Source organism: Sciurus vulgaris (assembly GCF_902686455.1).
Source record: "Sciurus vulgaris genome assembly, chromosome: 7".
Lineage (NCBI taxonomy): Eukaryota > Metazoa > Chordata > Mammalia > Rodentia > Sciuridae > Sciurus > Sciurus vulgaris.
In genome coordinates, this window is record NC_136467.1 from 81,150,046 (window position 1) to 81,294,224 (window position 144,179).

At 37.2% G+C, this 144,179-nt stretch overlaps 1 protein-coding gene and 2 long non-coding RNA genes across 8 annotated transcripts; 1 reads left to right on the forward strand and 2 right to left on the reverse strand.

Moving 5' to 3' along the window:
- Positions 1 to 709: 709 nt before the first annotated feature.
- On the reverse strand, positions 710 to 62,214 carry LOC306665452. Of its 5 annotated transcripts, XR_013765021.1 has the most exons (5): positions 61,934 to 62,199; positions 44,412 to 46,391; positions 20,636 to 21,879; positions 10,833 to 10,958; positions 710 to 939 (listed from the first exon to the last, which is right to left on the reverse strand). It is a non-coding gene; the product is annotated as an uncharacterized lncRNA (long non-coding RNA). The 5 variants fall into 5 exon arrangements; XR_013765022.1 differs by lacking the exon at positions 710 to 939 and having other exon boundaries at positions 8,982 to 10,958; positions 61,934 to 62,198; XR_013765024.1 differs by lacking the exons at positions 710 to 939; positions 10,833 to 10,958 and having other exon boundaries at positions 15,417 to 21,670; positions 21,761 to 21,879; positions 61,934 to 62,205.
- A 27,558-nt stretch (positions 62,215 to 89,772) lies between these two features.
- LOC306665256 lies at positions 89,773 to 97,272 on the reverse strand. Its single transcript, XR_013764953.1, has 5 exons — positions 96,987 to 97,272; positions 94,626 to 94,686; positions 93,037 to 93,103; positions 91,924 to 91,974; positions 89,773 to 91,684 (listed from the first exon to the last, which is right to left on the reverse strand). It is a non-coding gene; the product is annotated as an uncharacterized lncRNA (long non-coding RNA).
- Positions 97,273 to 97,962: 690 nt separating this feature from the next.
- Positions 97,963 to 104,876, forward strand: TENT5A (terminal nucleotidyltransferase 5A). Of its 2 annotated transcripts, none has more exons than XM_079147453.1 (3): positions 97,963 to 98,300; positions 98,485 to 99,049; positions 100,147 to 104,876. In XM_079147453.1, the coding sequence occupies exons 1-3, from the start codon at positions 98,281 to 98,283 to the stop codon at positions 100,921 to 100,923; spliced, it is 1,362 nt and encodes a 453-aa protein (XP_079003579.1). In that variant the 5' UTR covers positions 97,963 to 98,280; the 3' UTR covers positions 100,924 to 104,876. The 2 variants fall into 2 exon arrangements, with proteins under 2 accessions (XP_079003579.1, XP_079003580.1); XM_079147454.1 differs by having other exon boundaries at positions 97,965 to 98,245.
- The last annotated feature ends 39,303 nt before the right edge of the window (positions 104,877 to 144,179 follow it).

A 144,179-nucleotide genomic window follows, 5' to 3' on the forward strand; every position in this document is an offset into this window, starting at 1 on the left:
TATCATCTTTATCATGACTCTGCTAATTATATTTATTAGAGCCTGGTTTCTTAAACAACATTAAGACTGGAGACTTGAGTCTTGACAGCTGGGATGGACATAGGGTGGACATTCTAGGTGAAAAAGGACAACTCTTTTTCTAAAATGTCACATATACACTCCATTCAGGTCTTGCTAGAGTAAATAGCTAATTAAGATAATTCCAGCTTTTTTTTTCTTTATTTTTTATTATAGCAAATACACATATCCCTGTTTTCTGGCATGAATTTCTTAAGGTTTGTACATGTTTTTCTTGTCTAGTCTATTTAAAGAAGAAGACCTTTGTGTGTGTGTGTGTGTGTGTGTGTGTGTGTGTCCTAGAAATTTTTATGTGAGACATTGTTGGGCTGCATCTCATTATAATATCCCTCCTTATTAATTTCTAGTGAATAAGAGAGTCTTCCTTGTATGTAGAATGTCTTTTATATGTGTCTACAATGATTTAAAGTTGCTCATTCAGATTGATCTTTTCAGAATGAACTTTCTTTTATTTGATATTTGATTAACGATGTCACCATAACTTTAAACAATTGAGTTTTTCTTCATTCTTATGGAAGTTTCATTTTAATTTTGAAAATTATCAGTAGTATCATAGATTCTTTTTAGAGCAAATAATGCTTTTCAAATACATTTTCAAATACATTTTTCGATGTTTGAAATTTTCCAGAAGAAAGTAACCATATTCACCATTTTAGAGCCTCATTCTGCTTCTGCCTCTTGTTTCAATGAATCATGTATTTTCACTGTTAATTAAAGAGGACTTGTCATCTTTTCTGTCTCATGCCTCCAAATCTTTTTTTCTGATTTCTCAAATACTTCCTTGGACTTGAGAGGATGGAAACATGCACCTTGACGTCAGTCAGACCGGCGCTCAGGGCACCCTTACCCCACCATCCTTCTCTGCAGAGTAAACGATGTACTTAGTTTCATCTCAGATACTGCATTTGTAAAGTGGAGATGATATTCTCACAGCTTAACTGTGGAAATTAAATGAGATCAGTGCCTAGCATTAAATATATAGGTTCTTTAGATTTAATAAATAATCATTTTAATAAGATGACATTACAAATAAAAGTTAGTGATGATAGTAAGTGTTGGGGTTGTCATATGAATATTACCTTAGAGTTAGGTGAACCTAAGAGTTGTTATTTAACTTTTCAAATAGTAGTATATCCTCAAATGTGTTTCTTGCTTAACAATGTAAATATCAATCCATTCTCAGATGTGTCTGATTTTCCTTCATAAACTTTCTGCTTAGCAATGCAATGGATTGCCTCTGTGCCCAATAAAGATGTTGTTGAGGAAATAGGCATCCATCTGTGACCAGCTGCTCCCTGACCGCCTCATTTCTGAAGCCTCCCTGGACTCTGCCAAGAGGCATTAGAACTTCCTTATTTGTGTTCTCCTACGATTCTCTATATTAAAGTAACTGACCAACATGATTGTAGCATTTAACTTGCAGATCTCACTCCCAGAATGAAGCATTCTATTTTCCTACATGTTTAATTCCTCTTTCCTCCTGCCCCTAACAGTATCCCTGCCACATATTAGCTGCCTTTTTTTTTTTTTATTGTAAACAAATGGGATACATGTTGTTTCTCTGTACATGGCGTAAAGGCATACCATTTGTGTAATCATAAATTTACATAGAGTAATGTTGTTTGATTCATTCTGTTATTTTTCCCTTCACCCCACCCCTCCCACCCCTCTTTTCCCTCTATACACAGCTTCCTTCCTCCATACTTGCCCCCCTCCCTAACCCTAACTCTAACCCTAACACTAACCCTTCCCTCCCCCCATTATGTGTCATCATCCACTTATTAGCGATATCATTAGTCCTTTGGCTTTTTGAGATTGGCTTATCTCACTTAGCATGATATTCTCCAATTTCATCCATTTGCCTGCAAATGCCTAATTTTATCATTCTTTATGAATGAGTAATATTCCATTGTGTATATATATATATATATATATATATATATATATATATATATATATACACACCACAGTTTCTTTATCCATTCATCAATTGAAGGGCATCTAGGTTGGTTCCACCATCTGGCTATGGTGAATTGAGCAGCTATGAACATTGATGTGGCTGTATCTCTGTAGTATGCTGATTTTAAGTCCTTTGGGTATAGGCCAAGGAGTGGGATAGCTGGGTCAAATGGTGGTTCCATTCCAAGCTTTCTAAGGAATCTCCACACTGCTTTCCAGAGTGGCTGCACTAATTTGCAGCCCCACCAGCAATGTATAAGTGTACCTTTCTCCCCACATCCTCGCCAACACCTGTTGTTGCTCGTATTCTTGATAATCGCCATTCTAATTGGGGTGAGATGGAATCTTAGGGTGGTTTTGATTTGCATTTCTCTTATTACTAGAGATGTTGAACATTTTTCCATATATTTGTTGATTGCTTGTAGATCTTCTTCTGTGAAGTGTCTGTTCATTTCCTTAGCCCATTTGTCGATTGGATTATTTGCATTCTTGGTGTAGAGTTTTTTGATTTCTTTATAGATTCTGGAGATTAGTGCTCTATCTGAAATATGATTGGCAAAGATATTCTCCCACTCTGTAGGCTCTTTCTTCGCTTTGCTGATAGTTTCCTTTGCTGAGAGAAAGCTTTTTAGTTTGAATCTATCCCAGTGGTTGATGCTAGCTTTTATTTCTTGTGCTATGGGAGTCCTGTTAAGGAAGTCTGGTCCTAAGCCGACATGTTGAAGATCTGGACCTACTTTTTCTTCTATAATCTGCAGGGTCTCTGGTCTGATTCTGAGGTCCTTAATCCATTTTGAGTTTAGTTTCGTGCATGGTGAGAGATATTGGTTTAGTTTCATTCTGTTGCATATGGATTTTCAATTCTCCCAGCACCATTTGTTGAAGAGGCTATCTTTTCTCCATTGCATATTTTTGGCCCCTTTGTCTAGTATGAGAAAATTGTATTTATTTGGGTTTGTGTCCGTGTCCTCTATTCTGTACCATTGATCTACCTTTCTATTTTGGTACCAATACCATACCGTTTTTGTTACTATTGCTTTGTAGTAGAGTTGAAGATCTGGTATTGCAATACCCCCTGTTTCACTCTTCCTGTGAAGGATTGCTTTCACTATTCTGGGTTTCTTATTCTTCCAGATGAATTTCATAATTGCTTGCTCTATTTCTGTAAGGTATGTCATTGGGATTTTAATTGGAATTGCATTGAATTTGTATAGCACTTTAGGTAGTATGGCCATTTTGACAATATTAATTCTTCCTATCCAAGAACATGGAAGATCTTTCCATCTTCTAAGGTGTTCTTTAATTTCTTTCTTTAGTGTTGTATAGTGGGAACATTCCTTAACATTGTAAAGGCCATTTATGCTAAGCCCATGGCTAATATCATTCTAAATGGTGAAAAACTGAAAGCATTCCCCCTAAAAACTAGAACAAGGCAGGGATGCCCTCTTTCACCACTTCTATTTAACATTGTTCTTGAGACTCTAGTCAGAGCAATTAGACAAACCAAAGAAATTAAAGGGATACGAATTGGAAAAGAAGAACTCAAACTATCCCTGTTGGCTGATGACATGATTATATATTTAGAGGAACCTGGAAATTCCACCAGAAAACTCTTAGAACTCATAAGTGAATTTAGTAAAGTAGCAGGTTACAAGATCAATGCTCATAAATCCAATGTATTTTTATACATAAGTGATGAATCTTCAGAAAGAGAAATTAGGAAAACTACCCCATTCACAATAGCCTCAAAAAAAATAAAATACTTGGGAATCAATCTCACAAAAGAGGTGAAAGTCCTCTACAATGAGAAATATTAGCTGCTTAAAAGGGTGTGATTTCCTACCTGAATGAATGACTGAATGACCCTGCTCATTTAAGAGTTTTTTTTATTTTTTGATAGCTCTGTTAATCTGGCCTTAATAGAGACAAAAGTCCACAACTCTTTCTAACCTCCCAGTTATATCACTAAATATTCAGGTTTTATGATAGTTTGTTGGTGGATTCTTCTTATGTTTCTGGGAAAGCTGGCTTGCAGTTATTCCAATTTTATAAGTGGCAAACTTGAGCAAATGAAAATCACATTATTCATCCAATTTTCTCCCACCTGAGAGAGGATAATACTTACAGTATGTATCTGTCAAACAAGTGAAAACATTAATACCATAAGGAGCATATTTTATATTGGTAAAGTAAGTCTTTTGAAGAATTATGTGCAGTCAGATACTAAAAAATGGAACTTAAATAAGTCGGAAAAATTTTTCCCTACACTGCCCTTCCCCATAATTTTGTCCACATCTCTCACTGTGTTTTAAACTCTCAACTTCCCATTATTGTGAATAGCTACCTTTTGACCAGAGTCAATATATTACAGCAGCACTAGACACATCAGTGTAGCTCCAGTCTTCACTAAATAGAATTGAAAACAGCAGAAGCCCAAGATAAGTAAGAAGATTATCAGATAGTAACCTAGTAACACCAGCCAGGCACTTGTACTCTAGTTACCTTTCCCCCTTGCTAAGCTTTCTGTGATGTCACACACCTCATGAGTCACGTTTTACTTGCTAAAGGAGTGCACCTGCATCTGCACCACCACAAACACTCTCAGAAGAAAATCAGAGGTACGTTGCAATATCTACCTTGAAAAATCATGGTTAGAGGATGATCAACTTGGGAACAGTATTGTAAAATTGCTTCTGCTGCTCACTCTAGATGCAAGTGAGGCACAGTAATGAGCCAATGTGACCCATGGAGTTTAGCTACTCGAAAGGGCGTTTCTCCCTGTATTTTCTCTAATGTGCACTGAAAATTTGGTTGTGTTTTTAATTATGAGAAACTTTTTAAAAACAATACAAGTAGAACACTAGGGGTTAAGATAGAGTAAAAGCATTTCACGCTTACCAAACTATATAAAATGACCCCATAGGAAACATCACATTTCCTACTTGGAGGAGTGTTACCTGAAGAAGAGCCAATGTGAATTCATGAATGCTTTTACTTCTCCACTCATTTCTTCAACAAATACTATTTAAGCACCTACTGTGTGCTGGGGACTACGGAGTACTATTGAAACACAGAGGAAAGCAAGAGATGTTGACCCAGTTCTCATGAGGATGACAATCTAGGGAGGAGACAATAACCAAACTAACAGAAAATAAAATGACACATGCAATAATCATAGAAGTGATGAACAGAAAAGGAAGAGTTCAGAGATCGATGAGAGAGAAAAAATCTGGTGTTAGGAAAGTCTTCCTAGAAGCAATGGTTGAGGTAGAGGACAAGTTAGTCTACAGTGGGTTGAAGGAAGGATGAGTGGAATGGAGGGAATGACTCATGCAAAGGCATTGGGTGTAAAAGGTGCTGGGGTGCTGAAAGGAAAGGCAGTAACAGAAAATAAGACGGAGAGTCAGTGGAGTTGACAGCATCCAAGCCTTTCCTTGCAAGCATAGGAGAGCATAATGTAGGAAACTCTTCCTAGAAATAGAAAATTTGCATACATATACCCAATGAAAATACCTACTTGAAATTCTGAGTTATACATGCTGATAGACATAAGAAACAGTACTAATATCCTCACCTGTGTATCTCTTGCTGTCCTGGGGAATTGTGGAAATCTAAGGTAGCACCCATGCAAAAGAATTTGGATTGACCACAAAAGGAATCTTACTCCACACATTTGACAAACATTTTCACACTAATTCATTCAGTCAAGAACTATTTACTAAATTTCATCTATGTGTCACATATGGGATGAAAGAGGACCTAGATCTGGGAGAACAGAAGGAATGAAATTGAGGGGCAGAAGAGTCAGACCCTGAAACTGATTCTGTATAACCTCCTTTTTACCTGCAGTTGTTCATTTAATATTTCTAGGAGTTTACTGCAGTAAGTGTTATTAGGTGCATTTTAAAGATGAGAAAATAGACACTCTTCAAGTTCAAAATGTTGTCCATGTAAATGCTGCAGCTAGGGTTCTGACCCAGTTCTTAGGGACTCCAAGTCCCTTTTCCTTTTCATCACTTTTAAAATGTAAATCTAAAAATTTTAATTGACAAATAAAATTTATATATATTTATTGTGTACAACATGATGGTTTGATTTATGCATGTATTAGAATGAGTAAATCAAGCTAATTCACAGTCCTTTATTTCACATGTGTGTGTGTGTGTGTGTGTGTGTGTGTGTGTATGTGTGTGTACATGTGTAGTGAGAACATTTAAAATCTACTCAGTCAGGTGCAGTGGTGTGCATCTGTAACTCCAACCATTGGGAAGGTAAGTAAGCAGGAAGTTGGAAAGTGGATGCCAGTCTGGGCAACTTAGTGAGACCCTGTCTAAAAATAAAAATTAAAAAGGGTTGGAATGGAAGAATGACCCTGGGTTCAATCTCCAGTACCAACAAATAAATAAATAAATATATCAATAAATAGATTTACTTTCAGAATATTCAAGTACATAATAGATTGTTATTAACTATACTCTTCGTGATATATAATTAGTCTTCTAAATGTATTCTCTGGCCCAATTGAAATTTTATATCTTTTGACCAGCAACTTCCTAATTTAATCCCACCTCACTCCAGTCCCTGATGACCACCATGCTACTCTGCTTCTATGAGTTCAATCTTTTTGGATCCCACATGTAAGTGAGTCTTAACAGTATTTGTCTTTTTGTGCATGCCTTATTAAGTATTTATCTGTGTTGTTACAAATGACAGACTGACAGATTTCCTTATTTTATAAGGTTGAATAATATTCCATGGATTACAATGTGTGTACATGTCACGTTTTCATTATCTGTTCAAATGTTGATGGAGATTAGGTCGATTCCATATTGACTATTCTGAATAAAGCTGCAATGAACAAGGCAGTGCCTATATCTCTTCAACTTTCTGACTTCATTTCCTCCCTTTTCATTACACTGTGATCCCTGTCCATGTGTTACCTCCCTCCTTCTTAATTAGGCACTAGCACAATGATCACTGTGCCCCTTGACAACACTCTCAGGCCAACAATTAAACCTTATTAGTGTCTGGGACAATTTGACCAAGTGAAAAGAAGTTACTGGAGTCTTTCTTGGGAGCATAAGCAAATAATAATGATAATAATAATTTTAAAAAGAACAGCATGAGAAATGAGCAGGAGGGAATGGGAGGAGAGAGAGGGGGAAGGCTATACTTGCACAAACCATTTTGGAGTCAGGTAGTGCCTTCTAAATTAAATATTCTAGCCAGATAAAACTGACTGAAGAGATAAATAGTGCACTGACTTGTTCCATATTATGTCTACACACCCCAGACTCCTCAGGAAAGGGTCATGATACATAACGGTGGCCACAAAGAAGAGGGGGTGAGGAAAGGATAAGGATCCATCAAAACATAGTGCATGCAAGAAAGACTTGAACCCAAGAAATCGACTCATTGGTCAAGAAGGGTTGATAGGTAAGGATGAGGGGACAGTGGAGTAGATAGGGCAGAAGTCCTCTCTTTCATTCCTCCCTCCATTAGATGCCTTCAGCACAAGACTAAGCGCAGAGTAGAAGTAAAGGCCTTTTCAACCTTGGAGGACTGGAGTTCCTACAAGTGTCTGCTTTGGGGAAAGAATGTAGATGTTCAGCCTCTTGGGCCTGGAAGATCCCAAACCTAATGGACTCATAAGTCACACCCCTCACCCTAATGGACTCATAAGTCCATTAGGGTGAGGGGTGTGACACAACCACATACATGCCTCTGGGAACATCTAGACATTTAGGATTATTTTTCTGTATGACTTATTTTTTTAAAAAAAGCATCATTGGTAGAACACATTTCAATTTTTTTTCTTGTTTTGTATGCTAAATGCTTGGAGAGACCCGTACTCTAGCATATCTGCAGTTCATAGTACTCTTCCCTCCACTTCCCTGATAATGTGACATAGCCACAGTGACGCATGATGTTTATCTGGTTTCCATAAAAAGACTACCTGATAGCTGGTGAGGCCTCAGAACTCGGCAAACAGATGTAACAGGGCCTTGACTGCTCTCACCTCACTTCCTTGTAGTGCTGGGAATGGCTCTTTGCCACTAACTGCAGGAGGCTCAGTTCTGCTACACTTGGAAATCTTCTATTCTCTCCACCAGTGAACTCAGAAGGATTTTTGTTTTCAGTGTTCTGTTTAGATGTCTGTTGTCATTTCCATTCCCTGATTCTGAGTCATCTCTACAAATTCTCCACCTTCCTTGCAGAAAAGGTGTGGAATGATTTCCCCTATGTTGTGTGATGTCAGAGAAGATTAACCCTAATCAGTCACAGTTATCCATTTTGGCCAAACACTTAGAAATCAGGTGGCCAAAATTGTCTCAGAAGGACAATATTGCCTAGAAAGATGGCAAGACTTTTAGCATTTTAAAATTTCCCTGAAGCAGAAAAGAACAGTTTTTCCACCCAGGTAAGTAAATATATCTGCTAAGTTTGAGTTCTCAAACTAATAAGTTTTTGATCATAGCCGAGAGAACCCTAGACATTTCCAGGGTGGGGCTGTACTAGTACATACTGCAAATCTCCCCCTTAAAACCCCACCTTAATGCTGTGCTAGGATTTTGGGTTTTGGCAATAAAACATAAGATAAAAAAGATTTTCAAAAATGTCTGAAAACCACCAGAGCTGAGAGCATCTCTTGTTCTGTCTCTTTCTTACATAATTCTCCTAGTTATCTTCAGTTCAAGGTTCAGTTTCATAGCTTACATGGGGTTGAAGTGTTTTGAGTGTTATTAAAGGAGCAGTGATTGTCATCCAAGGAAGTTCACGGAATGTCAGTGGCATGCAGGTACAAACACGGTATTGACCCTGCTTCCTTGGTTCATAGTCCAAATCTAATGTTTATTGGTGCAAGAAGAAGGCAGCAATATACAGAGAGAGAGAGAGAGAGAGAGAGAGAGAGAGAGAGAGAGAGAGAGAGAGAAATATAAGATTGTTGGTGATATTCATCTTCAATGATGAACAATGATTGAATACATACCAATACATTGCAAAAAAACCAAGTTGAAATTCATAAAAAATATTTTATTCACAGGCTGGTCACTGGATTTTTATTTATGACATAAAAACCCCCAAAATGGTAAATATTATTAATAGTGGAGTATTTCCATAAATTAAAACACATTTACATGTTGGGATATTTGACAAGAGTTTTTAATATGATGTTCTCATAGTATTTGTAATCACATGGGGGAATATGTTAATATCATGGCTTGTGAACAAAATCAGGATTAAAAACACATACAAAATAGAATCTCACTTAGGTACATAAATCTATACATTGAAAAAAGTAGGAAGCATAAAATTCAACAAATTTTGGTTATTTCGTTTTTCATTCATTCAACTCTTTGGTATTACCTATAATGCCGATATAGTATAAAAATCAATTTAAGGGCTGCGGTTGTAGCTCAGTGGTAGAGTGCTTGCCTAGCCTGTGTGGGGCACTGGGTTTGATCCTCAGCACCACATAAAAATAAATAAATAAAAATATTGTGTCCATCTACAACTAAAAAAATTTGGTCATTCATCAAATTCTAAAGTAGAGCAGTCACATAATGGACAGAAATTCCACTAACTATCTACTTCTTCCTGATGACTTTAATTTTTATGCATACATATTCTTAGAATTTTGGTTTTTAAGGTCCTGAATTAGTTACTCTCTCTGAAGTATTCATCTCTAGGAAGCTGGGAAGTCTAAAAGCTTTTTCAAGTTTGTAATAGAGATACAAAGATGAAATCTGTAGCTAGCAATACCAGCCCTGTCTTTAGCAGTGCACTGCTGAACTCAAATGATTTGGCCAGACTGCAGATTTCTTCCTGGGATAGTGAATTTTGATGTTCGCTAGGTTGTGTGGTGGGTGGCTGGCTCCTACCTACTCTGGGTCAGAAGGAACAGGCCCCAGTCAAATTTACATCAACTCTCCCTGTGAAGTGATTTTATGGCTTCCAAAGGTCACATGAATTAAGAGGCTGGCTGAGGCTTTTATGTGGAAAATGGTGATATAATATGAAAGGTCATATTTTTTTCTAAATAGTTGCCTCATATAAAATGTGCTTTTATAAGCTCCATTATAAAAGCCTTGTGATCTTGCAGCATTAGAACAGCCTGGGATTAAAGAATCAGAACTGCCAATCTGCCACTGAGTTGCTGGGTGGGTTTGAGCAAATTTAACCATGAGAATCTCAATTGACTTTATAATAAATGGACCATTGTTATGCTATATCTGGCAACCAATTAATTATTGTCAGGGGCCTAGAAAACAAAGTGTTAAATGAATGCTTTCTGATGATTATCATCTGTATCATATATTTAACCTAAACTATCATCTGAAATACTTTTATAGTATTATATATAGTACCTATTTCATAAGGAGCTATTGCATTGCCTCAATGTTTTATATAATTTCTGTTTCCAGGAAGAATCACAGTACTTTTGTATTTTTAAAAAACATTTTATTTATTTATCTTTAGTTGTAGATGGACACAATACCTTTATTTATTTATTTTTTATGTGGTGCTGAGGATTGAACCCAGTGCCTCACATGTGCTAGGTGAGTACTCTACCACTGAGCCATAACCCCAAGTCCCAGTACTTTTGTGTTTTAACTTGGTGTCTTAATATCTAATTTTTGTTTGTAAATTAAAACACTGGGAGTCTTCCATGGATGTTGAAAAGATGATATGTTGTTTTAACTTCCAAATGAAATATAAAGAGGAAAAAACCCTACATAAAATGTACCAGACTTTCCCATTCAAATGGAGAACATTTAGAATACATACTGTACCCGTTAATGTGCAGTATCCAAGGATTTTATTGTTCAACATGCAATATTCCTGTACGACCATTAGCTTGGCAAATAATCAGGGCAGCTGGTTAATCATTAGCCATTATGCAGCCTTTGACTATAGACCTGTGATGAAAATCAGAGATGGATGAAAGAAAGGAATGCTGAGGGAGAAAGAAAAGTTTTCCAAGATAATTGCATTAGACCATGTTGCTACCTTGATAAGTCTCAACCCTCAATTTCCAATACTTCACAGTCATGTTCAGTAAGAAGACTTGCCTCTAGAAAGCATTTTCATGCCCTTGCCCAATCAGTGGATGAACTAGAACCATTGGCCCAAGATCAAACATTTTTTTTTTTTTTTTCAGAGAAAGGGTTTCTTGGAGAATTTGTTACAATTTTTTCCCTGAACAAAATCCAAAACCACTTGCAATATAATGTCAAAGGGGGAAAACATATATATCTATATATGTATGCAATGAGCTTGACTTGATCAAAATAGGTACATGTCTAGGAAAGAGACTGCAATGGAATATTAAAAAATGTTAATGATGTTTATCCCCAGATCATAGGTTATTTGTGTTTTCATTTTCTTTTTAGATCTTTTCATAAGCTTTTTAAAAACTGAGATATAATTCACATTCCATAAAATTCACATTTGTAAGTGTAAACTTCAGTGGTTTTAAGTATTCACAAGGATGAGCAACTAATACCTCCACCTACTGCTTACCTGAAAGAAACTGTGCCCACAGTGGTCATTCCCTGTGCCTTCTTGCCCCAGCTCCTGAGAACCGCTAAGCTGCTTTCTGTTTTCATGGAGTTGCCTATTCTGGACACTATATAAATTGAAACATGCAATCTATGGTCTTTTGTGTCCATCTTATATCATTTAGTGTAATATTTTCAAGGCTTATCTATGTTGAATCTTGTATTAGTACTGTATTACTTTTTATGACTAAATACTATTCCATTGTGTGCATATACCATATTTTGTTCATCCACTTGTCAATTAATCCACACTTGTATTTCCACTTATTGACTATTTTGAATAATGCTGCTATGAACATGTGTGTATATGTTTTTGAATGGAAATATTCAATTCTCTTTTGCATGTACATAGGAGTGGAATTATTTGATCTTATTGTAACTGTTTTTGAAGGACTATCAAAATATTTTTCACAGTGGCTATATAATTTTGCATTGCTACCAATAATTTATGAGCATTTTTTTTACATCTCTGACAGTGGCATTTTTCCATTTGTTTTTCCCCCAGTGCTGACAATTGAGCTCAGGGCTTTGTATATGCTAGGCAAGTACTCTACCACAGAGTTACATCCCTAATCCTATCCATCATCCATCTTTTTGATTTTAGTCATCCCAAAGAGTGAAATCTGTATAATATTGTCACTTTGATTTTTCTTTCTCTTGTGGTTAATTATATTGAGCATTATTGTGAAAATTTAAAAAAATATTCAATTTTTATCAAATGTTTTTTATGTATCTATTGATATGATCATGTGGATTTTGTTCATTTTATTATTATTTTTGTATTTTAAGAACTGAGTTGGAGAGACCCAAGTTTCCAGTTTTCTAGGTGATCAATTAAAACAACAAGCCATATACACAATGAAATATTACTCAGTTTTAAAGAAGAATGAAATTATGGCATTTTCAGGTAAATGGATGGAGCTAGAGAATAAGTGAATGAGCTAAGGGGATGGAGCATGAGCTAAGTAAAATAAACCAACCCCAAAAAACCAAAGACTGAATGCTTTCTCTGATAAGCAGATGCTGATCCATAGTCAGGGTGCGGGGGCAGGTAGGGAAGAATGAAGGAACTTTGGATTGTGCAGAGTGGAGTGAGAAGAGGGGTGGGGTGGTGGAGATGGGAAGGACAGTAGAATGAGACAGACATTAGTAGCCATGTACATGTATGATTACACTACTGGTGTGACTCAGCACTGTGTACAGCCAGAGGAAGGAGAAGTTATGTTCCATTTGTATCAAAATGCATTCTACTGTCATGTATAACCAATTAAAACAATTTTTTTAAAAAAGAGACAATCTATAGATTGAGAGAAAATATCTACCAATCATGCATCAGATAGATATTGGACCAATATTTAAAATATACAAGAAACTCAAACTACTCAAGAATAAGAAAATAAACCCATCAAAAAATGGGTAAAGACATGAATAGACATTTCTTAATAGAAGGTATTACAATAGCCAATATATGAAAAAGTGTTCAACATCTCTAACCATCAAAGAAATGAAAGTTCAAACCATAAGGAGATATTATTACATACCTGTTACATTGTCTATTATAGAAAGATAAATGATGGTATGCATTGGGAAGGAGGTGCGGAAAAGGGAACCCTCATAGACTGTTGGTGGTATTGTAAATATTTCTAGTGTTCTACTGCACAGGATGGTGACTATAGGTAAAAAAAAAATAAGTTAAAGAGGGAATTTTAAAGGTTCTTACTACAAAGAAATGATAAGAATCTGAGGTGACCAATATGTTAATTAGCCTGATTAGATCATTCCACAATGCATGCATGTATTGAAATATTGCATTATACTCCATGAATATGTATAATTCTCTCTCAATTAAAAATAAGATAAAACTTTAAAAAAATTTAATTCTAAAACTATAAATGTTATGGTCTTTCTTTAAAAAAATAAAAACAACAAGCCAAAGTGAAAGTGACAATCAAGTCTTTAATCACTTATGGTGATAGTATAAACAGTAGGCTAAACAGGAAAATGTACTAACTTTCCCAATATTCCATTTCCCACATGTAAAAGTGCTTGGAGAAGTTAATGATCATCTATGTCCTTCACAGAAGCCTTTACAGGTAATGCTGTGTTCTTGAAAATTTGTTGGCAAATCAGACCACTTTAGAGTGAAGGCAAAAGTATGCTGTTTAAATCAATTCTCTCCTGAATCCTGTTTTAAGATGAGGAAATGAACCTCTCATTATTGGATGTAAATTCAGAATTTTTGTATAGTAGATTTTTTTAAAATAGAGTTACATCAGTACCTCTTCCTGAGAGCACATTTAAAAGAAAAATTGTGCTTTTGGGTAAAGTCTTGTGTAGGCGTTATTTACACTACTGATGTAAAACATTGTTTACATTCCAAAGTTAACTTACACCAGCTTTGAAAGGGTTCCAGAGAATTAGGTTGCCTGTTATCTATCACTACCATTACCAAGGCAGTTGCAAAATTCTCACTGAAGCCCATTTAAGGGGCAGCATTTACAAGGATCAGAAACAACGCAGAGACTCCATAGCCTCCACACAGAGACCTTGAATACATGCATTTTCTCATTCCCTAGTTCAGCCCTCTCTGGCCAGTGAAACTCAATTTTCGATCTTCTCTCAGTGGGAAAGAAGATAGGAAATGAGCAGAAAGCCCAGCTCTGATCTTGACTGCATTTTTTTGGGATGGTCAATCATTTATTGCATGCTTATACAATGCCAACCACTTTCCAAGTATTATTTGTTTAACTGCACAAATCTATAAAATAGGTACTATGACCATCCAATCTGAAAAAATGAAGCTTGGTGAAGTTAAACAATTTGTTCAAGCTCACTTACCTGGTAATTGGTGTAGCCGGGAGAAAACCTAAGTTCTCTCGACTATGGTATTCTTCTTTAAAAAATGTAGCATCCTACAGGATAGAGGAGGACACTAACAAAGAAGAGGTCTGAACATTGGTGGCAAGGGAATTGAGGCAGTGCTGATGGTAGCCCCACAGAATTTTGTGTTTTATAATGACTCCAAGCTCCTTTTTGGATATTAGGTACTACGTGGCATTTCTTGGCTAGAGTATTAAGTTGTTGGCATAAGATCCTTCACTAGCACTGTCTTCCCTGGTGAAGTGATCAGCCATGTTAAAAGAACATGTTGAAATAAAAATAGAACAGGATCATAAAGGGTACCTGGTAGAATCACCTTGACTAGCAGTACACTGAGTGAGGCAGAAAAAAATGTTTGTTAATTTGAACCACTATGATTTGTGGGTTGTTTGACAACATAGCATAGGCCTAGGTATTCAGAGTATGATAACTTCTCCCTGTGTAAAGCATTCATTAATTTTTCTACATAATATTTACAAAGCAAGATTATGGCAATTTGTAGAAGGGTGTGAGAATTGGGGCCAGCATACAGTGAGTTTTAATGAGAACATAGGCTTCATCTCCAACTTGAGCTCAGCTGTTGCAAGTGTGCATAGAATAGAATTGGGATTTTCTCTGTTCTAGATCAATAAAAATCCTAATTAGTTGACCTTTCAATTCTACTTCAAAATATTGTTTTTTATTTATTCTTGATTTTCATTTGCTTTTCCTTTGCCCAAATACTCTGGCAGAGGATGCTTGCCATATGTTTTATGAATTAACCAATAAATTCATTCATCAGAATTGTTTGTTCATTATAGCCAATTCTCATGAACCCATTAGGGTAGGACCAAGGGAATAATAAACGTGAATCTCAATTATGCTGCCTTGGCCCAGCTACCTCTCTGTTTGGATAGTTTCATGACAAAAGGTTGCTATTATTATTTTATCATTATCATCATCATCATCATCATCATCATCATCATCAGTTCCTCTCTGAAATGGCTGGCTTAACCTTCACACATGAGCAAATTCAGGAGTTTAATTTTCTAAGAAAAGAAACTGAAACTTCTCTACCAGTTATTCAAATGGATTATTTCATGCCTCATTAGCATTGATTATCTGGAGGAGGAAGTATGATAGTCCTTCAAATGGGTTACTGCATATAGCTAACAGTTGGAAACAAGCTGTGCTTCAAGCAAACAAATGAAAATAGCAAAGGGACTTTAACCTGGAAGCTTAGACAAAGAGATTGGAGGTTGCAGGTGATGAGGGAGGTCACAGAGGTCAAATCTTATGGAATATTGTAAGCACCCTTAGTTCTCAACTGGGTCTCAGCATCTGGTAATGTTTCTTTCCCCCTTCTTCCTTCCTTGCTCCCTCCCTTTCTCTCTTTCTTTTCCTTTCCCTCCCTCCCTCCCTCCCTCCCTCCCTTCCTTCCTTCCTTCCTTTGGTTTTCTGGTGAGAAATACTAATACTTCTTATTGAAACCTAGGCAAAGAATGACCAACACAGGGAAAACATTTCATTTTTTAAAAGTCTGTCCCTCTTAAATAGATTTGTTAAATTGATTTGGACCATAAAGAGTCAGAGAAGGATACACTTTTTCAGAAAAAGTGAATTCCTTCTACAAAGCTTTCATTAATTTATTTATTCACTCTACAAGTATTTATTGACTATCTACTATGTGCCAGGAGTTCTGAAAGTGCTCAGAATAAACAACAAATATGACACATTTATTTCCTAAACATCTTTTACTCTGTTGGGTTTATCTTTAGCATTTAAAACTTCTAGGGAGTAAGACAGAGTTGAGAGGTATTTTCTTATAGTGATGTGTGTTCCTCTCGTCACAGATGGAGGGTGCTGAAAAGCATCACAGAGGAAGTAGTAGTGAAGAAGAAAAAATATAGTACCCAGATCCATACCACCTGTCCATCAGCTTTGCTGTTCTTTGCCTGACTTCTTGTTTCCTTTGTGCACATTGAACATGAGATCTAGGGAGAGGTGAAAATGACATGAGACTTTCTCAGGCACAGTAGAATGGTGGTGATATTCTTAACACATGCAGGAATACAGGAGGAAGAGCTGACAGTGGATCAGTACCAGATACATGGATTTGGAAGTTCCTATGTCCTATCTAGGAGATTTGGGGAGGTAGTAGATTTCTTTAAAAATCTGGAAGAGTGGCATGTGTTTGTTTAATTCCTGCACATGTTCGACACTGCCAGTTGCTAGGGACATAGGAACAAATAAACATGTAGGAAGACATACATGTTGTTACTTCAGAAATGACTCCTATACCCTCTTAACTGGTTTTGAAGCAGGAAGTAGTGAGCATGCTTAAGTCGAATACAGTTTAATAAATGGACTATCTACAAAGGAGCTCACAGGGTAAAAGCAAACCAAGATGGTCAGTATTCCAGAGCTAAGTATAGCAGGAAGTCATTACCAAGAGGACAGAGTGGTTAACCGTCCCCAGAGAATAAGTAGAGAGTCTTGTGGAGACAGCCATCTCATAGGAATCATGGCCTTTAATAGGGCAAACATGACCCTTGGAGTCTTTCCAGAGAGGGAGCCCAACTTCTGCTCCTGCTTCCATTAGTCCAACCAGAATCACACGTGTGAAGAAGTCTTTTGATAAGAGCTTTCCAGCATGGGCTCAAGCGGGGTCAGAAGTTGGGGAGTGGATCTAAAGGGATAAACAAAAGCTGTCCATCACACATACATTAACACATGGAACTTCACAATAGCCTGATAATGATAATAATGGCAACAACTAAGCTAGACTGGGCACATACCATGTGTCAAGCAGTGTATCAGTGCTTTCTGTCTCTGAATATTCCTAATAGCCTTATGAAGTGGGTACTATAATCCACAGTTTTATGAAGGAACACATGGATGATTGTAAATATCAATTTTCTCTTTCACCCTGCTAAGAGTGGCAGAGCTGCAGTATGACCCAAGCAGTCTGTTACTAGCACCACAGTGTTTTGCTGCCTGCCCATTTTCCTTACAGAAAGACTGATGTTTAGAATGTTTAAGGGATGGCGTCAAGACTGTGAGATAACAATCCTATGACGAGCTCAGATTTCTGTTTATGTCTTATACTTTGTCATGACATCTTGCAGTTTTGAGGGAAGGGGAAGAGAAGGTCATGGGAACACCAAGGCAGTTTGACCTGAAATAAGGGTATAGTCCATTTTCTTCAGGCTAAGGAGGAAGCATGAGCATAATTGTGGAGGTGAAAAGAGGAGTCTGATCAGGCTAGAGTCAGAAGAGGGTGTTGGAGGAGCTACTGGAAACAACATTTAAGAGATCAAAGGGAAAAAAGATGCCAGAGAAGTCAGCTCTGTAAAAGGAAGAAGAGAATTTAAAGAAAAGAGAACCAGAAAAGGCTGAGAGGCATTAAGTCATACAGTAAGAAAACAGTGATAGGGACGGTAACAGCAGTTGTCTGACTTCAAAAGTAATGCTCTTTCTAGGAAAGCACACAACTTTTCTTTATGTACCCCCTTTACTACACATCAGGAGAACTACAGTCTTCTAGAATTCCACACCCTTCTCTGAGTATCATCAGGAACATGTAGAGGCTGGGTTCTCAGTTGCCTGATGAAAAATTCTATTTTCCTGCCCCCCCCCCCCCATCTAATTCCCTTCTCCCTACCTCTTCTTCCATACTTTTCTTTCCTAATTGTGGCTTGAAATATTTTCAGTTCCAATGAACATACTATCTGTCTTTGTCCATTTGTAGTACTCTAACAAGATACCATAGACTGGTAATTCATAAACAATAGGAATTTATTGTCCAAGATCAAAGTGCTGGCCTCTGTGGAGAAGGCAACTCTTTCCTTCCAACTGATGCCTTGATGCTCTCCTCTGCAGAGCAAGAACCCTACATTCTCACATGGCAGAAGGGCAAAAAGGTCAACTCCCTCTCTTAAGTTCTATTATAATTGTATTAATCCATGCAAGAGAGTAGAGGCTTGCCACCTAACCAGCTCCCAAAATTCCTCACTTCCAAACATTCTTGCACTGGGGATTAAGTTCCCTACATATGAATTTTGGGACCCTCATTCAGACTATAGTAATATATATTCCTTTAGCTTATATCGTTTAGTCCCTACTATGCTAGTTATTGTTTCTGTCTGCTGGAGACAGAGCAGCTAACAGAGAGGAATCCCTGCTTTCATAAAAAAAAAAAAAAAAAAAATGGAACAAATTTGAAGTCTTTCAACTGGTGGTACGTGCTATGGGGAAAAAAATAACTAAAAAAGTAGTTTTATGGAGGTGGCAATTTTAAATAGAGAAGTCAGCAGATAACATTTGAAAAAGGCCTGTTGGATAGGATGAAGGGCCATAAGAACCTCTGGGAAGGACTATCACTTAGGTACCATCAGGAGCAAAGGCATGACGACTCTCTCTTATTCTAAGTGAAATGGAAAGCCATTGGAGATTTTCCCTAGAGAAAGTGAATGACTCAGAGCAAGTTGTAAAAGGCTGGCCCTGGCTGCAGCGAGAATGGGAAATGGGTGTGAGGCCAGGAGCAAGAGCCCGATTAGGAGACTGTTGCAGTAATGTGGGGGAGAAATTCTGGAAACTGTTGGAAATGGTGAAAAGGTCAGCTTCTGAATGTATTTTGAAAACAGAGCCAACAAGATTTACTACTGGATAGGATGTGGGACAGAAAGAGGAATCACAGATGAGGTCATAACTTTTGGCTAGGACACTGGAAAGGCAAAGTAGCTATTTTCTGAGTTGGTGAAGATCATGGCAAGGGTGGTTAGTTTTGAGCATGATGGGTTTGAGATGCCCATTAAACATCCAAGGACAGATTTCCAGTAGGCAGTTAGACATGGGGGTTTGGGAGTCCTGGCTGGAGCAAAAAATGTGGAACTTACAGCAGGTAGGTGTTATTTAAAACCATGAGACTTCTGAGAAGGTGTACATAGTGAAGTGCTGACTTGGCTGCCCTCCCACTTCAGAGGGAATATACACGAGTGAACCAAGCCAGGGGAAGAGACCATAGGAAGTAGTTTGAACACTAATCTTTCCCAAAGATTATAGCCACCTCTCAGATCCAATTTCTGCAATGCAAAATGCACAGTCTGGCCAGTGGCTTCGTGACTTTCCAACAAAGTAATGTGTTTTGAGTCCATGACTTGGTGATATCTGCTAGTAGGTGGGAGGCAGGAGTCTAGAAATTTTTTTTTTTTTTTTCGTACCAGGGATTGAACTCAGGGCACTTGACTACTGAGCCACATCCCCAGCCCTATTTTACACAGTATTTAGAAACAGGCTCTCACTGAGTTGCTTAGCACCTTACTTTTTTGCTAAGGCTGGCGTTGAACTCATGATCCTCCTGCCTCAGTTCCCAAGCTGCTGGTATTGTAGGCGTGTGCCACCATGCCTGACTCCTGGTTTTGGGTTTTATTCTTCAACCCATTAGTGCTCCCTATTCAGTCAGCTTTTTCTCAGCTTATATGTTCAGGGTATTCACAGTCCTAGACCTTGATGTTGTGACCCTGGATTTTTCTTTTATTCATAAATATGAGCTTCACCTTCTGGAAGATCACTGGTATACTGGACCTGACTACTAGTGGCTCATGGGAGCCAATTTTAGATTTTCAGGACTTTTTCAAGCAGGATGACAAGCAGAACCATTTTTGAAATTAAATTATATGTGTATATGTCATATTAGAACAAATCTATAAATATTTAAAACTCATCACTTAACTAATTATTTTACTACATATTATTGTTGTATGTACTCTTGAGATATTTTTAAACCCAATTTTATCTGTACTCTGAAAATACTACATAATTGTGTCTCTCTTCCCAACTCTGCTTTCAGGGACTTCAAGTCAATACTTAAAATAACCATAAGAAAGTATTTACACCATGGAAATTGTCAAGCAGTACAAATCAGGCCAAATTTCCTTGAAAAGTCTGTTTAAGCCTTTACTAGCACACTGTTTAGCAATGTTATCCTTTGGCCTGCATCATAACTAGCTGACAGAAACCAAAAATGACAATGATAGACCATCACATGGAGATGAGTTCAGAACCACTCTTCCCTAATTCCTGATAAGATATTAACTTGATTATATTTTAAAAATAAGTCTAAGTATATGCTGCATGCCATTTTCAGAGACCGACTTTGAAGCCACCATACTTACAATCTTCATCTCTTGATTTTCCATCAGCAGTGACAGATTCTGATGGGCTATGCCACAGGAAGTCAGCAGAACCATGCTTCAAGGACTACCCTGGAAAACAGTTTGACATTTTGAGTCAGTGTTTCCTGACTTCCACCCAACGAGAAACTCTGTATAAAAATACAATTGAACAGAGCATATAGTTTTTCTCCAGAGCTCAAGGAGCATGTAAAGAGAAATAATATAAAAGTAGAACAGCGGGAAGATGGTTCTTGAGGGAGCAAAAAACATTTAAATTCCATTTAAAAAAACAAAGGCATGCTTTGTAATGGATCAGTCCTTTGCCATCCAGGGTTCAGATTGGAACCTACATGGGTGGAAGACAGCGCCCATGTAGGTAAAACCAAATGAGGCTCACTTTCCCCTGCCAGGTTTCCTGAAGCTAACCTTTTTCCTTCCTTTTTACATGCCCTTCCCACAAATAGAGCTGGTAAAAAGTATCTGTTACAATGACCTGGACTTTATCATTCACGGCAAATCTTTCTAAATTATAGGCTTTTCCTCATAGAGACCATTTACGGGGGGCATAATGCAAGGCTGTGTTCAACCATGCCACTCTTTGAACTAGCTGTACCATGTTATTACCACACTAAACTGGAGTGGCCAGTTTTTCTATAAATAAAAATCCTCCTCACTGGGTAGATGAAAATCTTTAGTAGCAGTTCCTGCGTTATTGATTTTCTGGTTTCTAGCTTCTCTGCTGGGACTGACTTTTGAGTTGTTTTGAAAAGAGAAGTCTTGTAAACACTTGACTGTTGCCGGACTCAAGAAAAATCCGATTAGCAGGGAGTCAATAACATTATTACTCAGCTGGGTTCCTTGTAATTTCCTTGTAATTCTTCCATCTCTGGGCCAGGTGTGTGGATGTGGGTGAGGAGGTTTCAAAGAGATGATCTGTTCTTCCTGGATTCCAGTTGTTTCTTCGCAACAGTCCTTTAATTTTTGCACGTTGAAATGGAGCTAATAAAGACAGCTTGAACACAAATGGCCTTCTCTCTGTGAAGGAGAACACAGCAGAGATGGTCAGCTTTGGCTAAGGTGGTTAGAAGTTTAATCAGCCACTCTGGGAGACAGTCCATCACCCACAGGGAATGAAGTCCAGGAACTGCTAGGTGCCGGATGGCTCTTCACAGGGCAGCACACGTCCACACCCATTTCACATCTTCAGGGCAGCAGTTGTGCTGATACTGTTTGTCTTCTTTTCTCTAAAATGCTGTAAGAGACATATGCAAGGTAATAAGAGGTAGGACATCTTATAAAGAGCTCAGATGCCATCTGACTTCCTTTATGGTCATTTCCTGGGTCTCTACAGCTATCTGACCCTAGAAACAACTTCCTGGCCAAGATCTCCTTGTCAGAAACCTGTGTGTCCAAGGTGAAGTCACATGTGGGTCATCACTGACTTCTAATCTCTCACATCCATTCGGATGTTGGTTTCTTTTGAACTGGCCCTCAGTTCAAAATTAACCTGTGCATTCTTGCCTTAGGGGCTGGTTGAATATGTTGCCCTAAATCAAACTTCTCATGGTTGCGTTCCTTCTGCTTCTTAATGTCCTCTACTTTTGCTAGGGTGGGCCTGCTTGACAGCAGTAAGTGATCACTGATGACTGAGTCCCTTGATGTGTGCCCAGGTGTTGGCCTTTCACTCATTATAGCCTGGTTGTCAACCCTCTACACAGCTGAATTAAGAGCTTTTAAGAAATATTTATGCCTGCCCCTATGCTTAGGAATTCAGATTTGGTTGGTATTTTGTGGCATTGACAGTTTTTAATTTAAAGTACTTGTTATAGGCTGAATTATGTCTCCCTAAAATTCATATGTTAAAGTCATATACCCCCATCAATAACTCAGAATGTGACTATATTTAGAGATACTTTAAAGAGGTAATTAAATTAAAATGAGGTCATTAAAGTAGACCCTAATTCAATATAGCTAGAATTCTTATGAAAAGAGGAAATAAAGACATAAAGACATACATAAAGAAGAAAAACCATGTGAAGATACACAGCAGATTGCTGTCTTTAAGTCAAGGAAAAAAACCTCAGAAGAAAGAGTGTTGACTCCCAACACTTTGACCTCAGATCCTTATTCTCTATAACTGTAAAAAAAAAATCAATTTTTGCTTAAACCTCAGTCTGTGGCACTTGTTATTTCAGCCCTACTAAGCTGATAACGAACTTCAGTAGATTCAGTAGGGAGCCAGGAGTAGAAATTACTAATCTAGCAGTTCTCAAAATTTTAGCATTCATGAAATCACTTGGAGGATAATTTGATCTCTCAGAATTTCTCTCTCTCTCTCTCTCTCTCTCTCTCTCTCTCTCTCTCTCTCTCTCTCTCTCTCTCTCTCTCTCTCTCTCTCTCTCTTTTATATATTTTTTTATTTGGTACCAGGGATTGAACCCAGGGGCACTTACCCACTGAGTCACATCCCCAGCTCTTTTGATTTTTTAATTAAGAAAGGGTCTTGCTTAGTTGCTTAGGGCTTCAATATGTTGCTGAGTCTGGCTTTGAACTTGGGATCCTCCTGTCTCAGCCTCCTGAGTCACTGGGATTACAGGAGTGCACCACCAGGCCTGCTGTTTCATATTTGCAGAGTACTTTGCAGTGTTCTCAGAAGACATGTCTGACACCCTCACTTGTGTACTTTATTTCTGTGAGGCTACTGGCACTGAAACTTTTAAATTCATTCTTCCTGATATCTATTTCTTTGTTTCTGGATTGGATGATGCATCCAGCCCTTTGCTTGCTTGACAAACCCATTCTTGGAATCACCCTAAAGAGAAGACCATCTTGTTTTATCCAATCCACTTTAGTGAATTTCTTGTCAGCCATTTTTATGAACCCAATGAATGAGATAATGTGAGGCATGAATTAACAAAAGCAATAAATGATTGTTCAGTCAATTAAAATCTGAAAATATATTCTACACAGAATATGCTTTTGTGTATGCCATGACTTCTGGGTTGCATGATCCCACTCTTCACCTAACTTGGACTTTGAAATTCAGTTCAAAGGCTTATTCTGAACTGAATTTAGGCCCTAGCAGAATCCATAACTGTGCTCTTTCCTCCCTTTGCTTTGAAATTCAGTGGTTATTGATTTAGTAATCCTATCAATAAGAGCCAACCTTTAGAGAGCCCTGTGCAAAGTGCATCCGAATAGATAATCTCATTTAAACGTTGCAAGAGTCAGAGTCACAGGGGCTGGGAGGGAAGGAGGGAGGATTAAACACTAAACTTTTCAGCCCTATCTGGAACCATTCATATCAGAACATCTGGAGGTAATTCCTAGGAATTAACCCATTTTGAGTCCCCTTGTGTTTTTGATGTGTAGCCCAGATTGAGAATCAAAGGGTCTATATCTATAGCACAAAACATAAACTTTCTTCTGATCAAACAAACTCTTACAACATGAAGGAGATTTAAAAATAGCTCAGAAAGTTCTCCAGTCATGGTGTCTCCTTTCCCATCCCACACTATGTTTTGTCTCTCAAACTTCTCAATTCTTCTCTATAGTATAGGATCCACTCTTCTTCCACCTACCTCCTAGACTAAAACACATTCAGTTTCTTTTCAGGACTACTGATTTTCTTCCCCAATTACCACCGAGCCTGGCAAACAAAAATAATAGCTATTCTTAAACCAGCTCTTGGGGAATCTCAGTGCATCCCAATACTAGTATCATCACTGTCTCTTCAAAGAAAGTGAAGTCCTGGAGGGGACAGTCTTGTTTTGTAGTTTTTAATCTTTGGTTACACTTATTCAACAAATGAGATCATATTACTTGCTCAGTAAGGAGGCTGGGGCATAGATAATGCAGGGATTTGTCAACTGGATTGATGATTTTGGAATTTCTCTGTAGGGTGCCATTGAAAGATTCTATACTGGGGAGTTACAGGTTCAAAATAGCATTTGCCAAAAAATAATGCACTGCTGTTGAATTCAAGGGAACAAGAATTAGGAGACTGGGAAGCAAAGGTGAGGAATTTGGTGAAACAGATGGAAAAATATATTAAAAGTAGCACCGATAAGATGTTTAAGATGGTACATCACTCACTACTCTGTGTTTTTGCTCATAAAATTATTAGACCTCACTCTGTAAGAGGACTTCTGTGTTTTAAAGTATGCTGTAAAACAAAAACATTTAAAATTTTTCTAGATGGCAGAATTTAATTACTTACCAACCTTGCTTTCCTTTAGAACTTAAACACAAGCTTGGCTGTTAAGGAATGAGAGTGAAGTGCCAAAGGTAATTACCCTTTTATTTAATTACCTTTGATTTCCAGTTACATTTTTGGTTTAAGAATGATTTTCTTTTCCTGATCACCACTGATTTCTCATGTAAGTGTTCAATTAACACAAAATTGTTTCACATCCAACAAAAAGTAAGAAGTTTTAAGTCAGCAGGAAGCAAGAGCAAAAATTAAAATAAGTCCTAAGCTCTTCCTTTTGTAGATAACTCCGCATGTGCTCATTATACTTTAAGTTCTTAAAAGTTATTAAATCGACTGACATGGACAGGTTACAATGTAGTAGAAATTCTAAGGACTACACACTCATATCACTCATAAGTTACTGCTTGGGGTTCACCTGACTTCCTTTTCCAGTAGAATCTTAAAGGAGTCAGCACAGAGACCCTGGAAGCCATTGATATGCTACAGCACCCCTAGGCCACTCCTAACTCAGGCCCATAATCTTGACCTCATTTTAATCTCTCTCCTTTGATTTTCCAAAGTGTCCTGATTTAGACTATGTTATTTGATCATCCTACCTCTGAAGGACAAGCAAATGCTTGTATTGTGGATGAGACAATATTCTTCAAAATAAAACAGTTCACTTTTTCTTTCTATCTTGATTCTCCTGATGATGGCAGGTCTTGCACTTCAGTGAGTTAGGGCTGGGCATGGCCAGGGGAAAGGATGTTGGGGTGGGGAAGTCAGTGTTCCAAAACTGAACTTCTCAAGTCCTTAGTATAGATTATGGGAGCAATGGAAGAGATAAATGAAGTCTACTATGAATATCAGTGTGTCCAAATAAAAAATATTGACAAAAACTAGTCACTCTTCCTGAGACCCAGATCTTAACATCTTATTGGCAAAAACCAGATTAGAAACTGCTTGGAAAATTCCAGCAAACAAATGATAAAAGTCATAATCACCAAGGAGTCAATGAGATGAGTATGGGTAAGAAGCTGAGGACACTGGAAAACCAAGTTGGGTGGACTCCAAGCAGGGGACAGCCTGGTGAGAGGCAGGACTCTGCCCTCAGTGTGCGTGGGCTGACGTCACTGCCACACCTCTTCTGGAGCTGACAGCTGCATCATTCTCCAACAACTGGATTAACCTCTCTATCCCTTGCTTTTCCAGATTGGAAAATGAGAAGAATTAAGCTGTTTCCCTAGCATATCCCTGATAAAGAAAGGCTTTCTTTTACAAATGGAAGTCTTATTTCAGGATTTATTTATTTTTCCTAATTAGAAACTTCTGAAAGAGAGGAAATAAACCTGTGTCACTACTGTATTTATGGAATATTTTTCTTAGACTAAGTTAAAGAAACTCCAAAATTGTGTTGTAATTTTTATCTTAAAAAATCTATAATTTAGTGCTGAGGGATATAGCTTGGTAGTGGAGCATGTGCTTAGCATGCACAAGGCTCTGGGTTTAATCCAGAGCACCAAAAGATAAATAAATTAAAATAAATTTAAATTTTAAAAATCCATGATTTTGATTTAGTTGACACATGAACACCCTTACAAACTGAATGAAATCGATACTTCTTTTTGTGGCTTCACAAATGCATCTGTATAAGGAAAAAAAAAATTCTTTTTGTATCCCTGAAAGTAGAAGTCTAGATTCATTTTTAGAATGTTTATACAAACACAGAGAACATTTGAGGAACTCACTGATTTCAAATCCCAGAAGTCAGCAAAAAAAAAAAAAAAAAAAAAAAAAAAAAAAAAACAAACTGTTTAGTTTAAAAAGCAAGCGTAATAGATTTCTAAATCAGTCTGTTGTGGAGTGCCAGTGTCCCTAAACCAAAGTCACAGATATTTGAACATATAAAATGAGTAAATGTTCTTTTAAACCTCCTTTTCTAGAGCACTAGATCTTCTTACTTCTCTCCCCTGTTGTATCAATTATGATAGTGATGTATAGCCCAAAGCCTTGCTACCCAAAGTGGATTCCAACCTCATAGTGTGGACTCTGCCTGGGAGCCTATGAGAAACACACTCCCAGGCCACGTTCCAGAACTGCTGCATCCGACCCTGCATTTTAACAAGCTCTTCTGGGGTTTTTTTATGCACAGTCAAGTTCAAGGAGCACTAGATTAGAGAACACTTGGCTAGAATAGAAGAGATCATAACACAACTCAGTCAAACAGAGGAGCAAGTGGAATTAAACTGCCTTCTGCCTTGCCTCCAAATTAGAGTCCTCTAAGGCCCTCCCCTCTGCACACACTGACACCAGTCTCTGTCCCTCCTTACTGCTTGTTTTCATTATCATTGTCTTTCATGTTATCTGCATGACGGTGACCTGATTATGCTTAAACATTGCAAATGCTATTACTTTGCAAATTTTCAAATTTTCTCTGACATTACTTCACCCTCAACCCTACAAATGTGCTATTTACACAGTCCATATCTGTTTCCTTTTCTCTGAGACTCCTTCCTTCACCAAAGCAGACATAATATGAAGGAGAAGAATGGTTTGGCTTGGGAATGTACTGATTCTGGGAGTGCAGCCATGGGCCAGTGCCAGCCAGAATTGGATGAATGACACCAGGGGTAAAGTGGGACCCAGGATCTTCATTAACAAAAGCAGGGACATAGTTTTAGTCATGGCTAATGCAGAAATCTTTGGCAGCAAGAACCACAGCTGATGGGAACATTCGCTTTAATTTTCTTTGAGGGCTGAAACATGGCACACTCTTGGCTAATCGCACTTTCCAGAAAAATCATCAATGGAAGAAGATGGTTTGAATATTTTATTTTCTAAGGGCATTTCCACTAACACATTATAAAGCTTCCCAATTAGAATTAGGATAAAGAATATGAATGGATCTTGATTGAAGAAGGCAGGAAAAAATAATATAGTGACAGGGTAGAAAGAACAAAAGCTTCAGGCTCAGATAGATATTCTGGAGTTCAAATCCCATATCTGCCATTTATAAACTTTGAACTTGATCAAATTGCTTGACCTTTCTGAGCCTCAGCTTTTTCATAGATAAAATGAGAATAATGATATTTATCTTGAAGAATTATTTTGGAGAATCAAATGGGGTAATGAGCTTACAGATTCTAGCAGAGGACCTGGCTTGTAATCACTCAATGCATAACAATTAAGTATCTTTTGCCTTTCTCCTTATTCTAAATTAGTGGGCAGGATTACTTCATATGACTAGATAAATAACCTGGGAGTTAGTTACTGTTATGGTTGGAAGCTAAGTTCATAATTTTATGTACTCATAGAAGAATTATAAACAGATGCATGGTGTTATTTTTCTGGGCTATACTGCAGTGCTAAAGGACAGGGCTGATCTGTTTGAATAAATGTTAAGCTTGGTATGATTTCAGAACTCTCTGTAGCCTCCAAAAGGAGAAAACCCTTAGAAATCTTCAGATGTTTTTCAGTATTAGGAGGGACCCTTCCTTTCTATTGTCTTGCTTTTGAAGACTATGTGAGAAATATTTCTTAAAAAGACAGTGTTATTGAAGGCTCCTGCATGTCACTGATTTTTATTGTCAACTTATTCATTCAGGCATTAATTTAACATTTGACTCCCTATTGTGCCAGATACGGAGCCAGGTGTTAAGGGCACAGGAGTCAACAAAAAATACATATAAAATTACAAATTTGGGTAAGAATACTCAAGTGGATGGATACTATAATAATAGAGTCACTTGCTGCACAGCAGTGTTTCAGTCCACAAGGGGCTACATGGGGGATGATGGCCCCACACAGTCTAGGTGTGTAGTAGGCCGGGCCATCTAGGTTTGTGTAAGTCCACATTGTTCAAACAATATGACAAAATTGCCTAAGGACTTGTTCCTCAGATTGTAACCTTGGCAAGCAGATGCAGGACTGCATTCCCTTCCTCCGACCTTCTTTCTTGACACAAAACAGTCCTCTCCTCACCTGCTTTTACACAAGTTTGTGTTGTATCTATTTCTTATCCTTTGAAAATGCGCATATTTTCCAGGCAGGTTTTTTTCTTGTATTTGGGATGTTAAATTTCATTCAGCCTCCTTAAGGCTATTAAATCTCTTTTCAACTTTTCTTCTATAGTAGGATTCTACCTGCAAATTTATATTATATGGAATTATTTTTGTAAGAAACAGAAATTATGAGTAAATTCTAGCTACTTTTTTCTTATTTAGAGCACATCTACTGAATTGCAAATATTTAGAAAATGGGGAAAGAGAGCGGAAACATAATCAGGCACAAAGAAGACTTTGTTTACAGATGCCCTGGGCCCCTTCACAGGCAGTTTGCTTACCCAAGGTATGGGTATTTGTGGATGGCAGAAAACGTTGTGATAGATGATGACCCCACTTGCTCATTCCTATGTTTGCAAACTCTTCAAAGACTCTCATAAAGAGTTGGAATTTATTTCCCACTTCCTGAATCTGAACTGGATTTGTGGCTTGGTTTAGCCAGCAGAATGAAGAGAAAATGAGTTTTGTTCCACTTTTGCACCTCAGCTTCAAGAGGCCTTGTGCCCAGATGTTATGAAAATTACTTGGAGTATCCCACTTGTAGATGGATACCTGTGGCCCAGTTACCTCCGTCACCCAGCCAATAGACACATGAGAGGAGCCATCCCAGACCAGTTCTAGTGACAATCCCACTGATGGTGGATGATGATAAGCTTGAAGGAACCTGGATTAGATAAGCAGAATCACATAGCTGAAGGGTGTACTCAGCACCAAAAACAAAAACAAAAAATGTATTCTTGATTTAAACTTCTGAGTTGGAGGTAGTTTGTTATGTAGCAATAACTAATGATTATAGTATTATTTGAATGATTTAATAATTTACTAAGGTGATATTCACTTTTCTTCTCCATTATATCCTTTTGATATGAATTCAGTCCTTAGTAAAAAAAATTTCTTTTTTTATCCTTCGGTTGTCAAGAACATTCTCAGGTATTGATGTACTAGTGAACGTTTTATAATAAAGCTTTTAGGGAAAAGTGTGTGTGTGTGTGTGTTTACATACATGTATAGATTTATTATAAATTTTATATATAAAGGATGTGTAGCACACAAGTTATAAATAATAAAATATGCAATATATGCTTATGAATTTCACAAATCCATTCCATTCTCCCACAGTAATTTTATTTTTATAGAATTCATTATGCATAGCCCACTTCTGGTTGAAAATACCACCAATATTTGACAAATGAAATTTCACTCCAATCTGCTTCCTCTCTCAATAGGTTATTGTCACTCAATGTGATATATGACTTACTGTTGAGATATTTCTAAACTTGTTCAAAGTTGCATTCATTAAGTTGTAAATGCTTTTGGCTTCAATATTAGATATGACACAGCATTTAATTTAATTTGAATTATTAGCATTTTCTCCACCACATTCTTTAGCCTAAACAATAACAGGATAATAAATCAAGCCCAATTTTCAGTGTTGGCTATTTCTATGGTGGAATATTTCCATCGTGGTCATTTTCACCTACTAGTACATTGTAACTGAATGTGGACCTGGAAGAGAAGCACAATAGCCTACATCATGTGTTATTTCCACCATGCTGATACAGTGGAGTTGAATAACCTCATGAGTATAGGTAATATTTAAATATAGTAAAATGCTGAGAAGTGATGAGGTTTTAGAGTTTATGACTTTTATTTTTTAACCTAATTTGTTGAATTATAAGTTATATAATGATTTTTTAAATGACAGGTATGTTGAACAAATGGCTTGCTAAATTCTTAAAAATATTAACAAATAAACTGCTTTCAGACCAGCCCTGCTGAAGGATGCTGAGAATACCTAATGGTTCTAGTTATAACAATAGCTCCCATTCATCTACTGCTTAGTAGATTTCAGTCATTGTGCTAAGTACTTTACTGATGTGACATGGAGGAGTTGACAGGTAAGATGAAAATCTAGATGGTATAAGCTTAGATACAGAAGCAATATTCAGCAGTGATGGTGGAACAGTAGTCTGGAAACATCTGGTGATTCCAAAAAGATGTAAGTTTTAGAAACTGGATATGAAACAGAATTTGTAACCTCAAGAGAGCTCACAAAGGAAATTAAGTCCACAGAAGTAAATGTGCTCATTGATTGGACACAATTCCAGAATTCTGCATAGAATGGATTCCATGACAACAGTGTAGTTGGATGACATATTGTGGCCTAATCTAGAACTTGAACTGGCATAGCAAGCAAAGTTTTCACTTTCATGTGTGTGTTTTAGGTCAATAAAAATAGCAGTTTTCCAGGGTAGCTTATATTCATGCTGTTTAAGTTTGAGAAAGTATCAACTTTGCTGAGATTATATTATGTTATTTTATTAAGAAAGCTGTAGGATCACTGGAGATTTGGGGGCCAACCACCCATTCCCACCAAACCCTTGGTATCACTGGAACAAAGGTGTGACCACCTTACCCATGACTCCAGTTTTGTGGCAGAAGTGAGGAAACAGTGCAGATGATACAACTTTCCAAATACATTACCTGTCTCCTTTCTCTTTGCATAGGTTTGGTTTCCTGTGAATGAATCTTTCCAAAGTCTTTTGTGAAGCAAAAGTTACTCAAGGCAGTGCAATGGGTGTGATTTAGGTTCCACAAAATAGGCTACCTGGGTTGTTTTCAGGTTTGTTGTACTTCTCATTCTTTTTTGGCTTATGTTTTCTTTCAACAATGGTTTCAATTTGTTCTGAAAAATTGGTGACAAAAGCATTCAGGAGTCTCTGGAACACCTGACACTATGACTCAGTTCCTCGTGTTCAACTCTCATTCTGAGTGGCCTCAGGGGACATGATTAGCCACAAGTGAGAAGTATCACTGAGGGGTTGTCTGGTGTGGGGAAATGTGCCAAAAAATGACATGTAAAACCCCTTCAAATTAATTTATACATTGTTGTTGTGCATTACTAAGGTAAAACTCATCAGTCAGATGCAGAAAATTTTGGAAATCAATCAACATACAATTGTCGAGCTCCTACCATATGAAAAACATTGTGGCAAATGTTGAGATGAATAAGGGTATCTAAAATCCCTGAACCTGCTGTGAGAGATGTTGCAGAGAGAGATGTTGTTGGAGAGAAAAGAAATGGTTACATGAAAATAGAATAAGTAAATAAATAACACAGAAGAGGATGATACTATTCAGGTGATGGGTTGGGGGCTTGGGAACGACATCCCTGAGAAGATAAAAGCTGAGAAGTGATTTGATGGGTGATAAGTGCATGAAGTGCAGGAGAATCTGGCTCCAGGGCTAATGTAAGAAAGTTTGAACTTTATCCTACAGTAGACTTCCAGAAATACTGAAGTGATAGTAGCTGCAGAAAAGATCAGTATCAGAGCAACCAATAGAGTTGCAGTTAGGATATTCTTCATATCTCCAAACTTCTGTTTCGCCCCAACAACAACAAAAAATAGTAATACCATCTTTCCCATCAGATATTTTTGTGACAAGTAAGTGAGATATAAAGGCAGAACACTTAGTATCGTGCCTGAGTCAGAAAAAGTTACAAAAAATAATGATCATAATTATATTCTTGGCCATGAAGATTTGAACCAAGTGATAAGAGTGCAAATGAAATTGTATGGGAGGAAAAGTGCAGAATTATCAAGAGTCTGGATATATGAAGTCAAGTGGGGGCAGTATCAAAGTGGATTCAGGTTTAGGGCCTAAAAAACAGATGATACCACTAAATTCATGGAAAATAGGGCAGTCAGGAGAAAAGGCAGGAAAGACTCACTGACTCTGTGAAGCATCTTGTATTCTTCCTCATGTCAGAAACAGGAAAAGCCACAGAAAGTTCTTGGGAATAGAACTGGGTGAGACTGGTGGTGAGAGGAGTGTCAGCAGTGGGCAATATGGCAGAGGGCTAGGATCAGCCAGAGCCCATCACCGGCATCCTGGTTGGTTCTAGAAGGTGAGGGATGCAGTGTTGGCAAAAAGGCAACTGAAGGTTCTGGGCTGCAAACAAAGTATCGAGGAAGTCAAGCAGTTGCCAAGGTTTCAGAGACATAGAGGAGTAAAGCTTTTATGAAAGAAGTTTTTCCAGAGGAATGAGAAAATGGGAGCCCAAAGGAGTAAGACCAAGAAGATTGCATGTTGGAAGGTATGGTAGAATGATGTCTGAGGAGAGAGAAAGAGAAATAAGATAGAAAAACAGATAATGAAATTAAGTATTAAAATAGGAATTGAGTCATGGGATGCATGAGCCTAGAATTGGAGCTGGAATAGATCAGCAGTGCAAGGCAAAAGGAGTCTCTTTTCCTGTTCGATACTGTATTATTTTTATTAAGTATTCAATATACTGAAAATATCTATAAAATATTTATAAGGCATAAGAAAAGTCACAGAGACATATCCAGGTTTTATGTGGTTATAAAATTTACACAATTAATGGAGAATTCTTTAAAAAATAACAAAATCACAAATACAAAATTAGATATAACAATGGTCATTTCTTTAGAAATGAAAAATAAGTTACAAACTTTATTTAGTGGTTTATTTTTCCTTTATTTTTAACTGCATAGTTGGGGAGAGGTGCAGTCTTTTAGCCTGTTGACAGAAGTTATAACTGAAGAGTTTGCCCTGTAGGGTGAATAAAGATAACAATATTTTATCGTATAGTTCAAAACAGCTCAAAGAGTTAGATGTGGTGACCCACACCAGTAACTCAAGCAACATAGGGGAGGTTGAGGCAGGAGGATCAGAAGTTTCAGGCCAGCTTTGAAAACTTAGCAAGACTCTGCCTCAAAATAAAAATAAAAAGGGCTGGGGTGTAATTCAGTGATAAAGGGCCCTTCCGTTGAATCCATAATACTGAAAGAAAGGTTAGAAAGAAGAATTTTAAATGTTTTCACCACAAGGAAATAATAAATGTTTGAGGAAGAGAGAGCTATACTTATCCTTATTTGAATATCATACAATGTATATATATGTAGCCCTGGGTGTAAGTTTTTAAGAATAAGTAGTGAGGAGAAAAATGAACGAGGAGAAAATGGCAGGTGGTAGGACAGCCCTGGGAGAGCTTTACGTGTCTGTCAGAAAGAGGAACATGGAACTCCGCTGAGATTCAGCCTACACTAGGCATTGTGTATGTCTAGAAATCCACCCTCTGCAGGGACAGTCGTGCTGTGCATCTACATCTCTATTTACCCATTATGTTGGCAGTTAAGATACAATGATGGCAAAGAGCAGTATAACACAGAAACTGCAAGGCAGGAGAGAAACTGGGACATAGGAGGTCTCTGACAATGTGGTCTTCCCTCATATATGTTCTGGTTAGATGTCAGTTACAAACTGAAACACATTTTTATTTTAACAAGTATGTGTTTACATATATTTATGCAATTAAAAATAAGAGATAAATTTGGTAAGGAGGGGAAAATGAAGTAGCTTCATATGTTCTGATAAGAAAATGTCTATCATTTATTTAAAAAAAAGTTTAAATCTGATTACAGAACAGGATGAACAGTACTGATCAATTTGTGATAAAAGTAACACACACATCAAACTACATATAAAACTATTTCTAAAGTGTGGTTACACAAGAGGAATGGTATTGGTACAGAGAAATTGGAAAGGATTTAATCTGCTTTTACTTTCACTTTTTACAAAAAAAAAAAAAAAAAAATCTGTATTATTGAAATAGAAATTAAGACCCAAACCAGAGATACATCAGTGAGTGAGCCTGACTGAGCTAGAAAAACTCAAAGCTTTCCTAAGCAATATTTAATCAATCACAGCCCGTGTCTGAGCCCATTCTAGTTTCTATAACAAAATACCATAGACTGAGTGGTTTCTAAAAAGAAATTTATTTCTCATAGTGCTAGATGTGGGACGTACAAGATCAAGACACCAGTGAGCTGATTTGTATCTGATGAGGCCCCACTTCCTGGATGGCTGTCCTTTCTCTGCGACCTAATCTTCCTGAAGAGACAAGGCAAGTCTTTTATCAGGGCACGGATTCCATTCATGAGGGCTCTGCCCTAATCACCCAATCACCTCTCTGAGGCCCCATCTCCAAATGCCATCACTGTGGGGAGTAGCTTTCAACATAAAAATTTTGGGAGACATTCAGACCAAAGCAGCCTATAATTTTATTAGTCATCTTTAGTCAGCCCTGAAAATTAATATGTGCTAGTGGATTCCAGAGTTTCAAATTATCATAACTCACATGGTACTAAAATTCTCCCCCAGGAAACACAAAGTCCTCGTTGGGTTATTAAGAAAAGAAAAACACTAAATGAATGAAGGATTTTAAAATCAAGAGTACTATAGAAGTAACAGAAATTGTTAATACTTTAATAATTGTTATATTTTGTAATGATTAACTTCTATTTAAAATGATAAAAGATTCCAACTGTGTAATCTGTTGCATAAAATTTTCATTTAATACAAATGATTCATTTCATCCAGCTTCCTATGATAGTTTTGTGCTTAGAAACCAACATAAGACGATAGAAACCATTTTCTAGGGTAAAATTTACTTTAAGCAAAATGGTATGACCTATTCTTTATCTACAATTCTAGTGTTAGATGAAGAAAATATGTACATATGTAGATAATAATAGAAAATAATACGGACATATATAGATAGATACAAATATATAAATAAGAGCTTGCTTTCTAATAGGACTATAAAATATTAAGTTTATAAAGTATAATTTATAAATTGAAAGTATGAATAAAAAAATTGAAAACATTTCTAAAATCCATCAATTATAAACAAGCTCTCAACTAATCATTCAGTATCCCTCCTCCAAATTTATCTAAAACATTTCTCTTACACACACACACACACACACACACACACACACACACCCTCACACACACATAAACACTACATATACATTTCTTTTCCAAATTAAGTTCATACTTTTACTATTACTTTATATCTTTTTCCTTCATTTTGAACATTTTCTTAAAATTGTAAAGGTATTATTTTTAAAAAGTGTGGTTGATGATTATATAATATTTCACCATGTTCATGTTACTATATTAAAATATAATCATTCCCATATTGTGTCAGTCAGTGTCCTAAGAGGAAATAGGTGGTTCGCTCAACTGGCCTGATTGAAAGGAGTTAATAAAGGGATGTTTTACAAGTGTGCAGACATGCTTGGGGCACCAATAAGGGATCATTTTAACTCCAGGCTAAAGGGCAAAGGAGTATAATGGTTACTAGAATTCATAGACAGCTATCACCGTCAGAGAGGATCTTTGTAGGTGGTGAATGGCCATTGTCAGGCCAAGGCTGGAAGTGGGTAAGCATGAGAAATAAATGCCCTGATTTCTCTTTGTTCCTGTCTTCCAATCTCCAGATGCTGCTTCTCATAGGTCTAGTCAAACCAGAATCAGAACAGAAGGAAATCTATTAATGGTGCCCCATAGTGGGAGGTCACTCTGGAAAAGAGATGGTAGAGAAGTGTGGAGACTATAGACGAAAGGGCAAATGCCCAGAACACACATTCTTTTCAGTGTTTCCCCTCCTACATTTTCACTATTATATAAACGAGGTTGTGAGAAGTACTACTTCTAACAAAACTTAACACCTAATTCTTCAGCAACTTTAATAAAGAGTCTTGAATGAATGAGCAATCAGCCTACCCTGTCACTGACAAGATTATGGAAAAGTAAGCCTGCATTGAGCATCCCATGGAAGATTAAAATCATATTATCTAATCAAAAGTCAATTGTCCCTTGTTTTGCCCCATAACTGGGACATTAATAAAACCAATAGGGTAGAATTTTTGATTTCCTATCTAAGCGTCACTACATGATGCTATACTTAGCTGGCATTTTTTATCGGTTAACAAAACAAGGCAAAAATCACAGATCTCTGGCTCAGATATGGTTTCTGCTGACCAAAGGAAAGCAGAGTCAGAAGGCAAGTCAAGGTCTCCAGGACAAACGAAAGACCCCAATTTTTATGTTCATTATTTATTCTGTTATTTTTCTTAAAATAAATTCAGTGTGCATCATGAAAGGAAGCTGGTTGCAGAACTGTTTCATCTTGGTAGCATGAGGCTTTAAAGCATGGTTGGATTTGGCCCTACAGTTACCTTACAAGCAACAACTTAGCTTTACCCATGAACACTCCAAGGAAGGAGTAAAATGAAATTATGGCTCTGCCATTCACTCACCATAGTATTTTGACTCTAATGGGTAGCAAATCTGTGCCATTGTATAAGATGATATTTATGTGAATTTATAGGACTTCTGCAGAAAATATCATACAAATACCTTCTTTCTCCTTTTAAGGAAAAACAAGTTTTTTTTTTTTTTTATTTAACTATAAACAAGAGAATGTTCTGGTCTCTGAGTTCATCAAAGTTTCAGATTTGAGGGACAATTTACTAAGTATATGAGAAGATAGAAGCATGAAATTTTAATATTCATACAAATCCACTACTAGTTTCAGAAATACACTACTAGTGTAGTTTGAGAAATTTTTACTTCCTTGACTTTGTTCAAAGTAATTCCTAAATAGTATGGTTTTGTTTGTTTTGTCTTGTTTTGTTTGGGCTATTGATTTGTAGGAGGTCCTTATCTATTGTGGATAGTGTACATTTTCAGTTATATGTTTGCAGACATTTTCTCCTATCCTGTAGATTGTCTTCTCATTTCGTTGATGGTTTCCCTTTGCAAAGCAGAGCTTAAAAGTTTGATTAAATTCCAGTCGTCTATTTTTGCTTCCGCTTCCTATGTTGGTTTTTGTTTGTTTGCTTTATGATTGCCAAAGTCAATGTTAATAAAGTTTTCCCTCTTTCTTTCTGTTTGGGAGGGGTATCAGGGTTAACCAGGGGCACTTTATGACTGAGTTAATCTCTAGCCTTTCTTAAATTTTATTTTGAGACAGGGTCTTTCTAAATTGTCCAGGTTGGACTTGAACTTGCAATTCTCCTGACTCAAACTTCTGAGTCGTTGGGATTACAGGCCTGCATCATCACATCAGGGTTTCTGTTAGTTTTTATTATTTGTATATTTGTTTTCTGCTGGGAATTTTGTAATTTCAGGTCTTAAGTTCGCATTCTTAATGTTTTAAGCTTATTTTTGTGTATAGTGTGAGATGAGTTCAACTCCATCTTTTGCCTGGGGATATCCAGTTTTCTCAATACCAATTTTGAAGAGACTATCTTTTTTAACAGTGTGTATTTTTTGCACTCTTGTTAAAGATCATTTGACAATATAGTTGTGAACTTAATTATGGGGATCTCTGTTCTTTATTATTGATTAACAATTATTTTTATATATTTTCTATACTACTTTTATTACTGTAGATTTGTAATACATTTTGAAATCAGGAAGTGTGGTACTTCTGACTTTATTCTTCTTGCTCAAAATTGATTTGATAATTTGAAGACTTTTGTGGTTCCATGTGCATTTTATGATCATTTTTGCTACTTCTGTAAAAAATGCCATTGTGATTTTGGTAGAGATTGCACTGAATTTGTAGATAACTTTAGGTAAATGGAAAATTTAATAATTTTAATTCTACAATTCAGTAAAAAAAAAACCTAAATAATCTTTAATAGATTTTCTTCAAAAAAGACATACAACAGCCTGTGGGCATGTGAAAAGGTGCTCATGATCACTAATCAAGAGGGAACTACAAATCACAACCACAGTGAGATGCCATCTCAGACCTGTTAGGATGGTGATTGTTTTCTTTTTTTTTCCACTGCAGAGTTCTTTTTTTATTTGTTCTTTTTATATAAACATGACAGTACAGTGTATTTTGACATATTATACACTCATAGAGTACGGCACTTAGCATCCAATTCTTATGGTTGTATATGATGTGGAGTTACATGGTGGTGTATTTATATATAAGGAAAGGAAAGTTATGTCCAATTCATTCTACTGTCTTTTCTATTCCCATCCCTCCTTAATTTCCTTCATTCTCCTTTGTCTAATCCAATGAACTTCTATTCTTCCCCTCCCTACTCTACTCTTACTGTGGGTTAGCATCCACATATCAGACAGCACAGTAGGCCTGTGAGTTTTGTGGAGTGGCTTATTTCACTTAGCATGATTTCTCCATTACCAGCAAATGCCATAATTTCATTCTTCTTTTTGCCTGAGTAATATTCCATTGTGTATATATGCCACATTTTCTTTATTCATTCATCTGTTGTAGGACACCTAGTTGGTTCCATAGCTTGGCTACTGTGAATTGAGCTCCTATAAACATTGATGTGATTGCATTGCTGTATAAGCTGGTTTTAAGTCCTTTGGTTATACACCAAGGAGTGGGATAAAATGGTGGTTCCATTCCAAATTTCCTGAAGAATCTCCATACTGCTTTCCATAGCGGTTGTACCAATTTGAAGTCCCATCAACAATGTGTAAGTGAACCTTTTTCCTCACATCTTTGCCAAAATTTATTGTTAATTGTATTCTTGATAATTGCCAGTCTGATGGGGCTGAGATAGATTTCAGTGTAGTTTTAATTTGCATTTCTCTAATTGCTAGAGACGTTGAACATTTTTTGTTGACCATTCATACTTCTGTGAAGTGCCAATTCAGTTCCTTTGCCCATTTATTGATTGAATTATTTGATTTTTTGGTAAATTTTTTGAGTTCTTTGTATATCCTGGAAATTAATGCTCTATCTGACGTGCAAGAGGTAAAGATTTTCTCTCATTCTGTAGATTCTTTGATCATGTTTTTGATTGTTTCCTTTGTTGTGAAGAAGCTTTTTAGTTCAATACCATCCCATTAATTGATTCTTGATTTTACTTCTTGTGCTTCAGGAGTCTTGTTGAGGAAGTCAGTTCCTAAGCTGACATGGTAGAAAGTTGGGCCTACTTTTTGTTCTGGAAGGTGCAGGGTCTCTGGTCAAATGCCTAGGTCCTTGATCCATTTAGTTGAGTTTTGTGCAGGGTGAGAGATAGGGATCTAAATTCATTTTGTTATGCATGGATTCCCAGTTTTCCCAGCACCATTTGCTGAAGAGACTTTCTTTTCTCCAATGTATATTTATGGAGCCTTTGTCTAGGATGGGATAACTGTATTTATGTGGGTATGTCTCTGTGTCTTCTATTCTCTTTCATTGATCTTCATGGAGGTTTTTGTGCCAGTATTAGGCTGTTTTTGTTTTTGTAGCTCTGTAGTATAATTTAAGGTCTGGTATTGTGATGAGGATGGCAATTATTTGAAATTAAAAAAAAAAAGACTAAGTGTTGGAGATAATGATCAATTACCACAAGTCATCTTTGGATATGAAGATTTTAATTATGATTAGCAAATGATTAGAGTTATTTGGAAATGACAGACCTCAATATAGAAAATTTATATGATTGCTGAGGAAAGAAATATTTCATATTACTTGTTAAGTTTGCATTCAGATTATTTTATTTTAGAGTGTTATTTTGAATTGTCATTTTTTATTAGGTTTTATATCAGGTTATTTTTGTAGCATGAGAAAATGTACTAAATTTTTCGTGACCTCTAACATATTTCTTCAAAGCCACATAATATGAATTTCCAGGAAGATAAAATAATCACCCTATATGCAAATAACAGTAATTTTTATGTCTACCATTACAATTGTTTTGCTGTTTCATGTTAACTTTGAATGCATTGCATTGCAAATAACATCGAAAGAGAAATGATGTAATTATGTATTAATCATATTTATATTAACAACATTTTAGGATTAAGATATCCTTTCATTTAGAGAATAAATACATGGGGGATGTCATTGTATTTTGCCATACCATGCTAATATTTTTATTATTTTTGTATTAATTCATACGTGAGATTGTGCCACATGGAGTTTTACTAATCATATATAAATAATCTATACAGCTTTCCTTCATTGCCTGCCTCTGAAATTATTTAAGTAGCATGAAACTAATTTATTCAGGAAACATTTAAGGGAAAAATCTACTTGCATATCCAGCTGGGTACGGTATTTAACACAAGGGGAGAATACTTCTTTGATATCTTTTAAAAATTCCATATATTTAATTATTTGATTCTTGAAACTTCTGATCCATTTTTTGGTCCATTTTTGTACTTTGGCTACATATATTTCATTAGAAAATAATCCATTCTTCTTAAAATTGTCAAATTTGCTGCCACTGAACTGTACAAAGCACTACCTTATGTTTTAACAATTTATATTATTAATAAAAATTGAGCCACCAACTGAATTCTTTCTGACTAGAGTGTTATACACATAGAAATAAAAGTTAAATCCTCTCCTTAAACATGGGGGAAAAAATGCCCTTTTCTCTGTTTCCTTATTTTCTCTGAAAGAGGGAACATTTAACACATATCCTGTTCCACACATTTTCTCTCTTGATTGTAATCTATTTCAGTTCCTCTTTTTTCTAGTTTCCTTTAACCTGAATTATGTCCGGCTTTTTTTTTTTTTTTTTTTTTTCCATCTCTCCCTCTTTAAAGAACAATTACAAGTTCAAAAACATTCAGAATAACATTTTCCTAAAATATTTCAGGGAACCCAGTCCTCTTGTCCTGAGCAGAATCATTTTCCCTTGAAGAAACATAGCATGTGATTTCTGGGGATTCTGGAGTCTGGTTCAATAGGAACTTTTCAGACAGCCTCAAATGCCAGAAGTAACCTTACTTGTTTGACAGTGACTGAATTAGGTAAAATTCTTCTTTTTCCATGCGTGCTATTCCACTTTTAACCTCAATTACATTTAGTTTAGGAGAACCTGGTGGTGTGGCACATCAGTAATTCCAGCTACTCAGGAGGCTGAGGCAGGAGGATTGCAAATTCCAGGACAGCCTTGGCAACTTAGCAATAATAAAAAAATTAAAAGGGCTGGTGATGTAGTCACATAAAAATGTAGTCAGTGGCATAAGCATCCCTGGATTCCATCCCTAGTACCTGGAGGGTGGATGGGAAGCTTAGGAAACATTGGCAGAAATGAAAGATGAACACAGGGCTTCATGTAATGTACAAATGTTGAACTCATGGAAAGAACTGCACAGTCCAAAGAAGGCATTGGTTGTTCCTTATGATAATTATAATTCTTAACACATTACCACTTTTCAAATTGGGAACTTTAGGATACAAGGACAAAAAATAAAAATTAGGTTGAGTCATTTAGAGGAAAAGATGTTTACTGAAGAATGCACCTAGTAGCAGAACCAGAAACCCACTAGGGTCTGTAGGAGACCTCTTGCACACATTGCTTTCATGTGGTCCAGGTGAGGGGACACCTTGCATAAGACACCAGTTCTCTGCAATACTGCTTGTTGCCCCTTCAAGCAATGCGTGCCTCTAACAGCAAGAAGCTCACAAATTGTACAACCTCTAAAATGGTACAGCCTCATTATCACTATCCATCTGAAGCACCATTGTAATAAGCTCATTAATGCCAACAGTATTTAGGAGAAGGATGCTTTGTATCTGATAATTAGCTAAGGTAAGAAAAAACAAATAAAATTAGAAATTGTAATAGAAAAACCAAAATGGATGCTACTATTGATGGTGCACTTTGCTGCTGCTGCTGCTTTTTCCTTTACCTTAGTACTTGACAAATAGTTCTTTTTCATCCCTCCCCCAACTTTCAGTGCCACTGAAAGAAAACATCCTGGGATGTGTATTATTGTGCTCTAATTACATTTGAGGGCACAGTGGCATGTGATTGTGGTATAATAACTAAAGCCCCGGAGTGCCTTTTTATTCCATTAAAAGTGACCTTAGCCTTGGATCACAGAGCTTTGCATTGATTTGTCTTTTTTGTGGTTTCCTCTCCACAGGTCTGCTTCCTCATCCAGGGTGATGCATTGAATTGTGACACACAGGGGGCAGTGAAATTAACTATCTTTCCCGTGAGAAATAATTCATCATTCAGTGTTTGCTCTTAATGTGCCTCTGTTGCTAGTGAATGAAGTCATATGAAGTGTACTGAAGCTGTGGAGCAGATGGGCAGTACATAAATATCATTTATAGATCATAATGGCAACAGCAATCATTTTCTCATCTATAAATGGGAGGCATTTGGACTGCAGTAAAGGAAATGCTGGTAAGTTTGGTTGCTGTAAAAAAAAAAAAAGTGACGCTAATTACTGCTATGGATCTTATTCCTCACTAGAGCTAACTTAAGCTTTGCTTTTTTGCCTTGAGTAGTCTTTTAACAGTGATGATTAATAGTGGGATCTGGATGTCTGCTTGTCTTCTAGTGGAAAGTCTTCCCTGCCTTCTCTGGAATTGAGGAAGTATTTTTGTTCTTAGGTCAGAGAGTAGAACACATGCCAGCTCACTTGGCTTCTGGACTGGATTTACATTTGGATGAGAGGTGCTATAAGGGGTAGGGTGAGCTGGGAAAACTCAGATTCATCTTTAAAATATCTACTAAGGGCTTACTTTGTAAGCCAGACATTGTGCTAGATCATGTGAAAGGGACACACATTGGATAAATCTTATTTCATCCAATGTAAAAAGTAAACTTGAAACCAAAGAGGCATATACCAAAATATTCACTGATGCATCCTTTATAATAGTGAAAATTCAGAAATGACCTATCAATAAGAGAATTAAAAAATAAACCATGAAATATCCATCAATGGAAAACCATCCATCACTTGTAAAGAATGAGGTAGATCCATATGTGATAAGGGTTCCACGACATAATGTTAGAACTAAATTAACTATCCAACATGATATAGCCAGTGAGATACTCTTTGTAAACATACAAGACACACACAAACAAATATTTTCTCCATAATCAGAAGCTTAGCAAAAAACCCTGGAAGAATATCCTCTAAAAGTAGGTCCTACAATTGTACAGTGTCAGGAAGTGCTATTCTCCTTAGAGATGGGTTATTTGGTGGCAGTACGGCAGCCATAGGTGATAGTCCTTCACCAACCTCATGATTTTGGTTATCTTCAGGAAATGAAGGGGACAGGATTAAAGAGAGTTGTCAAAATGAGCTCTAACAAAATGAAACTCATTCTGGTCAGTTAAAACTAAGGGAAATTCATTGGTGGGATATTAGGGACTCAGTATTAATGGGAGGCTGGAGGACTAAACTTGAAAAATACAGAGGTTAGGAACCAAAACACATTGATGCAGTAGAACAGTGGTAGAGGAGGAGAGTGCAAAATCTTTTATTTACCAAAGTTAGAAAAAAAATTCAATTCTCATTTTCCTAATAACAGACAGAGGCAGTTATGAATAATATGACTGGCCCACATGATGTCTCAGTTTGGAGTTAATTGAGATAGTGATTTTTTACCTTTGAATTAATAAAATAAACCAGTTCAGCTGCCTGTTTAGTAACTTGTGACTGCCTCCTTCATTGAAGTTTCTGAAACCAGTTCTCATTTCACCATCTACTCAATAAAACACAAACCAAAATAAGTCACCATATCCCTTGTTTAAAACTGTCCAATGGCTCCACCACATTTAAAATAAAACCTTAACTCTTCTCCATGACTGTGAGTCTTATTACAGTCTGCTCTGTCTCTTGAGCCTCATCTCTTCTCACTCCCTCCCATGTTTCTTGTCTTCCTTTAGTTTCCAAATACTCCAAAACTAGTTCTTACCTTAGGATCCAATCACTGTTCCCTCTGCCTGGAATGCTCTTCCCCTGATTCTTCACCTAGCCAGTTTCTTCTTGTCCTTCAGCTCTCAAAAGATATCTTGAAAAGAACTTTCCTAACCAACTGAATTTAAAGTAAGGCTCTCTCCATATTCCTTCATTCTGTATTAATTTCTTCATAGTACTTGTCACTACACAGAATTTTCTTGCTTCTTGATTAGTCTGTTACACATTGATGGATTTTCTACTCCAGAGGACAAATTCCAGGAGAGCAGCAATCTTGTCTGTCTTGTTCAGATTCTGTGTTCCCAGACTGGATCCACAACTGCATGGAGCAGATATTCACCAAACAAATTGTTTCCAGTTTACTCAACCATTCAGTGGTTAAATTTACTCAAGCATTTCCATTTATTCCCCAAAGCCCAAGTAATTGTAGGGTAGTAAGCCTGGATAAGACTTTGGAATAGTCCCTTCAATTTATAGTTCAAAAAGAAGGGAATGGAAAGGTAAAGTAATTTGATCAAGGTCATGGTGAGTTAATAGCAAACATGGACTAAAATTCTGGTGTTTTTCACTTCTAGAGTAGAACTCTTTTAGTACATTGTGCTGACCACATTCTGAATGATCTGACTTTCGATTTATGCATTCTGTGGCCAACATATGTGAAAGGCAATATGATTTCACAAAGGTGTTGCCTTTTGAAGATGATTGTGTTATCTTGGGGAGGATTGGACACCTAGGCTGATTACAGTAGCAGGTACATATTGAATAATTTCAGTGTGCCACATATTAACATATAGTAATTTATAATCCCCCAAATCTTCTCAAGTAAATACTGGTATCATCTCCACATGTAGGTGGGGAATTTGAGGCCCAGATGTCTAGCACCTTACACAAGGTCACATAGCTACTAAGTTTGCAGTCAGGATCCAAATACAGGCAGTCTAATCCAAAACCCCTGATCTTAATCATTAATACTGTTCTGCCCCCTCTGGTCATGAAGCCCAATTTATCCTTCAGAATACTAAATCAGAGAGTTTCCACTGAGAAAAAAGAGGGAAGATTCCTGGGTGAATCATCAGGCAAATAATAATCAATAGTACAGTTCTCATCAATGCAGTATTGGCAGAACTGACTCTTTTTTAGACTTTAAATTTCCTTTTACAAAGGTCCTCCATAAACAGCAATGAAATAAAAAGAACAAACACCATTGAGTCACCAGCTTCCAAGGTACTGAGTGGTGCTTTATTGATGGCAGGTATGTAGAGCTTCCTGGAACATGTTGTTTACGAATAAGGACGTCTTTCTGGCATTAAGAGAGTAGAGGGTTTGTGGATTCTGCTGGCCTTGGAGCATGACACACTAAATAATTGATTAAAGAGAAATGGCTTCACTGCTTCTCTGTGCAGGCCACAGTGTTTTATTAAAGCTGTTTTCTAAAGTTGGAGATGGCAGTTGGACAAGGGCACAGACACAAGCTTGACAGAGACTAAAGCCTCTACTCCTGATCATGTGCAAACATCACCCTTCAGAGCAAGCACAACTCCCTGAGTGGATGGGATGGTTTTCATAGACAGGACTCCTTCTCAATTTCCTTAATTCTGTGTTATTAACTTTCTATTCTGATTACTACTAAAATGTCCCTTACAATAAACTGGAGGTAGGATTCAGTAGAATATAGAATCTTGGACACAGAAAGAAACTGTCTTCAGGAAGATGGGAATGCCAAGTGCGTACTGTATTTAAATGTGTCATTTTATAACACAAGTAAATCTATCTTCTTGATCCCCATCTTTAAAATTCTTTGAGTTAAAAAATTTTAAAATTTTCTGGCATAACATAGACTGCTTTAATAATGAAGCTTGACTACAAAATAGTTGCTTTTTGCTTCCTCATAATCATATTTCAGATTGACCCCCAACTAGAGGTAGTGACTGAATTGTTTCCAAGGTATCTTCTGGAGTAATACAGTTCTACTGATACTCTGAAAGAACAACAGATGAACATCTTAGGGAATATCTGGGTCAAATATACTTTGGGATGAACCTCCCTTAAAACATTTCATCATTGCCAGGCTTGGTGGCACTAAGCCATTTAGTGAGACCCTGTCTCAAAGTAAAAAATAATGAAAAAAAAAAAAGCTGGGGTGTGGCTTAGTGGTAAAGCACCCCTGGGTTCAATTCCCAGTACCAAAAAATAAAACAAAGCAAAACGAAACATTTCATTCTTTATTATCGTGTAGCTAAAACCAAGTTAACATTCTGTAAACATTCAGACCTTACCTATGGAAATATTTACTTCTCAGTATTAATAATTATCATAATTTGTTGAAGTTCTGCTATATACAGGGAAAAATGCATATTGAATTAGGTCATATGGTTGCCAAATGGTTTCAAACTAATCGATAGTTATACAGAATTCAATTCTATTTTCATCTACTCTACACAACCCTTCCCCCCCAAAAAATCATCCCAAGCTAATGTTTCTCTAGGAAGTATATTTGAAACACTATATGAAGTTGCTATTTTATTGGTCTAAAAATTTTGAATACCAGAAATTTTAATATAGTTCAACCCTAATAGTATAAATAACAGGAACTGGAAATTAGACCTGGATCTTCCTCTAAATAGTTGTCTGTCCTTAGTCAAGTAATTCAAACTCTCTGATCCCTTCTTAACTCAAAATGGGAATTATTAGTGAATACTCTCTGGAAACTTCTTCAGGTTTTTGTCAGTATCGAAGCCTTATTTGTGATCTAAAACATGCTTCTCAAATGCAGGATATTATGCACCTTAACTAATCTCTGTGTCAAAATCTTGTCCTCAAAACATCATACTTCTCTTGAGAGGAACGGGGTGATTTAGAACCATAATGCTAATGTGGAACGGTTGACTTTGTCCTTTAATGTGTTTTATTTATTATTTATCATCATCATTATTTTGTTGTGGTGGTGATGGTCATTCTGAAAATCAACCCAGTACCTCACTGCATGCTAAATAAGTGCTCTACCACTCTGCCATGAAGCTGCATCTCCGTCCTTTTTTCTTTTTCTTTTTTCACTGTCAACTTGAGAATTAAGAAAATAAAAATCAGCAGGTCTATTGTGTTTTTATGTTCCAGATTCAACCTGAGAATCTCAATTTCAGGGACTGAGTAAGTACTACTTAAACTTGTCTAAGTAGTGTCAACCAAAATGTCAATATGCCAAGTTTGTTAAAGTCATCATCGAAAGGCTTCTTATACTACCAGTAATGTGATTCATTGCTGTTTTAAAGAGTTATAGAATGAACATTTTCATTTTCTACCATGGTTTGTCTTGTCACACTTGATTCTGTGAGGTAAAATGAACTCTTGGTGAAAACTGCACTAGGGAGAGTGTACAAGGAAGCAACCTTGGTTAACCAACAGGTTCAACAAGCTGTAGGACGTACCTGTACGGTGAGACGCAGACATTAGAGTTTCTTTTTAAAAAGTCTGTTTTAAATTAACACTAGTGGATTTTAAAAGAGGCAAAATAGTAATAGACACTGGGCAAAAAAGAAAAAAAAAAAGTAGCAGCACACATACACAATGAAAACCAAGCCAGGATGTGGGTGTGAGTCAACAAAGCCAAATGCATCTCGCAAAAAGTAAATAAAGTCAAAACAAAAAGGAAATTGCATCGACAGAGACACAGAAGTGGACAGAATGGCTTTAGTATGTAACTCTAAAATATAAATTTAATGAAACTGAAACTAAATCACTAAAATATAAAGCAGCAGTGAATATTTTCATAACATCTCTGCCTCAGAAAATGTAAACAAACATAAAATTCTAGGCAACAGAAAAATGTCTAAAGATTAAATGCAAAGTGGGATTTATCATTCCAGAAAAGCCAAATAAAAAGTAATTCCAACATTTTGTTACTTTTAATTCATTTTCCCAAGAAAATACAAAGATGAAAACTTTTTAAAGTCATGTTAAACTAGTGCTTCAAGTTACCATTTCAATCCACTTAGAGAATTATAGAAATTCCAAGTTCCTATATGCATGAACTTTTCTATATTACCTAATCCATTTCCCTGATGTTTATAGCAGACTTTCCTATGGGAGCAATCAGACAGATAAAAAAGTGTCCCATAAAGAAGGAGATTCTAATATTTAATTATTTACAGCAGCTAGGAACACCCTAACCAAAATCTCTCCTGCCAAAATGGGCAGTGGGCCCAAGGAGGTATCCATCATTTCCTGAAATGGATCAGTAGAAAGACAACTTGCCTTGGATTCAGAACCTGAGTCAGCTCCAGCACCAACACTCAGAAGCTGAATGATCTGAAGCACTTACCGAATCTCTCAAGACTGAGCTTTGTTCATCTGTTAAGATGTAAGAAATTACAGTCCAGTTCACAGGGTTGACAAGAGAGTCAAATGAAACAATATCTGCGAATGTGCTTGGTAAACCGTGAAAAACTAATAAATGCCTGGCATATATAGTTCCTGACAGAATATTTGAATAAAGTACCCGCTTTGATTTTACAGAGTGATTTAGGTGAAAAACTCAGTGAACTGTGAGAACTTCTGCTCTCTTGTTTTGTACAATGGAGTTTGTGTTATCTTGTTCTAACCAGTTCCAGGTTTGGGAAGTGTGCATTTAATTTTGGAAACTGCGGCACAAGATACTGCAAATACTAAGTGCTCTCAAATTGTTTTTAGCTGGAATTATTGGTCAGTGCAAGAAGCAGTAGAGATGGCATATTCCACTGGGATTTCTAGATAGCATCAAGAAAACAGGCCCCACTTTCGCTTCCATTTCACCAGTTATCTGCCCTAGCCTAGCCAAGGATATTTGGTCTTCATCACCTTCAGACCACTTGCTTGTTTGTTTTTTCATATTTTTAGATGCTATTCCATGTTATCCTCTTTTAATATTACTCCTACCCACTTACAGATCTACCTCCTCTGGAAGCTTCCCATGATTGACTCTCTTTCTTCCTGTTCAGTCTACTTTCAGCACCACTTAATAGATTTATGCACGATTCTGATATTTCTACAGATGTTGATCAAGCAATAGCATACTACATGAAAGTAAGACTGGGTGATAGTTCGTCCATTAAATAATTTCAATCAGTCCATTGCAGCTTAAAAAGAGAGAACAAATACAAAACTGATCCATCTAGTTTTTGTATACAAACAGAAACTTCCCTGAGTTAGATTAAAAGTGCAATAACTCAGTGGTCATTGGTAAAGCCTCATATGCCTTGAGTTCCATTCTCAGCACTGAAAAAAACATTTAAAAAAAATGGAAGTAAGATTGATCACAGTTTACACTCTGACTTAAAGTATGCATACCTGAGTATGCTTTGTGGTGTGTGTGTGTGTGTGTGTGTTTCTGACTTTCTCAATTATTTGATTCTTTAATTGCTTAATCAAAATGGAAATTCATTAGATAAAGAAATTGTAATCTGGAATGCTATAAATTTTTCATGAGTCTTACACAATAAACTGAAGCTCATTCCTCTCCTGTAAAGTGAATGTGTTGGATTAGCTGATTCATAAGAATTCTCCAACTATGTATGGACTTTAGATAAGGAGAAATCTGGACTATATCTATGGCAGGTCATACCTGAAGCACACTTTCCATTTTCTACTATTGTTTTACAGTGAATTTATAGTAAAAATCACTGTATCTTACTTATATATTATTGTCTATAAAATAAAGTGAAAGGAAAGAGAATGAAAAATATGCTTCTCACTTAGCTTTTTTCACTGGGAATCTATTCAGTGGGACTGACATGATGGGTTCAAATATTGCAGCCTCTTCCCTGACTGAGTCCACTAGAGGCCTTGTCAGGGTGTGGCGCCTCTCCATGATTTAGTTCTGGACCCCTGATGGCCTGCTGCCTCACCTCAGTCTGAGTCCCAGGATTCAACATCTACCCAAATTTAAAGGTTCTTTCATCCTGCTTTGTGGTTGTTTGGCTCACCTTGACTGTGCTGGAGCTCTGGGACAGTGTTCCAACAGGAAACTGTAGGAGTGGCTTCCTTATACCAGCCCCTAAGGTGGAGTTGGGGCTATTATAGCTACTGTTGCCCGGGCAGCCTGACACAGGGTTCTGGACCAGCAGGCACACGGAACAGCATCATAAGTCATGAGTCAAATCAACTCCTTTTTTTTTTTTTTTTTTTCCTGGTGGTGCTGGGGGATTGAACCCAGGGCCTTGTGCTTGCAAGGCAAGTACTCTACCAACTGAGCTATATCCCCAGCCCATCAACTCGTTTTGATTACATGACTCTGACTTATCTGTGGGCAATTGATGGATGACTCCTAGGGAATTTTCAAGTTTTGTACACACTCTAAGGCACTGAGGTGAAACAATAGTGCTATGTCTTACACAGAATATATTTTTAGTAAATGTTTATAGAATTACTAAATAAAACTGAATAACATTTTAAACAAAATTCTTCACAAGCTGTGATGGTGAGCCTGAACCAGGAGGACAAAGTCTAATGGAAATAATCATCAAGTCTTATTCTTAGACTGATATCAATAACACAAGGTTCTTGTATTTGTATAGGGTTTCACAGATTATGTATCATTTATATATATTTATTCCATTAAATGCTTAACAAAAATCCTATATTAATAATTTCGAAAAATGAGAAAAGCATGACACAGATAGTGTAAACAATTTGCCTGAAGTCACATGTCTAGTAAATTGCTGGTTGAAATCAAGGTCAATTTTGCAATTTTAAGTGCCATGTTCTTCCTAAGATATATTAAGCTGCATGTAGCTAAGGGACAATTTATATTTGGATGGAATGAGCTCTGTCTTCATTAAAATACCTTTGCAGAGTAGCAACCTTTATGAAAATACATCATCCACAGCAAGACTAACAGTCCCACTGAACTGTGTATTGGTCAGTTCACATCTGCAGCATATATTCAATTCTAAGTACTAGAAAGTTTGAGATTTATGAAGGTTATGAAATAGAAAGCCATGGGAATTTGTTCTAGTGGTTAAAATTCTGAATCATACCGTATGAGGAGCAGCTGAAAGAATTTGAGATGTTCAGCTTAGAAAGGGGAATACAGGGTTTGGAGTGCAGTGGCATGGGTGAGGAAAGTATATTCATTGTCTCCGAAGGTCAGAAGGTTGTAAGGTCAGAAAGATTAGACCTGAAGCTCCAGGGGCCAGAATAGAACTGCTGGAGAAAAGTTATAGAAAAGGTCATTTAAAAAAAATTCAATAGAAAGGAAAATTTCAAAAACTACAAGTTGCTCAAAAATTCAAAGCATTTTCTTATGAATTACACCAGAGTAAGTGGTTAATCAGGGATGAGTAAGACTATTTGCTGAAATATAATGGTTTTGGTAGTACATGGAAGGATGATTATAAATGCTCATTAAGGTCTTTGCTAAGGGCCTTTAAGATTCTATGTTTTAATATTTTTTTCTCTATAGGATTTTTATTGGTGTGGATTAGGACACAGGATAGAACATCATGCAAGGAATCTTTGGCTTGAGTACTAGGTTGTGGCCCTCCACAATCAGGTGTTCAAGAGAAAGTGACCTTGAGTTTTTTCTTTGCTGTTGAATATCTTGGAAAACCAGTTTTGGGTCTTGACAGGAATGTCATTCTGTTTGATGTGATCCATAGCTGCCCAGACTTTTCCTCCAGGGCATTTCTCAATTCCTTCAGCTTATCTGGAAAGTGCTCCAACTTGCTGGAGATGTCTAGAACTACCTGGGCTAGGGCTGGGCCTCCCCAAACCATTGTCAGGACCACCACCAGAACTGGGAGTGATAGGATCAGCTTTATGGAGGGTCCAGAACGGCAGACTGGATCTACGGATTGGTCTCAAGATAGCTTGTGTCTTGATCTTTCTTTAAGACCACTAATTTGAGCAGAAGGTGAAAATAAGTTAGTTCTTATAATCTACATTTCTAGTGGTATCTAGGTTCCACTATAAATGCCAACAATGTTATCCCTAAACTTAGCAGCTTATAACATGTATCTTGTCATCGGGCCTATGGAGAGACTTCTACATCGTTTAACCCTCAGCTGGAAAGACCTCGTGACTGGGATGAGGGTGTGGGCAAACTGGAGTACTGGAGGCAGAAACCTTTTGGAGCTGTGCTATGTAATACAGTGGGCACTAATCACACGTGGCTGTTCAGTGCTTGAAATGTGTCTGGTCTGATTTGAATTGTGCTCTAAATTTAAAAACCCTCCCCTACCCCCTATTTCAAACACTTAGCATAAAAAGGAAAAGACTTTAAAACATTGTGTTAATAATTTGTATGCTTATTATATATTACAGTAATACTATTGTAGATAGAGTGGGTAAAATAAAATATTAAAAAATTTAGTTTGATTTATTTCCTTCTGAGCTTTTAAATGCAGCTAATAGAAAATTTAAAACTGTGCATTCAGTTCATATTATATTGTTTTGGGACATCGTTAATCTCAGGGTATTTGTCACTCATATACAGTGGTAAATGCTGGCTATTAACTGGCACCTCAGTCAATTCACTGGATCACTCACAGACACGTTCTTTTCCTCTGGTTTAGCCATTCTCCTGGTACAGTCTTCTCAGGATAGTTGAACAACTTAGGGTTCTGAAAGGCAAGTTTTCTCTTATACAAGGTGAGAGATGGGATTTTTGGGTTTTTTTGACTCAGCCTTGGAAGTCATGAAGTCATGCCTCGTCACTCTTGCTGCATTCTACTAGTGAGCAGCAAATCACAAAACTGCTCAGATTCAGGAGAGGGGTCACATTGTGGTGCAGCAGGTAGGATGGGCTATGTTGCTGATATCTTGGAACATACAACCTCCTACCACCTGTCACCAGCATAGACCTCTTTATCTTTAAAGAGCCATTCCTGAAGTTTGAATAAAGTCATGGAGACTTTATTAGCATCTTAAAATTAAGCAATGTACTTAAGAAATTATATTAACAGTCACTATTAATGGGGGGGTAAAATGAAAAACACAAAATTTCCTTTAAGCATTTAGAATGCTACCTACAGGAAAATAGCTGAAATTTAGATTGGTTGTCACAGTGTTGAATCACAAGACAGATGACTTCTGTTTTTTTTTTTTTTTTTCTTTCAGATTTATTTAGAGGTAGTCAACAGAAGCATATTCTTAATTTTTAAGAGGCACATGTTCAAAAATAACTAGAAAAATATCTTTTTTTGTCAAGTGTACCTTAATAGTTTTCCATTTAAGCTCTTTGAACATAAATTAAAAATTTGTGCAATATGGGTGTGAAGATGTTGGCTTGGAAATAAAGGATTATCTGTAGCAAGCATAAAATTATTTCTGTGGTAATGTATTTAGTATGCTCACCCTTCATTTTCTTTATGGAGGGGTGGTGTATCATGCATGTTGGGGGTAAAACTGCTCCCAGAACATGAAATATCGTGACAGTTAAATCAACATTTAGCTATAATCAAACAAATGTGATTGGCCCAGAAGTCTACAAGTAAAGATGGAGTTCTGGAAATGAGTGACTGTTTATTTAGGGGTGATTTGGTCTTTCCCTTAAGTATTAATAGGGAATTTTGTCAATGTAACTTATTTTAGATGCTAAATTTGTATTGCTCCCTTTGAGCCTCCTCTTTAGGGTTTAGGTTTCACAGATGATTCACATTTTGACATTAATTTATTAATAATAATGATTAGATTCATAAACTCAATTTAATTAGTTCTTATCAATGATTGAATAATTAACCATAATTAATTCAAATTTGCATTATTTATTTTATCCTATTTAATTTTCCAAAATTAAATACAATTAAATAATCATCAATGTCAGTATGTGCATCTTTTAGATTACCTTGGGTCGCATTTGAAAGGCACTGTCCTTCCGCACATTTTGATAAGTCTCAACAATAGATGAGTGGGCAATAGGGCTACATAGAATACCAAACACTCCCAACAAAAACAACAACGACACATATTAAACTAGAAACAGAGACAAATGCCACCTGAGGGGATCTGAGGAGGTCCAAGAGGAAGACCTCAGTTTAGGATATTGGAATCCTCAACAGAGGTGGTGGAAAAGAATTTCAGCACTTGTCAGATATTGAGGCAAAGAGATTTGTTTAGAAAGCAAGGAATGCATATGTGAAGGAGACTTTCAAGCTGTCTTAAGAATGAGAGATGTTTTTGGCACTGTGTGTGGGAAGTTATGTGGAGCTGACATGAGCCTGGTGATCACAAGATGCTTCATGATTGTCCAGCCAATTCTCAGGATCCTAAGGTTGACATATTCTCCATTCTCTGCAATAGATTACATTGGGAAAGTATCCTATAATACAAGTTTCTTATCTCCCTTTACATGATCTATGCTAAAAACCACATGTATTAATGGAATAATTAACAGTAATATGGGCAATTTTTATAAGTACGAGAATTTCTAGGAAATTTAAGATTGTGAGTGAAGCTGGACTTGGTGGCACCTATAATCCCAGCAACTCAGGAGGCTGTGGCAGGAGGATCACAAGTTCCAGGTCAGCCTCAGTAATTTAGTGAGGCCCTAAGCAACTTAGTAAGAACATGTCTCAAAATAAAATAAATAAATAAAAGGACTTGGGGATGTAACTTGGTGATAATGCACCCCTAAGTTCAATTCCCACAAACAAACAAACAACAAAAAATAGTATAAGTGAAGATTTGTAGATTATCCTGAAATTTGGGGAGTGTTAGACCTGAGAGAGAGAACTGGCTTGGAAAGGAAAGATGTGAGGAACTTTAGCACAAGGCTTTCATGTTAATGTTTCAGTCTCCTTGTCTTCCCTTATGTCTCCTTTCTACCTTTTTCTTCTATCTAACCTCAAAACAAGTCTGCAGTACTTGTAAATGTTAACATAACTCTGCACTGCTCCTTAATTCTGGCTGATATTTTATTCCTGTCCATCCAGCACCTAGAACACATCAGAAGTTCTCCTTCTTCCTCTAGAATAGCGGCCAGATTCACATACTTGAAGAACACAGACATGTGGGCTTCATTTTATGGCACATACAGAGTGTGTTCAGGTCTGCTTCCAACACTTACTTTCTAAATGGTAAAGATTCTTGAAGGGAATCATGAAACTAAATATAGGTTTTAATGCCTTTCAGAAGGATTTTCACTTAGAACAAGTTCTTTTTTTTTTTCATTCCCTTTTCTTATGTAGGCAAAAAGATCAATAGGTAACATAGAATACTAGTGTTCTCAATTTAGGCTTATAGAGAGATAGACTTCTACTACTCACTAAATTGAAAAGAGCGCCAAATGAAATTATCCAAAACACAGCTAAACCAAAGTCATTTCATTGCCAACTTATTTAATCTGAGTAATAAATCTGGAATGGGTAATGCTTTTAATGTAATGTTTAATAGCATGGATTTGGGGTCACACCCACATAGGCCAAAGATTTTGTCATCTGTGAAATGGGTATGAAAATACTTAGTATGATTGTGGGTAAGATTAAGTAGAATAAAATAAATCAAAGGCTTAACAGCACATTATCAGATCTCATTGCTATTACTAGTATAAGGAAAATAGAGTCAGTGAGCTCTGACCTCAATGATAGGAAGCCCAGATATTAATAATCTTTCTCCTACTAATAGGTAAGTCTTTTTGATTCCCTATCAGCAAAATGAGGAGCTTGACTAATGCATTTCTCTTTTTAAACTTTAAAATCATGTTACAAATAAATGAGACAATTGCCAATTCCCTTTACTTTTCATGCTCTGTGGTATAGACCTACATTTAGGTCTGTTGCTTACCAAAGGATGACTTTTAAGTTGAATAAATGTTCCTGGGATAACTATTCCATGGGTTTGATTAGTTCATATCTTGGAGCTAAAGACCAGTCAAGTGGTATAGAGACTGAGCCTGTGTTCTGAAGTCAAATACCAGGGCTCAAATCTAGACCTAGTGTTTATTAGTTTTGAGTCCTTGGACAAGATGGTTTCCTTAACTGCATAATTAAAATGATAAGAGTACTTAGCATCACAATGTTGTGAATTGGAATGGATTTACATGGGAAAAACACTTAGAGCAGTGTCTAGCTGAGATAAGCTCCATCAACACTGGCAATTACTCATTAACTTTTTATTCCTTCTTCTACTTCCCTTCTGATAATTTACCATTTATTAATGAGATAGCACATATTTTTAAAATAATACATTTTAGAGTATTACATCGTTATCATTATAATTTCTTTAAAAAGTATATGGAAGAAAACAAATATAAAACTTACTTTTAGGAAGAATTAACCCAACTGACTCAATTTCCTTCCCTTACTTCAACCAAGATACCTAAAGAACACTGGTGTCATTTAAGCATGAAGCATGGCATCTGCTTCACCACCTATAACCTTTCTTACTAGAAATTCTCAAGGCCAGTTGGTTCTTTGCTATAACTCTGATTAAAATGATTAATGCAGCACTATTGATATAGCAATGTGAATGTTAAACACTTTATCTCTGATTGAAATGGTTTTTTTCTTTACTATTCAAAGGGTTTCTAGCATCCTCTGAATAACTGAGGTAGAATCAGTCCTAGTTGAGTATGCACCGCCCATTATTCTCAGTTCCACAGGAGTGTTCCTGCCTGTGTCCCTCCCAGCCTGGAGGTGCATGTCATTTCACATATGGGAAAAGCCCTAGCACGTAGGAAATGATGAAGTCAGGATTTTTAACCCAAATTTCAAATCTTTTATTCTTTCCATATTAACATAACATGAGTGGGGTAGAGAGCAGAAGGAAGGAAGGGAGGGAGCAAGGAAGGAAGACAATTTCCAAGAACTTTGAATGATGATCAGTCTGCCTCTCTGGATACCTGTAAGCCCAACCCTGCATGCATTACCCTTCTTTGGTCCCCATCTTAGTCCAGTTATTAGAAGGTCAGGATGTATCCTAATAGGAAATATAGAAGGTGTGGCCTGGTACAATCTGTCCTGTGCCTCAAGACATAAAAATATTTTCATAGAATATATGGAAATCTGGAAAGTTATTGCCACATCTGACTGTTCTGGTCAATCTATTTTAAACAACTTCCTAAATTTTAGGAGAAAGCAACTCTGGTGTTTGAAAATAGAAAAAACGAACAAGCAAACCTCTCTGAAAAATACTTTGGGGTCCTGCTATCTAGCTTAATCCCAGTGAAACATCAGTTAAAAGCAATAAGGACACATAATGGGGGGAGGGAGGGGTTAGTGTTAGGGTTAGAGTTAGGGTTAGGGAGGGGGGCAAGAATGGAGGAAGGAAGGACTGTATAGAGGGAAAAGAGGGTGGGAGGGGTGGGGGAAGGGAAAAAATAACAGAATGAATCAAACAACATTACCCTATGTAAATTTATGATTACACAAATGGTATGCCTTTACGCCATGTACAAACAGAGAAACAACATGTATCCCATTTGTTTACAATAAAAAAAAAAGCAATAAGGTAGGTAGTCAAGAATTATGTGTGAACTGAAAGGTCAAAAATCTGAAAAGCCAGGCAGGAAGCTAAAATTCTTTTTGCAAAATATATATGAATAATTGGCATCTGGGGACAGGGACTGAATTGGTCTCCTCTCTGTTTTTGCCACATTGTTGTGCTATAAGGGTTTCTGACATTCCACACACCTGAAGCTATCTCTGAGTAACAGGAGGGCTGTATTATCTCTGTTCTACCACAATCTAAGCTAATCTTTCCAGAGCCCATTGGAGGGACAGGGGAGGGGATGCTGAAGGCCTAGGAATGCTGCAGAAGCTGTTTACACACCCTGTCTGTGGTGACTTACTTAGCATGAGCTCACAAGTGATGGCTTGTTTTGACACATTCTACACAGCTTCTAGAGGATGGTCGCACACATAATCGAACTCACTCTGGTAGTTTTAGTTTGAGTATTCATGCTCAGTGGCCTAGGCTAACATGACATGTCCCACATTTGAGAGACTTTACAGTTCAGAAAATTCTTAATAATTGATCATCTGGCTCCAGCCTCTTTCTCTGGATGGGACAAGGGAACAGGATTTCTTGGAAGGACTTGACCTCTGGCTGGAGGGGTGTGCCCTGAATGCTGGTAAAACTTGACAACTCAGGCATAACCAGGCCCCAGTGGGAGGATCATCCACAGGGTCAAGGTGAACCTGGCAGGGCCCTGAAGCCTAAGAGGCTGCTCATTTCAACTTTCAAGAAACCACTTTTTCTTGTGAATGGAAACATTTCCTTCACAGCCCTCAGTTCTACATTGAATTTATAGATGATCTTTTCACTAACCTTGTCTTTCTCCCAAAGAAGACTGCATACCCTTTACTCAGCTGATAATTCCCCTCCTCACAAGAGTCTCTACCTAGATTAAACCAAATTTGGAAGCCTGCTTCTGACTATCAACTTCTAAAATCTACACAAATCTTTGACATCTTATTAGAGGCACCAGAAAGCATAGAAGCTATAAGTCAGATTGATTGGCTTGGCATTTGGGCCTTCCACTTAGCAAAGAAGACTTGGGTAAATTATTAAAATTTTCTATGCTGTTTCTTCATTTTTGAAATGAAGAATAATAGAAGTTCCTACTTCATAAGTTAACTACAAAAAGGAAATGAGTTAATTAATGTAAAATCCCTAGAACAGGACCTGACCTATGTAAGCACTAGAACTGATCATGTTAGCTGCCACTATTTTCTAGAAATCTGAGAACTTACTCCACTTTCTAAAGTGCTATTTGTTGTTTTAAATCAATCTTGTCCTGAGAGAATGAGATAAGAAAGAGGTAATGTAAGGCAGGAAAAGGAATGTTGGTTTTGAGTTGTTGTGGGAATTCTGGGGATCTGAGCCTTAGGGAAAGCTCAGATGGTTGCCCTTGGGACAAGCTTTCACTTCCAGAAGTTAAGACAGGAATGGCAGGGCTATGAGCAATGACATTGATGGCTTTAAAAGGTGAAGGCAAGGTAGGTAAATAAACTGAGAGACAACCAACTCTGTTTACCTGACCTATAACTTTTCCTAGGACCAACCTTGGTCAAATAGGATTAAATTAACTCCAAGTCCCTTTGAAGAAGAAAGTATTGTCCTAGTCTTACAGTGAATTGTCCATAAAGGTGTGTGGAGTGGATTAGTGACTGACGAATACATAGCCCCATATCCAGGCTTAATTTATTTGTTCCATAAACCTGACTTGACTCAATTCAATGATGGCTTTTAGGGAGTTTCAGGATACAGGCACTCCTATGTATTCTTCTTCCCCTGACTGGCTCAAAGTGTACCAAGGGGAAAAAAAAAAAGAAATAGCACTTCATATGCAGTAAATCAAACCTCTATTTTTACAGTTCCATTCAGGGTGCTCTGCACTTTTCTTGGGGGTCAGCTGAAGAGATTCCTTTGGTGTATGAATGGATATCCACACACATTTTCTTGATCGATTTCTTTTGTTTAAAAAACATCTTTTCTTTGAAGCTGGATGTTAGTCAATTGGAAATTTTGAAAAACATTCATTTCTCTGTTGGTTCAGATAAGGAAGAGTTGACCCTAAAATAAAGAGCTTCCCTAGATGGTGTGTTTATTGAGGCATATTTTGATGATCTTATCTTCGTATACTGCACTGCATATAATTTGGCACCCACCATAAATAAGCTGCAAAAAGGGAGGTTTTAATAACAATTAGTCAATTGTGCCAATAGAGTTTAGGCTAAAAAAATGTAAGCATCTTTGAAAATGAAAACAAGTATCAAAACTCTGTGTATGGCAGCAAATAAATCTAAAATTTAAAAAGGATATCACACAATAACTTACTTAAATTACATGTAAATAATGTTAAAGTTGATGAAAGTTGTAGTTTCTCCTTTTTAAAAAATAATTACCTACTGACATTTTTTGGGCATCATCAACATTAAAGATTAGATAAGATTAAGGATCAGCAAACTTATTATTATTATTATTATTTTGTAAAATGTCAGATAGCAAATGTTTTAGGCTTAGTGATCCAAGAGGATTAAACGTAAGTACTCATATACCAAAAGAGAAAACACATTCCCAGTTTTTATTGAAAATTTTAAAATATAATAATAATTGAGTACAATTCTTTCTAATAGAAGTCTATTAGTAAAAAGAATAAAAAATTTTAAAAATAACATTTTATTTAGTTGAGGTTCAATGTTAGTGCTCCCTGATAGTCAATTGTTATATTTTTCTCTAAAACATTTTTCCCCACCCCTGGACTACACAAAACAGTCTGTTGGTTCAATATTTCCTGCTGGCTATAGTTTCCTGTTTGGGTTAGATACTTGAGAGATCAGCAAAAACACTGTCTAAGAAATGGCAGGCAAGGATGATTCGCCGGGAATAGCTCTTGGTTACTGCTTCCCACAGGCTGTTACAGGGATTCTGATAGTGGTGATCAAGCTTGCTAGATCTCAAACCAAATAAGGAGTGCTTCACAGAAACATGGAATCACTGTTTTAATGGAGATTGAGATTAATGTGAAAGTGATAGTAAGCATCCTGATACAAGAAAAGGAACCCAGCACAGAGCAGGAATAGCCAGCACAACAGGAAGAGTGAAGAAGGGCTTTCTGAATGGGCAAGCACAGAGGGGAATCCCTTGATGTCGGTGGTAAAAAACATGGTCTGTTCCTTAGGGAGGAGGAATTGGAAATTTAAATCAGGTCCTGTCCAGAATTAATTGCTAGTAAAATTTAAATTGGTATTTTTAGTTGCTAGTAAATTAATAATTAGTTAATTGAAATGGTATTTTACTCTTTCAAAAACCTTCAATAGTTTGTAGAAACATTTAATACCTTTTTCATGTTTTTAGCATCCCTAGTAAAAGCATCTTCTTAATAAAAAGACTCTCTACCTGAATCAGGTTGCTGGATTTGAATCATCACACTACCCTATGTGACCTTGGACAAATTATCTATTTTTACCTCAATTTCAGCTTTCTCAGCTGAGAATAACAGTTCCTGCCTTGTTGACTTTTTGTGAGCATTAAGTGGGTTAATCCATATAAACTGTTTAGTATATTGTCAGGTACAAATAATTACATTTTTGATAAACTATTTGTAAGGTTAGTTATTATTCAATCAACCCATGATATTTATCTTAATGCCAGTATCATTGTTGACATCAAATAGGTAATTAATTTAACAATTTCATTCACAAATATTTATCTAACTACGCTGTGCCAGGCAGTATTGTAGATACTGGAGATACAGCAGGAACAAAGACAATAAATATGTATAAGTTTGTGGAACTTTAATCCTGGAAGGAGTGGTACAGAGCAGAGAACAAAAAAGCAAAAAATAAAATAAAATGTATCACATGTTAGATGACAATAGATGCTTTGCGCAAAATTAACCCAGGAGAGAGACAGGGAGCGTTGAGGGAGGAGTGCCTGCAATTTAAAACAGACAAGGTGGGCATCCTGGCCAGAGCAGATGAAGCTCTCCCAGACACTGGACACTCTCCCAATTGCCAAACTGATGACATTTTTGGAATTTGTAAGAATATTCCCTTCTCTTCCTAATTCCACGTTCCCACTAAGGAAAGTGCTAAGGGAGCTTACCTCACAGACTGCTGGAAACCATGGAGTCCTCTTGGTTACAGGGCACATTGTATTCTAGTTCCTGTTGAAATCACAGTTTCACTGCACTTACAATCATACCTAATTTAAAGAAAATGAGTGAGTGGTCACTCCAGGCTTGTCTCTTACTTCTAAGGTCACAAAGGGTAGAGCTGAGAGTAACTGAGCTCCCCCTAGAGCTCTGGCTGCACTAAGGAGGGGCCTATCACAGGCTTGAATTTAGGATGGGGCTGCCGTTTGCCATTACCATCATGTGACCCAAATTTTCCCTGAACCATCAACTAGTTTCTAAATGACTGGTTCACTCTAAAGCTGAACTTTAAACCCAGTCACAAATGCAGAAGGGAATTTCCTTCTGAGAAACCTGGAGAAGTAAAAGATGTTAAGGAAGCAGGAGAGGCAGAGTGAGGGCTTTCAAAACCATGTGCTGATGTGCTGGCATAGTTCCTTGGCCTAACTGCCCATCTACTGGAGGGAGGTTCTCTCCTACCCATCTCAGACTCTGACCACCAGCAGCAGCCACAGGCCTCACCTTGGCAAATAACACCATCCCATGTACCTAAGGTCTCTGACCTTGGGCAGAGAGAAAGAAATCAGGTTGGTGGTGTGAAAGTTGATGTAAATGCCCATTTTCTTTAAACTGGCTGGGAGGACCCAGCCAAGGTCAGGTACCCACAGGGTAAGGAAGAGCCTGTGCAGATGCTATGATGTCCATGTAGCACTCACTTGCCGGGTGGATCCTGCTGATCATCCCAGCAAGGTCAAATGTCGCTCTACCTCTGAAAATGAGCTTTCTGGCAAAAGAGTTTTCTGGACTGACCTTAGTTATGTGGTAAAGCTTTTGGTCCAGTACAAATGCCCATTGCTATGGGAAGGCAAATAATTCTTGACACTGATTTATAAAGCTTCTTTCCTCCACAAATACTCAAATTAAACCTTAGAAAATCTGCAAAAATCAAAATAAAATATACTGGGTGGTCAGGGAAGTCTTCCTGGACATGGTGGTCTTTTCTAGTAAAGGATTGAGAGACTATCACTAGGGTTATCATATTTATAACATAAAAATACAGAGCATTCAGTTAAATTTGGTCTTGTCATCCGTGCAAAGAATTCTGTTTTCTTTTGGAATGACATATAAATGAATTTCAATGATAAATTCTAATGGGAAGTAAATATCATGGATTGTGGAAGGGAGAAGACTGCAGATGTCTGGGCCTCCATTTGCACTGTTACAGAGGGCTGTATATCTTTTTCTGAGTACTTAAAGTGTTCAAACTTCTAGATTCCTACTTGTTGATGGATAGGAAGTAAAACATGTTGAAGTAGAACAGCTTCCTCCTAACTCCTAATATTTGTTACTTAGGGTCATAGAAAATTAGACTGAAAGTTATCTTGGATGTCAGGCAACACCATCCTAAAGAAACAGACACAGAGATGTCTAACAAGTTGTTCATTATGAGGATAGTGCCTCTCTGAACCAAAATTATTAATTAAGGTGCATGAAAGGTCAGTGAGCTGCAAGAGGAATTTCTCCATGTATGAATTTCCATTTGCTTTATCTTTAATATCTTACCCATGGTTCAGTGTAATAAAATTTCCCACGGAAGGTTGATTTCAACAGTTGCTAGTAGTACTCTCTACCAAACAATGCAATTCTCCTTCAAATGATTCAGTTTTGTTCTCTTATACATAGTGGATAGTTGGTTCTGGGAGTGTGGTGGTAGTGTTGATGATTGCATAAAATTTAAAGTTCGGACCAGCTCACTTGGAGTTAAAGGCAGGAGTTTTTGAGCATTTTGTTTATTTTTGAAAGTTGAGTTTCTGGAAAAATACATATTACATTAATAGGTACTCAGTAAGTATGTTATGAATAAAGAATAAGGTTTTATAGTATTATGAGGTTTTCTTGAAAGCAAATGCTGGGTTTTTGTTAAGTCACTTGGAAATAATAGTGCTCATTTGTATGTTTCTGCCTTTAAAAAGTATGTTAGAGAAACTTTCTTGCAGATGTTAAAAAAAGTTATATCATAGTGGTTCAGAGAACAGGCCCCAAGACTGGCCACTGAATTAATTTTTGCTTCATTCTTTCTAACTGGGTGATTTTTCTTTATCTTTGCACTTTAGTTCCTACTTCCATAAAGTTTGGTCAATAGTACTAGTATCATATTAGTATATCCTCTTTAACCAAATTTTTGAAATATATTGATAAATTAAAAAAACTTTAAAATCAGTACCCTTATATGGAATACACTAAAATATTAGCTGCTAATATTATCTTTTTCTGTTTTAATATTATCTTAATCTTATATTATCCCTAATATAATGTTTAGTACATGGCTGTGATCCACAATGATTCTGAAATAACTATATGTTATTCAACATACATTTTAATTATATTTTTCTAACATTTATGTGTTAAAAAATGTAAACTATACATTTCCAAATTTAAAGTCTTTCTAAAAATATAGAAAGAATATAATGACCAAGAATGTCACTACTAGACTAGTCATTAATAGCTTTGAGAGAGAATGATCTGAGTAAGGATAAATAAACCTTTTCCATTGACCTCTTTCAGGAGCTGGAGAGCAAACATACAGGAAGGAGGCAGTGCCTTCCTCTCGTAATCATGCGTCATGTCCACCTCGGCAAGTTCAGGGCCCTTGATGAGCTTCTATTGTTGGAAATCCAAAGAAAATAGAAATGAGAGTGAGGAGGAGGAGCAATAGCTTGTCAAGATGTGTGTTTGCATCATTTTTCTTTTCCTACACACAAAGTGCATCAGAGAGGTGAATTCATCCTTAATCTACCACAATTTGTCTTTCTTTTTCCCATAATAGTAAATTCACTTTGGCTAAATTTACTGATATCCTTCCCACTAGTCATACCCAGTAATTCCTTCAACACCCTCCCCTTGATTCTCTGAAATGCTTTGAGCATGTTGCCCTTTGTGAAACTATGTTTTAGGAGTCTTCAGCTGACCCTTGCTCTCTGTTTTACCTTTTCTGCTAGCTGTTCCTTTCTCCTCGTTTCCCCAGGATGGTTCCCCTTCCTTTGCTTCCCTGCTGTATGTTCGTGGTTTTCAGGGTTGTGTAGTCTGTCTTCTCATCTTGTAATTTCATCTTCACCTATGTCTTCAGTATGGTATATTGACAAGTATAGTGTATATACACAGCATATTAACTACTAGACTGAATTAATTGTCTCTGAAGATACCAGGCCTAATTCCTAGAATCTTTAGATGCTAGCTCATTTGGAAAAAGGGGCTTATAGATATGATTAAGTTGATGGTCTTGGATGGGGAGAATATCCTCAATTATTGGGGTGGACCTTTAGAGCCATAATTAAGTATCTTTATGAGAGGGAAGACAAGGGAGCTTGATACAGGCAGAAGAGGAGAAGGTGATATGACTACAGAGATTACAATGAAAAAATGTCATCTGTCAACCACCAGAAGCTGAAGAAGCAAGAAATGGATTCTCCCCTGGCTGCTCCCGGGGGAATATGTCCCTGCCAACACTATGATTTTGGTCCTTGACACTGATTTTTGACTTATGGTCTCTAAAACTGTGAGAAAATAAATTGCTGTTGCTTTCAACCTAGCTTCAAATTGTTGTTTAGTTTGTGATAATTTGTTACAGCAGTCACAATAAACAAATACAATTAGAACATCTAAAATCTATTTCTTTACTTAATTTCTTTATTTTGCCAAGTTCATATTACCTGTCCACTAGATTTTCAATTTAAATTAGAGATAGCAATTATTGAGTGCTATAAATGTGCCAGACACCATCCTTTAGAAATATCATCTCATTTAATACACTTTAAATCCTCACTACAACCTTACAATGTCAATACTTTATAATCCTTGTTTTAGAATGAGGGAACTGAAATGGAGAATTGCAATAGTTTGCCCAAGATTGAAAAGGTGGTTTTTCAGTCACATTTGTGTCACTGTGACCAAAATATCCAATAAGAACAATTCAGAGGAGCAAAAGTTTATTTTGGGCTCATGGTTCCGGAGGTTTCAGTTCATAGAAGGCCAACTCCATTGCTCTGGGTCTGAAGTACATCATGGGTAAAGGATGTTGTGAAGGGAAGCTGCTCCCTGCATGGCAGTCAGGAATGAGAGAGAGAGAGAGAGAGAGAGAGAGAGGAGAGAAGGCGGGGGGGGGTGGGGGAGAAAGAGAGAGAGGTGCCATAGTGAAAATACACCCTTCTAAAGGCTGACACCATTGACCCACCTCCTGCAGCCATGCCCCATCTGCCTGCAGTTACCACCCAAGTCTGTCCAAGTCTGTTCATTCAAACTAGAAAGGACTGCTTAGGTTGTGGCTCTCACAATCCAATCATTTCACTGCCAAATACTCCTGCATTAACAGGAACTTTTGGGGTGAACACCTCACATCTAAACCATAACAGATGGTAAGTGCTAGAATTGAGATTTGGAGCCTAGCATGTTCTGGTTTTAGAGCCAAGCACTGACGGCAGTGCTCTGATGCTTTAAGTTGTCTGATGGCTCAGGTTACTCAGAGTCTGTGCCATGCACGGGCAGCAGTGTGCGGAGGCCTCTGAGGACAGATCGCTTTAGTACAGAGCCCTACTAACCTGCCAGATGCTCAGTACTAGTCCCTTGCAGCCATTACCAGATGCAGCCTGCTGTTCTCATTCAAATATCAAGCCACCTGAAGCTAGGACACTTCCCAAATCTCATTCAATTCCAGACTCAGGGTTTATATCAGGAGGAAAACCAGAGCTAGGTAGCAATTCTTGCTGTCCCGTGAAAGCCTCATTTTTATTGACAGATCCTGTTCACAGGGTATTGTGACTGTCGGGTTGCTATGGCTACTTTCCCTGTATTGCTCCTGGGCCTCTGGGGCAAAGGTGGAAAAGCTGAAACTGAAAGCTTCCCTTTTAACATTGATGGAGTTGACTTTCCATGACGTGTTTGGTGTTCCTGGCATTCCACCATTTCCTGCCCTGTTCATCCCTTATTATTATCACTTGAAGCGTACACGATGATATTAGCTACACTATCTTAGTCATCTACTCGGTGCTCAGTAACTTCCATACACTATCCATTTAATCCGTTCCACAATTCTGAAAAGAAAGCGTTATTGCCATTTTATAGAGGAGAACACCAAGGCTTAGAAAGACCAATTTGTCCAACCAAGCTCATACATATAGTGACAGTTTGAATTCATTTAGACAAAGTTATTGAACTATATAACAAAATTTTTTCTTTATTTTTTTGGTGTTGTTGGGTATAAAACCAGGGCCTTGTGCATTCTAGGAAAGCACTTTATCATGAATCTACATCTTCCAGCCCACAAAATTTCTTCATAGAATCAAAATTGCCCCTTCACCTTGCTTTGTATAGGACTGAAGGAAGGGACAGAAAAGGACTAGGTTCTTCATCGTATTCTCATTAGCTTTTTGTCACTGTGAAAAATACCTGAGGTAATCAAACTTATAAGAAGGAAAGATGAATTGGAGCTCAGTTTGGAGATTTCAGTCCATGGTCAATTGACCCCATTTCTTTTGGACCTGTGGTGAGACAGGACATTTTAGAGGGAGCAAGTGGCAGAGGAAACTCTTTACTTCATGGAGACCAGGAAATGAAAAAAGAGAAGGCTCTGGTTCTTAATGTTCCCTTAAAGAGCATATTCCCAGGGACCTAACTTCATTCAACGAATGTTCCACTACCTCCCAACAGTGCCATGGGCTAGGGACAAGGCTTTAACACAGGGACCTTTTGGGGGCACTTATACAAACCATAATACTAAGTTTGGGAAGAGGACAGTTCTGGTTCTTCCCTAAAGAGCCAGAATCAGGGAGCATGGTTTCTGCCTCTGAGATTGCCTCATGCTTTAACACAATGGACTTCAGTGATAAAGTTGATAATATTTGTATTATAAGTCTTTATACTATAAAGTACTTGTGTATAAAAGAACTCTTTTGGTGAGTTGGGTAGGGCAGGACCCTGCCCCCATCTTCTAATTCTGTGGATGGCTCCTTTGTGCAGAGGTAGGTTTGTGAAAATAAAGAAGTTGAAATCTGAGACTCTCACTTGCTTGGGCATATGCTTTGTAACATTTGGCTGTTATGTGCAATCAAGACTATAGTCTCTTCCATATCAAATTCTTTTCCATGCCCCTTCCTTTTGGATAGTCACAGACTGTCTGTGAACCTTCTTTGAATCTTTGGCTAAGAGGAAATTGAATCAGGAATGCCTTTCCTTGGGCTGAATGGGATGTGTTGATGTGGTATAATGACAGTTATTGCTACCTGCCTTTGTGCAGAAGTCATTTGCCCACTTATTTGGGGTTACAGAATGAAGAGCCAGGACCAAAGGTTGTAATGCAATATGAGTACATTCTCTATAGTAGTACACACTTCTATAGTAGAAGTATGTAGGTGTAGAGGAGGAAAAAAGGTTTGATATATTCAGAGCCAGAAGCTCATTTGTGGAAAATTCTTCAAGTCATCTTAATGAAAAGATGTAATAAGTGGTTTTGGTTTTACTGACACCATGCAACTCAGAAATGCTCTCCTACTAGGAAATACTTGGTGGGGGCGGGGGGGCAATCAAAGAGCATGCGCCAAAAAAAAAGAAAAAATACCATAAGATTCATCAAGAAGTTAATAAACAAGTAGACTCTTTTTCAGCATTTTGCAATGTTTATGGTATTTACCACTTTTTTACGTGTATATTTTGTGGTGATTTCTTTATTACTCTATTAAACACCCACACTTGTATCTATTATTTTGTATTTATTAAAGAGGGTTCCAATAATTGTTTAGACCTCAGATTCCACAAATAGATCCCACAAATCTTGCATCTTCCTTTGCCACTATAGCATGTAAAATAAACTAGACCTTTCAGGGAATGGTTGGTGGCAGGAGGAAGGCAGAAGAATGCAGACCTAAGGGTTGCCAGAGGAGTGGCTAGGGAACTGAGCCAGGATGTGGGCTCTCCAGCTCCAGTGTAAGTGGATCAGGGCCCACGCATTGCTTGGCCCCCATGCTTCACTCACAGTATCATATTTTTTTTTTTTCAGCCAAGCCTGTTCAATGAATAGGCAGCTGTCATTCCCCCAATCCACACCACATCTCTTCTCTATGTCCTACGGGGGCCTAGAATATCAGAATTAGAAGCACTTTCCTTTGGATTCAGAATTAAGAGCAAATGTTCTTAGAAAAAATTCATTATACATCACTATTAAGTAGTCCTTACTCCTGAGGCTTAGGGATTATTAATGAGGTTGATGATGATGACTTACAAACTTTTTTGATAACTGCTTGCAACAGGTCATATGCGCATATGTAATGTGCACTTTCTCAGACAACCTGCTGCAGAAGGAAACTGAAGTTGAGAGGGGTCACACAGCTCTAAGCAGCTGAATAAAAAATTAGGGCAAAAAAAGAGTTAAACAACAAGGAGATTCGGCTTTACAATTTTCAGGCATTTCACAATCATGCCTTGGGCCAGCCCTGCCCTTTACTGTCTTCCCCAACTCTAGTAAAATGCTGATTACTACTTTTCCTAATCACAAGGAACATTGTAGAATATACTATACATCATACAGGGTGTAAAAAGTAAACCCCTGGGCAATGAAAGTATCTTCCCCAGTACAAGGAACATAATTTGGATTCAAAATCAAATGACACCTGGATTTCAACAAAAATCAATTACCAAGGGGAAAAGGTTTTTTTTCAGTACAACAAGAAACAGACAGTTAAACATTAGCATCTGATGGTTTGAAGTGTTTGGGTTTTGCAATGGTGTGGTTTGGAAGCTTTCCAGCAGAAAAGCTATTTTCTTTTAATAGGAGAGCTCTCTGCAATATTTTCTTTGCTGAAATAATGTGATCCTTAATGACGTCTTATGTGACCCAAACTTTAAATAGACCTTATTATTTTAGCTGACCTCATCCTTACTAGGTTTTTACAGGTCAGTAAGGAACTATCAACAGCTTCCTGATAATTAATCCTACTTGCCCTGAGAACTGTTAGCCAGTTAGTCTTATCTATGCTAAAAGGAAGCTTTTATATGTACCAGACTTCCTCAATAAATAATAAAGAACAAACTGAAATTCTGAAGAAAGGTCCAACATTGTGAGGTTTGAGAATGAAGAAACAGATTGAAAATTATGATGCCGCCCTGTCTTCAACTCCTAACTTGCCGCATTCTGTGGTTCTTCTGGCAGACGAATGGCTGTGCAGTAGAGTCAGCAGTACCACTACTCAGGTCAAGAGTGACTCTCTGGGTGGCTCTATCGAGATGTATGGACTTTTAAATCTTATGCAAGTTACCTGGGTGGTCTGGATTGAGAAGTAATAGGGCAGGCATCTTAACTAGTCACTCAAGTAGTTCCCCCTGGAATTTAATCTTCTACCATTAGAGACTCATTCTTTCGATTATGAAGATCTTTAAAATACAGCTGCCATCTTTGGTTGACACCTATCCCAAAGCAAGACTGGTATCTGATAGGAGAAGGGAGAGGGATGTTGTTAGAACTAATGCAAAGGACCCCAGGAAGCAAAAGGTGATGAAATAGCGAACTTGGTTTTCTTCAAGTGACTGAGAGAGTAGGAAGGTGATGCTGAACCCATCTAGCAATTTGTAAATGGGTTGTTTGAACATATGGGTCTTAACATGTTCATAGATTGTGGGTGTGTGTTTGTGTGTGTATAAAATGAAAAGGCTTCTTATTAGATGTAGCCTCTTGTCAGCATAGTATGAAGTTCCTCAGGTAAGGGCATGCTTTATAATTAAAGGATTTCTTCTTCTGTGAATTGCCCATGACATGTACCCTTTCTTTCCAAGGCAAGTTTCTGATTTTCAATGATAATTTATTATAAATTTATTTTCTCATCAGGTTAAATCCAATGTGCTCAAGTATATATAGATAAAAAGACTCATTAAGATTACCTTCTTCAGGAGAGGCAGTTCTATCCTATATTAGACAAAATAAGACATAATTTATTCCAGTGCACTAATCAATTTTATTACTCACCATGGCAATGATGCAAATTTTAAACATGTATGATAATAACTTTTTTTTTTTTTTTTTTTTTTTTTTTTATTGTAAACAAATGGGATACATGTTGTTTCTCTGTTTGTACATGGCGTAAAGGCATACCATTTGTGTAATCATAAATTTACATAGAGCAATGTTGCTTGATTCGTTCTGTTATTTTTTTCCCTTCCCCCCACCCCTCCCACCCCTCTTTACCCTCTATACAGTAGTTCCTTCCTCTATACTTGCCCCCCTCCCTAACCCTAACTCTAACCCTTCCCTCCCCCCCATTATGTGTCAACCTCCACTTATTAGCGATATCATTCGTCCTTTGGCTTTTTGAGATTGGCTTATCTCACTTAGCATGATATTCTCCAATTTCATCCATTTGCCTGCAAATGTCATAATTTTATCATTCTTTATGGCTGAGTAATATTCCATAGTATATATATACCACAGTTTCTTTATCCACTCATCAATTGAAGGGCATCTAGGTTGGTTCCACAGTCTGGCTATTGTGAATTGAGCAGCTATGAACATTGATGTGGCTGTATTTCTGTAGTATGCAGATTTTAAGTCCTTTGGGTATAGGCCAAGGAGTGGGATAGCTGGGTCAAATGGTGGTTCCATTCCAAGTTTTCTAAGGAATCTCCACACTGCTTTCCATAGCGGCTGCACTAATTTGCAGCCCCACCAGCAGTGTATGAGTGTACCTTTCTCCCCACATCCTCGCCAACACCTGTTGTTGCTCGTATTCTTGATAATCGCCATTCTAATTGGGGTGAGATGGAACCTTAGGGTGGTTTTGATTTGCATTTCTCTTATTACTAGAGATGTTGAACATTTTTCCATATGTTTGTTGATTGCTTGTAGATCTTCTTCTGTGAAGTGTCTATTCATTTCCTTAGCCCGTTGTTGACTGGACTGTTTGAATTCTTGGAGTAGAGTTTTTTGAGTTCTTTATAGATTCTGGAGATTAGTGCTCTATCTGAAGTATGATTGGCAAAGATATTCTCCCACTCTGTAGGCTCTTTCTTCGCATTGCTGATAGTTTCCTTTGCTGAGAGAAAGCTTTTTAGTTTGAATCTATCCCAGTGGTTGATTCTAGCTTTTATTTCTTGTGCTATGGGAGTCCTGTTAAGGAAGTCTGGTCCTAGACCAACAAGATGAAGATTTGGACCTACTTTTTCTTCTATAATCTGCAGGGTCTCTGGTCTGATTCCGAGGTCCTTAATCCATTTTGAGTTTAGTTTCGTGCATGGTGAGAGATATGGGTTTAGTTTCATTCTGTTGCATATGGATTTCCAATTCTCCCAGCACCATTTGTTGAAGAGGCTATCTTTTCTCCATTGCATATTTTTGGCCCCTTTGTCTAGTATGAGAAAATTGTATTTATTTGGGTTTGTGTCCGTGTCCTCTATTCTGTACCATTGATCTACCTGTCTATTTTGGTACCAATACCATGCCGTTTTTGTTACTATTGCTTTGTAGTAGAGTTGAAGATCTGGTATTGCAATACCCCCTGTTTCACTCTTCCTGCTAAGGATTGCTTTAGCTATTCTGGGTTTCTTATTCTTCCAGATGAATTTCATAATTGCCTGCTCTATTTCTGTAAGGTACGTCATTGGGATTTTAATTGGAATTGCATTGAATTTGTATAGCACTTTAGGTAGTATGGCCATTTTGACAATATTAATTCTTCCTATCCAAGAACATGGAAGATCTTTCCATCTTCTAAGGTGTTCTTTAATTTCTTTCTTTAGTGTTGTATAGTTCTCATTGTAGAGGTCTTTCACCTCTTTTGTGAGATTGATTCCCAAGTATTTTATTTTTTTCGAGGCTATTGTGAATGGGGTAGTTTTCCTAATTTCTCTTTCTGAAGATTCATCACTTATGTATAAAAATGCGTTGGATTTATGGGCATTGATCTTGTAACCTGCTACTTTACTGAAATCACTTATGAGTTCTAAGAGTTTTCTGGTGGAATTTCCAGGTTCCTCTAAATATATAATCATGTCATCAGCGAACAGGGATAGTTTGAGTTCTTCTTTTCCAATTCGTATCCCTTTAATTTCTTTGGTTTGTCTAATTGCTCTGGCCAGAGTCTCAAGAACGATGTTGAATAGAAGTGGTGAAAGAGGGCATCCCTGCCTTGTTCCAGTTTTTAGGGGGAATGCTTTCAGCTTTTCACCATTTAGAATGATATTAGCCATGGGCTTAGCATAAATGGCCTTTACAATATTAAGGAATGTTCCCACTATCCCTATTTGTTCTAGTGTTTTGAGCATGAAGGGGTGCTGAATTTTATCAAATGCTTTTTCTGCGTCTATTGAAATAATCATGTGATTCTTGACTTTAAGTCTATTAATATGGTGAATTACGTTTATTGATTTCCTGATGTTGAACCAACCTTGCATCCCTGGGATGAAACCCACTTGATCATGGTGCACTATCTTTTTAATATGTTTTTGTATGCGATTTGCTAAAATTTTGTTGAGAATTTTTGCGTCGATGTTCATTAAGGATATTGGTCTGAAATTTTCTTTCCTTGATGAGTCTCTGTCTGGTTTAGGTATCAGTGTGATATTGGCTTCATAGAATGAGTTTGGGAGGGTTCCCTCCTCTTCTATTTTATGGAATACTTTGAGAAGTATTGGAATGAGCTCTTCCTTAAAGGTTTTGTAGAACTCGGCTGAGAACCCATCTGGTCCCGGACTTTTCTTTGTTGGTAGGCTTTTGATGACTTCTTCTATTTCAGTACTTGAAATTGGTCTATTTAAATTGTTTATGTCCTCCTCATTCAGTTTAGGCAATTCATATGTCTCTAGAAACCTGTTGATGTCTTCGAAATTTTCTATTTTGTTGGAGTATAGATTTTCAAAATAGCTTCTAATTATGTTTTGTATTTCCATCCTGTCTGTAGTGATATTTCCTTGTTCATTCCGAATTTTAGTGATTTGGGTTTTCTCTCGTCTTCTCTTTGTTAGTGTGGCTAAAGGTTTATCAATTTTGTTTATTTTTTCGAAGAACCAACTATTTATTTTGTCAATTTTTTGTATTGTTTCTTTTGTTTCAATTTCATTGATTTCAGCTCTGAGTTTAACAATTTCCTGTCTTCTACTACTTTTGGTGCTGTTCTGTTCTTCTTTTTCTAAGGCTTTGAGCTGTAGTGTTAGGTTGTTTATTTGTTGAGTTTTACTTCTTTTATTAAATGCGCTCCATGAAATAAATTTCCCTCTAAGTACTGCTTTCATAGTGTCCCAGAGGTTTTGATATGATGTTTCTTTGTTCTCATTTACCTCTAAGAATTTTTTAATTTCCTTCTTAATATCTTCTGTTATCCATTCATCATATAATAGCATATTGTTTAACCTCCAGATGTTGGAATAGTTTCTGTGTTTTACTCTTTCATTTATTTCTAACTTCAATCCATTATGATCTGATAGAATACATGCTAGTGTCTCTATCTTCTTGTATTTGCTAACATTAGCTTTGTGGCATAATATATGGTCTATTTTAGAGAAGGATCCATGTGCTGCTGAGAAGAAAGTGTATTCACTCTTGGTTGGATGGAATATTCTATAAATGTCCGTTAAGTCTAAATTATTGATTGTGTTGTTGAGATCTATGGTTTCTTTGCTCAATTTTTGTCTGGAAGATCTGTCCAGTGGTGAGAGCGGCGTGTTAAAATCACCTAGTATTATTGTGTTGTGGTCTATTTGGTTTCTGAAATTGAGAAGGATTTGTTTGACATACATAGATGAGCCACTGTTTGGGGCATAGATGTTTATGATTGTTATATCTTGCTGATTTATGCTTCCCTTAAGCAGTATGAAATAACCTTCTTTATCCCTTCTGACTAACTTTGGCTTGAAGTCCACATTATCGGAAATGAGGATGGATACTCCAGCTTTTTTGCTGAGTCCATGTGCATGGTATGTTTTTCCCCATCCTTTCACCTTTAATCTATGGGTATCTTTTTCTATGAGGTGAGTCTCTTGCAGGCCACATATTGTTGGATCTTTCTTTTTAATCCAGTCTGCCAGTCTATGTCTTTTGATTGATGAATTCAGGCCATTAACGTTCAGGGTTATTATAGAGAAATGATTTGGTTTCCCGGTCATTTGGTTCATTTTTAAAATTTTGTTTATTTATTTGTTTGACACAACTTGTTTCCTCCTTTATTTGACAATTCCTTTAGGATAATTCCTCCCTTTGCTGATTTGCTTCTTTGTTTTTCATCTCTTCCTCATGGAATATTTTGTTGAGAATGTTCTGTAATGCTGGCTTTCTTTTTGTAAATTCTTTTAGCTTTTGTTTATCATGGAAGGATTTTATTTCATCGTCAAATTTGAAGGTAAGTTTTGCTGGGTATAAGATTCTTGGTTGGCATCCATTTTCTTTCAGGGCTTGAAAAATGTTGTTCCAGGCCCTTCTAGCTTTTAGGGTCTGGATTGAAAAATCTGCTGATATGCGTATTGGTTTCCCCCTGAATGTAATTTGGTTCTTTTCTCTCACAGCCTTTAAAATTCTGTCTTTATTTTGTATGTTAGGTATTTTCATTATAATGTGCCTTGGTGTGGGTCTGTTGTAATTTTGTGTATTTGGAGTCCTGTAAGCCTCTTGAACTTGATTTTCCATTTCATTCTTCAGATTTGGGAAATTTTCTGATATTATTTCATTGAATAGGTTGTTCATTCCTTTGGCTTGTTTCTCTAGGCCTTCCTCAATCCCAATAATTCTTAAATTTGGCCTTTTCATGATATCCCATAGTTCTTGTAGATTCTGTTCATGATTTCTTACCATCTTCTCTGTTTGTTCAGCTTTGTTTTCAAGGTTAAATATTTTGTCTTCAATGTCTGAGGTTCTGTCTTCCAGGTGTTCTATCCTATTGGATATGCTTTCTATGGAGTTCTTAATTTGGTTTATTGTTTCCTTCATGTCAAGGATTTCTGTTTGGTTTTTTTTCAATATCTCTAACTCTTTATTGAAATGATCTTTTGCTTCCTGTATTTGCTCTTTTAACTGTCGATTGGTGCGATCAATCAATGCTTGCATTTGCTCTTTCATCTCATCATTCAATGCTTGCATTTGCTCTTTCATCTCCTCGTTTGCTTCTCTGATCATTTTAATTATGTACATTCTGAACTCCTTTTCTGTCATTTCTTCTGCCATGCTGTTATTGGGTTTTATTGATGTAACATCTAGATTTGTTTGCAGCATTTTCTTTCCTTGTTTTCTCATGTTGTTCAGATATCAGTGGACCGCTGAGATATTGCAGATTTCCTCTGTTGATTTACAATGACCCTGAAGATTTCTATATATATCCCCTCTTAGCCTTCAGTAGGCTGAAGTCTTGGAGGAGGTTGATAATGCGGTGCTCCACAAGGAAGCTGCCTCTCTAGGAGTAGTGGCCTTCAGGTGGGGTATATTCCCTGCTAGTGGGCAGAGGTGCCTCCACTTGTTGACCAATGGTCATCCAAAGGGGACCTAGGCTGTGGGCTGAGGCAAGGCCTGTTTGGGCCTGAGCCTCTGGTTTTACCGTCCTTGTGGGAAACCTCACCCAGCAGGGAAGACTCACCCGGTGGGGAGGTCTCGCTGGTCAGTTTCCTCCTAGAGGTTCCCCTCAATTTACATCTACTGCCTGGGCTGGGCTGCCTTCCTCTGCAAAGTTTCCAGGGGCCCGGCCCTACCTCCTGGGCCTGGGAGCCTCACCCTTCGCAGATGAATCTCCTTAGGCTGCCCCTCCTCAGAGAATTTGCCCATAGGCCTGGAACCTTCGCTCCGCCCTAAGCCTGTCTCTGTGTGGCTCTTCCACCCAGAAGCCTCCTAGATCCTGGGACCCTGTTCTGCACCTAATCGCCTGGCTGCGTGGCCCCTCCTCTGAGCAGCCACCTGTGGCCCCGAACAATCGCTCTGAGTCCCAGAGACCCGCCACAGGCCTCTTCCTCCAGATAGCTGCCCAGTATGCCGGTGCGGTCACTAGGAGTCCAAGAAACTCACTTCGTGCCTCCTCCTCCCACCAACCACCCGTAGCCCGGGGCAATCAATCACTCCGAGTCGAAGTGACCCTGCCCGTTCCTCCTCCTTCTCCAGATAACCCCCCGGGTGTTCAGGAGCAGTCCCTCTGAGTGGCTCTGAATCCACGTGACCCGCTGCACGGGTCCTCTGGGCCACCGCCCGGAGCTCTGGTGTGGTCCTTCAAGACCAAGCGTCCCACCACGCTTCTCCTCCAGGCAGCCCCCCTGTGTTCAGGAGCTGTCACTTTACGACCAAACAACTCACCACTCGCCTTCTCCTCTGAGCAGCCGCCTGGAGCGCTAATGCAGTCACTGCGAGTCCAAAGGACCCGCCGCGCTCCTTCTCCTCCTTCTCCTACTCCTCCGGGCAGGCCCCGGGGTTCAGTAGTGGTCAGGGTCCAAACAGCTCGCCACGCAGCCCCTTCTCTGGCAACCACCTGTAGTTCCCGTATAGTCGCCCGAATCCAAGCGGCTGCTCCTCTTCCTCCTCGTTCTCAGGGCAGGCCCCGGGGTTCAGAAGCGTTGTTCTGATTCCAAACAGCTCGCCGCGCGGCTTCTCCTCTGGCAACCGCCTGCAGCTCTGGCGCAGTCTCTCTGAATCCAAGTGGCCACGCTCCTCTCCTCCTCCTCAGGGCAGGCCCTGGTGTCCTGAGTCCACACAGTTCTCCCCGCCTCTCCTCCCCCGGGCAGCCGCCGGAGCCCCAGTGGCTGTTCCGAGTCCCAGCGCTGTGCCGACCGGCCTCCTCTATGGCGCTCCAGCGGGGGGAGGGGCGTCTCGCCGGCAGTTCTACTTCACAAAGTTTCCTGCGTTCCGGGACCCCCGTCCCATCCGGGATGCCCCCCCAGGGGGTGAGAGTCACCCGGCTACTTTGAGTTGGTCCCAAGCGTCTCAATATCTCCTCTCTTGAATCCTGAGTTCTGGAGCAACACGTAATGCAGCCACCCTCTAGGCCGCCATCTTGAAAACCTATGATAATAACTTTATGTGTTAAATTGTGCAGGCCAAATTGCATTATGAAAACAATCAGCAACGTTAGAACTGAACTTCAGAAGTCCAAGGAACAGTCCTCAGAAGGAATGAAGACTGAAGAGCCTTAATATTAAGTATTTCCTCCTTGGCTTCAAATATCCTGAATTTGTTTATATTCCACTAGAGATAAATCAGTGATCCAGAAAAGGAATGTCCAACTGAGAAGTGAGAGATGACCTACTGGTGGCCATTAGAGTATGTCCCAATGCTTTTTAAATGAACCTGATTAAAAAAATGATTGGTTATGTTTCATTTTCCTATGTTATATTTCATTTTCCTATGTACTATCTTGTATTTGTACCAAGCCTAAGCTATTGTGAAAATGTTTTGAAGAATAGGTAGGGTGTAAATATAAGAATATAATAGTGAAAATGAAACAAAATATATCACAGAACTCTGTCTCCCATTTGTATATTTTCTCAGGTGACTCTTTCATTCCTCTGTATTCGAAGAAATCCCTGTGTTGAATCTCCTCTTCTTTCTGCCTCCACTTTCACCACTTTAGTCTAAGCCAGCAATTTTTTTAAACACTGTGCCGAGTAACAAATTCACTTCACAGCACAATGATATACTTGCACATGCATAAGAAACTGAAAAAACGTTGAGAAATGGTGCAATTACATCATATTTTCTCTTGTACTTTATTCTATTTCATTAATAATACTGATCAAGAGGTCTAAAATGACTGCATTAACCCCAATGTATTGTGACCCATAGTTTGAGAAAAAGCATTCTAAGACAGGAGCACCCTTTACCCAGATAACTGCAATAATCTATTAAGTGGTCTTTCTTCTGTTTTTCCCTTTTCCATCTATTGCATTTTGCATCAAGAAGGATCTCAAAAGATAAATCATGTCACTCCTCTGTTCAAAGTCTTCAGTGGTTTCTCGTGCTTACAATAAAATCCAAACTCCTCACTACCATATACATGATTTGACCTTTGACCTTTTCAAATTAATCTCATGCCATCTCTCTTCCTCAATATGCTCTGGCTTCACACAACTTGTTTCAGTTCCTCCAGGACAATAGATCCTTGCCTGCCTAGCTACGAGTTGCTCCCTCTTCCAGGAACATTCTTTCCCCAACTTCTTGTGGCTGGGTGCTGCTTGTCCTTTGGTTTTTACCTCATTTTCCCTACACAGAGTTCTTTCATGACCACCCTGGTTTAAGTAAGTCATCCCTTTATTTAAAAATCTATTTCAGTCCATTGTTGGAATACTTATCACACTTGGGAAGATGAGGAAAATAAATAGCAGCTAGGAAACTTTGCACAAGTAACAGGTAGGATGGTGGTGGGAGGAGGACTTTGACTGTGCTCAAGAACTTGAACCCTGCAAATGTAACTTCGTGTGCTGTCTGTTGCCTGTAATTACTGCCTTTTCATTTTTGTTTAGTATTGAATCACATTAATTTTGAAAATTCTACATGTCTCTACTTTGCTAAGAAAGATGAATAAAAGGAAGGGTTTGGTTACACATAGGCCAAAGATTTAGAGAGACTGCCAGGTCCCAGAATTAGTGGTGACAACAGTAATCAAAGTGGCAGAACCCTACAGAAACCCAGCGGTCAGGAGAGAGTCAGAGACTGCTGGTAGGGCCCGTTCCCACCAGCTGGGGGTTCTTTTTAAGATCTCTTCTTGACTCAAAACTTAATTAGAGGGTTTTGTGTGGTGCTTCCATTCTTCAACTATGCATTCTCCAGCTCTGGAGGTCCTTCCTGACACGGAGATCCTGGGTAAATTGGTACATGGGCAGTACTGTTGAAAGGCCTGTAAGCTCCTTTGTTGTAGGGACATAAAGTCTCTATTTTTGCTCCAGGAGTTTCAGCTATACCAGCAGATATTTGCATACCCCATCACCAGCAGCCAGTTGGAGGATGGAGATGCAAGATATACCTGTTCTTGAGTTCAGGTGAGATTTGGTGGAATCAGTCAAATCTGTCTGAGTCTGAGAGTGAATGTCCTGAGAGAGGATTTGGAACATCATTTGGACTCCAAGAAACTGATGCCAAGTCACATGGGCTCTGGCCTCTCCCTCGGCTTTTGCTGGCCTCCCTTCCTGAGCATTAGGCCACACTCTTGTTCTTACAGGAAAGTTAGCTGGTGTCGAGTGCCTAGAAGGTTCTGGGCATGCTCTACAGCATATGTAACTGCTGAAGGCACATTTAGCATGCCCTAAGGCATGTTCTAAGGCTACTTACGCATTTATATTCATTTAATATTGTCCAGTTTGTGCTCCCAGCCTGGCCCTCCATCACAATCTTGTGTTTATGCTTTCCCAGCCCAGCACTCGGGGAATATTGCCCCAAAGTGATGACATGAATATACATGTAGTATAGCTGCTGTTCCTAACAGTACCGGTCTTTCTGGTTTCCTACAATTCCTCAAAAAAGATTTGTGTTTACTATTTCACTCTTCCTTTTTTCTCCCTGAGGCTTAACCTTGAGGAGTTTACTATGGCCACATGAAGTGAAATATGGGCTGTTTTTTTAAGGGACTAATTGTTATGAGTTCTTATAGGAGAAGTCAATTTCAAGAATGAGGAAAAACTATCCATCCCTAGGGTTCCTGCGTCCAATCCTCTACCTCATGGTTTAATTGCTTCAATTTAGAATGACATTAAGCTGTTCCAATGTCAGTCACTGACTTTCCCCAAGCAATGCAAAATAAGGAAGATATGGCATTAACCAAGGAAGACTTGCCATAGGTCAAAGGAACATGGACAGCTGATCTCTAATATCTTTGGACAGGTGGAACAAACTCCAAACCCAGTTTATTCCTGGGGCCAAGATGCTTTCATTCACAATTTATTAAAAACAAAGTGAACTGGCTATTTTAGGGTTAGGGTTTGAGCTATCATCTAAATCCTGAATCCTGATTAATTTTGGTTTGTAAGGTCCTGGGATAGCAGACTTTCTTTTCTTTTCTTTCTTTTTTTTTAAGGAATATTTTATTGTGGAACAATGTAGCAGATGGATAAGAAATATAGGAAACTCCTGGGCGTTCACCAACATTTGTGGTATAGTGAAAATGTGACAGTAAGAGCAGTTACATAAAAACAGACTTTGACTGGCAAGTAACAGCAGGTCATGGCCTACAGAGATGACCAGCTCAGAAATTTGATTGCTTCATGTGTTTAGATAATATAATTTAATTTAACAAAGATGTTGAACCAAGTTTTGCTCTAATGATAATATATTTGATATGATCAACTTTGCTGTAATCAAAATTCAATTTGTGAAATTAAATAATTGAAATATGTTGTGGGCATTTATTATCCAAAAATGACAAAAATCAAACAACCAAGTGGCACCAGCTTCAAATGAAAGCAATGTGCACTGGGGCCAAAGATGAAGGATACCAAATGGCAGGTAGAAGCCCTAGCAGGAGACTTGAGACTGGAGGGCCCATGTTTGAGACCATGGTCCTCCGCAGTGAGATAGCTCTGACCACAGGCTTTGGGAGAATAACTTGTGTTCAGTTTTCCAAGATCAATATTTATGGTGCATGCTTTCAATCAGGTATACAAAGCATTTAACTTAAAGAGAATGATACTAGCTTTGTAGGTTTCTGAATGTTGAGTAGAACCCCCAAATTTCATATTATCTAGTGACCATTATTAGAAAAGCCCATCAGAGGGCTTTTGTGGTAATAAACTTGAAGGAAGAAGCAGAATTCTATGTGGTGGACGAACACCATATATCTTAATTTTCTGAAGACCAAACAGATGTAAATTAGCCTATCATTTGTCCTGACAAGCATATTAGTTTTTAGAGCATTTACTTTGAGTTTTGATGTGGGACAGTCACTGTACTCAAATGTCCTAAGACTATAATGAGAACAGAAGTCTTAATGAAAATACATGTATGCACGTTTCATCATAGAATTTCAGTAGTAACATGACATTTTTACAAAAGGAAATGGCACATTTAGAATTTTACTCCCCATGTAAAAGAGCACAACTTGAAATCTAAAATTAATGAGTCATTGTACATCATTTTATTAGAAAACTGAAGAGTGGTAGATGCTTCTGAAGTATTCCAGAAGCTCTGAGAGATAAACAAAAAGTTAAATTTGTAATAAAATCTCATTAATCATATGTAACTGGGGCTTCAGAAAAATGAGTCATCAAATCATTGGAAACTTTGAGGATGTTTACTAAGACTTTAAAGTTGGGCATATTCCAATTGAAAATGTTATCCTCAAGTAAAAAGAGAATTTATTTTTATCAGGAACACACAGGACATATTTAAGCTATTTAATCTAGATTATTTGCTAGGTGATTTTTAGGTAACCATAGTGAACATATGTAAAGGATTTATAAAAAGCTCTATTGTAGCACCTGATTGCGCCTGATTGGTCCAACAGCATTTATTTGTATTAGTGAGTAGAAAACGAAGAAGAGGTTATCTAAAAGAACAAATAATCTGGGAAGAATTGTGGGGAGATGTAAACACATACATGCACATATCCTCAAACCTCACAGTAAGGCAGTCTGCTAGGGTGCTCACCTTCACTGCAGCTCACAGGCAGGGTCTCACACACTATTAGGAGTTGAGGGGAACCTAACACAGTGTAAACTGCAGTTGTATTGTTCTGGTTAATTTGATCAATAGAGGCATTCAAAATCTATAATGTACATTCCAGAGTAAATGTTTGGATCAAATTGGTTCTTAATTAAATTTAGAAGTCAACTAAAATCTCCATTAATCATATTAAAAACAAGAAATTTAGCTAGACATCTGGCTGTTAAATGTCACACAGATAAAGCATTTAAGTAATTAGTTTGTTTTTCAGTTTTTTAATTTGAATGTTTGCTATCTTTAGATTCAAAGTAGATTAAGAATTAGTCATGATAACTCAATTTCTTTGATTTAAGAAGAAAGTGACTCAAAATCATGACCTGTCCAGTGTGCAAAAAGGTAATTACTTTCATGTCAGAAATAGTTTTACATCATCTCTGCACTTGGTCTTGTGTTGTCATATATGAAATAAAAAACATCATAATGCACTATGTACATATAGTTAAAATGTTGAAATAAAATTTAAAGTTAAATATAATCATTAATGTTATCTTTTTCCTTGGGGCAAAATTTCATCTCATGATTTATCTTTTTATGATTATTGATCTTATTTCTAAAATATTGAATAAAAATACACGATTCTACACAATTTTGAACATGGAATGGACTCAATTTTCAAGTATTTCCAGGCTTCAGGAGTGAACAAGTTACTGTTTCTTGCTTTAGTACTTTTACCTTCTCAATAGTCCCTGTAACCCAAGGAACACAGATAGTGCTCTCAGACATAACAGTGGTCGAAGAGTAGAAGAAAGCAGACGTATTTTGAGCGTGTGAAAGAAACAAATCACAAAGCCACCCACTAGGCCAATGTGAGCGTGCTGAACTGCAGTCCACAAAGAACTCAAGAATAAGTTGAGCAGAACTGCCTATGAATAATAAAAGTTGAGTTTTGGAATTTTAATGGAAATCAGGGAGAAAATGTTGGGGAAAGTATTCCAGGCAACATAATTTTTTTTGCTTCTAATACTCTTAAAAAAAAAAAAAAACTTTCTTTCAAAGAACAGTATAGACTTATTAGGTGCTTGCTCAGAGTCCTCAGCTGGATTCTGAGGTGTGTGTGTGTGTGTGTGTGTACATAAAGATGAAACAGAAGTGGGTTGATCTTCAAGAGGTTAGACTGTGGCAGAGATGAGAAGACATGTAAATAAATAATTATCAGACAGGTTGGTTAGGTGTGCACAAGAATTTTTATGTCCTACATCCACTCTTAAGGTTCTTAACATTGATCTTGTGTTCACATCTACTTCCTAAAGAAGACTGTGATCTCCTTAAAGGTAGAAACTATCTTATTCACTTTTATGTCTCCCCAATCTTGTGTAGTTCCTGTAGGAGATCAGAAAACTCATTTTTATAATTATTAACACATATTAATTGTATAAAATTGGTTCAACCACAATATTTACATATGTTCATATAACATATCACGTCCCCTTTCCCTTCTTTTCCTCTCTCCTACTGCAGGTCCCTTCCTCTTTCCTTAAAGTCCCTCTTCTACTTTCAGGTCATTTCTTCCCTTTTTCTCTCTTTCTTCGTTTCCACATATGAGAGAACACATGAAACTTGTCTTTCTGTGTTTGGCTTATTTCACTTAACATGATGTCCTCTGGTTCCATCCATTTTTGAGCAAATGATAAGATTTTATTCTTTTTCATGGCTTACTAATACTCCATCGTGGATATATAGCATATTTTCTTTATTCATTCACCTGTTGACAGGCAACCAGCCTTATTTTAAATCTTAGCTATTGTGAACAGTGCTGAAATAAACATGGGTATTCAGTTATCTCTCTTTCTCTTCCTTTTTTGTGCTAACTTCATTTCCTTTGGATATATACCCAGGAGTACAACAGTTGGATCATATACTAATTCTATTTTTTATTTTTTTTTAGGAACCTCCATACTTTTTTCTGTAGTGGCGATACTAATTTATATTCCCACTAACAGTGTATATAGATTGCTTTTTCTCCATATCCTCATCAGCATTTGTTATCTTTTGTCCTTTGGATAGTACTCATTCTGATAGAATCTTATTGTAGTTTTGATTTGCATTTCCCTGATTACTAAATATACTGGGTGATATTTATTTCATATACTTATTGGCCACTTGTACTTCTTATTTTGAGAAGTGTCTGTTCAGATCATTTGCACATTTTTCATTGAATTGCTCTTTTGATGTTGAGTTTTTCAAATTTTTTATACATTCTGGATATTGATCCTCTAGTGGATAAGTAGCTGACAATGATTTTCTCCCATATTGTAGATTGTCTCTTCACTCTAAGGATTGTTTTATTTGCTGAGCAGAAGCTTTTTATTTCATGCAATCTCACTGTCAATTCTTGCTTTCGTTTCCTGAGCTACTGGAATCCTATTCAGGAAATCATTGCCTGTACCAATATATTGGAGCGTTTCCCAGTGGTTCAAAGTTTCAGTCTTACATTAAGATCTTTGGTCCATTCTGATTAGATTTTTGTGCAGGGTGAGAGATAGGAATCTAGTGTCAATCTTCTATATGTGAATATCCAGTGTGTCCAGTACCATTTGTTGAAGAGGCTGTCTTTTCTCCAGTGGATGTTTTTGGCTCCTGTGTCAAGAATCAGTCGACTGTAGTTGCATGGGCTTTTTTATGGGTCTTTGATTCTGTTCCATTGATCAACATGCCTGTTTTTATGCCAATGCCATGCTGTTTTGGTTACTATCGTGCTGCAGTATGTTTTGAAGTCAGGCATCATTATGTCTCCAATATTGCTCTTTTTGCTTAGTATTTGGCTATTTCAGGGTGTTTTAGGTTTTCATAGGAATTTTAGGGATATATTTCTACTTCTGTGATAAATGCCATTGGTGTTTTCATGGGGACTGCATTGAACTTGCAGATAGATTTGGGTAGTATGGTCTTTTTAATAATTTTAATTCTCCCAAGTCAAGAATACAAGGAGTCTTTTATTTTCTAGTGTCTTCTTCAATTTCTTTCTTCAATGTTTTGCAATTTTCATTGTAGAGGTCTTTCACTTCCTTGATTAAGGTTATTCCTAAGTATTTTGGTATTTTTTGTTGTTTTAGGTTATTGTAGATAGGGTTGCTTTTCTGATTACTTCCCCAGTGAGTTCATTACTAATGCATAGAAAAGCTACTGATTTTTGTATGTTGATTTTGTATCCTGCTACTTTGCTGAATTTGTTTGTCAATTCTAATATCTTTTGGTGCTATCTTTGGCATTTTCTCAGTATAGAATCATATCATCAGTAAACATAGATTATTTGATTTCTTTCTTTCCTATTTGTATATTCTTTATTTCTTTTCTGTGGCTAATGCTCAGGTAAAAAGTTGTAACATTTTATGAATAAACACATTAAGAATGAACAACTTTGAGTTATTCTTGCTTTTAGAAGAAATGCTTTCACTTTCCCCCCACTCAGTATGATGTTGGTTATTGTTTTGGCTTATTGAGCATTTATTATGTTAAGATATGATCCTTCTAAACTTAATTTATTTATGACTTTTATCATGCAAGGAGGTTGAATTTTATCCAAGATGTTTTCTGAATCTATTAAGATGATCATGTGATTTTTATCCTTGATTATAATTATGAGCTGTATTATGTGTATTGATTTGCATGTATTCTGGAATGAAACTAACTTGATCACGATAAGATCTTTAAATGTGCTGCTGAATTTTATTTTCAGGTATTTTGTTAAGGATCTTTGCATCCATGTTCATCAGAGATATTAGTCTATAGTTTCTCCTCCCCTTCCCTCTCTGCCTCTCTTCTTTTCCTCCTTCTTCCTCATCTTCTTCCTCCTCTCCTCCTTCTCTTTCTCCTTCTTCCTTATCAGGTTTTGAAAGGGTTCTTTCCCTTTCTTTTTTATGGAATAATTTGAGGAATGTTGGTGCTAATTCTTTAAAAGTCTGGTACAGTTTAGCAATGATTCCTTATGAACCTGACATTTTCTTCTTTGAGAGATTTTCCTTACTGCTTTAATCTCATCGTTATTGATATAATTGAGTTTTTTAATAACATCTTACTTTAATAGTCATATGTGTCCAGAAATTGGTCTATTTTTCTAGGTTTTCAAATTCGTTGGTATAGTTTTTATTCCCTAGGGACCTTTACGTCCTGGTGATCCCAAGTGATCAATAGTATATGTTGCATCTCTGAATGTATTTATTTGGGTCTTCTCTTTCTCTTGATTAGTAATGTAAATGTTGATCAATTTTGTTTACCCTTTCAAAGAACCACTCCTTTTTCCCACTCGCCCTTTATATTGTTCTTTTGGTCTCTCTTTCATTTATTTCTGTTCCAATCTTTATTATTTCTTTCTACTGATTTGGGTTTCTTTTTTTTTTTTTTTTTTTTTAAGATGTGTCAGTAGGTTATTTATTTGAAGTCTCTCCCTTTCTCTATCTTTGATGTAGTCACTCATTGTTATAAACTTCCCTCTTAGTATTGCTTTGTTGTAACTGACAAGTTCTGGTATGTTTCCAATTTTATTTGATTATAGGAATTTATAAATCTCTCCCTAATTTCCTCAGTGACCTACTATTCAATAGTGTGTCATTGAATCTCCCTAAGTTTGTATCATTTCTCTAGTTTCTCTTGCTGTTGATTTCTATATTCAATCCATTATGATCTGATACGTGGAAGAAACTATTCCTTTTTTTTTTTGGAAATTTTAAAGATTTGCTTTATGGCCTATTATGTGATCTATTTTGGAAGAAGTTCTATGTGCTGATGAAAAGAATGTGTGTTCTGCAACTGTTGGGGGCAATAATTTGTAATGTCTTTTAAATCCATTTGATCTATAGTGTAATTCAACTCAGATGTTTCTTTGTTGGTGTTCTGTCTGAATGAGATTTTCTTCAAATTGTTTTACATATTCTGTGTTTGTTTCTTCATGTCTTACTCATCTTAGACGTTTAATAGGTTCCTACTTCAATAGTCTTCGATTCTTCTTTCTCATTTGTCCACTCTGCTAGTGAGATTTAGTCTTTCCTGTGGTCTTGTGATTGTGTTAATCTTTCATCCTCTTCTGGGAGTTGAATATAAGTTTCTTCTACAATGCTTGTCTAGGGAGCATGGATTCCTTAAATTTTTGCTTGTTTTGGATATTTTTATTTCTTCTTCAATTTTGAAGTATAACCTTGCTGAATATAGTAGTCTTGGATGGCAATCATTTCCTTTTAGATCTAGACCCCTGAACTTCAGAATTTCTTCTGAGAATTCTGCCACTATTTTAATGGATTTGCTTTTAAATGTGACTCAGAGCCTCTCTCAGCTTTTAATACTCTTTCTTTGTTCTGTATTTTTGACTAATTTAATGTGTTATTGAGTGTCCCCCGCTTCCCCAGTCATACCTGTTTGGGCTTCCAAATGCCTCTGTACCTTGATATTCACATCTTTCCTAAGATGTGGGAAAATTTCTGCCATATATTTAACCAAAAGGACTTTCTATGCCTTCAGAATGTAGCTCTTCTTCCTCTTATATGCCAATTATGCAGATTTTTTGATCTCTGAATTGTGTCTCAGATATTGTATGTTCTCCTTTTTTCTTGTTTTTCCTTTCTTGATGGTTAAATGTACTATTTTGGTAGAGTTGTCTTCAAGCTCTGATATTCTTTTTTTTTTTTTTTTCTGTTTATGTAGTCTACTGTTGAAGCTTTCAAATGATTTTTAAAAATCTGATTTACTGAGTTTTTCATTTTTAAGATTTGTTTGGTTCATTTTCAAAATCTCTATCTTTAAATACTCATTCATACCTTGCATTGTTTTCCTTAGTTCATTTTGATATTTATTTGCATTGTGTTGGATTTCATTGATAGTTCAAAAATTAATTCTTTTGAATTCTTTGTCCTGCATTATATCCATTTTAATTTCTTTGACAGTTCTTACTAGAGAGCTACAAACTTTAGAAAGTGTCATACTGCCTTGTTTTTAAATATTTCTTTTCTATTTCAAGATTTGTGTATTTATTGAGATTGGTTTCTCTTCTGCTTTTATACAAGGGCCTTTTGTGTTGTGTAGTGTTGTCTTTTTTGTTATTTAGTGTTTAGTTCCAACTGGACTTCATATTGTAGCTCCCCTCTGGCTTCCTTGGCTGTGATTAGTGAATTTTGACACAGTGTGCACTGTGTTAGAGTCTGAGGGACCTGTTTCCTCTGTAGGTCTCAAAGGAGTGTGACGCCTCTGGTAATTCAGAGTATGTGAGGTGTACCCTCTGTGTTACTCCTATAGTGTTAATAGAAACCCCATCGGTGTTGGGGGTTTCCTTTGTCTCTGTTGATACTGGTTCTGTAACTTGAACACAATTCTGTAACTGGCTGTACCAATTATGGCAATGGGAATAGAGCTTCTGTGCTTTTCTCAGACACTGGTATGACTCTAGTCATGAGGAAAGGAAGAGACCAGGGTCACAGTTTCCCCCTCAGTAGCAGCACTCATCTCCAGTCTTGTCAGCGATGTGTGGTCTGATAAGGTACAGAAATGGTCAATTTTGAGGTCCCTTATAGGTGTGGTGTCATAACAGTTGTACTATTTCTCTCTGCTCTTGCTATTGGAACTTCAGACCCTGTGCCCCAGGCCAGCCATGCCTACATTGGCTGGAGCTTTAATCCACTCTATTTTTTAAGTTGACCTACCCACCAAGGTTCAAGTAAGACCAGGTCATGGCTGGAGCAAATTGTAATTCCTCCCAACTCAGGCACATCGTACTCATCCAATGTGTTCATTGTGCCAAGCTGGGCTCAATCTCTAGCACCATAATGAAAGGAAACAACAACAACAAAGATAAAGAAATAAAGTAAAAGATAAGAAAAAACAACAGCAGCATCAACAACTGAAAAGAAAGGGGCAATAATATAGAACAAAATGTTAAAAAAAAAACAAGGAAAATAAAATTAATCAAAAACAGCAGGAAAAGCGTAAAAAGTGAGAGAATGGAGAAAAAGAAAAGAAGAAAGAAAACATTAAGCATTTAAAAAAGGAGAAAACAGAGAAACAAACAAAACATCCACAACATCCACCAAAGCATTAATTTTTTTATTAAATTAAAAAATTCTGAATTCTTCTCTGTTGATGTGCTTGAATGAGTGGGCAAGAGTAGAAACTTGCATCCTATGCCCATCAGAGCTGCTCCCCATAGCATCTTTGGGTGTGCACACCTTAGAGAAAAAGCTGGAGTTATTCACACCCCTTCTTCCTTTGTGGTGTCCTCAAGCGACTAGCGGGAGTGATTTGTGACTAGTTGGAATTTCTCACAGCTGCTTTGCATGCTGGAAAAGCTAGGGTGAAACACTATCTCCCTAGAAACAAATTCTCTCTGGAACTGTTTGGGTTGCACACTCCTAGAGCAGGGTAGACATTAAATACCTAGGTGGCCTGTTAAGGATCTAGCAGAGATTGCAGAATTCCCCAAAGTTTCACCCTGGAGCTGTGCACTCTGAGGGCTGGGGTAACACTGGCTCTGACATCCCTGTATTCATCCCTGTAGGTGGGAGAGGTAATGGAATCCTAAAGATCTATGCTGGGGGGAGGGAGACAATAAAAGGTCTGTGCAATCTACCACCCAGCACTCATCATCTGGTGTTTCCAGTCCTGGCTCCTGTGGAACATCACACTCAACTGCACAATCCTCCAGACTCCAATAGCTGGCCTGGCAAGTTGCAGCATTCAAAGTGAAGTGCCTTCTATTCTCTCATGGGCTAATTCTCCAAGAAATGAGTTCAGATAAGCGGGCCCTTCTCAAGATGGCACCCCGTTAGAACATCACGATAATATGCTGGGAGGTGCAGAGAGCTTCTCCAGAGTCAGTTCATCATGAATCCTGGGTCAGCAGTGTTCACTGTAACTCTCCTTTTTTCTCCTCTATTATTGCTGAAGGGATATTTCCCGTCCTCTGTGACATTTCTGTGCAGTGGGTAGTGGGTTGTATTGCTTCACTTTCTATTTTACTATCTAACATCTCTGGGTTTCTCTAAGTCTCTGTCCAATATTGAACTCTAGTATTTTCCCATGGCAAACCATGAGCAGCTACATTCATTGTTTTAATTATATCTTATAGAGATAAAAGCCAGAGATGGGTGTCTCCAATGTACCATTTTAGAAAGGTCTTCTAATCTTCTAACAAGACTTTAACTTGTAGAACAGTTCCTCTATTACCCTACAGATATCTTGCTTAACTTTGGATACTCAGCTTTTTAAGTCACATGTCAACTGAAACTCCCTTTTTATCCCTAGTGAACCTGCTGGAATGAAGGCTTATTAGAAACTAATCTCTTGCAGTAAGAAGTTCTACGGTTCAAATGGCAATAACTTTTATACTTATTTTTCTATTCTACACCATCTCAACTAATACCTAATTCACTATCATCCTGAAGCCTTTCCTTTGGTTAAAAAGTTAAACTTGAATTTCTTTTATATCACTTGCTAGACAGATTCTGGTGTTTTCATAGAACACCCTGAAGCTAGTCTGCAGCTAATTTCCCTCCTCACACTTCATTTATGGATCCTAGAATTTTTAAGGTGGTCAGATTTATCTTCCCAGAGTCTGGTTGAAGAGTTTTTTTTTTTATTTAAAAAAATATTTTAAAACTCATAATTGTAGTTCTTTCATGAAAAATTTTTGTTTAAAAATTATTTACTGTGTTCACTTTTTCACTTTCGAAAACAACATATTTTGGGGGTTCCTTACCATACTCTGTGGTGATTTTCTCATATATCAAGAGAACATTAATTATACTATTTAATTTATTATTTCTTTGGTAGCAGATGATTTTAAAGGAAGCAGGTAAATAGAAAAAGACTTGAAAAACAAGGTGATGGTGGAAATAATGTTAAAAAATTCACTGAAAGGAAGAAATAATGCATCATTTAATTAATATTTTATATACACACACACACATATAGATAGATAGAACAGATATGTAAATGCTTTTCTGTGGCTTCCTCCAATTCATACATTTTCTGAATTTAATATATAAATATGGAGCTAGTTAACTTGGTACTGAGGTTTGGATATGGCTTGAGTGTGTCCCCCAAAGATTCAATTACTGGAAGTTTAGTCCCCGGTGTGGTGGCACTGAAGTGGTGGTACCTTCAAGTAGGGAATAGAAGAATGTAATTAAGTCACAGGAGAATCACTCTAGGAAGGGATTAATGCTGGTCTCACAGAATGAGTTAGTTCTCTTGAGTGAAAGTTGTTATAAAAAGAGCAAGCCTGGCCACTGAATCTCTCTGAATTCCTTCTTGCCATGTTATCTCTTCTGAATGCACTCCTGGGTCCATGATGTCATATGCCATGTAATGAAAGAACCAAGCGGGAGGCGTACTCACCAGAGACCAAACTGAAGAGGCTGCCCAATCTTGGAATTTCAGCCTCCAAAACTGTGAGATAAATATATATTTTTGGTATGAAGTGCCAGCCCCAGGCATTTTGTTATAGCAGCAGAAAATGGATTAGTAATACAATGGTCATATACCATATTTTATATATATCTTTGAAATGTTAAATGCTCATAAAAAAGAGGTCAACTATCGTAGCCAACAAATGTACCAAAATAGGTACAATGATTAGAAATGGCTAAAAACTACATCAAAATGAGTTGAAAAACTCATAAAAGATTGCCTTATTTTTCACAAAGGTACAGCACATTTTAGGCCAAATATCTTTAAGAAAAGAAAAATGATTTACTATATTCCCTTGTTGCATCCTTCACAAAGCTTCAGAAGTTCCACAAAATAAACATCAACATTTCTTTGGAGAAGTTCAACATCTTCCAGCACAAATATACAGAAGGGAAAAAAACTGTCCTACAAATATTACCGTTTACTTATTCACCCTTGGTAGTTTTTGAAAATATACATTTATTCCTAATTTACATTTGCTACGTGAATGCAACTTTTGAATAGCTCTCATGTTTGGAGTAAGGAAAACAGTCTGGTCCATAGGACTTTCAACACTGAAACGACAAGCATTTCATCCAGATGTCAAAACAGGAAGAACTTCTGGCATAATCAGCACTAATGATAGTACAATACTGGTTAATCTTTCTGATAAAGAATTCTAGTAAAGGACAGTCTCTATTGAATTTAACTTTGAATGTGATGATATAGGTCTATAAGTTGTTTAACACACTGACTTTCCTCAACTCACTCATCTCTATGAATGGAATTATTTTTATGTGGTCATATATTTAAAATAAATACACTTAAAAATAACTCCTTAAAAATCATACTTGATAAGATGCCCAACAGTAGTGATGTTTTATAAGACACTCACAGGTAAAAATGTAACCCACATAAAGAACCCTCTGGGATGTTGGTTTCCCATTGAATTTAGCTATTTGTTACTGATCATTTAAATTCATTCCCACATAAGTAAAAATTAAACAGTGTAGTCAAGAGAAAAAGTGCTGGTGTATGATGAGGGTAACCGAGTTAACTTACCTTTCCTTCATCAGTTGAGTAAACATGGTGAAAATCATCCAGTCTTTCTTCATCTTTAAAATTAGAACTGCATACAGATCAGAATAATTATAAAGATAAAATTAGATAATATAGAGGAAAATGTTTGAAAAGTTTAAAATTAGAAAAATTAACCTGGTGATAGTAATAACATTTCAGTAATAACTTAGAACATTATTCCCACACTAACCTAGAAGTTGTATGACCTAGAATGTTGCTGGTCTTTGATAAGTCCTGAATAACATGTCATTTCCCTAAGGAAACATGAGAAAAATCATTTCATAAGCACCATTTGCCTACAAATTTAGTTTTCCAAATGAATTTTAACTTTTATATGAAGCACTTTAATCAGTTGCTACTCAACAAACACTAACTGGGCAGCAAAGACACCCCCAATTTACTGTTCAAGGAAGACATCTGTGTGTGTGTGTACGTGCTTGGAAAATGATTCTGTTTGACAATGGTGCCTGAAATTACTGAGATTTGTCCTATGAAAGCAGCACATGTGGGAAGGGACTCAAATTCCTTACATGGCTACTTACTCTGCCTGCACTGCATAGTGCAGCTACAAAATCATCTTTTTTGTGTGTGTGAAAAGCATCAAAGAGTAGAAACAGTTGAAGGTGGAAAATCCCTGGGAAGAGTGGATAATTTGGCATAGAAAGATTGAGATTGGGATACACTAGGAGGAAGAATAGCCAGAGGGCTCTGAGAGAGGAAAGCAGTATGCTTGACAGCTGTTTTTTGGCTCTCCTTCCCCTTCCTATAAGCTTAAGAAAATAATTTCATATTTGTTTATTTCCTATCTTCTGAAATCATTTTTGAGAAGATAGGAAGCAGAGAGAAAAAGAAAGGAAAAATGGCACCACTTTAAAGTGTAGTTGGGCCAGCCTCCAAACCTCCAACTGTTTCTGTGTGTGTGTTTCCTGCAAACTCTCCATGAAGCTGCTAGGTTACTAGCTCTCATTGTGATGGAAATCATTCATGGCTAGAGGAAGATGTTCCCAACAGCCCAGTCAGGTCATTGTGCCTTCTGGTTAAGTATACAAGGAAATTGAGAAGGGGGGGGGGGGTGTCAATTGATAAAATGGAACTTCCAGAATTCAAGGAACTCACATATAGATCTGAACCAAGGCTATGTTACTTCTCTAAGTAACATTTCTTAAAGCTTATTTTTCCTATATGGAAAATGAGGATCTACTATGTAAAGTTCTGGTTTTTGGAGAAAGTTTAAAAGAAATAATCTACTTAAAATACTAAGTACACTGCCTGGCACATAACAACAAACTCAATAATGGTAACTCTTATTAATGCCCAAACTGAATTTTTTCTTATTGTGGTGAGTCTAGATTGTTACTACACTTGCAAATCCAGGTCAAATAATTACAAGCATTTTTTTCTTTCCTCAAAAACGTATCTGAGTCTTAAAATTTCAGATAATGACTTTTTGCTTGTTCAGAAAGCAGTCTAGATTACCCGTATTTTAGTTTTGTGGTGGTCTAAACTTTATCAACTCATGACATTATACTGTCATTTTTTCCCTTTTAAATGGGGAAAAATAAATTACTTACCAAGTAGGTACAGAAGGTAGACCTCCCCCAACCAAACAGAAAGGCAAGTACATCTGTCCATCTAAATTTAAAAGTAACTATGTTCAGAAGGATCTTGGCTGTGAATGTGTTTGGAAGTACAGAATATCTCATTTGACAATTATTTTGGTTATCTAGAAAAAAGTAAAGTTATGTTTGCAATTACAACATCTTCAGTTTCAGGTAAGGATGAATATATTTTCTCCAAACGTAAATATTATCTCGGTTTGATGACAGAGAAAAGAGGAATGATAAACAGCATATGCTTTCATCCAACACTATGTAGCAAGAGGCCACTATGCATCAGGCACATATTAATCCGGTTTTAGATTAAATTGCCCACCAAGACACTGCCAAAAGTAAGATATCCCAAATGTTCTAGTGCAATAGACAGTAGAGTTTGGATTATGACTGCAAGTAGGGAATGCTTTGTTAAGTTTAAGTGTCAGCCACAAACTATTGGCAGCTAAGAGAAATGGGGTGTTGCCCGTCTATTGCTGGGACCTATCTTTTTCTCCTCAAAGGGTGTGTGTGTGATACAGCAGACCCTCTGTTTGGCTTTAAGCTCTGCTTCAACCTTTCAGTTAAGCTCTGTTCTTGAGACAGGTCATGGGAGCAGCTGGATAATATAGAGAAGGGCAGCCTCATTGAGAGGGTACTGAGCTAGAGAAAGGAGTTGCTATGGCTCTCCCTGCAGTACAAACTGGGGCTAGGCCCTTGTGTCAGGATCATATGACAGCATTCTCAACAAAGTACAGATTCCCTCATTCCACAGCTCAAAATCCAGGTATGCACAGATGCTCACAAACTTGAAGATTATTGTTTTTCTGTTGAAAGATTTTTTTAAAAGTACCAAATAATGTTTTTATTTATTGCAATGTATGATTCACCCCTTTGGTCTTATTTTAATAAGTTGCAGAAATTTATATCAGTCTTTGAATGACTATATTTAAAGGTCCTTAGCTTTCTTTTAAAAATATTTTTTGCTATTTGTGCTTGTCTCAGCTTCTAGTGAGCAAGTAGTAGTAAGCCACAGAAATCCCATTCCTGGTAATGAAGACTAAACAATACACAAATGGGTTGAATCCAAAGCACAATCTTTTAGCTTATTAGATAGAGGACTTGGGCAAGACTCTCAACCCCTTGGTTCCTGTTTCTGAATCCTTACAACATGGAATACTTCTTTTAATTTAAAATTAAATGAGGTACGTGTAAAGTGATCAGCTAAGAGTGCTCAATAAGTTCCAGGAAAGTCCACAAACCTTACCCCAATTCCATGTCATATCTCAAGAAGAGTCTACATATTTTATCTTGAACATTTCCGTATTCTTCCTTTTGTGGCTAACACAATGCCTTTCTCCAATTTTCCCCAACTACTATAGGAAAGGACAATTTTTTTTTTTTTTTTTTTTTTTTTTAAATTTAAAGATCAAGCTCCAAATGACACCTCTCTTCTGGATTTCTCTAAGATACCTCATAGTAGTTAACTCACCCCTCTGGGTTGGAACATAGTTCTCTCATAACACAGATCCAATTGAACCGTAATTACGTACCATTTGCCCACTGCACTGGTGAAAGGTAGTCAACCTTAAATCCTCAGTACTTGGTGTCTGTTAACTCAATAGGTGGTCAAACTATTCAATAACCTGGATGGATATATTCATATGTGAAAGGCAGGACAGGAGAAATATATGGATGCACTTATAGGGAAATAATGGGCTTATCCCTTAGTGTAGTTGTCCTAGGGTCCCTTCACTCAGCCTCCACAGTGTTTACGCGTTGTGCTAGGGGAGGCTGGCCTCTGCCAGGTCTGGTCGGGTTTCTCCATTTGGGGACACAGCTCCGTAGGGCACCGGCAGGGGGCGGCGTGGTAACGCAGCTGAATGCTCGGCGGGTGACACCCCCGCACCTTACCCCTCAACCTCCGAGTAGCCCAACCCCAGCGACCAGGTCAGGGGCTCTCCCGTCTCAGAGGGGGCATACTGCTTTCCTCTCAGACTGGGTGGCCGGGTTGCACAGGGCCTTTGGGGAGAATATATTAGTTTTCCAGGCGTTCTTCCTTGGTTCCCACCTCAGTATCCCACAGTCTCTATATAAAGGGAAAGTTGCTATGGATTAGTTTGGAAAATGGCAAAGGGTTGCAGGAACAGAAAGCAGGAGAAAGCGGAAATCTTTCTAGCAACCACCGTAGCGCGAGTGAGCGCAGGGATGATAACATTACAACCCCTTTTAGCTGTGTCCAAAGGAGTGAAGCTGAAAGGGAGAAACTCTTTATATCCTTTAAACTCATCCTTTTACGTCTCATGGGAAACCAAATCATATCCCACTGATATTTTTATTCACCTCAAAGAGCAAACCTCAGAGGGCTGCGAGGACCGCGCTTAGCCTCCTCCGCTTCTCCTCCAGGTTACTAGTCTTGCGGCGCGACTCAGCAACCTACTCGGCAGCCCGGCGTTTGCCCGGAGCGCGCTCCACACGCCGCGTTCCGGGGCCGCCGGGACCTCGGCGATTGGCTGCTGGTCCGCCGGCTGTCTGCTCGGTTACGCGCGCCGGCCCCACCGCGCTCCCGGCGGCTCGAACCCGCTGGTGCGGCGGAGTCCGACGCTCGTTCCCGCCTCCGCGTCACCTCCAGCTTAGGGCTGCCCCCAAGTCCTCCTCCGCCTTCCCCGCCCCCGTCCCCGCTGTTGCCCGAGGTTTCGAGAAACGAAACCTACTTATCAGCAAGCCCTTCCCCTCACGCGCGGAGACCGATTTGAGTGGACAAGTGGACTCGTTAGTGCACACTTGGACCCGATTATCAGTGGAGTAACCTGTCAAGTTATACAGACACGCAGATTAAAGGGAGGTCGTGAGGAACCTCCGGAGCCCCAACATTACACTATAATGACGCGCTGTATCTGGTGAGAATTTTATCTTAGGAAGTTTATGCGGTTGCGTGATTTTAGTCCTTATCTACTTTTGATGGCCGCTTATGACAGTATGGGCATTTTAGGTTCTCGTTGGGGGGGATTCGAGCGGGAGTACATAAATTACATATATATTACATATATTACATATTATATATATAATATATATTATATATTACATATTTTATATATATATATATATATATATATATATATATGCAGACACACGCATCTGCACGTAGACAGGACTAGCGGCCCCGCTCCAGGTCGTCTGTCCGCAGCGCCTATCTGGGGTAGACTGTCCGCCCGGCACCGGCTGGCGGTGGGGGTGGTGGTAGAGGGCGGCACCTTATGCAGATGAGGAGGGTGTGGCGAGCGCGCTGCGCTAGGGCCCCGGAAGCACGGAGAAGCCCGGTATAAAAAAAGTACTGAAGACATTTCCCCCGCACAATTGCTAAAGCTCCAGAGACAGGAGCGTGCGCGGCGGCAGCAGAAGCCGCCACCTCCGGGACCACCGCAGCTGGAGCGACAGAGGCGCGGGCGGGGGAGAGGGGCGGGAGTGGTCAGTGCGTGCAACCGGGTCTGGGAAAGACGAAGTCGTTAGCTTCTGCCGGGAGCGCACTCGCAGCTCCTGGAAGTGTTGCCGCCTCGCGGTTCCTCCCCTGCTGCGCTCCTAGAAGGGGCGGCCGCCTCCAGGTGACACAGACGGGACTCTCGCTTGCGCTTTCCAGATGCATCAGAGATACTTTTGGTGCGGGGCTGCTCTGCGGGGCGCGGCGCGCGGCTGGGACCGACCAGGGTCGGGGGAGGGAGAGACTGAGGAGCCCCAGGGCCCGAAACGATTTAGGGGAGAGGGCGCGCTCTTTGCTGTGCGAGCCCTTGCCCTCCGACGGTCCAAGTCCTTACCGTACTTTCCCCCCATTCTTTTCTTTTAGGATTGACCAGGGACAAGTGGCGTTTGGCGGACACTACATGGCGGAGGGCGAAGGGTACTTTGCTATGGCCGAGGACGAGCTGGCCGGCGGCCCTTACATCCCCCTGGGTGGCGACTTTAGCGGCGGTGACTTTGGCGGCGGCGGCAGCGGCAGCTTCGGCGGGCACTGCTTGGACTATTGTGAAAGCCCCACAGCTCACTGTAACGTACTGAACTGGGAGCAAGTGCAGCGGCTGGACGGCATCCTGAGCGAGACCATTCCGATCCACGGGCGCGGCAACTTCCCCACGCTCGAGCTGCAGCCCAGTCTGATCGTGAAGGTAGTGCGGCGGCGTCTGACCGAGAAGTGCATAGGCGTCCGCGATGTGCGCCTCAATGGCTCAGCCGCCAGTCACGTCCTGCACCAGGACAGCGGCCTGGGCTACAAGGACCTGGACCTCATCTTCTGCGCTGACCTGCGGGGGGAAGAGGAGTTTCAGACTGTGAAGGACGTCGTGCTGGACTGCCTGTTGGACTTCTTACCCGAAGGGGTGAACAAGGAGAAGATCACACCACTTACGCTCAAGGTAAAGCCATTGGAGACGGGCTTAGGTCCTGATCCCCGCGGAACCCAGCCTGGGTGCTGCGGGGAGCCTAGGACAGAGGGGATTCGGTTAAAAGTCAAGTATCTGCGGCCGTCACGCGTTTGGGAGCGCTATTTCTATTATTTATTATTTTCTCAATGAGTGAATTAAGGTGTGTGGATGATATTGAGTGTTGTAGTTTACTTGGAGCTTCAGCGTCACAACTCTTCTCCCGCTTCCTCCTCTGTTTCCCCCCACCCCCTTCGCTTCCTTCTTATGGTTTAACTCCTGGCTTTCCTTGCTGGAGTCCTGTCCAGAGTAGATTCTGAAAGGGGGAAGGAATGAAATGGTGTAATGTAAATAATTTATTTTCAGTCATTTTATAATCTAGTCTTTGGGAAAATAGCAGCCTGAAGCAGAACTGAGTCAATGGGTTTTTTTAATTGTATTGGAAAATGTGAATAGATTTCGTCGCTGCATTCAGCTGACTCCATGTGTTAAAGACATATTTGTTGATTCTCCGTGTTGATTCACACGTTAAGGTTATAATGGCAATTCCCACTCCCACAGGGTAGTTCAAGTCACATTTTATACTAGTTGAAATTGTCTAAGGACAATTTAGTTCGTATTTGATTGTAACTCTACAGTACCCCTGGAGGGACATACCAGTTACTGATAACATTGATTGCCTCAGGGGAGGGGAACAGGGTGGCTGGGGACAGGGTGAGAGGCAGACTAACGTATCACTGTATCCCGTTCTGTGTCCTTTGAATATTGTATGGCTACTGTGTGAATATTGTGCCTATTAGACCATTTTCAAAAGTCAGACATGACAACGGAACCTCTTAGTACTATGATACGTCTGCCAAAAGCCTCAAACTATTACTTCTAGTCTCTTTCCCAGACAGTTAAACTACTCGTTAAATGGATATTTTTTTTTTCCTGTTTTCAGAAGCCTGTTTAAGCCTACAGGTAGTGTTTTGCTAAACCTGACAAAATAAAAGGGAAGAGCAAAATAATTCTCAGCTGTGGAGAGAGGATGTATTTATTTATTGTTTTTTTCAAGGTTTGCTCATCTTGTTTTATCTTTTAAATTGTAGGAAGCTTATGTGCAGAAAATGGTTAAAGTGTGCAATGACTCTGACCGATGGAGTCTTATATCCCTGTCAAACAACAGTGGCAAAAATGTGGAACTGAAATTTGTGGATTCCCTCCGGAGGCAGTTTGAATTCAGTGTAGATTCTTTTCAGATCAAATTAGACTCTCTTCTTCTCTTTTATGAATGTTCAGAGAACCCAATGACTGAAACATTTCACCCCACAATAATTGGTGAAAGTGTCTATGGCGATTTCCATGAAGCCTTTGATCATCTTTGTAACAAGATCATTGCCACCAGGAACCCAGAGGAAATTAGAGGGGGAGGCCTGCTTAAGTACTGTAACCTCTTAGTGAGGGGCTTTAGGCCTGCCTCTGATGAGATCAAGACCCTCCAGAGGTATATGTGTTCCAGGTTCTTCATCGATTTCTCAGACATTGGAGAGCAACAGAGAAAACTGGAGTCCTATTTGCAGAACCACTTCGTGGGTTTAGAAGACCGCAAGTATGACTATCTCATGACCCTACATGGAGTGGTGAATGAGAGTACCGTGTGCCTGATGGGACATGAAAGAAGACAGACTTTAAACCTTATCACTATGCTGGCCATTCGGGTGCTAGCTGACCAAAATGTCATTCCTAATGTGGCTAATGTCACTTGCTATTACCAGCCAGCCCCCTATGTAGCAGATGCTAACTTTAGCAATTACTACATTGCACAAGTTCAGCCAGTATTCACATGCCAGCAACAGACATACTCCACTTGGCTACCCTGCAATTAAGAATCATTTAAAAATGTCCTGGGGGGGTGGGAAGCCATTTCAGACCAGATTTGGGGGGGAGAAGAAAAAAAAAAAAAAAAAAAGGAGTGACCCAGTCCTAATTTGGGATGTGTTTTGTGCAGTGATGATGTTCCTGGTTTTAAGCTTGGCAAAGCTCATGGATCTTTTCTTTGGTATGGGAGCATGATCTCTAAAATGTTTTCCTCCTTAATTCTCCCCTTTTCCTTCTACCCAATTGCATTTTGTCTTGAAACAAAAGAGACCTGTCATTAAAAACAACCAGGTCCTCCTAAGATAACAAGTGGAAAAAAAAAAAAAAATGCTTGATGACAATATGGGTTTGCAACAACTTCTCCCATAGCTTTGCCATAGGGTATAAAAAGTGGTAAAGAAACTTTTAAGGTGGAATTCACAAAAGGGAAAATTTAGAAGAAAAAAAGTCTCACCCCACCTTGTTTATCAGTTCAGGAGTTCAGATAGTAACTATATGGGACGGGAAGCTCTCATGCTGGGATTACTATCTGAGGCTCTTAGCAAGTGCTTTCTGTGGAATGATCCTGTTGTGCTAACAGAAACAGCTTGCTCCAAATGAACAGTAGTAGGTTGGTGCAGTTCTCATAACAAACAGCAGAACTTATGATGACACAATCCATTAATTCCAGCTGCGTGCATAGCTCGCATTTTTAAAATGTGAAAATGCAAGCAAAAACAGCTGTAGCAAAGAAAATATGCTCAAGGACCAAAGATTTAACAGATAAATACCCAAGTAGAAGAGATAGAGTAAAATATATAAAGAGTTACTATATTTGTTACATACCAATATACATCAAAGTGCCTGTTGCTTTCTGAAAATTTGAAGTGGAAAAATTATTTTATGGTTTAATGATTAATTTTGTTTTATCAGGGACTCAAGAAGAGAATAAAACAACATATAAGCTTGTGAATGGTGGAGGAAATGCCCTATTTTTCTTGGCAAATAGCTGCATAAAGTTGACATTGTTGGTGTGATATTATCTTAAGTATGTGTGCATATTATGTGTGTATATATGTACATATTGTATGTACATATATATGCACAACATTATGATCTAGAACAATGTATCAAATAGGAAATGTTTAAATACTGTGTGCTTTTATGCTTTCAATAGAATGATATGAGACGTGGACATATTGCAATGATGAATTAAAACCCACATCTAAAAGAATTAAAGCAAGTGAAGGAAGGAAACAAATAATATATTTGATAGGAAGAGTGGAGGTAATACATTTTTAGTGAGGTTTTTTTGTTTGTTTGTTTATTTTTTGTGAGCCAGAGAATCCCAAAATGGAAGTATATTTGTTTGGCAGAACATTATTTTTTTTTAATATTAACTGCCACTTTGACAGTTTGAACCCATTTTTTTTTAAATAATTGTGTACCTCCATGGTGTATAATCTCATGGATCATGGATCAGTGATAGGCTACTTAAATCCCTAAAAATAATTTCTGGTGATCTGAACGCTACTTAATAATATTTAAATGAATTTTAAATAAATGCATTCTGCATTTCTGGACCACTAGAATTTACTAAATGTGAAATGACCCTTTTTAAAGAATATTTGCACAATTGCATAAAGTTTATATATGAGATATATATTATATATAACATTTTATAAATTTATGCCAATATGAAACATCTTTGATCTGGTTGTCACACTGCATTTAAATATTTAGTACTGTACTTTCAATTAAATCACTTTGCATTAAGTCATACCCAACTTTATTTTCTCTTTTTCAAGAGACCATTCATAATTTTGTGAAATGAACTGTCTGTTTGATGACAGCTAATCCTAAAACCACCCCTTCTCCCACTCCTCTAAACACTGGTCTCTGAAAATATATTTGTTAAAACAAAAGTAATGCATAAAAACCTTCCCTTTGTTGTGAAACAACCATGTAATCCACATCTGCCCTAGTAGATGACTGCTTACTATGATAATTCCTTTTTAGACCCAACCAGAAGATTTTTGTAGTCAGTTAAAGAGGGACCAAGGAAGAAAATAGCATCCTCCTGTTGGCAGTGTAATTTGCTTTTCTGCCTGTTTGTTGTCTGTGCATCTCTCAGATGCTCAGTGCTAGGTTAATCCAGGTAAATCTGTCTGGACTACCTTGTATGCATCTTTCTTTGAAACTTTAACAGGAACCTGGTGGTTTTGCTGTAGCAGCTTCCCTGTGAATTCTGTCAGAGCTGTCACAGCCTCTGCACTGCCACTCACTGTTTTCTAGGGTACTCTTCCTTCCCCATGTTGGCTCAGTCTCCTTCATTCTAACCCTGGGTCTGAAAAATTAACTGCGAAGTCCCAGGGATCATCATTCAATTTGCAGATTAAGCCTGGCACTCATCTGTCAGAAACCAGAGCTCTGTCTGCTTAGGTGTTTGGAAGTTTTCTAAAAGAAAATGAAGGGAATGCTGAATATAGAGAGGCAACTGGTGATTTGCTTTCTTTTCATCCTAACTCTTGACATAAGAGTTGTCTACTATTGAAGAGTCTAGATATCTCTGACTCCACTATAGCAGCAAACTGCTATTAGTGTATGACACAGGTTTTTGTTTGGAGGAGCCTTATTTGATAAGACACTTTTCATTTATTTTCTCAAATATTTATATTCTTTTCTTGCTTACTTCAGGGTTGGTAGCTTAGTTGGAAGTGCCAGCACCTGGAATTCAAATAGAGGAAGCTATACTCAAGACAACTTTCAGCAGTTACTTTAAGACATATAATTTATTTCTATTTTGTATGTACTATAGTCCTGTGCATATGTAGTTCAACACAGAGTGGAATATATGTCTTTCTTTGTGGATGTGTGGCCTAATAATTCGAATGTCTTATGAAAGAAAGCTGTATGTATAGGTCAGAAAAGAAGAACAGCTCTCAACTCCTGATTAGTGCCTGTGATTTGTTTGCTTTTGTTTATTTGGCCTGCTGTTACTTTGAAACAGAAAGAAGTTTTATCTTCTGGGGCTCTTTTCACCTGTCCAGTCTGGCATGTCAGAGAACACTTATCTGTGACAGTGCCCTTTTAAAAAGTTTACTTCATCCGCAGTAAATCCAACTGCTTCAAGATCACCTACACCAAGATGGACTTTTCCCTTTCAGAAATGGGATCAAGTATCTACTCATTTTGGTATTCGGTGGACTATTTTAAAGTAGGTCCAAAAAATGCAAGATGGAAGAATATCTGTAATCTACAATCCAAACCAAGAAGGAAATAAAATGAAAAGTAAACACAACTGTTTTTACCACCCCTTTCTGTTTGCTTATTGTTGGTTGCTTTACTGTGCATAAAGTTGTTTTCAATGCAATGCTTGATAAATAAATATTGTGAACTATTTTGTAAATGAAGTGTATTATGTTGAAAGCTGTCAGCAGCTGTCAAAAATAAGCTTTTTTGTTGTTGAAGATGAAGTGTGTTAGATGAAACCAAAAAGCCAAAAAAAAGTGATTTCATATATAGCACCTATTTGAATATAATCTTTCTTTAACATTTCTTTTAGCATAGCCTTTTCAATGCTAAGAAAGAATCTCTGTAATATTTTGTTATAATAATGGCTTGCTAACAAAGAAAGTGGTAAAAGTACAAAGTGGGACGATGTCGAGGTAACTTGATGAGAGTTGCTGCGAAGCTTTGCAGAGTGGAGGAGGCTCTACCCATTGGCTGTCTCTCCCTCCAACTTCTCTACAGCCATTGCCTAACTCTGAGGCGCCCTACTACAGCAAGCTGCACCTTGGGTCACTCTTGGAATTTTTTGACTATAGTGAGTCACAGGCAGAAAAGGAGTTGTTGGAAAATGGACTCTTAAAAACTGACATGTTTGAATCAGTGCTAGAGGGAACAGATTGTGAATTTTGTTTACAGCATCCAATATTTGGATTTTTTTTGTAAATAAAAAGAAGTTATTTTTTTCTATTGATTGGTGTCTGCTGTCTTGGTATTTGTGCTGGCAAAAATGGTGTCCTCTTAATCTCAAACCATGTCCGTTAGGAAGCATAAGGCAATACGTGTAGACCAACCTCAGCAACATTCTCATTGGAGCACAATAAGTAAAAACATTTAGCTTTCAGCCAGCCTGTCTGACTAATCATTTAATTCCATAAGAATCTTGCCAACAGGTACCAAACATTTTTGTCTGTATATGGACTTAGTAGTGTTAAATGACCCAGAAGACTGCTGGTTTTCACTATCACTGAGACTATGCTTCTGGATTTCCGGGCTCCAGTAATTTTGAGTAGGCTTTGGTTTTCATACTTAACCCAGGGGCTGTGATACCATCATTATTTGTGTGAGACATTATTGTGTTATGGGAACATGTGAGAGGAGAGGAGGGGGATAAATACTGGTAGCTAGGAATTAGAAGGGGATATTCCAGAGAAGGAATAACAAAGGACCTAATGTATTGTAACTTGTGTGTGCATGTGTGCACACCTGTATGTGCACTCGGTGCTAAGGTATCACCCTTTTGTCTAGCATTCAATGTAATCTCACCTCTTCACATTGCCAGGGGGTATGCATTAATTATTCATTTCAGTTTTTTTTTTTTTTTGTCTAATTTTGGAAACTTTGTCAATACTAGTAGCATGAGGATTTGGTGAGCCTAGGCTACTATAGGGCACACTTGTGATTTTAAAAACATATAAAGCCTTGATGTTAAATAGAATGCATCCTCGACATTGCCTCTGTGAAAGAGCCACTCCTGGTATTAAAAGCAAGCTTCTTTCACACATGCATCATAAAAATACAGGATGGTTATTTGGTTTGATAATGGTATTTGTCATTCTCTTCTTCCTTTGTTGCAACCTCTTCATTCTTTTACAACCAGTCCTTCACATGTCTTTGGTCATCACATAATTCTTTTTAAACAAGGGTTGAATAAGGATAGTATATATTAAACTTCTAGACTTAGATACACCCTGCCATTTTGAGTTGAATTACTAGGCTGTACCCACCTAAGCCTGGAGAGAAGTTATCCACCCTCTGTTCCTTAGGGACCTCATTCCCTAGACATTTTGTTTCTTTAGTAAAAAAATGAAGCACAAAATTTATACCCAAAAAACAAACACAAAGGAAATTAAAGTCATAGTCTTTAAATATAAAATAGGATAGGGATTGTTAAGGCCATCAAATACTTCTAAACCTAAACTGTAATTTCCTCCTGAGAACCAGGTTTGAAACCAATGATATGAATGTACTTTGGTCAGCTGGCTAATATATTCAGGCAGGAGAGGGGAGAGAGAAGTGGTTTAAGGTCACAGTGGCTTTCACCTAGCAGGACCTAGCTCTTGGTTTCTAATGGTATCCTCCAATAAAGGAACCAGGACTCCTTGGACAAGTGGCTGAATCTAAATCTAGAGTTGGAGAAGGAAATATACTTAGAGGAACCTGGACCTTTTTTTTTTTTTTAAGTTTCAGAAAGCAAGAGTGTGTATTTAAAAAAATAAAAACATAAAACCACAAAAATGGGAGGGTGGGAGGGGAGTATGTCAGAGAGACATAGGAGCCAACCAAAAGAACTGTAATGGACAAAGCTAGAACAACTTGAGCAACAAAATAAATAACCAGTATTGATTTATAACCCAATGTATAAAACATCCTTGTATCCAAATTGAAATAAATAAATGACTGAATGAATAAATTGGTGAAGAGAAGGAATAGACACATTTCCTGTGTAGAATCTCGAGTAATCTATGTAGATACTGCCCCCTCAAGGAGATGGAGGTTAACTCCTCAGGTGTTATGTGTGGACTCTGCATTGGGACCCTTCCAAAGATCACAGTATGGAAAGGGGGAGAAAAGAGCAATATTATCAACTGGAGAGACCTAGCACTACTGAAGCCAGGTGATCAAGGTCAATGTGAATTGTGATAAGTCATGATAATAGTTTGTATTCTTATTATGATGTGACGAGAATGGAGAATGGCACTTGACACAAACCTCAACCAAGGGGGATTTTCTGACATACCAACCAGTATCATAAATCATTACAAGGAGATTCTGAAAACTGCCACAGCCAAAAAGAGCCTAAGTAGACATGACAACTAAGTGCAATGTGGTATCCTGGATGAGGGCCTGGAACATAAAAGAACATCAGATAAAACCCAAGGAAATCTGTATAAAGAGTTTTTGAAGTGATTATGTTTCAGTGTGGTTCATTTGTTGTGGTAAATGTACCATACTAATGTAGATATCAACAATAGAAGAAAATGAGTATGGGATATATGGGAATGGACTCTGCATGATTTTCACATTTTTTTCTGTAAATCTAAAATTATTCTCAAAGAAAAGATACATTGAAAAATAAAGAGTGATGCTTCCCTGCTATTTCTTCAATTGTAACATTAATAGTGAATTTTATTTTGTAATGTCTTCGAACTTAAAAACATTAGGAGATCACATGGAGTATGGTTTACTCAAAAGTTTAGAGAATCTTTAACTCCACATTTTAGAGAAAAGGAACCAAGTACAGGAGAGCTGAGTTTCACAGATCATGTTTACCTGTAGAATAGAAGGAATTAACAATCAAAAGTTGTTTGGGAATTATTTGCAAAGGAGCAATAATGATATTTTCAACACTAACAGCATCTAATATTTAATGGAGAGTTCTAGTGAGTTATTATTTAGTATAATTCATAATTTATCTGTTTACATATGGTTATCTTTCAGCAAACAGATTTTCTTGAATTGGAGGAAAATCAGAACTTCAAATTATTTTCCCAACTTAATCACTGGTATTTGTCATAGTTCAAAACACGGTTTCAACAAGTATCTACTCTTAGTAATTTTCAAAAGCAATAATTCCAGCTCAGCAGTTTATGAAGCCAGGATGAGAACTGGGCCTTCTTGCTCAGAGATACAGAGTACCCTTAACTCCAGGAATTTACAAGTATGGGGCTAAGTTGTTTCTAACCTCAATAATGGAAAGTTCCTCGCAGGATCCCCTTCAGAAACTATTGATTTTCCAGCACAGTGTGTACTTATCAGTAATGCCAAGATTTTGTGGCATCATCTGGCCATGTCATTAGAGAACAGTTGAAACACTATTCTTTTAGTTTTTCTTCTTTGAGCAAATTTCAACATAATGAGCTTCACCAGGCACTGTGGATAAAACTGTTCTACATGTTAATCCACAATTATATATGCTCTATGCTTTCTCCATATCTCTTCAAAGAAGGTCAAGGAAATCATAGTTTGTGCGTTCTTCATTTTAATTGGGGATAAGTAAACTATCAAAATAGTTTAATACCATTATAGAGTTCAACCATCAGAGAAAAGAAGAGCAACAAATTCCATCAGGTTCAAGGCATAAAGTTTGAGTTTGAGTTGCTAACTTAGTAAACAAAAATATATTATTTAGTCTAAATTGATTTCAGATAAATAGTAATTTTAAAATATATTTCGTGCAATATTTGGTACATATTTATACTAAAAACTTATCTGTATCTGAAAGTCAAATATAGCTGGGGTCCTATATTTTATTTTACCTGGAAATCTCAAAACAATATTCAGGCTCATGAAATATGGCACAAAAGAGCATTTTTAATTTGTTAATACCCATTTTTCAGGTAACATTTAAAATTACATTGACTCAGAACACACATAACAGAAACCCTTCAAAAACCTGGTTCATTTTAAAAATATTCCATGAATGCTTTTTGTGTGTTTAGCTCTATGCCTGGTCCAGAGATGGAATTAAAAGAAGCAAAAGGCAAATTTGTACTCTTTGACTAACCTACTTTCACTTAAGATAATAAGTTTGGGAGACCTAATGTATAACCTGAAGATTATAGTTAATGTATTGTATATTTGAAATTTGCTAGGATAATAGATTTTAAGTATTTTCACCAAACCCACATACAAAAAAAAAAAAATAGCAAAAAACAAAAACCAAAAACGTGAGGTAGTAGACACATTAATTAAGACTGATTGTGGTAATCATTTTACAATGTAGACATATATCAAAATATCACATTGTACTCTTTGAAAGCTATGCAATTTTTATTTGTCAGTTATACCTCAGTAAAGCTAGGGGAGGGGAAAAAGGAAAAAGAAGTGAAAGATCTGAGCAATTACCCTCTAAAAAGTTAGGTTCCACTTGCAAGTAGGACTTCCTTGCTGAAAATTAATTTTTCCAGCCACCTTGGGGTTAATTACTCACCCAGCTTAGCTCTGCATGTGGCATCATAAAGAACCCTGTGGACTAATGGAGAAGCAGTATGAGCGTAATAGCCCTTGAAATGGGCCTTCTTTGGAGCTCAGAAGTAGAGCTCCCCACAGGTAGCCCCTGTGTAAAAAGGCTCTGGCTTTTTGCTGAACTCATAGCAAAAGATAAGGTTAGATGTTTGGATGTTTTGGCTGACAGAACTAAAAATTCTCCCTGAGTTTCTGGACACTGTACTTTCTTTTCAAAACTGCTGCAGAAATCTTTAGGACTTAACTAGAATGCACCTTGAAATTTTATTGCCTTGTAACCCTGTTTGCTGCAGCACATTAAATTCCCTTGAATGTTTCTTATGTAACCAGTGCTGGTTAACTGTCACCTTGAAGTTAGTACAACTTAGTCATTGCTGCCTTTTCCACAGTTGTGAAAGTTCCTTTCTCAGATAATTTTAATGCCCTGAATCCACCACAGAACCTAACCCCCTCCCAATTTGTGCAAAAGTAGTTGTGCTTTTAATCTGGATATTTCTTTGGTCAGGTTGGAGATCCTACTAAAAGAGGATTTGTATTTGTCACTCGGGTCATTTATGCTCTCACCTTTACTGCATGGTAGGCGAAATCCACAGCCTTTAACATCATCAGAACATTCAGTCCTCAGTTTCTCATGCCATTGGCTCAAAACTATGTGAAGGTTTACAGAGCTACATAGAAACTGGCTTATTTTCACTAGTAGCTGTGATTGAAAATGGACACAGGCATACACACAAATACAATACAAAGCAGAAGTGTAATTAAGATATTGGCCAAAGCAATACAAGTATGACCAAGCTCCTTCCCACTTTACAGTGGTTGTTCCGCCTTCTTGGAGAGCTCTGCCTCCAGATCTTTGCATTTTTTTTTTTTTTTTTTTTTTTTTTTTGGCAGTGCTGGGGATTGAACCCAGGGCCTTGTGCTTACAAGGCAAGCACTCTACCAACTGAGCTATATCCCCAGCCCTATTTGCATCTCTTGATCTCCAGGTTTAACTTTTTTTAGTGATAAAATATTACTTTCTCAAAGATATTTTTCCCCATCTTAAAGTTGTCTTCAATATATTTCCTAATATTCTCTAGTCCCTTACCCTGATGTTTTGAATACATCTTGATATTACACTTGTCACTGCAATTGCTTTATAAATTTAATTCTTAGTTTATGGTTTATTTGTCATCATTGAATGAAACTCCACAAAGACAACAACTATGTCTGTTTACTACTGTATACTTAGTGTTTGAAATAGCCTCCGTTACATAGAGGATGCTTGTTAAGTTTTGGTGAGTCAGTAAATAAAAAGGATGCCGTCTGGTTCTAGGTGAGAGGTGAAGTGGAAGATCTAACTGGTAAAATGTTAATGAAGATATAAAAAGAGTGAAGAGATATCAGGAACCCTGCTACATAAGAGAAGGATCTCAGAGATCATTACTCATTGAGAGGAGAGAATTGGAGGCAGAGAAATTCCCATCTTATCCAATTCAGAGAACTGAACAATAGGAAAAAGATGTTCTCAGTGGCAATGTTTAGGGAAGCACTGTTTGAAAGAAAGAACTATTGTCTCTTTGTGATTCCCGAGCTTGAAAAGTTGAGAACAATGGGTCAGCCTGTGCTAATGACATCTGTTGTGGCATGGTGCTCAGGGACAAGAGGAACAGGAGGCATATCTTCCAGCTCCTGTGGGTCTTCTAGTACTATCCCGAACCAAACCTGGAAGCCTGATAAATTGAAGGAGTGCAGTTTTCCTGGGTCGTGTGTCTATCTGTCTGTCTGTCTCTCTCTATCCTTTCAATCATTCACTACCTATATCTCTCGGAGAATTTTCAGGAGAAAGAGCACACAGACTGAGGCTGGCCCTATTTTGAGTAAAGTTTGAGGCTATTAGGTAAGAAATGCTCTCTGTTATTTGAGGAAGGCAAATGTGAAAAGGTCAATCTGTCCATCAATACTTCTAAAAAGCAGCCATCAGCATTTTCACTGGCATCATGAGCTGCTCTAGCCACATGGGGCAGTCTTGTCCTGGAGCATTATATCTGTTGTGACTATTTATTGTTGGTTTTTCAGGAGTGACCCCATTTCAGAATGCTGCCCTCTTGTCAAAACTTGTGCCTGCCATGTTACTCTGTGTGGTCACAAAAATGCTTTCAATTTTAGGTACCAAAAATTACTGGATGAGTTAGATATCTGGCACAGGAAGGAGCCTAAGTTTCATATATAAGTAACATCTACAAAAAACTAATCTAGAAATTTGTCTCAAATTTTAGTTCTTTCTACCACTTTTATTTAAACCAGTGTGAATTTCCTGAATCTTGTCCAAAGTTCCAACCTGGTTAACTGATAGTGATTCTCATGAGAAGGGAGGTTAGGAGAGAGATTGATCAAGAAAAGTGAAACAATGTGACATATTTCACAAAAAGTACAGAATATTTTGTGTGAAGTTCCCATTATATAAAAGCAAATTTCAGGCTTCTAACATGAGATTTCAAGAGCCATTTGAGGAAATCTACAAAACAGGAGGATATGATACCTACTTGTCATTTCCTAAAGCACACCACTCTATATATTATTTTTGCTAAAGTAATACAACACTAGAATTTTGACTCCTTGAGATATTAGTTTTAAAAAAAAATCCCTCACTGTGATCTTTTCAAGCCACCTTGAAGAATGGGGAAAGGATTAGACTTTTGCTGAGTTCTTATTTGGAGCAATATGTTTAACACTTTATATACACCATCCCTGTGTGCGTGTGTGTTCATTTACTTTAATAACAACACATATGGCATGTTATCATCAAGGAATGTAACTTCAGTATAGACAAGAGAATTTTACAAGTGCAATAATTCTGCAGTATCAAAGTTTGTATATAATGCCTGACCAAACTGGCTTTCTCATAAACCATTAATCACTACCATTATAGATAATTTAGTTTAACATTTATATTTTTCTTTCAAAGAATATAAACACAGTGCATACATTTAAAAAGTGTTCTTCATTTACCCTTGTATTAGCACTTCAAGTACATATTTCTATTTCGAGATGATATTAAAATTATTTTAATATAATAGCAAAAATATAATTTGATAATTACAGAAGAGCTAAATTGGAATCCATAAGTAGGTTATTCTTATGTTTACATATGTGATTCTGAAATAAATACTTTTAGGCAGGTCTGTTGTGAGCCTTCTAGATTTGGTTTAAACACACATATACACACTCTTTCAGTTGTGGGAGACATTAGAAGTTATATTTCATAAACTTTGTTGAAAGTTCAAAAGTCAAACAACAGCAAAACTGAAGTGCCCAAAAAAGTCCACGAGGCAGGCAGAAAAATCTTAACTGGGGTACACAGAACTGACTCATAACATTCAAAACGTGGTATTCTGCAGCAAACTGGGAGTACTTCTGGGTTGGCCTGCTGGCTTCTTTAACAAAAATTTCATCATAGGGTTGAAAAAGATGGACATTTAAGTGTATTTAGGTGGTGTGTTTCTTTTGACTCCCTTGAATGACCTAGTTAGTAAACTAGTCACTAATAATTTGTGCACTAGACAAATCAAACCAACAAGAAAGCAAGCCAATAAGCCAATTTTCAAAATACCATTTTATCATCCTAACACATTTGAATGACTTACTTTCAACACAAACATGTAACCTCAATATGTAAGCCAACATCTCTTCTTCTAGGGTTTAGGTTTTGCCAAGAATTTCCATTACATGGAACAGCCCCAACCCAGAGTCATTGCTCCTGCCATGAAGTCTTGGGCTGACACATGTATGTGGACAAGGTGAACAGGCATTCTAGTGTCTCCTCTGTTCTTCAGTTTGTAAAATCCATAAGCAACAAATTTCTATAAAACTTGCCACTCCAATGGGGACAAATGGAACCTCCTTATCTTTTTGGATAAATTTGGATCCCTGATCTTCACTAAATAAAGAAACAGAAACATCTGTGTTTATTGACAATGTGACTGCTTGAAAGTCTTTGATTATGTGGTAGCTTTCAGCCCTTTGAAGGCACATATTTTGTCTAGTTGGTCCTGGTATCTCCCTGGACATCTACACCATCCTCTTAAACCACCAAATACCATAGTAATAGCCATTATTTTCCACACTTGACTGGATAGGGAATGAAAGCTAAAAGGGGTTTGAGTTTGGCTTTTCCAGCTACAAAGAAGAGGAAAGACTCCAGAGGTAGTCTTGAACTGCACATTTTTGCTGTACTATTCTGGCCTGGTCAATCCTTCCTGCTCCCATCTTTGGCTGTGAATTGTCAGTGCTGCCATTTCTCTGAATCCTCTATACTTAAGAACAGGAGGTAGTACAAACCTTAAGCAAAAGATGTGGCCAGTATCTCCTGATGTCAGGCTTTCTATATGATGTATTAGTAGAAGTAGTACCTGTTCACAGCAATTTGATAAATAGTAATTTTTCCATTTAATCCTCAATGTAATACTGTAAGTTAGGTTTTAAAATGGAATTATGATTATCTCAACTTTAAGGTAGAAAAAAGTGAGTCCTGGAGAGTCTGAGCTTGTATCTAGGACATAAAGGCCTTTAGAACTTTGGGTGAATAAACATAAGAGAGTCTATTTCTATCTGAAACAAGTAAGACAAATGGTGTCTTCAGCAACCCATCTCCTATCAACCACCTGTCCGAAAGGCAGGTGCATCATCACACCACAGCAGTAGAAGGTTCAGAAGAGCTTCAGAGCTTTTCTCGCATGATAGGATCACATAAATTGCTTATTGTGAGTGGATTACCTTATGAAAAATAAGCATGATTTAAATTTTCAGTTGGCATTCAAAATTCCAATAAACAACTTCAGTGTTGTCAAAGATGTTTTCAGTTATATCATACTATAAAGAATGAGTCACTTAAACTTTGAAAGTGATCAATTAGCCTGACCTGTATCATGTCTACTAACAATGCATGTTACCCAGCTGGCTGCTTTTGAATCTTTTTTAGACTTTTCTTTTAAAAGAAAATGTCTGAAAGGAAAGGTAAAGAATATAATGAGACACACTAACCTCTTACAAAATTCTGAGCGAATTTCTATAACTCCTAAAATGTTCATTAGTCTTCTTGTGCTGTGTGCTTATTGCACCTGTTTGGTTTTGCCATCTCAAACAAGTTCCTCAGCATTTTTATCCTAGTTAGTGGTTTTTTTTTTTTTTTTTTTTTTTTTGCTTAATGATGTCATAAGTGTTTCTCAATACACAGTATCAATCAGCTTCTTTGACACTTATTAGTTAGTTCATGGTTGTCGAAGGGCTAAGATGGGGGACTGGATATGTGGACCTGGATTCTAATTCTGTACTTGTGTTAGTTGATTAATTGATGAGCTTCTAAAATGTTCCTTAAGGAAACATGCATGCCAAGGAGCCCATCCTTAGCAATTTTGATTTAGTCAGCCTTGAATGAGGCAAGAACATCTATAATTTTTACAAAGCATTTATGAAGCACAGCTCTGCTTAGGACCCATGCTTTACAGTGCTGATAGTGCCAAGTCTGTAGTCCTTGACCAGGGTTCCCTAGAAAACAGAGCCTGAAGCACTGATTATGATTCTAATGAGTTATTTGGCAGATACAATCATAGCACGTTGAGGTAAGGAACAGATGTAACTGATGGCAACACTGTGTGTTACATCAATGGCGACTGCATCATAAGATGCCCCAAAGCAATATGATAGGTGATTCGGCAGGCTTGTCCAAGTAGCAGGAAGGAATTTTCCAGAAGGCTTGCAAGGAAATACTGTAGCCTAGAGTAGCATACAGGGGAGGAAAAGAAAAGGTAATTATCTTTTAGTTTTCTCCTTGCCTCCTTTTTCCACTGGTCAATATGCACTCCCTGAGAACTACCTCTCCCATAATTTTCAGTTGCTTCATCTGACCTGTTAGTGGTTATGGAAGAAGTGGTCATGTTCTATAGGGTGGTGCTTCATTCAGTTCCAAAAACAGAGTCACTCTGGCATTAGGAGGGGTGCTGATTAAGAAGGTGTTGTGGTTTGGATGTGAGGTGTCCCCCAAAAGCACACGTGTGAGACAATGCAAGAAGGTTCAGAGGAGAAGTGATGGGTTGTGAAAGTCTCAACCCAATCAGTGCATTGATCCCCTGAAAGGGATTAACTAAGTGGTAACTGAGGTGATAGTGTGTGACTGGAGGAGTTGGGAATTGGGGGCATGGATTTGAGGTACATATTTTTATCTGGCAAGTGGAAACCTCTCTTTCTGCTTCCGGCTCATCATGTGAGCTGGTTCCCTCTGCCACACTCTTCCACTCTTCACCTTGAGCCCTGAGGAATGGAGCCTGCTGTCTATGGACCTCTGAAACCATGAGCCCCTAAAAAGTCCTTTCCTCCTCTGCAGTTGTTCTGGTCGGGTCCTTTCATCACGGAGGTGAAAAAGTTGACTGAAACAGAAGGACAGGAAGAAGATGGTTAAGGTTTGTGTCTTACAGTCACACAATACTGTTACTGGAGCTAAGGAAGAGATTATTGAGGGGTTATTGCCAAGAAGATAAAGTGATTATTGAAAAGGGCATAGAAAATTTTGGGGAGGACAGAAACAGCACAGGATTTATTGGGAAAAAATAGTGCTGGATATTGTACCTTGGCATCTGACATCTTTTCCCACCTTTCTCCTCACTACCCCAGTAGTTGGGAAGCAAAGGACTACATTTACCTGACTTCCCACAATTGGGCTCAGCTCTGCTGCAATTCAGATTTGTCCAATAGGAGATGCTTGTGTGAGATGTGAAGAGAAGCCCTTTTTATGACACTGTGGTGCCACCAGTAAGTACCTGAAGATATACATATGGATGAAAGCAATAACTTCGGGGTCTCTGGATTGTGGCAATGGCTTTGTGAAATTACAGCAAAGAGTACAATAGGGCCTCTCACTTTTCCTCCTTCAGCTGTTCCAAATGTTTTCCAAGTACCTTCTTTCTTCCTTTAAACACTTTATGATTGAAATATCTGGAGAAGTTTGTGTTTTCTCTAATGCAATCAGACAGAGGTACAGAAAGCAGAGTAGACCTTGTGGAATATTTATACCTGGAGCCTCATGCTCTGCTCCCCATCTCAATGTCCAGAAATAATGGGAAGGGTCAGCAACAGCAGGACCACATGGTGGAAACAGACCATATTTTGAGGTCAAGCTTTCATATTCAATTCCTAGTCCCACTATCTACTAAACCTGAACAAAGTGTTTATCCTCTTTGAATTTGTGTTTCTTCAGTCTATAAAATCAATTAATATCTTTTCCATGTTTCCTGGGCTGGACTAGAACTCCTGAGCTAAAGGATCCTTCCCCCTCAGTCTCCTGAGTAGCTGGGATTATTGGAGTGTACTACCATACCCAACTATGAAAACTTTGAAGAATCAGTACTTCAAGTAATGCATGTTGTATGTGGTCACCTGGCCTTGAATGGTGCAGCTCAAGCAGTTCCAGAGTCAAGAGAAATTTGCTCACCAAATTTCCCAGTTTCTAATACAGGCCTTCACATTTAGAAGGTGCTCAGGAAATATTTATGGAATGAATGAATAAGTGACAGACACCTGGCAGCATATATTCAGATTATGAATTGTGGAAGGGGAAATAAGAGTAGATCAATGGTGGTTTCACCCATGAGTAGCCAACACTGCTCTCTATGAGTGGTGCAAAGTTTTTAAGGAACTCATTGATCAACTTCTGCCCCCTTTTGGTTGGTGATTTCATCAAGAATCTGGGAGTTTTTGGTGCATCAAAAAAATGTTTGAAGAATTAATTCTTCAATATGTGAAGATTTCTAGTCAAATATTTTCAATGAAAGAGAACTAAGATTGTAAGTAACCCGTGGAGAACAAATGAATGTATACACATATTTTGCCCTTTTTTATGTCATGAAGTGGCACTGTGCCAAAGGTTTTGATTTTATCAGAATGTTCTGTGAGTTTTTTATAGAAACTCCTCTCCTTGCACATCTATACTCCTAGAAAGTTCTGTAGGTGATTTTGAGACATTTAGAACTAGTGGTATTTCAAACACGTTATCTGGTGGAAAAAAAGTTTTATGTGATCACATGTGTTGTTTTGGAAAAACTTCACTAAACCATTTTGAATCTTACTACTCCAAATAAAGACTATATCCCAATATGTTATATTATATCCTATTTATTTTGTAAATTCCTAGTTGTGATTCACCAAATTATTCATCAAATCTCATGTGTCATCAAAAATAATTTGAAAATGTTGATGTAAAATATATTTAACATTGAGAAATGTTGCTCCCTGTCGGGCAACAAGGTCCAATGTACCTCCTCAGGGCCCGCCTGAGGAGAATACGGCAGAGCAGGATGATGAGTGTCAGCGGCAAAGGAAACACACCAGAGCTGGGAGGTGTGTCAGCAAACGAGGCACAGCAGGAACCTCGTTTATTGAGGAAGTTACACAGCTTTTATGTAGGGTGGGGGCTAGGCGGGAACCAATTAGCTTAAATGTCAGCAAGGCATGGGGGATTCACGCAGGTGAGAGTCCCATAGGACTACATGGCAAGCATGAGCTGATCATGTTCGCAGAACTGTTGTTAACCAATCCCTGATGGTGGTCCGATTTATCGTCATTAACTATTGAAACCACCTTTGAGGCCTTGATCTTGCTCACTCGCCAGAGAGTAAGGAGTCAGCCTGAGTTAGTTAACGTGTCATTAGTCTCAACAGAGAAATAAGACTTTTAATAATCTAACTATTTTGCATTTATAACAAACAATATGTTATAAACACTTTTTATTTGCACTGCTCCAGAGCATCAAGGTGTTTATTCCACATCTTCTTACTCCAAAGAACACTCGTATTTCTGTTATGCATCTAGTTCTGTCGTTTTGTTATAGCCTTTATCATTGATAGGCTTTGTTATGTGGGGAAATCAATTTCATTTCTCTGCACTTCATTTTCTGTATTATAAGTAGTTTGAAGATGGACTGGGGTTTATGTTTGAGGGATTGGGACTGGGTAAGCATTTGATTGAGACTGGGCTAGTTTTCTACCTTACTCTTAACTGAAAGAATGACTTATAGGAAAGATATAATTTTAAAATTAATTTTGCAAATGTAAAATTTAATAATTTGTATGAAAACAGTAGCAAAGGCCAATAGCTAATATTTACAGAACACTCATTCCTGGTCAAGCATGTCGCTTAGAGCTTCACATACTTAATTTAATCATCATAACAATCTTATTAGTTAGATACCAATATTATCCCCACTTACTGCAATGGAGACCAATGCCTTAAGAGTTAAGTAGTTGCCCAAGGATACACAGCCCAGAGATGGGAGACAGCAAGCTCAGTCCAGAATATTTAACCACAAACCCACATGGTCTTTGTGATATAGTGATCCAGATCCCTATGCCACACTGTCTCCTTGTAGAAAGCACCACTGAGTATGAACGACTGAGGTAGGGATTTTTATAGAGATTTCCTATAACCCAACTGGACTTATTAAAAAGAATATGAATGCTTCATGAATAGTTGTCTTTTAACTGATATCTGTAACAAATTACTTGCATAGGTGACATCAGAGTTGAGAAATCTTTAATTAAAATTTCTAAGGCTTCCTTCCATTCTAAATGCCACTGATATTTGCCAAATCAATGTTCATAAATATTGTATAAAAAACATGCTTCCTCCAACTTTGACATTTTTCATCTGTCCCTGACTAAGTAGGCTGTCTAATCACCTAGAACTTTAGAGCTATTACCTAAAAAATTTACACCTGACTCCAGAAGTTTTCAAAGTTGGATGAACATAATCTTTTCAGAATAAGGAGAAAAATATTAAAAATTTTAATTTTAGCTTATCCTTTTGAAAGTTTGTATTTGCATATGATATATTTATGTAGTCACATATGTATTGAATTAACACATAAGTAAACAAACATTCATTGTGGGAGTATGATCAAAGTAGTGTGGAGTCTGTTGATTTAGTCATTTTTCTACATAAAGCTTGAGGAGTTTCATGGGTTAAGATAAGCTCTGTGTTTCTCTATGCAAATAATACTTCTAATCGGTATTTTAAAATAACATTAATAGTTAATTTTCTCACACAGCTGTAATTTGGGCAGAGCTAGGCAGGAACATCTTGCTTGTGCTCTATTAGTGGTTTCACAGTTGGGTCAGAGTGTGTGGGTTCCTCACTCCCAGGGCTGAAAGTGATGCCGATGTTATCTGGGAAGATTCGAATACTTGGAGACAAAAAGTAGTTGGGATGTCTCTGAGTCTCCCTCTTTCTCTCCATGGTCTCTCCACATTATTTCTCTGGTATGACAGCTTCAGAGCAGTGGAACTTATTCCATGGCAGTTAAGGGTCCCCAAGGTGCATATCTCAAGCGAGAGAGGTAGGTAAAAGCCCAATGACCTTTCCATTTCTGGGTTTATAAGTTACACACAATCATTCCGACCATGGTCTTTTCTTTAGAAATACATCTTGTTGATGAAGGGTGTGTCAAAGAAATTTCTAACAAGTATTAACATATACAAACTTTACTAAAACTGTGCCTGACTGGGGGCAGTGAAAGGCCAGTGATAAGACTGGGAATCATTTAACTAAATGGGTGCTAAGCTATGGGTTAGATGTGAATCTGAGAAACAGCTGGTGTATATGGCCTCCAGACTGAGCTGACTTTTGGTTTCCCTTCTTTTCCCTCCTCCCACTCCATTTGGAGGTGGGAATAGACAAAACATTAAAAACAATAGACTAAGTTGCACCCTGTTACATGAGGGGAGAGTAACGGGATTCCTCTTCCCATTTAGGCCTTAGAGCAAAGGATCCTGCCACCAAAATATTATTGATGTCAAAATGTTGTAGTAAGTATATGTATTATTTTTTAAAATGTCTACCTTCCTTCAATAGGTCACATAAATAGTGTGTACGTGTGCTGGTAAAAATATATGCACATTTTAACAAAAGATCTTATTAATAATAGATCTGTGTTCTAATAAAAACATTTGCTTTCACTACTCATAAGTTAATTACTGTTAAAGAACATTCAAAATTGGTTTCTTTGTACTTCCTCAAGCAGTTCAGATAAGAAAAGTAAATGCACCAAATCTATTTTAGGTGAAACATTTCTACAAGGAGTGAAACACTAATAAAAGAATTCACTCTCAGTAACCTCTTTCAGTGAGAGTGGTATAGCAACATGTTTCAGGTTATGTAGCTTTCATTTAAGTCAGGAATTTAAGAGTAAACCTATTTCTGAATATATTCTAAAAGACTAAGAACAGATTTTTTGACATTTGATCAAGTAAGTTAAAACTGATAAGCCTGAGAGGAATGAAAAACACTAGGAAATTGTTCAGAGAAAAGCCTCAAAGATGATTAAAGGGTTGAAAAATAACCTTCAAAGGATGTATGACTTATTGAAATTATTCAATTTTAACACAGCAGAGGATGAGCAGATTAATCAATCCACCTTCTGTTGCCACAACCCTCCACCATACACTGTGACCATATGGCAGTGATGCCCATAACTGGGACACTGAAGTAGCAGCAGAAGACATTCAATCATAGTTTTGATTCCATCCTTCTGCAGTGTCACCAAGTTTAAATTTCATTAAATATGTTTTACATGTTTTAATACTTTGAAAAAAATGGGAATGCATAGGGTCCTTATTCTCAGATCCTGTCTTAAATAGAACTTCCGCATTTTAAACTCTTAAATGATAAAAAGGGGGTGAGGCTTGCTGTTCATCTCTATTGAGCAGAATTGGGAGCTTAATTTTGCCTAGTTTTGGGGAAAAACTGTAAAAATCAAAATTTATTAAATGACATTGCAACAGTTTCAGGACTGGTTGTTAAATAATTTTATGTATTGATTGGCAGTTGATTCTTCTTTTCCACAGAATGACTTAAATATGATAGTACATTGTGGGACTGAAGATAGAAGTGATGTTCTTGGAGCCTAAGATTCCATGAATTTTCTTTCCTTTATTTTTAAAATCCTTCCTTCCTTCCTTCCTTCCTTCCTTCCTTCCTTCCTTCCTTCCTTCCTTCCTTCCTTCCTTCCTTCCCTCCCTCCCTCCCTCCCTCCCTCCCTCCATTTTTTTCATTTTGTTAAGGGGTTTTCAACATTCTAACTAAAAAAAATAAAACTCTGTTTTTCGAGTTTATATATTGGCTATACATATTCTATAACTCACACATGCATGGTTTAAGACCATGGAAGATAATTTTAGCACTGTTATATTTGCAGGTGATTTGTTGCACACTTATATTTCCAATTACTACATTAGTGAGCATTCTTATGGACTCTTTTCTATAGTCAATTAACTTGTTTTTTATTTTGATAAAGATGGTTGTTGCATCAGTGTTTCCTCTGTAGTATAATACACTTTCATGCTCCAGGTAAATTTTCTTAAACTTAAAACCAGATGTCTTTGTGGTAAATGCATTATAGGTAGAAAGGATCCCAGAGTCTGCTTCTTTTTGTACATCAGTTTACTTATGTTTCATTTCTGTGTATTTTTAGTTGTGATCTCATTGTTACATATTTAAAAGTGGGAGAAAATTTTAGTTGGATTTCAAAAGAATAGTCTATCTAACTGTAGTAGAAAGATATTCACTTAAGGTAATATCTTGCTCCATGTGGGCTGATGTAATAAAAATGAAACTATAATCCACATACATTTTCATTTGTAAACCATGTACATTCTTTTGTCACAGTTCTGAAGGTTGGGAAGTCCACAATTAAGGTGCCAGGAGCTCTTGTGCCTAACGAGGACAAGGACTTCATAGTGGGCACCTTCTTTCTGTGTCCTCACATGGAAGAAGGGGCAAGGTTGCTTTCTGGGGCCTCCTGTATAAAGTCTCTTGTATAATCCCTTCTTCAGGGCTCTTGTTCTATGACCTAATAATGTCTTAAAGGTCTCGCCTTATATGGGAGTTAGGACATCAGTATATCAATTTTGGGGTGATTAGGTCAAACCATCAGACCACAGCAGGTATCTTAAGGCCCAGATTTTCTAATTTTTAGAGAGATCAAAGCTGATATATTTCATGTCCTCACATGCTTATGAGTGACTTACCAGTACACATAAAGCCTAGACTAAGCAAAAATACTAGATGTTTATATTTGCTTCATTGGAGCACATTTAAGAGGAGATACAACAGTACCTAACCCAGATGCATTTTAGCAGTTTATAAGCAACTGGAAAAAATAAGACTTCATAAACTGAATACATGTCACATTCCTGGAATATATTACAAAGAGATATTTCCCTTTGATAATACTCTCAGTTAAAATTCACTGTAATAAATCAAATTTTCCTTTTTTTCAATTACTAACTTTGTAAATTATTTGGGTAGAATTTGCTGATGAGGCTTAGCCCCTCTTTTTCTATAACATGTTTTGCTTGTATGGTGGTGTTCCCCAGGAAGTAATCTTGTGCACTGGGGCATTCTTAACCAAGTTCAACAAAACTCTGAACCTGGATGTCAAGTAAAATAATTGGTGGGCAAGTGAATTAATGGGAGACTCATCTGGCAATACTCTATGCAAGTTTTTATAGGAGCCTTTTCCCATTCCTCAGCTCTGCGAAGTACAAACTATACTGATTCTAAACCATTGGGAAGAGAAAAGTCATAGCTCCTGGGATTACCATAGGGGTAATTTGTAATTCCATGAAATTCATTGCTTCACATACTCTGCTTCCTTTGAGACCTGCATAATGAACTCGGTGAAATTCTTCACCTGATCCCCTTGACTCTAGATATTTAAGGCAGATGAGGTTTTCTCTCCTAGATCCTCAGATTGGCAGAAGTACAGTTTGCATGAAAGACCAGACTCAGCAAATAGCAGGGTAATGTTGAACATTATTAGAATTTCTTGGGATAACTTTTGAACTTTCCCCAGCAAATAATTTTAAAAATTGAAGCCCTTTTTCTTTCTTTTTTACTTGATATCCACAGAGGTCCTTTTAGTTTTTCATCTGTTTTTTACTTTTAGTCTACAGGCATTTGTAGGTAATTGGATTTATTTAACTAGGCCTGGTTTCCTTTAAGAGTAGTAAATTCTTTCAAATTGAAACAAAACAAAGTTACACACAAACATACACATATACACAAACCTACATAAAATTAAAATATGCAGAAAAAGTATAAATTATACTGTTATACTACTATCATTGGACTTCAAAATTATGTTCAAAAAAACTTAAGGCCAAATGAAGGATGAAATTCAGATAAACTGGTACTAATGGAACATTTGCTTGATGCCTTAAGAATTTATCTGAAAATTTGTGGGCACATTGAATTGCATTTTAAAATTTTCGTAGTAGGAGAGCTGTGAATTGAGAATTCTGTGGTACAACATTTTGCAAAATCTAGAGGGCAAATGATGATCTTCAGTAGATCTCTTTCCAACTTAAACCTAATTTTTCTTTGAGTCACCTTGACCATCAGGTTTGCAATTCGTAAAATAGACACTATTTTTTTTAATTTATTTGTTTTGATTCATTGTAAATAAATGGGGTACAACTTGTTTCTCTGGTTGTACATGAAGTAGAGTCATACCATTTGTGTAATCATACATTTACAAAGGGTAACGTTTGCCTCATTCTGTAATTTTTCCTTCCCCCAACCACTCTTTTTCCTCTATATAATCCATCCTTCCTCCATTCTTGCCTCCCTCACACCCCCCCCCCCCCATTATGTATGATCATTCGCTTATCAGAGAGATCATTCGTCCTTTGGATTTTTGAGATTGGCTTATCTCACTTAGCAAGATATTCTCCAACTTCATCCATTTGCCTGCAAATGCCATAATTTTATTCTTCTTTATAGCTGAGTAATAGACACTAATTTATGTTTGATAGGGTAGTCAGGAGATAAAAAGGTAATGTTTTAGTGATAAATGTCAACATAAATGTAAGTAGGCTTATATTTCAAATTAGTACCTGTATTATATTAATAAATTTTTAACTTGCTAGCACCATGTTGTTTAATTTGTGTAAAAGGGATATAAATTTGTATTTAACACTGCTCTGCTGCTAATCTAAGGTGTGACTGTGTATAAATCATGAACTACTTTGAGCATCAGTTTTTTACTTACTCATTCATTCAGTAGGTGTTGAATTCTACAATTCCAGGCAGCACTGTTGGCCCTGGAAACATGGCAGCCAAAGACAGAAATAGAACACATGGAGCTGGAATTTTGATGGGAAGAGGCAAACACCAAGCAATACAAATATATAGTAAGTTATATTAGAAAGTTAAGGGTACAATGCAAAAGATTAAAATTGAAAGTGGACAGGGGATAGGCAGTGAACTTTTTAAAAAGATCCTATTAGAGTGGTGAGGGAAAGACCTCACTGAGAAGGGAGTCTGGTGGAAATGGGGAGGGGTGGGTTCCAGGTAGAGAGAAGAGCAAACACAAACATCATGCAGTGGGGAGTATGTCTTGGCAAGGCAGTCAGTGTGGCAGGAAGTAAATCAATGTGAAAAAAAACAGAACATGAGGACACAGTTGGAGGAAGGTAGGGGAAGGCAGCCACATGGGGCCTTGTACTATAGGTCATAAAGACTTTGCTTTTTACTCTAAGTGAGAAAAAGGGGCATTTGAAGATTTTGTGTGATTTAGGTTTTAACAGGATCCTTAGACTGGAGAATATAAAAGAAAAAGATCAGACTTCATCCTTTAAAATCTCTCCTAGCTCTAGATCCAAGATTCTTTGGTGTTGGTTTTTCCCTCAGTTCTTCTACCATTATTCCAGGCAGAAGAAAGTCCTACATAAGCTCTTCCTGGCTTACTCTTGGGACCAGCTGCTTGACAGAATCTAGGAATTAAATATTCATGAATGTGGGGTCAGTAGAGCCAGTTGAAAGTCGCTTTCCCATGGCTTTCTAAAAATACTTTAAAGAAGGTCATAGTGTTTCATAAGTATTAAGGCCCTCTCCCTCATCTTAACAGTTCTGCACCAACCCATGAAAAGCTGTCCTGTGAACATGAATCTATTGCCTTACCAATAAGTGAAATCACTTGTTTCAATATAGTATAACCATGTGGGATTCCAGAGTGAGAAACATACTAGTTAGTAAGTTCCATGAGAATTCTAAGTTCCATGAAAATGTTAATAGAGAAATTTGTCTTCCAGTGATACAAATATTTGCAATGCTCATTTCAGAAATTTTTTTTTCATGTACTACATCTATGAATATCCAAATACATTATTATTTGGGCAGGATATATTTTATGTGTGTAAGGACTTGCAGTCCTCCAGACTTTGAGGATGATAGAATCTAGTACAAAGTGAAACAGCCGTTGTTGTGTACAGTCAAATGATGACTGACATCAATGATTTTTAAAAAAGAACAAGACAATTTTTCTTACTTTTTTATAATGTTGCAATTAAGTCAAACCTTTATTTTTATGTCCAAATTCATTTAGCATGTATACTGAGTTAGGTAGAGAAATAGAAACTACACCTCAAATTCACTTATAGTCAGAGACAGGGACAGAGAGAGTAGGAGGGACAGGAGACAGAGAACACCAATGTTCTTTGCAATTAAATTCATACTTACAAAAGAAAACATTAGCTAAAAGAAGCAACATCATAAAAAAAAGATGTGGGTGGTGGTTACCAAAGGGCATTTGGATCCTCTGTAAAAGGTCTTAAAATTCCCAAGAACTAATTTAATAAAGCAAAGGCAAGAGTATCAGACTGAAATTCATAAAATTGACTTGGCAGGATATTCACAATTCATCTCATGTATGAGCATAAAACCACTTTCCTGCCTTACAGTGCATTGAAAAAGGACATGTAGGTTGGGAGTAAGTTTTGTATTGAAACAAAGCACAAGAAAATGTGACACAGCTCAAGGAGCTATTAAAATTGATATGACTTAATAAAATGTGAAGGAGTACCATGACCATCTGACCAAGAACAGTAGCTGTCTCTATGCTGTTGGCTTGAGCAGACCAGGAGAATACCTCAATAGGACTACTGTGTATTAGAAAATTTATTCACCAGATTAGTTCTCAGCTTTACTTCTGAATTGCTTGCTTTGAGAGGTTACTTTTATGGGATCGACAGGAGTCAAGATAGTAACCAGACTATTAGAAGAGAAGAATCATGAGTGAAGATGATGATCAAATAATTGGCTTTCTAATACTTCATTTTATATATTTTTAATCTCTCAGCCAATTAGTGAGTGAATTTGGAGCTATTTAGATTTGCTCAAATGCAAATCATGTATAGAAAGTTAGATCTGAGCCTACTTATGGATGTCATGTACACAGCCTCTGTGTCATTGTCCCTCACCAGCACACAAAACTAGCAAGCAGGCTACCGGGCTTTGATTTACAGGTAGTTAGGCAAGTTTTTACAATTTTAAAATCATATTTTAAATGACAGTGAGTACTTACATAGTGCCGTTGTATTTAATCTTCACCCTGCCTTGTGCTTATCAGTAGCTTTTGCTGCATAAGAAATCACCTACTAAGCTTCAGACTATAATCACCTAATATTACTCACTGGTCTATGAGTAAGCTGAGTAGTCCTGATCTAGGCCAGGCCGGTGTGTCTTCTGTCAACTGTGGGCCAAATAAGCATATTTGTAATCTCTGCTGAACTCTGCTGTATTTCTGGGGTTTCAGTTGGGACCACTAAGTTAACTCACTGATTATGGCCCAGATGAGAGAAACATCATGATACTGTAAGAGAGGCAGAGTCCTGGGAAAGGGTAAAAGCATGCCTTTTGGAGCCTGGACCTGGAACTTGTCACTTCCAGTGGGTTCTTTTGGCCAAAGGAGTCTTAAGGCCATCTTATAGCCAAGAGATGTCAATAAATGGGAAAGATTTAAGGGACATAGATACAGGGAGGAAGAAGTATTCTGTCCATTTTTATAATCTATTGCTATTTTACAGATGAAGGAACTGAGATACAGGGTTTAAATAACACAAGGGTATATAAATTCTTAGTGTAGAATTCAGATGCGGGGAGTCTGACTCCAGAATTCATGTTTCTAACTGATAAGATATGCATCTATTACATGTGTATTTCCTAGATGTCACTGCTGCACATACTGGGAATTAAGGAAGTCATGCTCACTGTGCTGCTTCTTGTGCAGAACCTCCAATTCCCTTGGCACCATCCATCCCACTCCAATGTAGAAATTGTACTCCTCTTCCCTGTCATATTTTCTACTTGTCTTTACTCTTGCCTATAAAAGAATCTAGCAAGTGAATCGTAGCAAAGTGTTACATATCAATGAGTTTGTTTCCTTAGAATACAAATAGACTGAGGGTAAAACCTATTAGCAAATTGTAATGAAGTCCTAAAAATTCTTAAAGAAATCCTTTCAGGTAAATTTCATTCAGGTTAGGATCTAAACTTCTCCAGGGCACAGTTGCTTTCCAGCAGATAGCATATGGTAGGTATCGAATAAGTGTGAAAATAACAAAAGAATGACAGAAGCCAATTTTTAAATTATTGTTAATAAATATCTTTAATTATTTATCATTGACTTTATTTATTCTTCCGTTTTCAGAAAGGCTTTCTGTGTGTTTATTTAGTACCATTGTCTTTTCTCAGTATGCCAGTTATACTTCATATATTTGCATGTGGTACCTTAATGCTACAACCAGATTTTAAAGATATTCTTCCTTTATTTTGAATTCTTTTCCTTTATATTTCTTATTATGACTTTCTACTCATCTTAAAACTGCAGTATGTCTATTGCTTGTATTTAAGTGTTAGACACTATGAAAATTTTCAATCCAAGTGGCTTTAAAAGATGAGATCACAGCCCACTCCTATAATTATTGCTCTTTTGCAATCTACTTCTTGGGCTCAACTAAGTGCTGTGCATTAATTAGAGTCCATGTAAATAAAAGTGTTGAAACTCCTTGAAGTTCTTTGTTGAAGACTCTTCTCAGTTACCTGGGGAGTCATTTGTGATGTTTTTTTTCCACTTTACCAATGGGAATTGAGAAACAGTGTAAAGAGCTTGTCAAATTCCAAATCAAGGCCAAAGGATTAGGTAACCTAGATAACTACTGAAGGGACCTCATTTTTGCATCCTGTTGTACAAGAGACTGAGAAATGTAGTTTGCAATGAAAGTACAATATGAAGAATAAATACCCACTTCTCCAAATCATGAATTGTGTGTGCATGTGTATGTTTTTGTGAAGATTTTTTATTAGAACTTAATAAGATGTTAGTTTGCGGTTCGTTTGTTGAATTGAAAGTGGAGCCACAGGATTATTAATAGTAGAAACATTTTATAATCTATCTCATTAGCATATATAATTATTATTCAGAGTCGGATCATATGCCTCAAAGACAAAGGGCAAAATGAACTTAAATTGACTTCTTCCTCTAGAGATTAGAGTGCAAGTCATCAGGATGTACCTGTGAAGTTGTGAGTGGAAAGGCTTCTTGTTATCTGAGTTCTTCCTTGTGATGAACTCCATTTAAACCCCAGAGTCTGTCCACATCAATCAGTCTCAGAATGTTTTCCATAAATACATTTTATTACAGTGACATTCCTTGTCAATGGAGGTTCTGAGGTTTTACCAAAGGAGAGAAACAGAATTTACTCCAGAGTGGCCAGCTTAAAAGTCTATGTTCTTTCGGATTCAACAAATCGCTTTCTTCTGTGACCATTATTTTAACTATGTTTCTATATAATTATATCTTTTTATAACTAGTACCTTTTGTTCATTCAGTTACTTGTGTTATTTTGCCAATTTCTATTTTTACCTCTGTAGTAAGGAAATTGATTTGGTGTGAGGGCCACGTACTTTCATTATCTTTTCTCTGGATGTTTCAAGGTACCAGATGGGAGAGTAGAAACTGTGTACCACTGAAAGTGATGGGGAGGGAGGCGTGGAAACACATGCTTGCTATAGACTTTTGCCAAAACCTTAAGTGACTTAGTACCATTTTATTTTTAGTTATAATTTCGAGCACCTCATTAGTAAAGGCCTAATAAGAGGGAGCCAAATGCACATGAAGAACTAGTTGACTGCTGCTAATATATTTAAAAGATAAAATTTAAACACAGCACGCAGGCACATCTGTGACAATCTGTTTTGTGGCACCATACAATTACCAAGGGCTTTTGTCTTCATTAGCAGGGTAGAGTCTAGTGGGGAGTATTCTATAAATCAGCAATTTTCTTTGTCATTGTTGATTTTTAATTATCAAAATGCCTGACTGAGAGGCAGAATAATTAGTGTAGTCTTTCCCAGACTTTTAAAAAGAATTGCCTGAAGTCCTAGTTAAAAATACAGAGTCTCAGCGCCACCAAGGTTTTTGTGAATGAGAGTCTTCAAAGGAGTGTCCTGAAAATTAATATTTTCAGCAAGTTTGAGGGTGATTTGAATTTGCTGATAGTTGTAAAGAAGGAGAGTTCAACTCTGTCATTTACTATGTTGAGATGGACAAATTTTTTTTTTTTAACCTAAGTGTCAGTCTCCTCTCACTGAGATGGTATAAACCATAGAGGGGCAAGGTTTTAGGGGTAGACTAATAATTAGATTTCAGGTATGTTAAGTCAGACTTACTAATCATCCAAGTGGAGATGCTGAGAATGAGAAGCAGAAAGTTGGATATATAAAGGTCTAGAGTTCAGGAGAGGAATTTGATATGGATAAATAAATTTGGAATTGGAAGCTTGATCATGATATTTAATGCTAAAGTTCAACAGGATCACCAATGGTACAGAACACCTGGATCAAGGACAAACATATGGGACTTGGAACTTGTAGGATGTGAAGGAGATGAGGACAGGTCATTTGAGAAGCTGAGAAAAGCATCCAATAAGCAGGTAGAAAATCAGGACTGTGTGTTTCCTGGGAGTTGAGGGAAGACCTTGCTTCAAGGAGGAGGAAGTGAGCAACTGAGTCAAAAGGTGACATGGACCAAGATGAGTATTTGGTTCAACACCATATTAAGCAAATTAACAATCATTAGTGACCTCTAAGAGCAAAATTTAAGTGGAGTAGTGGGTATAATTTTTGTCATTAGTGTGAGTTCAGGAGTAGAGAAATTAGAGTAAGAAGAGATAAAGGAAGAGCTTGGTTAATCAAGTGGAACTTGAAGCTGAGCAGTAGCTAGAGTGAGAAGACCGAAAGACTTATAGTTTTAAGATGGGAGAAACAACAGTGTGTGTAAGCTGATCCACTAAGCAGGAAAATTAATCATACAGGAGAGAAAAAAGAGGTTCTCACAAGTATTTTCTTGCACCCTATCCCCATAACACACACCCAACCTTCCATACTCTCCTCAAACATTGGTTTACCCAGTCAACCAAGAAAAGGTCTAAGAGTTTATATAATGAGACCACTTACAGCTCCCTAAAGCCCATGGTCCTTAACACATTGAGCAAAAGATAGATTTTTTTTGTATTGTTATTTGCTTTTAGAGAAGAAAGAAGGAAGGAACATAGGAAGTGGAGAGATAAATAATATTGTACGTATTTTTGACAAAATTTATTTTTTAAATCCACTTCCTACTTTAATGCCACTTAATTTTGGTGACAGTCCTTTGAGGTGAGCATTATTTCCTTTTTCCAAATGAGAAAACTTGTTTATAGCAATTGACATCTTCAAAAAGATTTGCCAGGGGCTGGATTACTTTCCACTCAGGTCATTCAGACCCCAAACTACCAATTTGATAGAGTCCTCTGAAAGAGGAAATTCTCTCTAGGCTCCCAGTCTGACTCAGCCTTGGAAACATAGATTCTAACCCTTACTCATTTGCCTATAAGATCTTATCAACACAGCAGACTCATTCTCAATTATAGGTCATTATTAAGTACCCAGTTCACTTTATGGCCAACATTTTTTTCTCAAATTTATATACAATTTCAGGATGAAATGTCATTTGCTTTAAGATGGATCATGTCAAATATCTAGTTAAAAGTTACAAATCCTATATCAATTAAAATTTAAAGCTATTTCAAATATACTGTATATATCTATTGGTAGACCCAGAAGGAGTCTTGCAATTTTGCCCTTAAGATTAGGCTAGTATAAGGGCCTATTCTTCATAGAAGTTTTATATATTCATGGGGCAGAAACTGCAACAGTTAGCAGCTGACAAGTGACTTCTGAGATCAATAAACCCCACGTTTACTTTTGTGCATGCTCAGTTATCCCTTTACATTGTTTAGACTCAGTTTTCTCAGCTCTTTCCAGTTTGAATGGCTTACTTATCCATACCAACTGGCAAACTCTTAGAAAAGGGAGATGCTCTTCTGTTTTTGGTCCCTTGACACTCAATGCTTCCTAGAGAAATGCCAGTTCTGCTTCGACAGGAGGAAGAATTCTCCCAGTATTGTTTGACTCATCTCCTTCTTGAGTAAAGAAGGTCTTTAGTCTTCTCTTTGCAACAAAAATGGGCACCAAGGTTGTTTGACTGAGTAGGTTGGAGGTGTATACAGGTACATTTTAACAACTAAACAGATATATTAGTTGCCAACCCTTCACAAATAATGTGTGGAAGAGAGACTTCTTGGGAAAATTAGGTAGTTTATCTAACAAGAAACAAATGCTGTGGAACACATGGATCTTTAGAGTCAAATAATCAGAGCCATATTAGTATACATTGGCTTTGGAAAATAAAGTATTCAAATAAAAATTAATAGAGATGCCCAATAAACATTCCTTGATTATCTACCAACCAAAACAAAAAGAAGTTAAATGAGTTTCTTTATACTATTTGCAGCTTTGTGGAGGAGATGGATTGTTGGATTATAACACAAAGGTCATATTCCTTCCCACTCACATGGCCCTTGTGAGTGATTATTTCCTCCAGTCCTATCCACAAAGCCAGAGGTACTTTCTGATCACCATTTTCACCAACACAATGAAATATGATTTCATGGAGAAAAGAAAAAGCAAACTTACAGTGATACTTTCTTTTACCAAAATGGAAATAAAGTTGAAAAAATTCAGCAAAATTAAATAGAAAATTGAGAGTAATTATAGCTAATCTATATATTGTTGACTGGAAGGACAATAGTGGAATATGGAAGTAATATGCAAAAGATAAATTGAGTAGACTTATTCATAAGGCATTTGTATAAAATATAAGTAAATGACTTTTGCTAGAGGAATTTAAAAAAAAAATCAGGTCCTTACAATTGAAAGTAAGATCTATGACTCAATTTTTGTAACACCCCCAGCCCCTCAGATTTTCCTTTCCATTGAATCTCAGATGTTTGGTAACGAGGTCATCCAAGGTATGTGGTTTTCCCTCCTTATTTCTTTCATTATTCATGTGTTCATGAAGAGGTTTATTGGGCAATATTCACTTATTCATAAGCTACTAATCTTTCCTTTGTGGTGTCTTCTTCCATTAGAGAATTCAAGGTATTTTTGTAAATGTTAAAAAGGAATTTTTCACTGGATTCCTGAGAGATGGATGGATAAAAAGTAAGAGTTATTGAGAAAATAATTAATTATATTTTCACCCAAGTTTCCATTCTGTATGACCTAAGAATTCAGTCCAAGTATTTTTTGATTAGGCAATCATGGATCTAATCACTATATATTAAATATTAAGAAGTTCTTATTATTCGAAGAGACATTAACTTTCTTTTGATAATTATTTTAAAGTATGACTTCCTTCTTCATATTTGTAAAGAACGATTATATAAATTCCATCTACTTAGTAGTGCTAACATTATTTTTTTATTTTTAATGCTTCTTTTGGTTGCTTGGCCTCTAGTATTTTACAAGCTGAAAACTGCTCTTATGCAATTGTTTTTAACCTGTTAAGTCACTATTTCCACATTAATAATAGGGTAAAGATATCAGGCTTCAGTTTAGATTATGACAGTACCTAATGTCTTTTCCACATTGACTTCAAGCAATGATACTTCCTTTCTTGTTTTCATGGGAATTTTATGAATTCCAATATGTATATTTTTCCAGCTGTAGTATTTTATTTGCAATTGGAAATTACTAGTTGAGATATCACTTTTCTTATGAAAAATTTCCTACTACTAAATCCTAGCAGCTAATGCTGACTTCAGCTACTCAAGTGGTATGATTTCTTTATGCATGGTTTAGATTTTTTGAATATTCTTTTTGGTTATTTACATTGGCATCTCTGGGTCAGTGAAACATTAAATTATCTTTTTTGCCTATTAGCCACCTTTTCTTAAGTGTAATTACTTTTTCTGCTATGTAGCCTTAAATAGATGATTAAGATAAATGGAAACTCTCTTTGTTAATATGAAGCCATTTGATCTGGTACCAATTTTTTATTACAAGTGAGACTCCTTGATTGCAAATATTTGTGTGTACAGAAAATTCATCTTGGTAATCCAATAGAGAAGCAACTCTTTGTTTCCTTTCAAGTAAATTGTTTTCTTATTTCATATTTAAGAGACTAGCTCAAATAGATACACAGCTCTAAATTAAAGGTTGTTAGACTCACATGGAATTTTGGATTCAGTACAAATGACATTTACTTAAACACATTCTGTTGTTATGAAATATCCCCTTGTTTCAAAGAAGACAGTGTTTTTCAGAAAGGAGCATGCTTAAGTGGGAGTCAGGGTATTTATATGATCAGATGGGCCAATAATTAACTAGGGGAGTTAATCTACTGTGCTCAGATTCTTCATCTGCAAAATATGAGGCAGGATGAAAGCATTCTGAAGTTTCTAGCTGAGAATAGAAATAATTTTCTTTTCTCTACCATTACCTGCAAGTTATATGTTTATTTTTCACTGTCTATGTGATTGGTAAAGTTTTCTAGAGCAACCTCCTGGAAATTAGGAGGGTGAAATTATCCATGACTACAGAGGGACAAACTTTGAAATTGTCCACATTCTGTACATCTGCTTTGAGGAAACTCATCTTCTTGGCCTGGCATGAAGCTGCTAGATTGTCAGGCAGAGTGGAAGAGTTAATGGTAGACATTCTCATCTCCAATGCTTGAAGATAATTCCTCTGTGAATATGAAGTAGTAATAATTTAATTATTCCTAAGGAAAACTCACATTTAGCTTCTATAGAAAATTATGTAAAACTGACTAAAAATTGAATTTTACTGCCTCAATCCTTTAGTTTAATGTATTTTTTCCCTGTCTATGCCTAGTTTCCACTTATAAAGGAACAGTTAATAGTATCATACGTGGAATGGACCTTTATTGCCTGTTTTTTGTTTAAAGCTAAGAAATAAAGAGCCATGATACCTGCTCTTCACAGTAAGTCAGTGTCTCAGAAGAGGGTCCTGGAAGTGAGATCTAGCAGTTAAAGATGTCATTTTAAAAAAGTTCTCATTTATTATACTGAAAACCTGGAGGTCTCCTTACTTCTTTCCTGGTGTGTTATGAAAACTGTGCTTTTTTCCTTCTTTAATACATGGGTTACTTCAATGACAATGACATTCTGCTTACCACACATGATACTTGTAAAGTGCTACTTTGCTTAGTGAAAAATTTTAGTGATGTGAGAGAAAACCATAGAAACATTTAATTTTGAGTATCACAGACCCTAATATGAAAATCTGACCCTAGGCAAGTAGCTTAGTATATGGAGGTAATATTTACTGTCTTCTATATGCAATACAAAATGTATGTTAAATATGAAGGATAAACATGAAATATAAAATCATTAAGAGTACTCATAAGGAAAAGTTTCTTGGTTGTGGCTGTATATGGTCATATAAAGATTATTTTGTACCTCTGATTATACATCTGAGATCTTGAAGGAATTGATGAACTGGTTTTTCTATGGTGACTAAGTTTGCATTTAGAAATAATATCTTAATAATGCTCTAAAATTAATTTCAAGTGTGTTTTACCACAAATATATTAGTATCCCAAAGCTGTGAAGATGACTAAAAGGACAAATTTACTCTCCTTCTATTTTAATTTTGTCTTTTTTTCTATTTGTATAATCATTTCTTCTCCTTCAATTGAATCTGAAATCTCAGAAAGGAAAAGGAAAAGATATTATGCAATTTCATATAACAGAATTTACTCCAAAGAAAATGGCTTACCTTACAACTTTAATTAAAGATGGCATAAGATTTTAAGCTTATCATACGTTAATAATGAGGTTTTTAAAAATGTCATATTGAGGTAAATGCAGTTCAAAAAGGAAATGACATGTTTAATACTAGTTCTCTGATAAGTATGTATTGCTGCTCATTCTTTGGAGAATTGAAACCTTCCCCTTCAGCTCTTTGTGGCTTTACATTTTCATGGTAAAGCATCTTTTGAAAATCTGCTCATGTCATTTCTGCTTCAAGCATTATCATCAAGGACAAAACGTTTAGAGTCTAAAACTGCAGGTGATTGTGTTTACAGAGTTGGGAGACTAGTGGAATAATGTACAAAGCAGCACAGTTTGTGCATATGCAGAGATTCTCACTTCCGTAGTGAATGGGTTTTATGTTTCCAGGCTGTCATGCTACTGTCGTCAGCCTCCACTCACCCATTGATAATGACAATTGCATTGATTGCCTCAGCATCAGCTGACCTCCTATGACTCAACATCTTTCACATAGAAGACAGTTCATTCAAAAAATTAGTCCCCAAATTACTGACACTTCATTCTCTTTCAATGCCCAATGTCCCTACACATTTTAGACTGAAACGTTGTCTTGAGATACAGAAATGGAAGCTTTATTCCAGATATTTAAGTAGTCTTTTTAGGCTTTTATAATTCTTTCCATAAGATGCTTATTGTTACTTGTATAAGTGTCATTTAAATAGCTTATGATTGAGAGTATAAATTTTCCCACTCTAAATGTAAGACCAAATTTAAGTGGTATTATTCAGGAATGATTTATTTTCCCTGTTTTTTTCTCTCCAGACCACTCCTCTGCTACCTCAAGATTTCTTTCATTTCAGGGAGTTAATTAATAATGAAATTTATTAGCAATAAACTATTTCAAGACATAGGATCTCCGTGTTCATATAAAGAAGTAAGGAAAGACTGTACATCCTATGATGTACAGTCAATCGAGGACAAGAGAATGAAGAATGAAGTATGCAAGAAGTGAGAAAGTGGACCAGGCAAATGTGAGTTTCATTGAATTGCATACTTGTCCACTTAGTTGTGTGATATGGGCCTAGGTATTTCATTCCTTCAAGTCCATTTTCCAAATTAACATGATGTTGTTAATAATGTGTTTTCTGTAGTATTTGCTTTTATAATGATTTTTATTTCCTAGTAGTTTCAAGTTCACAGCAAAATTGACCAGAAAGTGGGAGGATTCCCACATGCCCACCACCAACATGGATACCTTCTACTGTTACCAACATCCTTCACCAGGATGCATCAACCTACAGTGACACATTATTACCACCTGAGGTCTATAGTATACGTTAGGTTTCACACCTGGTATTGTGTATTCTATGAGTTTTTGGATTCATGTATCTACCATAATAGTTTTATATGGAGTAATTTTATTGCCCTACGAATCTTCTGTTCTTTGCTATTCTTCCCTGCCTCTTTCTAACCCCTCATACCAGTGATCTTTTTACTATCTTTATAGTTTTTCCTTTTCCAAATGTCTATGGTTGGAATTATGCAGTATGTAGCCTTTTCAAATTGATTTCTTTCACCTAATAATAGGCATTTAAGGTTCTTCTGTGTCGTTTCATGGCTTGATAATTCAGTTCTTTTTAGCACTGTATGATATTGCATTGTCTGGAGGTACTACAGTTCATTTATCCATTCACCCACTGAAGGATGTCTCTGTTGCTTCCAAGTTTGAGTGGTTATGAATAAAGCTGCTATCAACATTTGTGTGTAGTTTTGTGTGTGTGTGTATGTGTGTGTGTGTGCTAGTGAGTTTTAATTTTATTGGAGTAAATACCAAAGAGAGCAATTGCTGGGTTATATGATAAGTAAATGTTTAGTTTTGTAAGAAGTTGCCAAACTATCTTCCAACTAGGCTGAACCATTTTGTATTCCCACCAGAAACAAATGATAGCTCCTACTGCTCCACATTCAATGTGACTGATTCAGTGTCTTGGATTTTGGCCATTCTAATAGCACACTTTGTAGTATTTTTGTTACAAACTAAAGAAATATTTTTAAGAGGCGCTTGTCATGGTACTTGACATTCTAAAGATTCTGTTATTATTTATTATTGTTGTTGTTATCGATTATTATTCCATTATGCTAAGTCAGTGAAGAAAATCAGTCAACATAATTTATCAGACTTTGGTTTCTGGACATGGACTAATAAAACAGACTTACTCTTTGTACACAAACAGGAAACTGGGTAAAAGATACAAAACAACCGTTAATAAATATTGGGACACAGGCAGTGTGAGATAATGACTCTTGAGAGAATGAAAACAAATGAGATGAATCCTATACAACAAGCTCCCTGACTTTCTGCTTGAAGGCACATCATGGAATGAGGTACAAGGAGAGGTCTTAAGCAAGCATGTTGCCTCACTGAGTGAAGGCTGATCACAGAACTCAGGAAGGTGGTATTACTGGGAAGTTGCAAGGTAGAGTTTTGAAAAGGAGAGAACTAATGAAAATAAAGCAGTTTACTTGAGCCTTTTCTGAATAATTCATAAGGCCAGGCAAAGTAAAACCAGGAATCTATAGGCTAATAACAAAAGGGAGACATCTAAACTTTGATCAGCCAAAATGGAGCGTCCTTTTTGATCACTGAGAAATTATGGACAATGAGAAGGGTTGTGCCTTCATAGTAGGGCTAAACTACATCTAGAATAAAGAACTATTCTTGATTGATTCTTACCAAAAAACAAAACAAAACAAAAACCCCCAACAAAACATATTTTTAAGAGATCAAGTAATCCACAAAAGTTAAACTTATTTTCAGAAAAAAATTTGACACTCCTTAAAATATCCAGATAATCACTATCCTAACTCACAATATACAGCATTCAATCAAATATCACAAGAACCCAAATGGGGTAATACATAACAGGAAAACAAAATAGCTAATGGGAATCACAGTGATGGTGGGATTAGCAGACAAGGACTTCTAGTTGTGTATTTATTTATTTTTTGAAAAGTAAAGTTTGTATACATTTATAGTGTATAATGTGATCTTTTGATATATGCATATTTTATGGAATAATTAAATCAAGTTATTTAACATGTTACCTCACAATTTTTTTTTTTGTGGTGAGAACATTTAAAATCTACTCTTAGCAATTTTCAAGCATAGTAATATATTAACTACAATCCTCATGATGTATAATAGATCTCTTAAACTTATTCTTCCTAAGTGAAATTTTATGTCCTTTGGAAAATATATTGGCTAGCTACCTCCCTTCAGTTTCTGGTAGCCACTATTTTAGCCTCCTCTTCCATGGCATCAATTTTTAGGTTGCATACATGAGTGAGATAATAAAGTACTTATTTTTCTGTACCTGACTCATAACTTCTCTTAGCAAAATGTCCTCCAGGTCCATCCATGTTGTAACCAATTTCAGGATTTCAGGCTTCTTTTTTTTTTTTTTTTATGGTAAACAAATGGGATACATGTTGCCTCTCTGTTTGTACATGGCGCAAAGGCATACACCATTTGTGTAATCATAAGTCCACATACAGTAATGTTGTTTGATTCATTCTGTTATTTTTTCCCCTTCGCCCCACCCCTCCCACCCCTCTTTACCCTCTATACAGTACTTTCTTCCTCCATACTTGCCCCCCTCCCTAACCCTAACTCTAACCCTAACACTAACCCTTCCCTCCCCCCCATTATGTGTCATCCTCCACTTATTAGCGATATCATTCGTCCCTTGTCTTTTTGAGATTGGCTTATCTCACTTAGCATGATATTCTCCAATTTCATCCATTTGCCTGCAAATGCCATAATTTTGTCATTCTTTATGGCTGAGTAATATTCCATTGTGTATATATACCACAGTTTCTTTATCCACTCATCAATTGAAGGGCATCTAGGTTGGTTCCATAGTCTGGCTATTGTGAATTGAGCAGCTATGAACATTGATGTGGCTGTATCTCTGTAGTATGCTGATTTTAGATCCTTTGGGTATAGGCCAAGGAGTGGGATAGCTGGGTCAAATGGAGGGTCCATTCCAAGTTTTCTAAGGAATCTCCACACTGCTTTCCAGAGTGGCTGCACTAATTTGCAGCCCCACCAGCAATGTATGAATGTACCTTTCTCCCCACATCCTCGCCAACACCTGTTGCTTGTATTTTTGATAATCGCCATTCTAATTGGGGTGAGATGGAATCTTAGGGTGGTTTTGATTTGCATTTCTCTTATTACTAGAGATGTTGAACATTTTTTCATATGTTTATTGATTGCTTGTACATCTTCTTCTGTGAAGTGTCTGTTCATTTCCTTAGCCCATTTGTCGATTGGATTATTTGTATTCTTGGTGTAGAGTTTTTTGAGTTCTTTATAGATTCTGGAGATTAGTGCTCTATCTGAAGTATGATTGGCAAAGATATTCTCCCACTCTGTAGGCTCTTTCTTCACATTACTGATAGTTTCCTTTGCTGAGAGAAAGCTTTTTAGTTTGAATCTATCCCAGTTATTGATTCTTGCTTTTATTTCTTGTGCTATGGGAGTCCTGTTGAGGAAGTCTGGTCCTAGGCCGACATGTTGAAGATCGGGACCTACTTTTTCTTCTATAATCTGCAGAGTCTCTGGTCTGATTCCAAGGTCCTTAATCCATTTTGAGTTGAGTTTTGTGCAGGGTGAGAGATATGGGTTTAGTTTCATTCTGTTGCATATGGATTTCCAATTCTCCCAGCACCATTTGTTGAAGAGGCTATCTTTTCTCCATTGCATATTTTTGGCACCTTTGTCTAGTATTAGAAAGTTGTATTTATTTGGGTTTGTGTCCGTGTCCTCTATTCTGTACCATTGATCTACCTGTCTATTTTGGTACCAGTACCATGCCGTCTTTGTGATTTCAGGCTTCTTAATGACTGCATAGTGTTCTGTTTTGCATATTTGCCATGTTCACATTTTCTGTATCTATTCATCAATTGATGGATATTGGTTCCATACCCTGGCTATAGTGAATAGTGCTGTAATAAATTTGGGAAGTACAGATATCTTTTGACAGGTTGATTTTACTTCCTTAGTGTATATACATAATGGTGGGATTGCTGGATCATACCATAACTTTTACTTTTTTTTTTTTTTAGGAATCTCCATCCTGTTTTCCCTAATGGTTATAATAATTTATATTTCCACCAATGGTATGCAGGAGTTTCCTTTTCTCCACAGCCTTGCAGGCATTTTGGTACTTTCTTTTTGATAATAGATATTCTATTTGGGACGAAGGGATGTCTCAATGTGGTTTTGTGTTGCATTTCCCTGAGGTTGTATTAGTGATACTGAGGAGTTTTTAAATATATCTGTTGGTCAGTTGTATGTCTTCCTTTAGCAAATGTCTATTCAAATCTTTTGCCCATTTTTCATTGGATTATTATTCTGCTATTGAGTTTCTTACGCATTCGGGATAGTTACCCCTTGTACATTTTGCGAATATTTTCTCCCATTCTTTAGGTTCTTTCTTTGCCCTATAATTTTTTTTTTCATTTTGAGCTTAATTTTGTAGATAGTGTGACCTTAGGATCTAACTTAATTATTAAGGGGGGATAGGGGAGTGGTGGGTGGGAGTAGTGGTTCACCAGATTGAACAGAGGGATATGGGGAGAGGAAGGGGGGATGGAAAGGGGAAAGAACTGTAGAATGAATCAGACATAACTTTCCTATGTTCATACGTGAATACATGACCAGTGTAATCACGTATAACCACAAGAGTGGGAAATTATATTCCACGTATGTATGATATGTCAAAATACATTCTACTGTCATGTATAACTAAAAAGAGCCAATAAAAACAGTTTCACAATAAAAAAATCAATTGACTGAAATGCACTGATTTATTTATAGAACTTGTACTCTGTTTCATTAGTCAATGTGTCTGTTTTTATTCCAGTATCATACTGTTTTTCTTTCTTTAACTCTAGCAAATTTCGAACTCATGCATTGGGATCCCTTTGCCTTTTTTTCATTTTGCTTAAGATTGCTTTTGCTATTTAAGGTCTTATGCAGTTCTATGCCAATTTTAGGACTGATTTTTCTATTTCTGTGAAAAATATCATTGGAATTTTGATAAGTATTTCATTAAATCTGTAGATTGTGAAGTATGCATTTTTAAGTGGTGTTAACCATATTTATTTTTCCACTTCATGGACCTGAGTACTTCGTGTACATTTAGTCTTTTTCAATTTCTTTCATATTTTTATGATTCTCATTGTGCAGGTCTTTTATCTCTTTAATTATTTTTTCCTAAGTACTGTGTGTGTGTGTGTGTGTGTGTATGTGTGTGTCGTACTGGGTATAGATCATCAGGGCATTTTACTACTAAGTTCCTTCTCCAGTTTTCTTGCTTTATTTTCTGAACAGTGTATAGAAATACTACTTACTTTTGTTTATTGATTTCATGTCCTTCAATATTCTTTAATTTATTAGCTTTAGAAGTTTTTGGTGGAGTATTCAGTGTTTTCTGTATGAAAGATCATGATGTCTGCAAACAGAGACAGACACATTATCTTCTTTCTCTCTGACTTGGTTGCCTTTTACTTTTTTCTACTCTAGGTAGGACTTCCAGTACTATGTTGAATAGAAATGGAAATTGGGAATCCTTGTCTTATTTCTGATAATAGAGAAATAACTTTTGATTTTTCCCATGGTTTATGATGACATTAGCTGTGGGCTTCTCATGTTTGATCTTTAATGTGTTAAGATATGTTTCTTCTATGACAAATTTATTGAGAGCTTTTATCATGAAAGGATATCAAATTTTCTAAATGCCTTTTCTATATCTATTGAGTTGATTGTATGGGTTTTGTCCCTACATTCTGTTAATGCAGTCTATCCTATTTTAAAATTTGCCCACGTTGAAAAAATTTTGCATCTCAGGGATAAATCCCACTTGATCATCATAATTATTTTTTAATGTGTTATTAAATTTGGTTTGCTGGTATTTGTCTTTGAGGATTTTTGCATCTATAGGAACCAGAGTTCATGAATCTATGGTTTTCTTTTCTTGTCCTTATCTGACTTTGGTATCAAAGTAATGCTGGTCATAGATAATGAGCTTGTATATATTCCATCCTCTTCAATATTATGGAATAATTTGAGAAGAGTCAGTACTTCTTTAAAAGTTTTATATAATTCATCAGGGAAAACATTAGGTCTGATACTTTCGTTTGTTGGAAAGCTTTTTAGTATAGATTCAATCTCCTTTCTTTTTATAGATTTATTCATAGTTTATATTTCTCATGATTTAGTCTTGGTAAATTGATGTGGAATTTATCCATTTCTTCTAGGTTTTCCAATTAGTTGGTTTATAATTGTTCATAGTAATCTCATTTATTTACTAAAAGTTATCATGTCTACTCTTTATTTATCACTTTATTTAAATATTATCTTTTTCCTCCCCTTAGGTTAGCTAGAAGTTTGTGTTTCCCTAGCTACTTTTCTTCCAAGAGGATCTGCATCTTGCAGCTCTTTTAACTATAATTCAGTGTTTCTCTGCGGGAGCCCTATTGATATGTGTGATGATGGAGGAATGATTTTATAATCTTATGATTCAATTTCAGTCTTTTAGCTAACCCATATCTATATCCCTGGGTTATGATCTTAAACAGTGCTTCTTAATCTTTTCCTTTCACCTTTAAGTGATACAGGAAAGTTAAAGTGGGCTGAAATGGGAGTAATTCTCACTTCCTCCAGGTGGGAAGATATTCTGGTAAAATCTTTTTCTTCACAGAGTAGTTCTTTCTTACAGAGAATGCTCTGGGAATATTTCACAATGATTACTTTCATCCCTCTCTACTGGAGTTAAAGTATATGCTATGAGACATTGATGATATTCCTGAAGGTAATTCTACAAAAGTGTGGAAGGATTCCCCTTCAAAACTACATTCCTCACAGTTTCTTCCTGTCATGTCAATTTACACTCAGCCTCTAGGTTTTTTTGTTTGTTTGTTTTTGTTTTTGTTTTTTCAAAATTACAACTCAGCAGTTGCTATCAGTTTATGGCTCCTGATATTCTGCTCTGGGTAAGCAGATCTTAGCTGTGAATCACTAAATTCGCCTGTTCTTCAAATTATGGCAATTGGCATGCAACATCAAATAGGGACAAGTTGTTAATTTTCAGTTAGGCTTTTCCTTGTATCAAGGAAAGGAGTAATGATTTCTAAACACCATACATTTGCAGATGACACCAAGAATTTAAAATTTATCTACAAGGAATACTAAAAATACATTTAGTTTTAAAGTAAAAGAACTATAAACCGTATGCCATATAAATACTAATCCTTAGAAAGTTAAAGCAACTATATAAATAGCAAATAGTCTTCAGAACAAGGAACATTAATAGGACTATGAGGGACATTTCATAATGAAATAGGAATAAATTCAAGACTTCCTATCTACTAATGGAGATTTGAGATATTCAAATCAAAAGCTGAAAGATAAATCAACAATGATAGTGATTTCAACACTCCTTTTTCAGTGTTTGATTATAAAAGGAGAAAATTGATACTATAGAAAACTTAACTTGAACGAATTCATCAACTAACTTGACTGTGTCCATTCAGGTTGCACAAAGTACCAATCTGATCAGCTCATAAACAACATAAATTCATTTTTTGAGGCCCGGGAATCTGGACAGACAAGTAACAACAAGTACTGTGTATGGTGGGGGTCTCCTCTCTAGCTTTCAGATGACACCTAGCCATGTTCTTCACATGATGGAAGAAACAAGGCAACCCTCTATGCCTCTGCTTTCATGATGCAATCACCTCCCAAAGATTTGACCTCCTAAAAGCATCACATACAAATTTGGGGAAGAATACAAATTTTTAAACCCTAACAGCCTAACTGATATTCAGAGAATGCTCTTCCTAATAACAAGTGAATACACTTTCCTCCCAAGTTTCCAAAGTATATGAAGATAGATCAGATTGATAAAACAAATCTCAAAAAATTTAAAAGGATTGAAATCAGAGTATAGTTTTTGACTATAATGAAAGTAAATGAG

Excerpts from the sequence above, each read along its gene's own strand:
- TENT5A (XM_079147453.1), top strand. The coding sequence starts at position 98,281 with ATGCATCAGAGATACTTTTG. Across the intron at positions 98,301-98,484 it reads ATGCATCAGAGATACTTTTG|GATTGACCAGGGACAAGTGG; the intron begins GTGCGGGGCTGC and ends CTTTTCTTTTAG. Across the intron at positions 99,050-100,146 it reads TCACACCACTTACGCTCAAG|GAAGCTTATGTGCAGAAAAT; the intron begins GTAAAGCCATTG and ends TTTAAATTGTAG.